This window comes from Coffea eugenioides, chromosome 2, assembly GCF_003713205.1.
Source record: "Coffea eugenioides isolate CCC68of chromosome 2, Ceug_1.0, whole genome shotgun sequence".
NCBI lineage: Eukaryota > Viridiplantae > Streptophyta > Magnoliopsida > Gentianales > Rubiaceae > Coffea > Coffea eugenioides.
The window spans coordinates 10,452,209-10,576,841 of NC_040036.1; the positions used below are offsets into that span (position 1 = coordinate 10,452,209).

At 37.5% G+C, this 124,633-nt stretch overlaps 13 protein-coding genes and 1 pseudogene across 16 annotated transcripts; 5 read left to right on the plus strand and 9 right to left on the minus strand.

The window, feature by feature from the left end:
• The first annotated feature begins 7,637 nt into the window (after positions 1 to 7,637).
• LOC113760436 (ABC transporter G family member 24-like) lies at positions 7,638 to 16,947 on the plus strand. Its single transcript, XM_027303005.1, has 14 exons — positions 7,638 to 8,032; positions 8,138 to 8,214; positions 8,982 to 9,242; positions 10,144 to 10,207; positions 10,293 to 10,439; positions 10,914 to 10,948; positions 11,041 to 11,114; positions 11,738 to 12,660; positions 13,124 to 13,420; positions 13,869 to 14,363; positions 15,210 to 15,358; positions 15,572 to 15,861; positions 15,962 to 16,095; positions 16,416 to 16,947. The coding sequence occupies exons 1-14, from the start codon at positions 7,749 to 7,751 to the stop codon at positions 16,570 to 16,572; spliced, it is 3,387 nt and encodes a 1,128-aa protein (XP_027158806.1). The 5' UTR covers positions 7,638 to 7,748; the 3' UTR covers positions 16,573 to 16,947.
• A 1,795-nt stretch (positions 16,948 to 18,742) lies between these two features.
• On the plus strand, positions 18,743 to 28,939 carry LOC113756120 (annotated as a pseudogene).
• A 1,665-nt stretch (positions 28,940 to 30,604) lies between these two features.
• LOC113756125 (serpin-ZXA-like) lies at positions 30,605 to 32,948 on the minus strand. The gene is made up of 2 exons (XM_027299921.1): positions 32,508 to 32,948; positions 30,605 to 31,409 (listed from the first exon to the last, which is right to left on the minus strand). The coding sequence occupies exons 1-2, from the start codon at positions 32,946 to 32,948 to the stop codon at positions 30,648 to 30,650; spliced, it is 1,203 nt and encodes a 400-aa protein (XP_027155722.1). The 3' UTR covers positions 30,605 to 30,647.
• Positions 32,949 to 39,423: 6,475 nt separating this feature from the next.
• On the minus strand, positions 39,424 to 45,377 carry LOC113763231 (ATPase ARSA1-like). The gene is made up of 12 exons (XM_027306980.1): positions 45,061 to 45,377; positions 43,584 to 43,795; positions 43,411 to 43,473; positions 43,178 to 43,288; positions 42,642 to 42,716; positions 42,490 to 42,558; positions 42,337 to 42,402; positions 41,966 to 42,043; positions 41,785 to 41,883; positions 41,283 to 41,417; positions 40,362 to 40,515; positions 39,424 to 39,883 (listed from the first exon to the last, which is right to left on the minus strand). The coding sequence occupies exons 1-11, from the start codon at positions 45,203 to 45,205 to the stop codon at positions 40,378 to 40,380; spliced, it is 1,191 nt and encodes a 396-aa protein (XP_027162781.1). The 5' UTR covers positions 45,206 to 45,377; the 3' UTR covers positions 39,424 to 39,883; positions 40,362 to 40,377.
• A 567-nt stretch (positions 45,378 to 45,944) lies between these two features.
• Positions 45,945 to 48,527, minus strand: LOC113762062. Of its 2 annotated transcripts, XM_027305312.1 has the most exons (3): positions 48,143 to 48,189; positions 47,663 to 47,818; positions 45,945 to 46,650 (listed from the first exon to the last, which is right to left on the minus strand). In XM_027305312.1, the coding sequence occupies exons 2-3, from the start codon at positions 47,664 to 47,666 to the stop codon at positions 46,142 to 46,144; spliced, it is 513 nt and encodes a 170-aa protein (XP_027161113.1). In that variant the 5' UTR covers positions 47,667 to 47,818; positions 48,143 to 48,189; the 3' UTR covers positions 45,945 to 46,141. The 2 variants fall into 2 exon arrangements, with proteins under 2 accessions (XP_027161113.1, XP_027161112.1); XM_027305311.1 differs by lacking the exon at positions 47,663 to 47,818 and having other exon boundaries at positions 48,143 to 48,527.
• A 154-nt stretch (positions 48,528 to 48,681) lies between these two features.
• Positions 48,682 to 56,811, minus strand: LOC113761309 (N6-adenosine-methyltransferase non-catalytic subunit MTB). Of its 3 annotated transcripts, XM_027304243.1 has the most exons (8): positions 56,628 to 56,811; positions 56,221 to 56,308; positions 52,202 to 54,914; positions 51,664 to 51,747; positions 51,358 to 51,462; positions 51,071 to 51,179; positions 50,220 to 50,371; positions 48,682 to 49,351 (listed from the first exon to the last, which is right to left on the minus strand). In XM_027304243.1, the coding sequence occupies exons 3-8, from the start codon at positions 54,863 to 54,865 to the stop codon at positions 48,905 to 48,907; spliced, it is 3,561 nt and encodes a 1,186-aa protein (XP_027160044.1). In that variant the 5' UTR covers positions 54,866 to 54,914; positions 56,221 to 56,308; positions 56,628 to 56,811; the 3' UTR covers positions 48,682 to 48,904. The 3 variants fall into 3 exon arrangements, with proteins under 3 accessions (XP_027160044.1, XP_027160045.1, XP_027160046.1); XM_027304244.1 differs by lacking the exon at positions 56,221 to 56,308; XM_027304245.1 differs by lacking the exons at positions 56,221 to 56,308; positions 56,628 to 56,811 and having other exon boundaries at positions 52,202 to 54,927.
• Positions 56,812 to 59,639: 2,828 nt separating this feature from the next.
• Positions 59,640 to 61,789, minus strand: LOC113762423 (lysM domain receptor-like kinase 3). Its single transcript, XM_027305874.1, has one exon. The coding sequence runs from the start codon at positions 61,157 to 61,159 to the stop codon at positions 59,843 to 59,845; it is 1,317 nt and encodes a 438-aa protein (XP_027161675.1). The 5' UTR covers positions 61,160 to 61,789; the 3' UTR covers positions 59,640 to 59,842.
• Positions 61,790 to 66,918: 5,129 nt separating this feature from the next.
• On the plus strand, positions 66,919 to 82,282 carry LOC113763268. The gene is made up of 13 exons (XM_027307028.1): positions 66,919 to 68,112; positions 68,187 to 68,922; positions 70,205 to 70,670; positions 71,718 to 71,890; positions 72,016 to 75,366; positions 75,581 to 75,793; positions 76,080 to 76,283; positions 76,453 to 76,656; positions 77,544 to 77,702; positions 78,238 to 78,588; positions 80,406 to 80,835; positions 81,572 to 81,662; positions 81,780 to 82,282. Exons 1-13 carry the CDS (start codon positions 66,989 to 66,991, stop codon positions 81,982 to 81,984), a joined length of 7,707 nt encoding a protein of 2,568 aa, XP_027162829.1. The 5' UTR covers positions 66,919 to 66,988; the 3' UTR covers positions 81,985 to 82,282.
• Positions 82,283 to 83,527: 1,245 nt separating this feature from the next.
• LOC113761530 (splicing factor ESS-2 homolog) lies at positions 83,528 to 85,490 on the plus strand. The gene has a single exon (XM_027304555.1). The coding sequence runs from the start codon at positions 83,724 to 83,726 to the stop codon at positions 85,323 to 85,325; it is 1,602 nt and encodes a 533-aa protein (XP_027160356.1). The 5' UTR covers positions 83,528 to 83,723; the 3' UTR covers positions 85,326 to 85,490.
• A 1,245-nt stretch (positions 85,491 to 86,735) lies between these two features.
• LOC113761981 (probable acetyltransferase NATA1-like) lies at positions 86,736 to 87,732 on the plus strand. Its single transcript, XM_027305200.1, has one exon. It carries the CDS (start codon positions 86,830 to 86,832, stop codon positions 87,544 to 87,546), a length of 717 nt encoding a protein of 238 aa, XP_027161001.1. The 5' UTR covers positions 86,736 to 86,829; the 3' UTR covers positions 87,547 to 87,732.
• Positions 87,733 to 89,048: 1,316 nt separating this feature from the next.
• LOC113762773 (probable acetyltransferase NATA1-like) lies at positions 89,049 to 90,282 on the minus strand. Its single transcript, XM_027306366.1, has one exon. The coding sequence runs from the start codon at positions 90,102 to 90,104 to the stop codon at positions 89,379 to 89,381; it is 726 nt and encodes a 241-aa protein (XP_027162167.1). The 5' UTR covers positions 90,105 to 90,282; the 3' UTR covers positions 89,049 to 89,378.
• Positions 90,283 to 92,493: 2,211 nt separating this feature from the next.
• LOC113762700 (lysine-specific demethylase SE14) lies at positions 92,494 to 100,305 on the minus strand. The gene is made up of 7 exons (XM_027306256.1): positions 98,808 to 100,305; positions 98,165 to 98,243; positions 97,918 to 97,985; positions 96,995 to 97,145; positions 96,171 to 96,733; positions 95,029 to 95,322; positions 92,494 to 94,795 (listed from the first exon to the last, which is right to left on the minus strand). The coding sequence occupies exons 1-7, from the start codon at positions 99,982 to 99,984 to the stop codon at positions 92,781 to 92,783; spliced, it is 4,347 nt and encodes a 1,448-aa protein (XP_027162057.1). The 5' UTR covers positions 99,985 to 100,305; the 3' UTR covers positions 92,494 to 92,780.
• A 3,732-nt stretch (positions 100,306 to 104,037) lies between these two features.
• Positions 104,038 to 108,273, minus strand: LOC113760938 (transketolase, chloroplastic-like). Its single transcript, XM_027303692.1, has 7 exons — positions 107,691 to 108,273; positions 107,350 to 107,440; positions 107,095 to 107,200; positions 106,722 to 107,004; positions 106,414 to 106,562; positions 106,172 to 106,325; positions 104,038 to 105,424 (listed from the first exon to the last, which is right to left on the minus strand). Exons 1-7 carry the CDS (start codon positions 108,222 to 108,224, stop codon positions 104,456 to 104,458), a joined length of 2,286 nt encoding a protein of 761 aa, XP_027159493.1. The 5' UTR covers positions 108,225 to 108,273; the 3' UTR covers positions 104,038 to 104,455.
• Positions 108,274 to 113,769: 5,496 nt separating this feature from the next.
• LOC113760939 (phenylalanine ammonia-lyase-like) lies at positions 113,770 to 118,575 on the minus strand. The gene is made up of 2 exons (XM_027303693.1): positions 118,020 to 118,575; positions 113,770 to 115,744 (listed from the first exon to the last, which is right to left on the minus strand). Exons 1-2 carry the CDS (start codon positions 118,421 to 118,423, stop codon positions 113,995 to 113,997), a joined length of 2,154 nt encoding a protein of 717 aa, XP_027159494.1. The 5' UTR covers positions 118,424 to 118,575; the 3' UTR covers positions 113,770 to 113,994.
• Positions 118,576 to 124,633: the final 6,058 nt, after the last annotated feature.

The window sequence follows — 124,633 nt, forward strand, 5'->3', positions numbered from 1 at the left end:
CTTCATCCACCTCTGGATAATACAATTGAGCAGTCGGAAATCTCCCACTTCCACCCGCCATTTGCAAACGTTAACTATCTACAGACAAATACTAAACGTACACTTCTTACCAGTATCCCAGCTTCAAATATATAACCAAGAAACACCACTAGACACACGTGAATTTTCAGAACTGCCTACCGTCCTTCCACACAAGAAATTACACATCTCATACTACCTACACATGCAAACAAATATCTACCATGCACACGTCAATACAGCATAGATTCTGCTAACTTCATAACAGTAATATGCAGTAATATATATATAAAAAAAATATAATATACAATAATATACACTAAAAAATGTATATATATATAATATACATGTATATAACAGTAATATATACCATACATATATACATATATACATTACAGATATATATAAATATATATAGATATATACTAATTAATATAAAGAATAATCATCCATACACAAGTATGGCACATATATACAATCATATATAGATATATATACTCATACATACCACAATTGTACATATATACAAATATATATATAAATATATATACAAATATATTTCCACCACTTATCCAATATATTTAACTCACAATATACAAATGATATTTCCACCGCTTAACCTGAAAAAAAACTTACGCAACATATTTAACTCACAACAAATAAAAACAAAAATCACATAGATTTTACTCTTGAACTTCCACAAAAAAGCTACAAATACTCTATTTCATTAAAATTCTAAAATTATCCATTCAAAGCATTTAACCACACGTGCACAAATTGAAAACCAAATTTTTCCACATTTATCACCTACTACCCAGCGCCCGCGCATTGCGCGGGATACCCACCTAGTATATATATGTGTGTGTGTGTGCGCCATGTTTTTGGAGTGCCTGAATAGATAATGAGGCCCTATCTATCCGACCTTTTTGATGATCACTTTTATGTTTAAATGCTATATGAAATTAGGTGAGCAAATTCTATGATTTGCATAGATTGGACTGTAAATCAATGTCACTATTACAGTGTTTGCATTCCTCAAAAGAAACGAATTATGTATCCAAAAAGAAGAAGAAGAAGAAGGGGGAAAAAGTATGAAACAATTACGGAATAAATATCTTTTATTTGGAGAAAAGAAAATACTGAGGGGAATCAAGGGATAGTGGTAAAAGAAGATAACACCGATTATTCTTCTCACTTTTGTTATTAAGTTTAGAGATGGCTAAGTCTTACAAGGAGAAAAAGAGAATGGAAAGGATTTGAGAGCTAGATAAGGGAATATAAATGGGAAAAATCCATTTTTCATCCTCAAACTTTATTACTAAGACACATTTGGTCCCCAAACTTTTTGACAAGACACATTGAGTACATGTATTAACTATTTTTTGCCACATTTAGTCAAAAAACGGGAAAATTTTCAATTTGGACGGTGAAGCCCACGTGACCGTTAACTTATGCATCGGGAATCAATGCAAGTCTGATAAAGTCCACACATTCTCTCTCTAATGCAAGTCGACACAAAATGTTGACTAAAAGTACACTCTCTGTCCTAAGAGTGGAGCTCCTTTTCTTCTCCAAGTTTATCCCGCTCCATTTCTTCTCCAAGTTTCCCCCTTTCCCACTTTCCCATTCCGTCCTAAGAGTGGAGCTTTCCGAACCTGAGTGGAGCATTCCAGTTCGGTGATTGAAGACCACCAAACGTGGAGAAAATGTCTGTTCGGAAGAAAGAGCTCAAAGATCGTGCACCCCCCAAGTTACGGTAAAATTTCTAGGCTATTTAGATAAAGAATTAAATGTAAAAGTTTTTAACTTTTGTGAGTATAAATGTAGATGTGGTCCCTGATGTTTGCATTGTGGGTATATTCTGGTTACTTTGAGTTGTGTTGGGTTGAAGATTAATTATTTTTAATCTGATTGTCGGCGCTGACAAATGCATGTGATCCTTATTTCTGATTATGATATTAAGATGGGCCCATAAAATATAGTCTTTATCTGTGATTATGACATTTATGCATTATTGAGTGCTTCGTTGTTAATGTTAATGTATACCCTGTTGAGTATTGTATGATTGATATGTGCATTTTTTTATCAGAGCAAAGCAGTACGCTTATAACTCTAAGGTGTCACCATGGAGGGTTAATTTCCTACACTCCTCATCCATGTTATGAGGATGGAGATGCACGTGTCATTGACTATGTTGAAAGCATAGGTTTAAGTGTCTTTGAAGTAGACAGATTGACTGAAAGTGCTAGTTTGTATGGACACAAAGTGTATTATGGTTGAGCTCTTCACAGGGTAATTCTTACATCTTTTTGTTTATTGATCTCATGTAGCTCTCTTTATCGTAGTTCTTGTGATCACTATATTTATTGTTTCTAAAGGTTCATGTTCGTGGACTGATATCCCTCAAAAATTAAGTTTCAAGTTGATTATGAGCCAAAGTTTTGGAATGAACAAGTAAAAAAAAAAAAAGAAAACAAAAACTCATTCTTTTCCTACACCATTAAGTAGAAAAAGCACTGAGGAGATAACACAATCTTCATATCACACAATCTCGTATATGAAGATGCACAACAACCATTTCACGCAATTAATAATAGGAAAAACATGAAATAAATAATATATACTAAACACATGGGATTGCAAATTTTATTACAACTTCAGTCAAAGTTCTGCCCCATGAAAGCATGCTATTTCTACGTTTACAAAGCATGCCCCATGAAACATATGATAGTGTAGATTTTAGGAAAAACATGCCCCATGAAAGCATCCTATTTCTACATTTACAAATTTAGTCAAAGTTCTACCCTATGAAAAGAACGAACCACAGCCATCACCCCCAGATTCGGTAACTCATTCTAAGCTTAGTACCAATTTTCCTTCTTTTGCATGTCCCCTATTTTTCCCAGCAATAGAGATCATAAGTAGCATGGCCAACATCAAGATAATACAAATGATAATTTTTTCCCTTCTTCGGCCTTTTTCAATTGTTTTCTCCATCTTATTTATCCTTCTCAGCAAACCTGGTATTATGCTCCTTCCTCTTGCACAGATTGGTTCATCAAGCCATTCAAAATATTTGCACGTATCTGGCCTCTGCAAATACAGCATATTGTTACAGTAAGGGCATTTCTACACTTTCAACAGAGCAAAGAAACATACGCACACAGGATAAGGGCATTTCTAGACTTTACTTACAAAAAATTAGACTACGCTTACCGGCCATCTTGGACAACCATAGAATCTTCTTCCAGGATTATCATCCCGCCAAGAAGTTGCCAATTTGGGTTTTAATCCACACCCACATACACGGGTACTGCTATTTGATGAAATCGACGATTCTGAGCTTCGTGACCTCATTTTGCTAACAAGTACGAATTGAAGATGAAAAGGAGTTGCTTGATATGGTGGATCACTCCATTAAGTCTACTGGATTAGAAAAGCTTCGTTGAATCACTCCCCTACCTCTGCTAATCTCATGCAGCTTTTCACTCCACTAGCTCGGTGGGAAAGGGATAAACTTGGAGAAGAAAAGGAGCTCCACTCTTAGGACAGAGAGTGTACTTTTAGTCAACATTTTGTGTCGACTTGCAATAGAGAGAGAATGTGTGGACTTTAGTCTGACTTGCATTGATTCCCGATGCACAAGTTAACGGCCACGTGGGCTTCACCGTCCAAATTGAAAATTTTCCCGTTTTTTGACTAAATATGGCAAAAAATAGTTAATACATGTACTCAATGTGTCTTGTCAAAAAGTTTGGGGATCAAATGTGTCTTAGTCACAAAGTTTGAGGATGAAAAATGGATTTTTCCCGAATATAAATCTAGCGATTATCCAATTAATACTTTTTGGATAATTTTTTTTTTTACACTAGCAAATTTAGATCAATGTCACATAACATGAATTCAAATTTGAATTTCAAATCATACACACGTGGCATACATTTAAAATTAAATCACACTGACGAATTGGGATTTAGTAACTTGTTACTCTTTTTTCTTCTTTTAGTTTCTTTATTTTTTAAACCCTTTTTTCTTCTTTATTTACGGTTAAAGAGAATTTCAATCACACAAAGTTGGGCTCTCGTTGCCACATCCCATTAAACGAAGCGGTGACGGGTTGTCAGGCCCACGATCTCTACGAATTTGTGGACAAAGCCCGCTGGAATCAGAGAGTTTGAGCGGCGATCCGAATTGGTGTGTTACTTTGGTTTCCACAATAGCCAATTTTTTTTTTAAATTTTCTTTTAAAACTACAAAATTGTTCTTTGTCCCAAGATCCAAATGAAACGTTAGGCACATTAACAGGGCAACCTTGATTCCCTTAATTCGAATGGATTTCTATTGAAATATAAGAAAATTCTATGATCCTTCTAGTGAATCACTCCTTTAATTTTTATCTCTTAGTCGTAATAATGATTTCAAATTTTAAATGATTAAAATTAATACAATCTAAGAGCTCAAAAATACTTATTTCACTATTTAACAATAAATATAACTTGAAACTATGATACTCAATCGAAACTTGTGAACTCTTCTTGAAATTCAACCTTCGTTGATTGGGAAAGGTTGCTGTGTTCTAAAGTATGGAGTCCCAACCCATCAGAGATGTAAAGCGTAAAAAGTATTTTTATGACTGTTGCTACATTTAGATGCAGCATTTTAAGTCGATTAATTAGATTTGGATAGACATCCCTTAAGGGCGCCTTTGGGAGTTGAGGATTTGAGCGGAAGAGAAAGGGAAAGAAGAGAAAGCTTGATTTTCTTTTGTTTGGTAGTTTTAAGTAGGAAAGAAAAGAAAAGAAATGGGAGGATGAATAGTGATCAAAATGTTTCCTCCCAAATTGGAAGGAAATGGAGAGAAAGTTTGGAGAAAGCTTGTTAATTTTTCTAAAATGCGAATTTTGTCCTTAAAAATGCCTTGAACAAATATTTAATAACTTCCATATCCAAAATTATTCCACTAATTCTCAAAACTCCCAAACAACATAACAATCTCTTCTCTTCTCTCATAACTTAAGCTTTCCCTTCTTTTCTTTTCTATCCTAAACTCCCAAACTAAGCCTAAGACTCAGGCTTCAGTTTACACATTTTTTTTTTTATATTGGAAAGTACTTGATCAACAGATATTGCCCTCTCAAGCAGGCACCCTTAAACAGTTGAATTCGTCAACCCCTTATTATTTTTGGGTCTGAAACGTTCGTCCATATGATTGACAACTTAAATGCAACAAAGTCAAATGAGATTATTGCCAAGCAACTCAAGGGTGCATTTATCTGAACTTGCAAGCATTCAAATCAATAATCATTTTCGCTGCAATATGTGAAGTCCAAGCTTACCACTCTCCTACAAGAAAAGAAGAGAAGAGAAGAGAAGAGCGAGAGATAAAATTCTTAGGATAAAGTCATCTTCGGTTTGGATTGCTACTTTTTGGAGTTCTATTAGAAAAAATCACTGTACCGTTTAGGCTGAGGAGGCATGAATCTGCTCAAGAATAATGTCACACGGTGAAATAAAATCCTTAGATCCTTTATAGATGAGCATTACATATGCCAAAACAAAAGCAAACGTTCAGAGAAAAGAATGTAGGTAAATGGTGCCAGTTGTGTATAGAATTCGATCACTACTAGAGTCTGAGGCAAAGTTTTTTGGTATTGGCATAGAAACTTCTAACAATATGATTTTTAAAGTTTCATTTTCTACAAAAAAAATAATCCACATTTTCGAAGTTCAAAGCTATCATATTCATGTTGTCGGGTATCTTTTGAAAATAATGCCATCTTAAAATGCCGATCGTCTTTAAAAAAAAAAAAAAGGAAGCTTTTCTGGAGAACGAAATCTTGGGGAAGTCAATGAATCATTTCTATCTTTACTTTACCCACAATGACAAGCTAAAGCAATGAATTAGTCCAAATAAAACTGTCAGCTACGAAAAGGAATTTACAATTTTTTTTTTCTCAAAGAAAAGGAATTTATAATAGAAGATTGAAAATCTTGTTTCCTAAAACACATTTGGTAGACCACCTCAAAGGTTCAAAAGTTGTATTTTTCATTAGTTCTAACAACAACTTTACACGATAAAGGAAAATAGAACCAATTATTCCATGCAATAAAAAAAAAGGAAGAAGTTTTCTTGTCTATAGGCACAAAAAATCGTCCTATTCTGCCATCCTCATCCCTCTTCCTAGTCTTCCCATCGACATCCTTAATTATGAAAATTGTTAATGTATTAATCTCTTTTGCACCTTAATCATTTCGTTGCTTCAAGAATTCAGTGTATGTGGTACCTTAAAACGTATTTACCACGATTAATTATTTGTTGATTTTGCTGCATTCTTTTGGTTTTTTTACTAATGCAACTTGTCCCCAGTGCAGTTTACAAGTGCTCCAACCATATTGAGTGCAGAATTGAATGTTTACAAGATTTACCAATAAAAAAAAGAGAAGAGAGAGAGAGAGAGAGAATAATATTTGATGGTCCATATGTTGGAAGATAGCCTAATGGGGAACCCTTGTCAGCAAAAGAAGGGATTACATTATAATGTACCTTGTCACGGTTTGAAATCTCAAGAATGTAACATAAACGGAGAAAGGAAAAAGAATAGGGCAAAAAGAAGGTAACATCAGCATGTTGGTACAATAATCAAGCAACCTAGGGTTTAGAACAAATTATTGCAAGTAATTTAAGGAACAAAAAACGCAAAGAAGAAAAATTTTAAAAATATACAATGACAAACAACACTATATAACTCTTAACGCTAATATAAATTGGTTCACTTGACAAGAATGAGCTACTTTTTCATAAAAGGTAGTGTATTCGAATTTCATTGTCGATGTGAGCAATGCATTAATGAATGATCTATAAGAATTTCTCTCAACAATTTATATAGTTTCGAAAGCAAATTCTTACTCACAGTAGTGATCGGATTCGAACCCATCCAAATTTTTTCTTAAAAAAAAATATAACCTTGACATAATTTACATGTCGTGTTGTGACCAGTATCATTGGATACAACACAACGTTGTGATTATAAAGATGCACGCAAGTTAATTTGTCAAAATGTATTCAAGCCGTATCAATTGCCTTTACCACATGCTGCAAACTCTTCTTCCTTGATATTTCACCTCTGGCCCATAACCCTTGGGTTCCTCATTTTCTTGGACATTGTTTTGACTCATTCTCTTTACATTTGTCCTCCTGGACGGTATCATTAACTTTGTTCTCCATTTGTAAGTGTCAAGTAAAGCTAACAAAGTTATTACTTTTTTTTTTTTGAAAGTGCTAACAAAGTTATTCAAACGCTCTTGCCTTGTCTGCTTCGAATAAAACTTACCAACGAGGATAGAAAATCCTCTGTAATTAAGTACAGGAATTTTTAGCAAAGCAGATAAAATTGCTGCAAAAACAAATACTACTATCCTGCTGTGTAGCAGGACTGCCAACAGTTTCATATGAATGCCGGCGGATCATTGCCCGTTAAGACATAAAGACATGTTCTTTTTGGGACCCACTTCCAACTCCCATTTCTTCCCAACATTTCTTCCCCATATTTATACCACCAAGGTTTATTCTCACCCTCCATCTTTAATCTCGCCGCCTAACCAGCTAATTTGTCCGTCTCTCAAGACACCCTTTTTGATATTATTTGCTGGGATTGACTAAGAATTCCGGAAAATCCCTTCTTCTAGCGAGAAAAATAAATAAATAAATAAGAAAAAGACAATCTTGTAGAATGAGCAGAGAAAGAAAACCCAGAAAATTTGTCAAATTCCTTAGCACTAGTAGGATCACATTGGCAGTTTTAGTCGTTGTGATTTTGCAGTTGAGTTGGGTGCAGCTGGTACAATGCCAGAACTTTGATGACTATACATCTGGAAGTGGAAAAGATTTTCCGGTGGATAATCCGGAATTTGTCAAGTATTTTACTCAAGTTGCTTACAGCAGGCTATCCAATCTCACTACGCTTTTGCTCTCCAGTCAATTTGCTAACAACTATAGCTACTGTGTTAAGGATCCGTAAGTTTACTAGCATGGCTCTGTATTTCAGTTCTCTTTCTTGTTGAAGTTCTATTTTATACAACTACTTGTGATTTTGGTTTGTTGATTGTTTTGGTTCTGTAGGAAAGCTGAATGGAACAGGGCGTTTAACTTTTCCGACAATTTGGATTTTGTTAGTAACTGCATTACCAATCTCAGAGGTAAATAAATGTTGAATGAGCTAGTTTGGGTTTAAATAAGATGAGCTTGCCGTAAAAAATAATGATATTTGGTTTCAAATTAATCTGGGAGCTAAGTAGTTTCAAGAAGTTGACAGCTTAATAACTGATAAGGCACTTGGGATTTGTTGTAGGATGTTTCTTTGAATTTAGATGCAGTTGGCTCTAATGCTGAAAATTATTACGCAATACTAATACAAATGATTATCTGATTCTGGAATCTGGATAAAAACAAAAAGGGATTCCTTTAAACTTTGTTTTAGGTATAAAAGTACTGCTGCATCAAAATCAAAATCTCGGATTTGAAAATATGCTTTCTATTTAGTTATTGTTGTGACGAAGCTCAAAAAATATAACTTTTTTTACCTAGCATCTGCTAATTGTTTATGAAAGTGTTAATCATCTGCTAATTGTGCTCAATAATATGACTAGCTATTGCTCAATGTTTCTGTTCATAACTGTTACTTTTAGTAGAGGTTTATAACATATCGACATCTACTATATAATTTATTAAATCCATTGGAATGCCATAATTGAACAGAACTCCATTAAGCTCATCAAAAACTTGTCACATATAGAGGAAGTTTATTAGTTGGCAATTGTCACTGAAACTCTCAGTTTCAAGCAGATCAATGAAGAATTATGTCTCCCATGGGGATTTGCAGTTTCCAGAGCATTTTCTTTTCAGCTGGAAACTTAAAGTATTTTGGTCCATCATTTGTCGATTCTAATTATCATTTGTGCAACAGGAGACATCACTCAGCGAATATGCACAGCTGCAGAGATAAAAGCCTACTTCAACAGCATCCAAAACTCAAATGCTATAAAACCTAATGGAAACTGCAATAGGACATCTTGGGTTTCTGGTTGTGAGCCTGGATGGGCATGTGGCGTCAACTCAGATCAGCCAATTGATTTAAAAAATTCTCGTGATATACCAGTCAGAACTTTGGACTGCCAATCCTGCTGCGCAGGTTTTTTCTGCCCACGTGGCATCACTTGCATGATACGTAAGTATGCAAGAAAGTTGTGATCCTTTTAAAGCTATTCTTGTGATTGCAACAGACTATAAGCTATAGTTCTGGTGATCATAAACGAGACTTAATTTGTGAATTCTTTCACTTAAGCTTCTTTCTTAAGCAACCTTAGGAAATAGTGTGCTTCTAGTAATCTTCTGCATACACTGGAAATGCTGTTAACTCTTGTTTTAGTTTACGTACTATATAGATGTTGGAGTGTACAGAGCCATTTTAACATCCACAAAGTTTCATAACCATCCTTCATTTTTATGTCCTCTTTTCCATTTTAGAAAACTGATAATTTTTTTTTCAAATTTGAAATGTTAAGTCCTTGTCCAAGCAGAGTTTCCTTTGCGGCCTTTTTCATGCCCTTGCTTTTCTTTACCCATGTATTTACTAGAAACCAACTAGTCTGTTGATCATTCATGATATTACTGGATGAACAATCAGGTGAACCTGCATTTCTCTATTGCAAGAACTTTACAGCAGATTGACTATATTAACCTTTTACTTTGTCCGTGGCAATCCTATGATGCGTCAGTTGTTTGTACTCAATTGATGTTCTGTGCTCTTTGGCTAATTAGTCAGATGAATTTCAATGCTTGTTTGGCCCCGTTTGGGGTTGCGGTGGCTTATAAAGAAGTACTTCTGACACAAGTGCTTTTAACAAAAGTGCTTTTAAGTTACCACAACTTGGGCTACTTAAGTTACGGGAAATTAGTCACCAAACACCCTAGAGGTACTTTTAGTGCTTAAAAGCACTTTTTTTTTTTTTGTAAACGCACCGCAATCCCAAACGATGCCTTTATTACATTAAACTCTGAAACTTTTTTAATTGTTCACTGCTAATAGCTTGGAAGTTTTCTCACAAAATATTCTGGTTTATGTGAAGCATGCCCATTAGGTTCGTACTGTCCACTTGCTACGCTTAATAGGTCTAGCGGCAACTGTGAACCGTAAGTTCTAATTCTTGTTGCAACAATTTTTTGAAGGATTTCTCCATTTTGTATGGCTTTTTATATCTATCATAGCACTCTTCAGGTACAATTACCAGTTACCAGCTGGACAGCTAAATCACACTTGTGGTGGGGCAGATATGTGGTCCGATGTCATCTCTAGTGGTGCTATATTCTGCTCAGCAGGATCATATTGTCCAACCAGTATAGAGCAAACTCCTTGCAGCAGTGGGTACTATTCTTATCCTCAACTGCAGATTGTTGTCTTTTAAAGTTTCTGTAATATGAATTCCTGTTGAGAAAAGAAAATTAATTGGAAGTGTGAAACAGTTTTGGAGTGGAATGACAACATATGCTTTGAAACATGTAATGGAAATGGAAAATTGGATAGGCATGTGAAATACCAAACAAACTTGTTTACAGTTTTCATAAATCCATTAAAGATAAAAAATTAATTACTGGATTGGTTTTAAAAAGTTCTTGGCTAATTTTGGAATGATATTTGAACTGTTAATCATATTCTCTGGGAGTGTTTTGCATGTTTTTAAATTTGTTGCAACTGTTATTGTCTACTTTGAAGTCTAGTTTGGAGAAACTTTGTGACTGTCCAAGAAGCAGTTCCCTACAACCATGGTCTCCATTTTTGTTTTGTTATACTAGTGATTCTATATGCGAAGTCTCAATACATTATTTCTTTAAATCTCAGGAATTACTGTCCAATGGGCTCTACATCTGAGAAACGTAAGACCAGACTAAGATTTGAGTTAGCACATGCTAAATTTTATCAAAACCTTAATGCTTCATGGAGTGACGGTGACTTATTAAACTTGCAGCATGCTTCAAGCTGGCTTCGTGTGATCCCAATACTGCAAGTCAAAATATTCATGCATATGGAGCAATGCTTATAGTAAGTTGTTTCCGTGTTTTATGAATTACTATTATATGTTGGACCCTTTGTCTTATAGGGGAAGTGAAATGTGGAGGTTGTTTTACCCCAAGCTCTAGCTACGTATACATACATCATTTTAGTATGGGAGAGTGAAGCGAAAAGGTTCAAGATGCTAATATAGAGCTATAATTGCAATACTGAAGATGCCCTGTCTGTCATGTTTCTGTTGTTATTCTCTTTACAATTTGGCTTTAAACTCTGATGATGAGACACTTAAGTGTGGACTTGATCTTTTGGGATCACAATTTCTCTCTCTATTAACTGTGTAAGGATCTCTAAAATCTTCACTGTGCCTCAACCAGCACTTGTCTATGACTGCAGATTTCATTACCTGGCCATCTTCTCAAAGTCCTTGTATTCTTTTGCTATTGCAAATGCAACTAACAAAATAAACGTATTTTTCTAATCACAGGCTGGTTTGAGTACTCTAACTGTGTAAGGATCTCTAAAATCTTCACTGTGCCTAAACCAGCACTTGTCTATGAGTGCAAATTTCATTGCCTGGCCATCTTCTCAAAGTCCTTGTATTCTTTTGCTATTGCAAATGCAACTAACAAATAGACATATTTTTCTAATCACAGGCTGGTTTGAGTACTCTTCTCCTTATTATCTATAATTGCTCTGACCAAGTTATCACCATCCGAGAGAGGAGACTGGCCAAGTCCAGGGAAGCAGCAGCTAGAAGCATAAGAGAGAAGGTTCAAGCACGTACAAGGTGGAAAGCTGCAAAAGACGCAGCTAAAAAGCATGCAATTGAATTGCAAAGTCAAGTATCTCGGAAATTCTCTCGCAGGAAAGTTGGTGCAGAAAATGAAAAAGTTAGGATATTAAACGAAGAAGAGCTTGGGACAGATGAGGATCTATACCCTACCATGGACACTAGTACTTCTGGTGCATCTGAGCAATCATATGCTTCATCAGAAGGGAAGACAATAGAAGCAGGTCATCTCACAAGAATGATGCACGAAATTGAAGATCATTCTGACAGTTTCTCAAGTTTTGCAGTGGACGCTAAAAGTAGCAAGTCAAAAGCTGCAAAGGAAAAAGAAATACACACTCATAGCCAAATTTTTAAGTATGCTTACTCACAACTTGAGAAAGAGAAAGCTCAGGAACAGCAGAACAAAAATCTTACGTTCTCAGGAGTAATTTCAATGGCTGCCAATACCGAGACGAGAAAAAGACCCGTTATTGAGATTGCTTTCAGAGACCTAACTGTTACTCTGAAAGGAAAACACAAACATCTTTTGAGGTCTGTCAATGGAAAAATAATGGCTGCCCGTATAACAGCTGTGATGGGCCCGTCGGGGGCAGGAAAAACAACTTTTCTCTCTGCCCTGGCTGGAAAAGCAGTTGGATGCACAATCAATGGTTTGATTCTTGTAAATGGAAAGACCGAATCGATCCATTCATACAAAAAGATTGTCGGTTTTGTTCCACAGGATGATATTGTGCATGGAAATTTGACTGTGGAGGAGAACCTATGGTTCAGTGCAAGATGCAGGTATGTGACATCCAATTCTGTCGACATCTCAAAATACGAATTTATTATCTTAAGAATAATTGGAAGTAGAAGCAGCAGAAATAGTTGAAATGTTTTACATATACTGATTGGTATCTATTTGTAAGAATATCTGAACAGTTAAAAGGTACCTTCAAACATTTTTCTGTTGGAAAGGTGTGAATTGCACTAGCTGATGCAAACAGCATTAAGAATTGAAGGACATTTAAGCCACTTTCAAAACCGTTTCTTTTTGTTTGTTTGTTTGTTTTTGTTTTTGTTTTTTAACGCATTGGCTTTTAGATTGTGTAAACCTGTCAATATTCTGCCATTTGAGATTGCAGCAAACTATGGTATTTTTTTCATCTTCAAAGAGCTCCATTGTCATTTCTATGGTGACATATTTACCCAAGGAGCATAGAATTTCATTATTAACTTTTTTTTCTACTTCTTAAAATTATTGAAGGCTTTCTGCAGACTTGCCTAAACCAGATAAGGTTCTTACCGTTGAGAGGGTAATTGAGTCTCTGGGGTTGCAGGCTGTCCGTAGTTCCTTGGTTGGAACAGTAGAAAAGAGAGGCATATCTGGAGGTCAGAGGAAAAGAGTAAATGTTGGTCTGGAGTTGGTTATGGAGCCCTCGCTTCTCTTTTTAGATGAGCCCACATCTGGATTGGACAGCTCATCTTCCCAGCTTCTTCTTAGAGCAATTCGACGGGAGGCTCTTGAGGGGGTAAACATATGCATGGTTGTCCACCAGCCAAGGTAACTAAATCAATATTCTGAACAGTGGATGGTAGTCTTTTCCTCTTTTGATTGGATTTGTTTAACTTTGTCATATATCGCTATGCTAATGGTTTCTCTACTTAAACACATCTACTTAAGCTGTTATGAGTCTTTAGCATACATTCAGGACTTTGATAGGATTATTCTCGTGGAACTTGCAAAAGACCATGTGCGACCTGGAAATGACAGAGGAAATTTTATGAACTTATACCCTAAAGAGAGAGAGAGAGAGAGGATTTTTTTTGAATTGCTTTACGACAGACGCTGCTCTCTTTATGAAATTATTCAGAGCTTACCAGAACATTATTTATTTAGAAGTCTGAAATTATGCTTGCATCTTTTTTTCTTTTTATTTTTCAGTTTGGTATGACTGGCTAGGATCATTTCATTCTCCTACTGATTGTCAGTACTCATCTTGTTGTTTCAGCTACACCTTATTCAGGATGTTTGATGACTTGATACTTCTAGCAAAAGGTGGTCTTACTGTATATCATGGTTCGGTTAGAAAAGTTGAAGAGTATTTCACCAGCCTTGGTATCAATGTTCCTGAACGAGTTAATCCCCCAGATTATTTCATTGACGTTTTGGAGGGATTGGTCAAACCAAACACAAGTTCCAGTTTGAGTCATGAAGAGCTTCCAGTCAGATGGATGCTTTATAATGGTTATCCTGTACCCCCAGACATGCAACACTATTCTGTTGCTGTTACTGCATCTCCAACATATGTACAGTTTGGTAGTCATGAGTATTCTGCTCAAATTACAAACGAGGACCAATCTTTTGCCGGGGAAATGTGGCAAGATGTGAAGTGTAACATGGAAAGGCGGCGAGATATAATTCGGCACAACTTCTTGCGGTCAAAAGATTTGTCAAACCGAAGAACTCCAAATGTGCTCCTGCAATACAAGTATTTTCTTGGGAGGTACATGACAAATTTTCATTTATATTCATGGCTCCTAAAAGGGACAATCTAACTATCTTCTTCATACTTTTGCAAGCCTGTAAACAATGTTCTGTGGCTCAGAGTTCTTTAGATAAGCCAAATTACTCTTCTTCAACTGCCACACACATAAACCCTGTTCGCAAGGTAAACAAACATGCCATAATAAAGAAACATGAGATGGAGGGGTGCTGGGAAGGGCTAAAGATGCGAGGCCTACCTTGCATAAAGAGAAGTTCCATGTCCTGAAACTGTGAATAGTGCACCATAAGCCAAAACACATGAAAGAAGCAATATCTGGATTTCTACTGGAGTGTCTGTCCTTCCTATAGAGTACGGTTTTTAAATCCTGACCTGATCTCCTTGTCTATTGCTCCTATTGGTAAGGAAGCTCTTCTTGAATCTTGGAAGTGAATTAAACTCTCCACATGGCTAAAATAACAAACTGGCAGACTCATTGACTTAGTAGACTAGATGAATGGGAGGAAGTTCTGAGACTACCAAAAAAGAAATGGAATCACAGAGTAACACTTTGGCTATTTTCATTAGAAGGATGTTGTCATCCTGCCTTAGATTGTATGCAGCTACTTAAGGTTGGATTAATAGTTTGGTTGGCAAGGCATCGTTTATTGGTTAAATCTTTAGGGTCAGCAGCAAACTCTGTATAATTACGGCAGTTGCTGTTAGTGTTTAAGGGTTTGCTGGCACATTATACAATAAGAAACTTGCTAAATGTGCTAACCATTGGATCTCTGATTGCTTAAGTAACTTTCTTCTTAGTTCACTGAGACTACATTGTGATGTAACCTGTGGTCATACTGATCTCAGGGTTGGCAAGCAACGATTACGTGAAGCAAGAGTGCAAGCGATAGATTATCTCATTTTGTTACTTGCTGGGGCTAGCTTGGGATCTCTTAGCAAAGCAAGTGAAGAGCAGTTTGGCATGCCTGGTTATACTTATAGTATTATTGCTGTTTGTAAGTAAAGGATCAACCACCTCTCATTTAATATTGATTTATATTTGAAATACTGACTAATTTAATTGACTCACTAGTGTGAAGTTGCAATGCTTTAGAACTGAAGAAAATATTTCCTTCAACCTCCTGAGACATGTTTTATGCCCTGAATCATGACTAATACCCTTCATGCTAAAAGAGGTTCATAATGGGTTCTTTTTCGTCCAATTTCAGCTCTTTTATGCAAAATTGCGGCTTTGAGGTCATTTTCAATGGACAAGCTACAACATTGGCGAGAAAGTGCTTCAGGGATGTCTAGCCTGGCTTATTTTGTTTCGAAGGATACAATGGACCACTTTAACACAGCCATCAAGCCTGTGGTCTATCTATCAATGTATTATTTCTTCAATAATCCCAGATCGCCATTCATGGATAATTATATTGTTTTGCTCTGCCTCGTGTATTGCGTGACTGGTATAGCATATGTATTAGCCATCTTTCTTGACCCTGGACCTTCTCAGCTGGTGGGTAGTAATTTCTTGTTTAATCCTAGTACGACTTCTATTTGAATTATTATGAATTTGATTCTTTAATTTGACCTGTTACTTTTTCAACCTTGTGCAGTGTTCAGTAATTCTTCCTGTGGTTTTGACTCTGGTTGCAACTCAGGCCAGAGATAATAAAGTATTGAAGATTATATCTGACTTCTGTTATCCAAAATGGGCCTTAGAAGCATTTGTTATTGGAAATGCAGAAAGGTATGATCCTTCAATGCAACGTTAAAACTTTCATCCATTTGTTAGAGCCTGCTTTAACGCATTAAAACTACAAAAGCGAAGCAGAAGTGTTTATATAAACCTATCGCTTGACATGACCATAATAACTCTAGAAAAAAGTTGTCTATCCAGGTCTAGAGATTGCTGAAGGAACTATATCAATTAAATATACTTAGCAAACTAGTAGACGAGTTTAACACTAAAATGAATGAATTTTAATACGGATAGAAGCTCATGAAAACATGGTGACTTTGAACTTGTAAACCAGCCAAACAGTCGACTCATTACCTTTTGGTTTTCAGGTACTATGGTGTGTGGATCATAACTCGCTGCGGTACGCTCAGAAGATTTGATTATAATCTCCATGACTGGATACTTTGTATAGCTATTCTAATCCTCACTGGCATAGCTAGTCGTGGCATAGCTTTCCTCGGCATGCTGGTTTTCCAAAGAAAGTAGGAGTAAATTCAATTTGACCAAGTACTCAGTTCAGATTATTGCACGGAAGTATAGTCACTCTCAATTTTCAGGCAATCACAGAATGCATGATTCGAAGGCTCTGCGTTTCCAAGCTAACATTTACTCGAGTTCAAAGAAAAGCTAACATTTACTCTGGAGTAACGGTGCAGGATCTAATTCTTGACTGCATCATGATAGTTCTTCTGAGCTTTTTATGGCCAATTTAATGTATAGGAACTTGTGGTGAGAGTATATTTATAGCTTTACACAGTTCATCTTTTAGTGTATGTCAGAGGAGAGAGCCTATTGGTTTTTCCTCGTACAATCCAGAGACATACTTTAATACGATTAGTGGATTCTTTTCATGTAAACAGAACAGGTCAAAGGTTATCCTTTTGTTTTTTTTGGAGTAATATCTTTCGTGGTATTGTGCATTGCTTTAGAAGTTGGCACGCCAATGACAAAAGAAAACCCAACAAGCTTGCCTGCTATAGCTGTCAAGTTTCTCTTCCAAGAATCAGGATTGAATACAGAAATCTCAACGGATTTAAGAGTCTCGAGGGAACAAATATGCAAGTACATATATAGTAATACTTCCCGTTTTCGAAATCTAGCTGGCACAACCAGCTACGAAGTGTGCCTTAAGCACTAATCTTGAAAATTATTCTTTACTTTTTGTTTCAAAAGAAAGAAAAAAAAAATCTAAATCAATCAACAAGAATTGTTGATTACAAAAATGGATTGAAAATTCATTTCGCTATTTTTAAGAGCGTGCAAATCAGTAATTGACCGGTCAAAATGCATAAACAACAAACCCACGTCCCAAATGATCCATGCAAGACGCGTACTTAACCACATAAGCAAGCAGTGGATCATTAATCTTGCAGGGGGTTAAGTACTGCTCCAGCATAAAGAATCAATGCCAACACAAGTTCAAATTGAATAATAAACTCGTGCAGGACTTACCAATTGACCATGAACCATGGTCTATTAGCGTGTGATTTTTAGTAAAGTAAAGGAAACTTATGGTTCAAGTTAGAGTTACAAGATGAACCAAGTTACTCGATACTTGAATTGAACTTGACTTTATAAGAACTCATTCGAACTTGATCCGCTGGCGCTAATTAGTGAAACCACGTTTGAAAGTTTTTTTTTATTTAATGATTTTAAATTCAAAGAAAAGCTCGTTTAAGTTCCCTTTGACGACTAGCTAAACAAGTCAAGTTTGAATAAAATTTTAAACTTATTAAAATAATCAAATAAATTTAAACACTAAAGTATTTGATTTGATTAGCCTTATTTACACTATAATCAGGCAAGTGATATGTGTTTCAGCCGGGTGAATTCTGAAGTTCATTTGTCATTATGAATAAATACTCAAAGTAGCATCGGATGGTCCTTGTACCTTAAGGCAACGGATTAAATATGGTGGAAACGCAACCCATTTCTCAAATAAAATGAAAAAAAAAAATAACGAAAAGAAATGTCGAAGCTTCTTGATCTCGTTGTTTTTTTTCTTGATATCAAGTTCTCCAATCTGTAATTTATTTCTTGTTGCTCAGCACGTATATAGGATAATAATCAAGATTTGTCCAGTTGGCTGCAATCTTTAGACTTTGTAAATGCAGATCGTCCCATGTGCATGCAATATTACTACCCCCGCGAATCTCAAAGAATGCTGAAAGTTTGCTGTAAAGTATTACTTACTTGTAAGTCAAAACAATCTCCTCTTGTCTGCTCGCAGTAAAATCTGCCACCCGAATTAATTTACAGCAGAACACATGGAAGATTAGCAAATTAAAGAGCAACTGAGATGAAAACGATACAGTTACTTGCGTACTTGCTATACTAACAAGAACCAGGCCTAAATTCCATTTAAATACCAGCGAATTAATTAGGACTAAGTTCTCCTGTTTCCCCTCTTCTTACCTCCCATTTCGATCTTTGGATCCTTTTCTTTTCCTCCCATTTATACATTCATACCATCATTACTCTTCGGCTGGCTGCTCTTTCTCCCTCTCGGATCAGACCCTTATCCATTTTATCAAGTGGGATTGACTTAGATTTTCAGAATTCCGTCCCTATTGAAAGAAAGAAGCGAGAGCAATTTTGAAAAATGAGCAGAGAAAAAGTACCCAGAAAAGGTCTCAAATCATTTAGTACTCGTAGGATGACGGCATTGGCGGTTTTAGTAGTTGGAATTTTGCAGTTAAGGTGGGTGCAGATGGTACATTGCCAGAACTTTGATGACTACTACACCTATGGAAGTGGAAAAGATTTTCCGGTACATAACTCAGAATTTGTCCAGCATCGACTTCTTTGCTTTCTACTCAATCTGCTAACAATCCTATCGACTGTATTAAGGATGCGTAAGTTATTTTACTAGCATTATATATTGGTTTCCTTTTGTAGTTTCCTTTTTTATTGGATTTCTATTTTGTACTACTAGTACTTATGATTTTGGTTTGTGGGTTGTTTTGCTTTTTTAGGAAAGATGAATGGAACAGGGCGTTTAATTTTTCCAACAATTTGGATTTTATGGCTAACTGCATTACCAAAATCAGAGGTATATATGACTTCTGGGTGTGCTAGTTCTTGATATCAAGAAATTGAGGAGTTTGCAATTCAGATTATTATTAGCTAGGGTTAAAAGCGTTAAATCCCCACGAACTTTACCTTTAGTCGCATGTTTACCCCAAAATCAATGAATAGGCACTTTGCTCTCCTATATTATGTAATTATGTTTTAGGATGAAAGTGCCCATTCCATGTTAAATTATTGTTTTATTCTTTTTTCTCCTTTTTTGTGCTTTTTCTACTTGTCCCTTTTCTTTATATTTTTTTTTTAAATTTTTTTTCTTCTCGCATGTGATCTACTACGTCTTCTCTTTGTTATTATTATCTATATATTAGTTTTTGTTTTCTTAGACTTATTCTTTATTTATTTCTATCTTTTTTACTTTTTGTTATTGGAAATTATAATGATCACAAATATGCGCATAGATTATTTCATATATTATTTCTATCAATACATTTAGAGTTTAGAATAAATTAATTTTTATTAACAACGGTAACAAATTCAGATCATAATAACATAGTAGTTAATCAATTATACATAAAAATGAATAAAAATATTAGTTACATTATTTTTTGGGATATTTTTTTAAATATTAAGTAATTTAAAGTTCTAGTTTACTAATATCTTTTTAAATAATTAAATTACTAATAATATATATTTTTTGATTATGACAGGCATATATCAGTTTTTTAACGCTAATAGTTTGTCTTGAATTTCTAATTGTGTAAATATATAAAATAAGAATGAAATTATAAGTAAAAGATAATTACAATATTATAATAAGTAAACAAATTAGTAATAATAATAGAAAAGTGAAACAAAATAGTGACATAAAGAAGTGTAAAAAAGAAAATAGTAAGAAAAGAAAATATAAAAATAAAAAAGTAGTGGAAGAGAAAAAACAAGGGGATGAATAAACAAAAAAGAAATAAAATAAAATAGTAAGGACACTTTTGCCTTAAAATATCAAATAGGGGGGCAAATTGCTCATTTAATGAATTCAAGGAAACAAAGCACAACTATTGGTAGAGTTTAAGGGGGCTTAGCACATTTAACCCTATTAACTATTCAGGGGATGATAGAATGGAATTTGATATTGTCGGTTACTTTTTTAACTAATGCTTAAAAAATTCCTTCCGAAATACTATGCAATTGGTTATTTGATCTGGAATCCAGATTAGAACAGAAGGTGTATTTTTTTTTTTTAAAAAAAAAAATCCGCTGTTTAGGAATTGATCACGTTTATCAAAATTACTAATATGACACTAGAAAATATACACTTCCAGTTGTTAATGCGAATAAATTTGAAAATTAAAAATAAAAATCAGGCCCTTTCTATACTTGAGTTTCTTTCAATCGATTAGTTGTGGGTTAATTTGTAGTATTATTGAGTTTTAAAGTTTCTTCATCAATTTTATTTTGGTTTTTCGGTAAGTGGGTAATGAGGACCTCCTACTTATAATTCTTTCTATTTTATCACCCAATCCAATCCTTTTCCAAAGTTAAGTTTTGATCTTCTCTGTTCATCCAATTCTTTACACATTTAATGTAAATTAGTTCAGTTTCGGTGTAATTATAAAATTTATACTAATTTACTTATACGAATTGACAAATTCAAATTAAATCTAAGAAATTTGAATTAAACCCAATTTGCACAAACTTATATAAAAAAATATAAGAATTATATCAATTGATTTGAATTGAATAACTCCCAACTTGTGAGGCTTGTGATGGACATCGTTATTACAAAGTTGGCCAATGAATGTAGTGATTCCTTAAAATGTGGTGATCTTTGGAGTGGTAAAATTATTTCATCAAAAAGCCATTAAATAGAGGGAACTCAATTTAAAGTCATAAAATGTCAAAGTGTAGTATATAGCCAGACTCTGGTATTCTTGAGGTCGTTCGACACTTAAGCTTCCTTTTATATTTTAGTTTTATTTTTAAAATATATTTCCCCTTTGCTTGTGATTGTGAGATTAGGGGTGTAAATTAATTAAACTACTCAATTCGGACTTGCGAGTAGTTTGGTTCGAGTTCAAATTACTTGATAAGGTAATCGAATCGAGTTCAAGAAATAAAATAAAATTCGAGTACTCATAGAATCTTATCGAGTAGTATATTTATAATATAATTTATAATTATGTATTATAAAATTATGAAATTTATTAAAAAATTGAGTTTAAAAACTTGATTGAACTCAATTACACTCGATTGAGTTCAATTTGGTCAAATTCAACGTCGAGCTTGAGAAAGGTAAAATAAATTTAAATTTGAGCTCGAATTCCAGTTCGAATAGTTTTATTGAAATAGAGTTTGAGTAATATACTATTCGAACTCGACTCGACTTGATAACAACCCTGCAGTGATTCGGCTTTCATATCTTTCTCCTTTCTCCTCGTGCTAGTAAGGTTTAGAGGCTCCCCTTAAACAAAAAAAAGTGTTGGCCTAAAAAAACTTTTAAGTTTTAACACTCTCCCGTAGCTTTAGCTGCCGGTACAAATAACGGAAAAAATACATGGTGCTGGAGGTAGATCACTGAAGAATTAATCCTACTAGGGGGATTTGCAGTTTCCAATGCCAGAAAGTCCATCTCTAGATACTGACCCTCAAATGCTCGACAGGAGATATCAGTCAGCGACTGTGCACAGCTGCCGAGATAAAAGCTTACTTGAATGGCATCCAACCTTTGAGTTTGTCTTTCGGAATCCAAAGCACGAAACCTAACAACAACTGTAACACCACCTCCTGGGTTCCTGGTTGTGAGCCTGGATGGGCATGTCGAGCTAACTCAGATCACCGGGTTGATCTAACAGATTTTCAGGGCATACCAGCCAGAACTCTCGACTGTCAATCCTGCTGTGCCGGTTTTTTCTGCCCTCGTGGCCTCACTTGCATGATACGTAAGCACACAAGAACATTCTATTATTCTAGTACATGAATTCTTTTAAAGTTTTTTTTCCCATAATTGCAACTTCCTATAGTTCCTGCAGAGATGATAAATGAGACTCATTTTCTTAACTCTTTTGACTTTAAGCTTCTTTCTGAAGCAATCTTAAGAAATGTTAGCGCGTACTTCTTCTATAACCTTAAGTGAATTTAGAGTAATCTTCCACATTGACACTAGCAATGCTGTTTATTCTTGTTTTAATTTACTAAGAATTTTGATTTAGCATTGTATAACGCCATTAACATCCGGTACATTTTATCAGCGACCATGCATGTTTATGCATTTAACATTCTTCCAAAAAGTCGAGTTCTTGTTCAACCAGAGTTTCCTTTATAGCCTTTCTCATTCCTTTCCTCTTCCTACCCATGTATCTTAGTCGAAACCAACTGCGCAGTCGATCATTCGTGATATTATTGGATGAACTATCCATTGCACTTCAAGTATTCCTAAATATAGGCTGTGTTTGGAAACATCCCTCAAACCTGCAATTTTCTATTTCAAGAACTTAATCACTCGTTCTGTGTTGACTTCTTACTTCTTCCATGGCGCTCCTACAGTGCCTCCTTTCTTTGTACCAGGATAAGATGTAGTTGATGCTCTGTCCGCCTGCGCTAATTATTGAACGAGTTTTGATGCTTGTTTACAACATTAAGCTCCAAAATTATTTATTCTTTGATTGCTAAAGAGTAAGAAGCTTTCTCATATGATCTTTTTGTGCTTGTGAAGCATGCCCGTTGGGTTCATACTGTCCACTAGCTACACTTAATATGACTACTGGCAACTGTGATCCGTAAGTTCTGATTCTTGTTCCAACAATTCTTACAGGCTTTCTTTCTCTATCTTGTTCTCCATTTAAGATTATTGATGGTCTTCTTCAGGTATGATTACCAATTACCACCTGGACAGCTGAATCACACCTGTGGTGGGGCAAATACGTGGTCAGATTTACACTTTAGTAGTGGCATATTCTGTCCAGCAGGATCATATTGTCCAACCACTACAGAGCAAAAAGCTTGCAGCAGTGGGTACTATGTTGATCCTTTATCCACAATGCTTGTCTTTCGTTCCTGTAATTTGAATTCTAGCTAGTTTTTTTTTAAAAAAAAAAAAAAATTATTTGGAAGCATGAAATAGTTTTGGAATGGAAATATAGAATATGCTTTGAAACATTTAATGGAATGGCAAACTAGATATGCAAGTGAAATACTAAAAGAAAGTTATGCTCCCATTTTCCCATTAAAGATCAACTCCAATTAATGGATTAGTTTCAAAAAATTCTCAACTAATTCTGTAAAGTTATTTGATTTTCTAAACATGATTACTAAGAATTTTAAGCATGAAGCATAAGTTTATCACAATTTTTGTCCTATACTTTGAAATCTATTTTGGAGAAGCACATGCAAGATGCAGTTTCCGACAACTATGATTTGCACTATTGTTTTGTAAGTAGATGTGTACCTGATTATCAGCAGTAACGATGATATTTGAGTAATTGGTGCCTATGATTTCTTAATATTCCAGTTATTCTTGTTATAAAGTTTTATATTGCTGGAGTTGATATACAACTATGTTCTCTTGAAAATCCAGGAATTACTGTCCTAGGGGTTCTACAGCTGAGAAACGTAAGTTCAGAATAAAGTCTGACCCAGATTGTGATAAGTTTTTTTTTTTTTTCTAAAAATCATTGCTCAGTGGAGTGATGTCTTGCAAATTAAACTTGCAGAATGCTTCAAGTTGGCTACATGTGGTCCAAATACAGCAAATCAAAATATTCATGTACATGGACTAATGCTTGTAGTAAGTTGTTCCTTTTCTTGACTATGTTGGGTCCTTTGTCTTTTAGGGGAAGTCAAATGCGGGAGGTTCTTTTACTCTGACTTGTACATGAATCATTTTAGAAGGTGAGAGTGAGCTTAACAGTTTCAAGTTAGATACTGCTACAGCTATAGTAGCTGTCCTGAAGATGCCAGAGAGCTCATGTTTCAGCATCTCCGTTGTTATTGGCTTTGCTTTCTGATTGTCGGGGCACTTGTAGTCTTGGCGACTTGTTAGGATCACATTCTATCACAATTAACTGTTTAAGCATTTATAATATCCGTCATTGAGCCTTGGGCAGCACCTGCATTCTGATTGGTGAAAGATTTTGCTTGCCCGGCCATCGCCTCAAAGTCCCTGTATTCTTTCGCTATTGAATCTACAACTAAAAAAAAAACTTATTTATCATAATTGCAGGCTGGTTTGAGTATTCTTCTTTTTATTGTCTATAATTGCTTTGACCAATCCATCACAATTCGAGAGAGGAGAAGGGCCAAGTCCAGGGAAGCAGCAGCGAGACGTGTAAGAGACAAGGTTCAAGTGCGTGATAGGTGGAAAGCTGCTAGGGATGCAGCTAAAAAGCATGCAGCTCAATTGCGTACTGAAATATCTCCGAGATTCTCTAGCAGGAAAGTCAGCGTGGAAATTGAGAATGTTATGACATTGAACATAGCGGAACTTGGAGTAGATAAGGAGTTATATCCTGCCATGGATGCTATTACTTTTGGTGCATCAGAGCAATCCCGTGCTTCATCTGAAGGGAAGAAAGTAGAAGGGGATGATCTCATGAGAATGATGCATGAAACTGAAGACCATTCTGATAGTTTCTCAAGTTTCAGGGTGGAAGATAGAAATAGCAAATCAAAAGCCACAAAGGAAAAAGAATTACGTACTGAGAGCCAAATCTTCAAGTATGCTTATTCACAACTTGAGAAAGAGAAAGCTCAGCAGCAGCAGACCAGAAATTTAACCTTCCCAGGAGTAATTCAATTGGCTGTCGTTACAAATATGAGAAAAAGACCTATTATTGAGATTGCTTTTAGAGACTTAACTGTTATTCTGGAAGGAATGAAAGGGAAAAACAAACATATTTTGAGGTCCATTACTGGAAAGATTATGCCTGGCCGTATTACAGCTGTAATGGGCCCGTCAGGGTCTGGAAAAACAACTTTTCTCTCTGCCCTGGCAGGAAAAGCAGTTGGCAGCAAAGTAAATGGTTTGATTCTTATAAATGGAAAGACAGAATCAATCCATTCATATAACAAAATTGTTGGTTTTGTTCCTCAGGATGATATTGTGCATGGAAATTTGACTGTGGAGGAGAACTTGTGGTTCAGTGCAAGATGCAGGTATGTGATATCCAATTCTCTTGCACCCTATGGTTGTTTTTCTGTATAACATCTAAACAAAAATTTCTTGTCTCAATATTTTTGATTAAGAATAATTGAAACCATCAGGAGCAGAAACAGTTTAGGTGGTTTATAGAGGCTAATTTGTCGTCCAGCTCGAAGAGTATCTGATGCATCAAGGCAAAATTGCCTTGAAACATTTTTGTGTTGGAAACGTGTATAATTAATTGCATTACTATTGTTACTGTTATTACTTTTTTTTGGGAGAATTGGCTTGTCAATAATCTGACATGTGAAATTGCAACAAACCATGAAACTTTTGTAATTATTCATCTTCATTATCTCTCCATTGCCTTTCTAATGCTAATAGCAACTCCTGCAGCTTAAAATTTCACTATTTAACTGTTCTGTACTTCTTAAAATCATTGAAGGCTTTCAGCAGACTTACCAAAGCCAGATAAGGTTCTTATAGTTGAGAGGGTTATTGAGTCTCTGGGGTTGCAAGCAGTTCGTGATTCACTTGTTGGAACAGTAGAAATGAGAGGAATATCTGGAGATCAAAGGAAAAGAGTTAATGTTGGTCTGGAGTTGGTAATGGAACCTTCACTTCTCTTTCTAGATGAGCCAACATCTGGGTTGGACAGCTCAACTTCCCAGCTACTTCTTTCAGCACTTCGACGGGAAGCTCTTGAGGGGGTCAACATCTGCATGGCTGTTCACCAACCAAGGTAACTACATCAATCTTATGAATACTTGATGGTAATTCTTTTTTTCTTTTGGTTGGACTTGTTTGTCATGTATCACTATGGTAACGATTTCTTTACTTCCAACTCATTTGCTCATGCTATTAAGAATCTTTAGCGTACATTTAGGAACTTCTACAGCATTATTCTTATGGAATATGCAAACGAAAATCAGACAATTGCATCCGAGGAACATTTGCGGACTGCTTTGGAGCAGAAGCTCCCATGTTGACGAAGTAGTTTAGTTATTAACAAAATGTCCTAGAAATCTCAAATTACGAGGGCATCAGTTTTTCCATTTTTTTTCTATTTGGTACGACTGTTTGGATACTTTTATTCTCCTAATTTTCATTGATTATATTCTGGTTTCAGCCACACCTTATTCAAGATGTTTGATGACTTGATACTTCTATCAAAAGCTGGTCTCACCGTCTATCATGGTTCAGTCAGCACAGTTGAAGACTACTTCACCAGCCTTGACATCCGAGTTCCTGACAGAGTTAATCCCCCGGAGTACTTCATAGATGTTTCGGAGGGAATAGTCAAACCAGACACAAGCTTCATTTTGAGTCACGAAGAGCTCCCTATAAGATGGATGCTTTACAATGGTTATCCTGTGCCTTCTGACATGCAACAGTATTCTGCTGGCGTTACTGCATCTCCATCAAATATACAATTTGGTAATCATGAGAATTCTCCTGAAATTAGAAACAAGGAACAATCCTTTGCTGGGGAAATGTGGCACGATGCGAAGTCTAACATGGAACGGCAGAAAAGTATTATGGGGCACCGTTTCTTGCGGTCAAAGGATTTGTCAGAGCGGAGAACTCCCAATGTGGTTCTACAATATAAGTACTTCCTTGGAAGGTACATAACAAAATTTCATCAATCTTCTTCGACGTTAATTGACTTTCATGAAACCCACTCAGCCCGGATAAAACAGGCCAAATTTGAATAAGCAGGAGACTGAGGGAAGGGGGAACAGTGAGAAATATTAGGCCTTACCTTGCATGAAGAGAAGTTATTTACATGTGCTGAAACTGTGAACTCCTCATCATGATTTGAGCACGTCCGGAAAGCTCTTTTTTTGGCACATCTACTAGAGTCTGTCCTGCCTGTACCTTATTGCATCAAACTGCCGACTGATCTCCTTCTTTGTTGTCTGATAAGGAAGCTTTTCTTGCACCTTGAAAGTGAAGAAAGCTCTCTATATGGCTGGCAAAGAGTAAAATAACAAACTTGCATACTGATTTACGTAGCAGACAACATAAATTCGAAAAAGTTCCGGAACTTTCCCAATAAAAGGACAAAAATCAAATATTGAGTTTGAGCTCTCCACCAAAGTTTTGAATACGTGATCTTCCTGCATTAGTTGTATATAGCTACTTAAGGTAGGATTGAAAAGTTTGGTTGATACGACATCCTTTCTTGATTAAATCTTTTGGTTCAGAAGCAAATTCCTGTTAGTTGTGAAGGGTTTGCTGGCCCTTTATACATGTCTTAACATTTGGAACTTGCTAAATGTCTTAATATTTAGAAAATTGATTAAATTTCTTTATACTTCACCAAGCACACATTGTGATGTTACTCACGGACATACTGATCTCAGGGTTGGAAAGCAACGATTACGTGAAGCCAGAATGCAAGCTATAGATTATCTCATTCTGTTACTTGCTGAGGCCAGCTTGGGAATACTTGGCAAAGAAAGCGATTATCAGTTCGGACTGCATGGTTACAATTATACTATTATTGCTGTTTGTAAGTTGAAAGGACCAACTACCTCTTATTCCATGTTAATATTGTTCTTGCTTTACTGGCCATTTCAATTGCCTCACAAGAGTTAGAAGTTGCAATTCTTCGGTACTGAGATATGTCCCGAAGTATGACTAGACTTCATGGTAATAGGTGCACATATGGGACAAATTCTGCAAAATTTCTCATTATAGCTCACTGTATTCTACTTTTTGTCTAATTTCAGCTCTTTTATGCAAAATCGTGGCTTTGAGATCATTTTCACTGGACAGGCTACAATACTGGCGAGAAAGTGCTTCAGGAATTTCTAGCCTGGCTCATTTTGCTGCTAAGGATACAGTAGACCTATTTAACGTAGCCATCAAGCCTGTTATCTATCTTTCAACGTATGACCTTTCTTTGAATTGTTCTAAATTTGATTTCTTCAATTTGACCTGTTATTTTTTGACCGTTTGCAGTGTTCAGTGTTTCTTTCTGTGGTTTTGACTCTTATTGCAACTACAACCAAAGATAATAAAGTGTATAAGCTTATAGCTAACTTGTGTTATCCAAAGTGGGCTTTAGAAGCATTTGTTACTCAAAATGCAGAAAGGTATGGTCCTTCCATACAAGGTTAAGACTTCCATCGATTATAATTCTTGATGCCTGCTTTAGTGCATAAAACGTGAAAACTGCAGCTAGTCTCAATTTTGCAAGTCTTATATCTCTTGATATGACTGTAATTCTAGAAGAAATTTGTCTACATAGTTCTAATAATCCCTAAAGTAATTATGTTACACATGTTCACTAAAATGCAAACCCTATCAGATGAGATCTAGAACTGAAAATAAAAAAACAGATAGAAGAGATGCAGCTAAATAACCAAGTTGAGTTTAATGCAGCTAAATAACCAGGTTGAGTTTAACTCTCAAATGAATGGATTTAACTAACACATATGCATGTCTTCTTAGGAATTATAACATTGTGACTTGTGAACCAGAGAGAAATATGTCTCATCATAAAATTTTGGTTAATTATCAGGTACTATGGTGTGTGCATCATGACTCGCTGTAGTGCACTCAAAGATGTGGGATATAATCTCCATGACTGGACACTTAATTAGTATAGCAGTTCTAATCCTCGTTGGCATTGCTAGTCGTTTCATAGCTTTGCTCGGGATGTTGGTTTTCCAAAGAAAGTGAGTCAATCACCCATGAAAGCATGGCTTCTGGGTTTTCAAGCTAAGGATAAGTCAGGAGTGACGAGGTCTGCTAATTAATTAATCATCATCATGGTTCTTCTAACTTTTGTTGCCCGGGTTAATGATTAGGAACTTGCTTCGATCGCAAATTTGATATCTGTAGTATAAATTTATATTCTAATGTGGTTTTCCTTGTAAAGTCCAGATATTAACATTCATTTACTGTATACAAAATCCAGATATTAACATTCATTAAAATCCAGATATATTGATTCCTTTACTGTATACAAAACAGTAGTCAAAATTTCACCCCTTTGTTTTCAAAGTTGGAACCTTCTGAGAATCGAACAAGCTTTGCCTGCTACAGCTCTCTATTGTTTCCAGGAATTAATTTCGATGGGTTTAAGAGCTTGGACGTACGGGACAATGTAAAAGTACATGGTAATACTTCATGGGGCAAAAAATAAATGATTTAATTAAAGACATTGTGTTAAAAAAAGTTTAATATGTTGAGGTTGAAAGATACTTTTTATGAGACCGTTTGTTTGGGTTAATTCCTTTGTTTATTGTTAAAAAAAATCGTAAAAATGTTGACCTAACATGAAGTAATATAGAACTATACCTGCCGGCCTAATCAGCGTGATAGGCAAAGCAATTTTTTTTTTTTTAAACTGTTGGGTTGCTCAGCCCGGCAGCCAATTGGAAATTTTCCTATTGTATCAAAGTAAATATAGTACTCCCATCTTAAGTAGCATTACTAGAAAGAGTGGGAAGGGAGAAGCAAGGCTCGAAGAATAAGCCGAGCTGTGCAAGGACGTGGAGATATAGACCGATTACAACGAACTCACGACTTTAATAGAAACAAAAGATAAGCCCTTTGCTCTAGTTACTTGCAACGCTCAACTCTCAACATAAAAGAGGATTACAGCCTGTGTAGACATACATCTCAACGAACTCAATTCCATCAAACCTCAACCTGAGGACAATCTCGATCTCAAGTATCATTTTTGGATCTAATGGAATTCATAGGTATAGGAAGAAGAAGTCCTGTCAAATAGAGATTTTTATTTTTGACCATATGTGGATTGTTACAAGTACCACTTCTACAAAGAGTACCATACTCTTGATCGTGAATTATCGATTACTTATTGAACTTCGTGAATTGCAATGTCTTTGGATTCCGATTGAACTTGTTTTTATTATATTGAGGTTTTTTTCTTCATATTTGAGAATTGAAAGTGAAAATCTTTTTCTTTTGATGGTAATTAGAATTGCTCGAGTTTTGCTTTTTCCCGTATATATTATGCTCAGTTATTCAAGAAATTAGTTGACAAATAGCAATCATCTAATATGTATTGAGACAGGAGACATAGTGTAATGGGAGGAGCCCGATTCAGAGCCTATTACCCGGTCTCCTGATCAACTTGATCAATGGAGGTTTTTGCATGACAGAGCTTTGACAGCCTACGTGAAGGAGTCTTTAGTGTTATTACGTGATGAATGTACACCGTAGCCTTGTATAACTTAGACACTCCCGAAATTCTTTTCATAATTTGTAGCAATACTCATAATTAATACATAATCAAAATACAACCATTCTGGTGCCTAAATGAGAGAGGGGGGAAAAAGGGTGCTTAAAAGATTAATGATTCCGAAATAAACCTAATGCTTTTGACTGCTATAAATCTCCAGCAATTATATATGTTCGATCATTCTGGGAGGGGATTTACTACAGCTCCAACGAAGAGGACTAATCCAGATGTCTCTTCTTTGACGATGAACATGAAAGGATGGTCAGCTACAAAAGTCTTGATTTCTCGCTGTATTGCTTCGGGTGCACAGCCCTCTATTGCACTAAAAGTGACGGCTGCTGCCTCTGTGCCTTTCTCATCCACCTCGATAAAAGCTTTGTGAATTATTTTTGAAATGAAAGGCGGATCTCTAGCATGAATCATCTCTGTCAGCTCCATGTCTTGTTCCATGAATGGAAATTTAATTTCCTCAAGAACGCTTGAGAATTTGATTTTGGGTATCCGCACGACATCAACAAGTGTTCTCTCAAGCTCGAAATGGGGGCTCATAAACCCGGAATTGAACTTCAATACTAGATCCTGCAATCCATCTATCTTGTGTGGGAGGATCAACTGCATTGAAAATCTCTTCTTGTCTCCGATGTTGCCGCTTTTATAGGGAAGCTCGATGACTTTAAAGTCATCAAATGATCCGTACAGATAATGTCTTGAAATGCCCATGAAGGGAACAGAAACCTTGTCTCCACCGAGAAGGGAGAAGTTCTGATTCCGAGTCCTTGTAATATCAAATTCATCTGCCCAATATCCTTTGAAGTAAAGAGCATTTCCTAGTATAAGTGCGGTAACAGGGCTAATGTGGCCACGTTGAAGAACATCTTTTATGAGGCCATTCGTTTGCAGGTCTGCCCATGAGTTAATTTCTTTGATGGCTTTATCGGCCTACACAAAATCGTTGAGTCCAACATAAAACAACATTATCAAGACAAATTCAGCAAGAATAGTTTTTCATAGGTTAACTGATTGACTTAATGCACGAAGTTACAAAAGAGGAATTGGGCAGATTTTTGTAATCAACAGTACTAAAGGTAATTAAACAGCATAATTGATCAACTAGATATGCACACATGCCCTTATCATACATATATAGAGCTGTTAAACGAATCGAACTGTTCGGTAGCTCAGTTCGTTTCGACACATTCGTATTCGTGAAAGACTCGTTCGAAATCTTAAACGAACCAAGTTCGAACGAATTTTTTTTTTTTCAATTAATAATCGAGCGAACACGAGCATGTTCGCGAGTTTTAACGAACGTTTGCGAACATGAACATAATTATCATTTGACAAATTTTAGGGTTAATTTTATGGCTAGACTTTTGTATTTGGAGGGTTTTATTTGTTATTTTTATGTTAATGTTAGTTATATAGTTAATGAATAATAGAATTTAGTCTCTTAGTGCTTTAATTATTTTTTAGAATGATTAATGATTTGTATGGCATATTTAAGGTTTAAAATAATTTGGATTCGAGTATTTCGAGTATATTCGCGAACGGCTCATTTATGTTAAATGAGTCGAACACGAACTCGAATTCAAACATAAACTTTGCTTAACGAACCGAATACGAACACAGGTTTGGAGTTCGAAAATTAACGAACGAACACGAACGTTGTTCGAATCGCTTAACGAACAGAACTCAAACATGAAATACTCGATTCGATTCGACTCGTTTACATCTCTATACATATAGATATCAGCCTATTATGCATACATGCGCTTATCCACAATTTTGTAGTTTGTACCTGTCCCTTTTTTATTTATTTATTTTACTTTCCCACTATGAGTTCCATCAACCTAATCACCTTAAAAATGAGATTGATGATGGGAATTCTCCCTTTTCATCATACTAATATCGTACACCATTCACTAACCCTAACAAACTACTATTTTACTTTTCGTCCCAACATAATAGCCAAAAAAAAAAATAAAATACAAGAGTCAGCAACAGAAGAGAGAAGACCAGTCACATAGTAACACGTACTTTTTGGAAATCCACGTTTTTGGCATCTGATTTGAAGACGTTAGTAACACAGTCCTTGTACGAGGGCTTGAGGGGAAAACGAGAATCCACCCAAACTCCATTGACGAATGAGATCTTTGGAGGACTACTACTACCACCACAACCTCGATAACGACGGTAGCTATTACTCATGCCACTGCAGGCGGAGGAGGAAGGGGAGGAGGAGGAGGAGGAGGAAGTTGCAATAGACATCATCTGCGAAAACATCGACTTGAGCTGCTCCAAATCGTCGCATCCAACAAAGCTGAGTACACGCTTCAGAGAGCGTCCTGAACATCCCGTGGCCAGCATGGCTGCTATGGCGTTCAAGGACAGCGGAGACAGCACAATATTTTTCGAGAACCCATTGCTGCGGAGGCTACTTTGCACAAGATTTGCAGCAAAAGGAAGACAAGGATTCATGTTTTTTTTTTTCCTTTTTTTCTCTTGTGCGTGATGAGAGGTTTTTTTTTGAGTGTAGGGCTTTTTGGAGGATACCTGAGGATGACTTGTCGTGCAAATCGTATGACCAAGTAGCGTAAAGACTTGCAAGCAATGGATCCCAATTAGCGGCACAGATCTGTCGGCTGAAGTAGCTTCAGATCTGAACCGCAGAAAATTTGTTTGTTCTTGAGTTCAAACACATTTCTCTGCCATTCTTTGGAGGACAAACAATTCGGAAAAAATGCACTTTTCATCCTCAAAAGTTGGGTTGATAACCAATTTCGTCCTCAAAGTTTCACCAAAAATACTTTTCATCCTCAAAGTTCCTGAATTTTGGCCAATTAGGAACAATTGACAGAATAACACTCCATTTGGACGGAAAGCTGCACGTAAGAAGCATGACCCGTTAGTTCCAACTTTGCACCCAACAAAAAAAGGGGTAAAACCTGTTCTTGCTTCATTTCTGTCCTCTCCGCTCCTCTACTTGTTGTAGTCGTAAAAAAATTTCTAGCCACCCTCACCATTCTAAATCTAGTCATCTGCTGGCAAGAAGGTTGACATAAATGGTCGACATCCACTTATTTATGGGTTATAGATGACTTGGATTTGAGTATCTATCCAAATGCATTAAATTAGCCCAACCCATTTAATTTAATTTAATTTTTATTTTTTACCTATCAAAAAAATATATAATAGAGGAAACCCTATTTGCAAAAATAGAGGAAAGTCATAAAAAGCTGGTAGGTTGTTGTTTCTTTATCTTGTATAGAAACTACCAAATGTTTATAACTTTAATTTTAGGAATAATTTCAGAAACCTCAGAGAAGGTTTTTGACTATTGCAGGTAGGTCCCCTCTAATTTAAAAGATTACACCTACCTTCTCTACCATTAGCATTTCAGTAACAATATAAACCCACTATGCTAAATTTGTCCTAAAAACCCTAAACTACCCCTTTGCTAGTTAGAAAGGGGGAAAACTCACTCATGAATTTCTTCCACATTGTAACTATTGCAATCGGCATAACTACCACCCTAACGAAGTCAATAAGCCACTTACACTTAATCCTCATATTTTGATAATTTCGAAAGCCCAACTTTGCAGCTCTAAAGTTTCTTGTGCAAATCAATTATGACAATTAACATTTGCATTCAACCTAATCTTTATCTTCAATTTTTTTTTTGCCTGAATTTTGCATCTAAATTGACCAATGTCATTATTCAAATAATCAAAATGGATGCAACCTTGTTGATGCTAAAATAATCTAACCCACCAAGAATACCAACATGGAGCAACCAAAAGCAACATTAGAGACCACATTCTATGTTTTTAGGCAAATTTGATTATAGTTCTTATATACCAAAATTCTTTTTTTTTTTTTTTGCACAATTGGTATAATAGTGTAATCTTCCTCAATCTATGTTTCTTTTTTAGTTATCATTTTTATTTTCTTGTTTATACTCTGTATCACCACCATTCTTTTCATCTTCATTTAGTTTGACAATAAATATGCTTTGACAACTTGTCGTTTAGCAATTTCAATTCAATAATACTTACAAAAAAGGAAAGCAAAAAAAAGAAAGAGGATCTATTTCCATGATAATGAGGATTCGGGATGTATTAGATTGTGTAGATGGCGACTATAGAAAAAAATTGGACTATGAAATACAGGAGAGAAAAGATAAGAGAAAGGATCGAAGAGAGAATAAGAGTTTGTTTTGTGTGGTAGCCGTTGTTTTAAAATGAAAGATTAGTCTTAGTTGTAGGCTTTTTAGAAATTATCTATAAGTGAAGGATATTATAGCCATTTTACTGCATGAATGGAGAATAGTGTAATTATTCAAAAGGGAAATTTGCCAAATTGGTCCCTAACATTTACCAAAAATACTTTTTTAGTCCCTGACATATAAAATCAGCCAAAATGCTCCTTCACATTTAAATTGTGAGCCAATTTGGTCCTATTGCTCGTTTTTCCTCATTTCTCCGGCTAAAAATAGCACGCCCCTCTCACGTGGTCATATTTTTAGGGGCAAAACCGGAAACACATTTCATTATCGGTTGAAAGTAAAAGGATAGGGGACCACCACCAAAATACACATTTTACCTTTGGCTCTCAAATTACCCTTTACCCTCTATGGAGCCACCGGAAAACGACGCCGTGGCTGTTGCATCAGCTGAGAAAATCATCCTCCGCTGGGACTCCACAGCCTCCGAGGACGCCAGGGACAGAATCATCTTCGACGGCGATCGATATGAGATCGACAAATACTTCCAATCCGTGGATGAAATCCAACGGTCAATGGAATCCGCCAGCATCTCAGACGACTCTGCTAAGGCCAACAGCGCGATCCAGATCGCCATGGCCCGCCTAGAAGACGAGTTTCGCAATATTCTCATTGCTCAAACTTCCCCTCTCGAAGCCGACACTCTGACCGATCCCAGCTCTTGTTCCTTCCGCTCCACCGCTTCTATTGGCAGCAGCGACGGCCACTTGAGCTTGCTGCCGCCGCCGCCGCCGCCCCTGCACACCGAGGAAGACGACTTCACCGAGACCAGCTTGGCAAGTTTGGTAAAGAAAATGTGATCCTTCCAGGAAACTTAGCCTTTCTTTTCGTGTGATTCCTTTGCCTAAAAGGGGCGGCTCAAGCATCATGTATGGAAGGTGTACAAAGTATTCAGGATGCCACAAAAAACTTCACTCATTCAGCGAAATCTTCTCGCCAGATCAGGGCATAAAGCTTGTGAATTCTCCATTTTCCAATCTAAGGGCGACCATTCACTCTTAAGTTGAATTGTCCAATTTTCAAGATTGATTATAACAAAATTGTCCATTCACTCTCAAATCACCTTTGGCTCCATATGCTTGTTAATTCGGGGATGCAAATAGGGTTTCTTGAAAGGGTAATTTGAGAGCCAAAGGGAAAGGGTAATTTGAGAGCCAAAGGTGAAATGTGTATTTTGGTGGTGGTCCCTATCCTTTTACTTTCAACCGGTAATGAAATGTGTTTCCGATTTTGCCCCTAAAAATATGACCACGTGAGAGGGGCGTGCTATTTTTAGCCGGAAAAATGAGCAAAAACGAGTAATAGGACCAAATTGGCTCACAATTTAAATGTGAAGGAGCATTTTGGCTGATTTTATATGTCAGGGACTAAAAAAGTGTTTTTGGTAAATGTTAGGGACCAATTTGGCAAATTTCCCTATTCAAAACTAAGGGAGGTGAGTGAAATTGTCAGAAACCTCAGGGGGAGGTTCCTGAAATTATCCCTTTCATTTATCTTGTCCAAAAATTATCACCTCTTTATAACTTCTTTTTTTACTTTTTCTAGAAATGAAAAAAATACTAGCTATGCATGGGATTCTTTATGGCCTTCTTTTATTTCCCATAAACTATCAGCTGTTTGTTGCTTTCGTCCATTTGAAAAAACTACCAGTTATTTATGGGTATGATTTTCAGTTCCAACCTAAAATAGGCATTATATAAAAAAACCACCAGCGATTTTTATCTTCATGTTGATTTACATGTCAATAAGGTAAGAAGGAAAATGTTGGTAGAGTTTTGCCTTAAATTTTAACAATCCAAAATAGCAACCAAATTGGATATTGTAAACAAATTAATATAACCAACTAAAACGATCAAAAAAGAAGAGGCATAGGCTTGTCAAAAGTGCATTCGAAGTGGTCCTTAACATGGCTCCTACTGAATATGGACCATAAACAAAATAAAGCAATGGTACAAAATTTAGAATCCAAAAGTTATAACACTAGAGTCTGCACTTCCGAATGGGTTTTATCCCTTTTTTGTTGGTTCTAACATAGCATACTTCTCACATGCAACTTTCCGTCCAAATTGAGTGTTATTCTGTCAATTGTCCCTAATTGGCCAAAATTCAGGAACTTTGAGGATGAAATGTATTCTTGGTGAAACTTTGAGGACGAAATTGATCATCAACCCAATCTTTGAGGATGAAAAGTGCATTTTTCCCCAAACAATTCCATCAAAAGTGGGATAAAATATTTTTTTTTTTGCACTAAAATAAATTGAAATTAACTATTTTAGATTTGGTATACTGTGTGTACAATTGGCTAAAGAAGTTTTAATATAAGTGATTTTATTGTTCAAGTTTTAAGCCGTGTTTTGAAAGTCGTATTCTCGAGGCGAGGTGTTTCCGAATTACCCTTGGGCGGTCAAATGGGGGTTAGTGTCCGGGCGAATGCCCACGCAATCTTGCGAGTTTTTTCTTTACAATGTAAAAATTGTGTGCTTTTAAAATTTCAGCACTTTTTTCTCTTTTTTGAACTCCAAAAGAATATCTAAACTGGATTTTCTCTTCACTTGTTTAAGGAAGTTGAGACCCTCAAGGTGAATTTGCAATTTCTAAAAAAAAATTCTTATGTTAGCTTACAAATTTAAGTTGATGAACATGGATGTTAGTTTGGAATTTAATAATACAAAGGAGGTGAAATTTTAAAACTTTGTGCTTCACATTGAAGATATTCTAAAGAAATAGGGGAAAGACACTCGATTTGATAGTCAAAACTCACAAATATCATTTGCTAGTGCCCTGGAAAAGAGTTCTCGCAACTGCGATCATTTGTTTGGGGGATGACATCAAGTCTTTTATGCAAATAATCACCAAAATTTATAGTGGTTTGTTGGGTTTCCGCTTATGGCATAACATTAGTCATACAAGTAGGTTTTACTTTTAGTCATACAAACAAGTTTTACTTTTTTTATGCAGACACAAGGTTATATTTTTTTTATTTTATCTAATCCTTTTTTTGGTATTTTTAATATTATACATATATATACACACACACATACACACATGCTTATACATATATATTATATTTTTAAAATATTTAAAAATAAAATTTGTGGGTCTTTTGCCTCCACTGGATGGACATAAAACATCCTGCCAAATGCTTTCGCCTTTTAAAACACTGGTTCCAAGTATGTAAATTTCAAATTGTACAACATAAAGACTAAGTTGACGTTTGGATTGCGAGTTTTTGTGATATTTTTTTTTATATATTCCTTCAATACATTTCTTAATTATTATTTTACATCACATACATCATATTGTTATTTATTTTTTTTTTTTGGCAGAAACTCTCAAGTACTCCAATCCAAACTGGACCAAGATGCAGGAGCACGTAGAGCTTTGTCTAGTACTAACTTTTTCTCTTCTCTATTATTCGAGATACCTTTTCATTAGCTTGCTTCCTAGTCTTAATCTTACCTTTCCAACAGAAATCGAGCACAAGCAATAATTGGACATAGTGGACAGTGCAAATGTAGATTAAGAGTTTTAGGTGCCATTTTTTTCTTTTAAGTCATCATTAAAATCCAAAACATTAAACCTATCCGAAAGGGCTGTTTAATCCACAACCGATATACACGAATCTTATAAGAGAATATGAGCGCATATATATATATATATATATATATATATATATTATGGGAATATGAAAAGCTAAAACCACTACATGCTAACTCTCATAAGTAACACATAGACGGACTAAACATTTGAATCAAGTGTCAATGGAATTTATACATATAGAAACGTAGAAGCAAAGGTTGTAACTAAACACATGGATGTTCCACGAAAACGCATATATATGCTGGAAGGTGATCATTCTACCCGCCCCGCCCGCCGCGGGGGGAGGGGGGGGGGTGTGTTTGGTGCTGCTCCGGGGAAAAGAGGTGATCCGGATATCTCTTCTCTGACTAAATACATCAAAGGATGGTGATCAGCAGCAAAAATCTTAATTTCTGATGTTGCTTTTGGAAAGGTCCAAAACTTGGAAAACCACCACATTAAAAGAAACAGCTGCCGCCTCTGTGCCTTCCTCATCGATGGAACATCTCCTTCAGCTCCATGGGTTCTTCCATGAATGGAAACTTCGTCAAGGGTATACGAGAACTTGAATTTTGGCCTACATTTTCTAGGAGATTTTGCAAACCATCTTTCTTGTATGGGGAGGATAATTTGCATAGAAAATTTCTTCTTGTGGTCTTCCTTGCTTTGTTGATATGGGATTTCTAGGACTTCGATGTCAAAGAAGGAATTGTACGCATTTGATCCTGAACTAGTCACCAAGTGAAGCATAGTGAAGTTCCCATTGAGAAGGAAAAATGACCTCTTCTGACTGTGTTTAGGATCAAATTTGTTTTTCCATGGTCCTTCTACATAAAGTGCATTTTCGGGTTAGGAGGCCGCGATGAACAGCACCTTGGATTGGGCCGTCGATTTCGAATGCAACCCCTCCATTTGAATTAGCTGTTTTTGAAAATATTTTAAAAATATTTTATTATAATAATATAAAAACATTTACTATAGATGTTTTTTGAAATATTTAATATATTGTATAAATAAAATATTTTTTGAGTTATTTTTATTTGTATATTACTGTAACATTATATTTAAAAAAACTTATTTTTGAAAAATAGGTCAATCCAAGCTGACGTGCTGTGTTAGTAGTAGTATATATTAAAAAGATCAATTCTCTTTTCTGACCTCAAGAGTTTGCTAAAGAAGAGTATCTCCAAGGACTAATCACAATCTTGTACTGTACAAGTCAAGCATCATCTATCTTGTAGGAAGCACAACTTTGATGGTCTCAACATAAACATTCTCTTGAACGTTGCAGTTGTGTGACATGCATGGTTCTCTTTTATTGTGAAATTCTCTCCTTTGTTGCAAAACTGTGTAGGCTATTTCCGAAGTATTTCATTGCAGCCATTTTGCTGTCACTTTCAGAGTGTCTATCATGCCTGTAAATCAGCTCACAAGAGCATGAAGCCTTTGAGATGATTGTATCAGTTAATCTCAATCCGGCCAATTTGAAGATTCAAAAGTTCAGCAGAGCCAGGATATCCATAATAATCCAAGATTGGATTGGTTGCAATACCTGCTTCAACGAATGAAAGAAACACAAATGCACGCAAGATTAATCCCCAAGAAGTCAGAAAATAAAGCTCCAAAATATGTGCTTCTTCGCATGGATCGATCAGATATTGCAATAACAACAGTTACAGTAAATGGCCCAGCAAAACTTGAAGTTTTAAAAAAGTGAATCTTTTCTTAATCATGAAACAATGTATCCATACTATGTGACAACATCCTCTGATGGAAAATGAGAGCAAAAGGTTATGTCAGAAGTAAAACTACTTTTCCTTGAGAAAAAAAAATTGGAAACAAAGATAAACTGTGGGGCCTTGAGCAAACTTATGGGGAAAAAAAGGCTGCCAATGCAAGACAACAAAAAATTAGCAATCCAACCATGGGATGAGCAGAAAGCCAAAAACAGTTGGGCAACTATTCGGAGTAATTCATTTTCTGTATCAATGGAAAGGGCTATGTGAATTAAAAAAATGAAAAGGTTTTACCAATTAGCTGGCAGAATCATTTCCAGACAATATCCCCCAGAAATTGAAGGGCTGGAACACCTCTGATTTCTACATCCACCAAGGGAGCTTGTATCACCATCAAGCTGGAAAGTTCTGGATCACTTTGAATCATGTTGAGAGAACGCATTTGGTCCTACCATACATTAATGAGCTATTAACTCCTGACTATCAGAGAGGAAGAGAACTAAGCTACACAGAAACCTATGAAGACTTGCATGGTCCAAAAGAAACCATTAAAGAAATTATTACACTGGAAGGAAGGTTGTCCTACATACTACACTTTTGCCAGCCACCCTGTTCTCAACTACTTAAGATAACATTTTATGAAGCCAGAAACTACTTTGAGGTATACTTTTTTGCTTTTTGACCTCTTCTGTAAAATTACTTTAAGCTGAAAAATGTTGATTTTGAAAACATATTTTGGCTTCAAAACTCTTTAATTAAAAGCATGATTTCAATTTTCAAAACACGGTTTTTAATAAATGCTATACCATGCTCAGCTTTTGAAAAGCCAAAGCTAACAAGTAGCTGCCCAGAGTCCACTGCATAATTCACATTCTAACAATTCTAGAAAAGGAAACCCCGAAAATTTGCCAAGGATAAAAGTTGAATATAATATGTTCATAATAGCAAGTATTCAACTTGACCTAAATAATCAAGTAGGCTGAAAAGAGTTCCAGCCACAAAATGAGTGCAAGTCACAGAAACAAGTCCCTCTGCTTTGCTATTACACAATCACATAACATGAATTATGACTGATGGAAATACAAAAGCTTAGAAAGAATTTCCACTTCTTTCTTCCCTTCTTTGTCACATAAATTATTCTAAGCATCAGTAGAAACCACAATTTGTTTAAGAATATTGGAAGTACCATTTGAAAGACTTGTAGTCCAGACATACCTTCCTTTTCATTGCACAGAATTTGCAGTCTGATGCAGAGGGTGGAATAACTTGGTTAACAATGAGCCTCTTAACAGGTACGCTTTCCTTCTTTAAGGAAGCACACAATCTTGATGATTCACTAATTGCCATCACCTATTTTACAACAAAAGAAATGAAAAATATATAAGCAAATTAATTGATAAATGAATTAGTATGTGACTGTCATACAACCCATGAGAATTCTCTCACAAGAATTCCTCAGTAATTCCAAAATGAAAAGGACTCAACATAATCCAGTGAGTTGTTCAAGGCTCTTGAATGCAGAAAAAAAGAAGTATGTCAACCAAGACAGGGTAAAAGGTACAGGGACATAATAAAAAGCATGGACCATGAGAGAAAAGATTCTTCCAAGGATAAGATAATGCAGGTCAAAATACAAAACCATAAATTCATCTTCATATGACTTCGACTAGTTAGGGTAACCAAGTTTAGGCTATAACTAATTTTTGAGGGCCAATACCGTCGGTATTGTCACTATGACAAACTCCGTTGAGCTTGTATCACGGAAAAGCTCCCTCACTTTAATCATTCTCTCCCTCAGGCGCTCTAATTTGTCAGCCTACATGTGAGAGCAATAACCAATGTTAGCACTTCATCTTCACAATAGAACGTAAGTAGTTTCTAAACAATGGCAGGCTTACAGCATCTTCGCGATGGCTGTCTTCTTGGCCAAACACTGACTTTATTGCCGAAGTAGCTGAAGCTATTTTTTGTCTTAACTGTAAGGAATTGATATGAGAAGAACAAAGCAGATATAAGCACTACAAGTATACACAAGAAGATATCTTTGACTCCGTAGATGAGCACTACAAGCAACATAGCTATTTGTTGAATTTCACAAACACAAGCTATCATCAATCAAAACTTTTCTGCTTGTCCTGGAAATAATATTTGGCACAAAGAAAATTCAAGCTTCTTTTTATCTGGTTATATAAACTTGATGGTTATCTATATTGACTGACTTGCCATTTCAATCCAGACATTATTATGTGAGCATTAAAAACATATATACCTTCAATATCTTTCCTATTGATGCATCCAAGAAGTCGGGCAAGGACAAAAGCCGCAATGTATGACCCTACAAAGAACATTGATGTATTACAAGGCATTAGTTTGAATTAGTATCTCTATAAAGAATAAAATAAGAGACCTTTTAGTCACTCACTGTTGGAGCAGTATCAAACACTATGCGGGTAAACATATTATATTCTTGTGATTCGAGGAATTGCATAACCTGTAAATAAGTTATGTAGTAAGTGAAGTCTAGGACTCTAAAAAAACATAAGCTGAAATACAACTTCAAACTCTAAAACATGCCTTAGAAATTGCAATAGCCTCATCGAGACCTGGAGGAGGTGTGTCCAACAACTCTCCCAGCTTTAACTCCCCAAGCTAGACAAGTACAAAAACGGGAAGATCATGACGAGAATCAAGTTACCTAGCTCATTTAATGCACAAGAAGTTGAGCTATAAATCAATAACTCAACACTCACATGAGGAAAGACAGTCAGTGATATACTAGTTAATCAAACATGGAAACATATACACAGTGATTTAAGTATGCAAGTCTTTTTTTCCTTGGGGGGGAAGGAGATTGACAATAAAGTAATTACAATGGAAGCATAAAATCTAATTCATGCACATAATCCAAGGCAATAACGTTAGCATGTATGTAGTAATCCAGTCATAACTCTATGCTACTAACTGCAAATTTGAACATCACAGACTATATATTAGTGTTATCAATTGCAAGACTACTACAATCAGTTGACTACTTATTACAGTAGATTTCAACAATTTACTCAGAAAATAGTATCTAGTAAAAGTGAAGGCCCCCATATAAAGAGTCTTACCTGGTCTGCAAGGACTCCAAGGCCCATACCATCCATGAAGTCCTTAATTCCAGTTCCCCCACTTTTCTGACCAGCACTACGAAATTCTTCCCTAGCTTTTTCAGGATTTATCTGTTGCAGCACAAATGTTTAAACTCAAATGAATACAAATTCCATTCATGAAGATATAATAACATACATGTCGACTATGGAATATAGAAACCATTAGATGTAAAATTTCTTATTCCCCACACCTCAAGGGCAAATAATGGAGAATAAGGTCCTTCCACAGGTATTAGTGTCCCTCCTGTCAAATCCTGGGAACAAGCGAGAACACCATTTCAAACTTGTTACGTGAGTTCTACTTTGAAAATGACATCAATAAACAGATTCCGCTAGTCAAAGTGAAGAAAACTGAATTTTGAACCTGGGCAAAAGAATCACTTAAAGAGTGTGCAGGATCAGTTGAAACTACAAGAGTGGGATGACCATTATTGGCAAATTTTACTGCAAGTGATGCTGCGCAACTTGTTTTCCCAACTCCTCCCTTTCCACCTAACATATAATATTTACGCTGTGTTCCTGAAACCATTTCATCAAACCCAGAGGCAGCTTCTGCAGGAGCAGCCACTGATCTTACTGCATGGATATAGCATCAAAGAAAGATAGCGTCAGCACATTATGCATCATGCAACAATCCACAAGGTAGGATGTTTCCTCGAATGTGCACATAACATCTCTGACTCACTGAGGCTCATGTAGCGACATATAGAAGTCCACTTTAAAGTATAAGAAGCGACACCAGATAGAAGGTTATATGCTGATCTGTTTTGAGTCTATTCAAAGAATTCTTCCCAAAAGAAAAGGAAGCACAAGTAGCTATATGAGTTTGTGATCCAGTAGAACTTGCCGTGGAGGATGAAATAAATCAAGCTGTGCAATAGAACTCGGTTTGGAGGATGAAAAAAATCTAGTGTGTATACAGCTCTATATCTAAGCCCATTAAAAGTTTCAGGGCATCAAGCAATGCCATGATCAAATAAGCATGTTCTGCTCATGCAGTTCTCTTCTCTATGAAAATCAAATGCAAAAACTTGTAAAAACCAAACAACAGAAGATAACAGTGAATTAACAGTAAGCCAGCATATAGGCTTTGCTAAAACTGATCTCAGACATTTGGTACTCCGTTTGCCCTAATTAGATGGTACTATAGCTCCACATATTTAGCCCGTATTTCCTTTTCAGACTTGGACTTTTTCTGATTGTTCTAGAAAATCACTAAAACGCCAGCAAACTGTATGTATTTCACTACATAGAATAAGAAAGTCTCAACCATATTTTTATCAAGCATTCCCCCTTCGATATCAACTCATTTTTACATGTAATTAATATTATATTCTAATTAGTTAACGTCAATAATCAAGTGTGAAAAGCAGTTACCTAAAAATCGTTATTTGGTCATAACAAAGTGCTATTAACTGGGGCATATAAATAAAAATGCCAGTTTTCTTTCAATTAATAGATAGAATGATGGTGGTTAGAGCGTTCTGTTCCCTAAAAGACATATATTGCTAAACCATCCTAAAAATGCTCCTCCCTAGACAACGTTTGAAGGTTTTGCTATATGATTCTACTCGCCTGACTACAATTTATTTATTAGAACTTGTTCTTTGAACCTTTTCAAAATTGTCAGTATCCTCCAATCTTCAAACTAAAGTTCAAAACAGAAAAGACCAAAAACAACAGAAACCCATTAAGTTACATAACCATTCTAACAAATGAATTGCAAACATGAACACACATAATCATGAAAAATGGAATTCCTTAAAAGAACTTTTCAGATAACAATACCCAAAACTGATATAATAAAACAGAGTATATTTGATGAAGTTAAAAATTTTTACCAACAAGAGATTTCCTAGGCTGGTTTCTTGTGCTGGGAAAAGAAACAAATCCGGAACTGAAGCTTGGGTTAAATTTCAAAAGATAAAGAGGGGAACTGAGGGATTTGAGTGAGTGAGGATAGGAACCCACTACTGTTGTTGCCATATTGAGAATTTGGGAGTGAAAGAAAGAGTGAATTCAAGCAGGCTTTAGAAGTTCTGAAGAAACACAGACGGATTAATCCTGGTTATCTCTTTGCTTCTACGTGCAAGAAATTGAAAAGAAACAGGAATTTGTTTTTGTCTTTTGCTTTTTCTTTGTCCTAAGCAAAAGTCTGTTCGAGGCTTCTGGTTCTGGTAGTAGGTCTCCAAGGTTTCCACTTATTACGCTTGAGACACCCTCTGCCCCAAAAAATTACAATCTGGTCCCATTTTGATTGAGGTTCTACTGTTTGATTCTGTTGTTGTTCAACTAATGTGTCTAAAAGTTTCTAAGTATACTAAAAGGTTATTTATACCTAAAAGTTTTCTGAGGGTGTCTTGCTCTTGTGAGTCTTCATAACTTTTTTATTTTTTAAATTTATGAACAAATAAATCTTATATACACTGACTGTATATACACTATCACGATTAGATATATAATATATGAACAAAATTTGAATTTTAATTGTGTGGAAATGTCTACGCAAATCGAAGAGAGGAAACTAGCAAATTAAGCGTACTCTTTTAGAAATCAACTGGGGAAAAAATTGAATTCAGGGCAAGTGACGAAGTTTCAAAAGCATCCCTGAAGTTGTTTTGCGGTTAAATTACATAATTTTCCTTATTTGAGAACTGACAACTTCCTGGTACTTAATTTTTCATTTCACCAATTGGAATACCCTGTAACTGCGGGGAGCAATAAATGGTTTGACAGCGATGACTAACGGGAATACATCTATTAGGACACGGTTGCAAATAATCCCTAGTAATCTGTCAATTAGACAGTTCTCAAGAAGAAAACTTCAACACTATGGTGTTAACATCTGTATCTCTATTGCCTATCTGTTTCGAAAAGATATCTTTACTGTCATAATCCCGACATGCAAACTATGAAACTCCTTCAGACATCAAGTTTCTCCTTTCCAGCCATATCTTCAAGTGTCAGATTTAAGGTATCAGCAGACCCTTTTTTCACTTCCTCGCCTCGAGCAGCTAGGAATTCCTCTATGCTCCCAGGTTCTCCAAACCAGCCCAGCCGATCAGCAATCAGGTGTACATTATTACAGCCACCACATCTCGCCAACACAACACCTTTTTCATAAGAGGCACGAGAACATGTCTTTACCGATCTGGTATCACAAACTTTGCATGTGAAAATCATTGCAAGATCATGTGTTTCGGAGATTTTCAGGCTCGACGTCACCCTGTGTCTTATGGAGTCTTCATTGGAAACAGGACTTGAAATGGCATCACAGGAGCTGGAATCTGAGTTCAAGTTGCAGCTCTCTTTAGCTAAACTGTCTTCAACAGATCGATTGTGGTCTTCTACAATTGTCCGAAGTCCCCTTTCGCAAAGTCCATCTCTTTGGAAGAACGAATTTGCTGCAGGGATAACTTGGGAGAAGGATTCTGCAGCAGTAATCAACAATAACCAAGACAGAAATAAACATGACGCAGAAGAAATTGAATTCCACGAAAAACTCAGGCGAACTCTTGGATAATAAAAATTCACAAGCAATGCATACAGATTCGTGGGGAATGCAATATGCTCTACTTAACTCTGTAAACTCTCAAACCATAGAAACATTGGCAAGCCCACTATCAGATCAAGGCACAAAATACTGAATCCAGTATCAAATCGGACCCAAATTTAACTTTTGCTAATCCTCCTTTGCTTGTGAAAGATAAACATTCAGGCACCAACACATAAAGATACCAAGCATCTTTCACATCTGAACCAAAAGTGCAAGTAACAGGACAGCTTTATTCACCCCTTTAAACAATTCATTTACTTGATTTTCTTAAACGATGTCATGCAGCAACAAAATTTTCACTTAAACTTGATAATATAAGAACTACCAAAACCTCTTAACTTAGTTTACCACCCTTTTTCCCTCAAATTTTCGTTGGTTTACTAGCTAATTTCTATTTCCAAGAAAAAAAATCTCGATTTCCTGATCTTCAGTAAAATGAATCCAGGGAAGGTATTTCTATGACAAACTAAGAGTACTTGTATGTTTGAAAGTTGAGAAGTCAAAGATCGTAGACAACATACAAGCCGTCGAGTCACCATTCCCTTTCTTTCAATGACAATGGTGAGTGAGAAACTAAGTGGAAGATTGCTCCATCATGCTTTCTACTAGCATCATTATGCCAGCATGGTGGAAAACTAGAAAGCGTATATTTCCTTTATCATTTACATTCCATCCTCTACCCTATTAGACAATTAAAACAAAGGAGATGCATAACCTTCCTGCATAAAGAAAGCATTGCTTTATCCAAGATGAAGAAACTCAAATCGCACCTTATCTTTTGTAGTACTTACTAGCCAACTCAAGCTTGAATTCAGAACTTGAGATGAACCACAAAACTGTTTAAGACACAATGGATAGTCTTTTTAAGTAGAGCAATTTTGACCTACCCATGCAATCACCACGTATAGAACAATTCAATAACTTCACTTATCTCCGACTCAAATCAGCCAACCCCACCCCAGAACTCTATCTACACTTCTGTCAGAAAAACAATTAAGTGCAAGTCCTTTACAGTAGTAGCAATCACTTAGTCCACCACGCTTCTGACAAGAAAAAGCAAAAAAAATCAATTGTCAACAACCACTCATTATAAAAAAAGAAATGCTGCAACTCCTGAAGAGTTAAATAGTTTATGGCAAATCTAAATCAGTAGCATCTCCATCTATTAACGCCAAGAGGAGAAAAAAAAAAGTGGCAGGTCCAAGATTTCAGGCTGTTAAGTTAGCTATTAAAGCTCTAATTGCTGAGTAGTCACCATATCTAGGGCAACATATGACTGAAATCGAAAAACAGATATATACATATAGTAATAGTAATCTCAAAAAAAAAAAAAAAGATAGAGAAGGAAGTGGGGTGTTGCTTGTTACCTTTAAGAGAGGAGGAGGAGGTACGAGGTTGTTTGGAGAGAAGAAGCGACAGGACTCGGCGAGCCGCCATTTTCTTTCTCTGGGCGACTTTCTGTTGGTTTCCAAGTTCGATTCCCAACTTTACTAAGAAAACCAAAGCAAAGTTCCAGGATCTGACTTCTCCTCCAAGTTTAGGTTGATTAATTGTCGCTCGTAGCCGCCCGGGCGTCAATTCGATTTCTTTAAGAGAGGGCTGTTTGTCATCTTTAACAGAAAGTTTGTACCCAGACTTTCCCCTTTTCCTTTTGTTCAAGATTTGAACCAATATAACCTCACGATCAAGCGCCCAATGTCCCTATGATTAACTCTTAATATCGCTATAAAGTGTGGCCACTGACTAATGCCCCTATCATTCATTTATTTTGCAGTCAATGATGAATCGAATCAAGAAAAAGAAGAACCATATAAATTGTTTAATCATGCCATTGCGGTTCATGGTTTAGTTAATGCCAGTGTGTGTTACTACAACTTACTGGTGCAGAATCGAGTAAACGCAGGTAAACCGCTAACAACGAACAAAAGTTTGCTTTATAGTTCCTAATGGAGAATGATTACAGATTATCTTTACAAGGTTTTGGTGCTAAAACCAATGGCCGCCACACCCAATTTTGAAGGAAGAGAGTTGCAGAGGAAAGACGAGGGATGGGGCAATTTTCATGCCTTTTATGGAGTGGAATACAAAAAATACAAGAAATGAAAAATTAATTGGTACAATGCGTTTTACTACAACAAATTCATTGATCTTTGCGACTCGTAGTCTAAAAACTCTGCATTACTCTGACCAAATGATGCATTATACCCATACATATCGAATATTCTATCATCGGGGGCCATAAGTCCACCCTCTCTTCCTTTAAAGCCCTCCATTGGTGAACCCCAGGGAGCTGGGGTCGAGATATTGGAGCTAGAAGCTTCTTGGTTCATATTCTGTGCATTATGATTTTGTGGGGAATTTCCAGCGGGCCTCTTGTTCGAGGAATTGCCTGTTGTCAGAGAGATTGATGAAGATTGCTGCTGCAGTTGCTGCTGATTCTTCATTGGCGACTTTGGACGCAATGCTTCTATCTCAGGAGTTGTCTGAACGAGGTGCGGAGCCTCTGGAGGAGGGTTTCTTCCTCCCCCACCCAGCCAAACTTTCCCATCCTTGTCAGCAAAACTCCTACAATATGCCTGAAAATATTCCAATTCTCTTGTCAGGACAGGCACGAATTCGAATAAAGTCCACTGGAAAAATGACGCTGAAATACAACTAAGCTGACCCAAAAAACATATCATTCTTAACTTTCTCGTTTCCAGATTAAAACAAGGAATAAGAAGAAGGTGGGCATGCAGCTATTTTGATGCTTCGGTACCCTAATGAGAGAACCATTATCCAGCATTGGCCATCATTTATGCAACAGTAAGATTGAGGCTGCAGTTACTACTACTATTCAAGTCAACTTAAAAAAAGGGTTAAAAAGAGGGCAAAAAAAAAAATGTCATCTCGCAATCTTATCCCTACAAAGCTTCATCCAAGGATAATTAGTCCTATGTCATGCAGTGAACTTCAAAAGAACCACATTGGCCATTTTGTTTTGTGTCCGTAAAGCGGAGTCTCCTACATATGATTACTAATCCCTTGGCATGAATGAACCAGCAACGTCCTGTAAAGGGACTAACGAGCCAGACTTGAGAAGATTGTCTAGAACTGCCTAACTTGCTACAACGTGGCCAGCTTTACTACTACTTTGGTTACAAGAACTTTTCAGAAGCCAACAAAACATTACATAGCAGAAAAATACTTATAGCCAAATTAACTTGTCAGTTCAGACACACTTCCTCATAAAACCAAAATACTTGTGAAAAAAAAAATCACTCCAAGTTGCGGATATGCATCTGCCTTTCCAACATCCCCCCCCCCCCCCAAAAAAAAACAAAAAAAATAAAAATAAAACCAACCCCTGCTCCTTTCTCTCCTGTTTTCCTTTGAAGATATAGCAAGCAAATGACAATAAATCCAAATAAAAATTCAATGAAACAAAATGCTTCAACTGCATACCTCGGCATTGAAGTTTGATGAGGATAATCCTTTACCAACAGTTAACCAGCCAGCCCTGATATTATGATCTTCCCCGAAGAGCTCAAGTCTTCTCCGGCCAAGAGCAAAATGTTCAATTATCCTATACATGTCTTCAGGTTTTGCAGTAGATCCTACAATATAAATAAGACTCTATAGGTTTACTGCTGCACAAGATTGCATAAACAATAGCTCATTCTACAAATGTCTGCTGAATATAATGCAATAGTAGTCCATTCTCCAATATTCTACCAAATGTATTGCAGTAAAATAATCAATACTTTTATTATGATCATGAGAAAAAGGTAGTTCAACTGCTTTGGGAAATCCTACTATTATATGTTTGTGGTCATGTATATTACAGTATATTTTGATATATGTCCGTCTTTGTTCAATAGTGCAGTTTAATGTGCACACAATTTTTCATCACTTTGATTAGCAAACTGAAGAGAGGAGAAAAGTAGTGAATCAAAGGTATAACTGAAACAAAGCATGGAAAGATGGGGAAGGTAAGGCATATGTGGATAGAAACGAGAAGGCAGCATGGGAATTTCCATCTTGTTAGATGTAACAGGAAAACCTAGAGCATTTATAATAAGCTTCAAAGCCCTGAGAGCAGTTACAAGATTGCCTCTTCCTCCCATTTGTCTGCTTTTATCTACGTTTACGACAAATATTGCCGAAACAACCAGGAGAAACCTAAAAATTCATAGAGTCAAAAGGATGTAGGAGTGGAGAGAACATGGTGCGCTCATAAATTTCACATCCCATGGGAAGAAGACAAGTTTGCCGACATAAGACAAGCCTAGGCATTTGGATCACAAACTACATACCATAAGGAGGCTCCTCAGCAATTATTACGTCAGTGTCAATGTTGGCATGGATTATATGACCATCAGTACTGCGACGTACGGTCCCTTTTATGCCCATTAAGCAATGTTCCTTCATTGTGGCAACAAAGCAGCACAGAGATCAGCAAAACAAGTACGTGATATTAGGAAAAAAATAAAAATAAATAAAAAAATAAAAAGAGCAAAATATGGGCATTTGCGATTGCACTCCACAACGGGATATTTGCTTTCAGAGAAGTAATATAGAGCATACAGAGTTGCTCACGAACCTTTGAGCGCTGGAATAAAGTATGCGAATCATGGCGCAGTCCAGGAGTTGCATTTGTTTTGTTTGTCTTCACCCAACATATATCTTCACACCTTCTAAATCCCCACTGCATGGAGTTTATAATGAAATAATATGTGGAAAAAAGTTAAAACTCTTCAAATGATCTTAAACTACCGCCAAACCAAAAAAAAAGTAAAAAAAAAAATGAAAGGCCAAGGATGATCTAAACAAATACAATATCGAACACCAATACAAAGATGAGGCAGCTGCTAACCACACACTGTTTCTCTCAAACATCTCACTATACCTTCTTCAAACACTGTCGACCTTGCTCAAGCCCAACACCATCACCAACCCAAAGAAAAATAAAAGAAGGTGTATCTGCTATTGCCTGAAAGTGAAGAAAGCCAATCACTTAAATCATCAAGTTCCAGAAAGCATTAAGCTAAACTGCAGAGTAGATACTCCAGGATCAGAAATACATTACTAGGAAGTGCTTTTGAATGTCAGCAGAAACAACCAACAATGATGACTAAAAATTTTGAAGTATTAAGCCCAATTATAAGAATTCTTAACTATAGAAACATAAATACCAACATGCATAATTTACTAGCATGTAGCAAATAACCTTTGTGTGCATATATGGGTCTATCACTGACCGTACATCACCCGACCAGCCGGTTTTAATTCAAATTATGAGCAGATAGAATCATAATTTTTTCCAGGCTTGTGGAAATAAAAAGTCTAGCACAAAGATCATACCTAAGTAAAACAAACAACCTCCTTTTCTATTTCTTATATATATATATATATATATTCTTGGTGATAAATAATGCAGTCAGTACCTCAATTTTCAAATTCATTATTTCTTCAAATGTCCAATATTCCATATGATCAGTAACACCAGGAGCTCGATGTACATATTCCTCCCAAGGAGGGTCCACAAGAATGACATCAAACTTTGTACCGAGGAGCTCTGGAGAAAGCACCTGTTCATGCAGGTCGCACTTCAGATAAAGAGGTGGGGAATTCGATTTGGCAACAATCTCATCCTTCTTTTGTATAAGCTCCCGAAGTTTTGGATAGTCCTCCACAACACTAGTGAGCTCTAACTCCCTGATAAAGTTCTGTGGACGCATACCAGTGTCTACAAAGTTTTGGGAGTAATCATTCTGCTCTCCTCTCGAAGGAGCTTTGCCAGGGGGTCCATTAGTTCTAGGAGGAACCCAACCTCCAGGGGATTTTTCCTGTGATTGTCCACGCCCCATAGGTGCAATAGGGTTAAAGTTTGGTGCAGGTATATTTGGTGGTGCTCCTCTTATAGGACCAGGTTGGCTGAAATACATAGGTGGATTTGGTGGAGTCCCCATATTTGCGGGAAACCTAGGCGCAGAGGGCCCTGGAGGAACAGGTGAGAGAACAGGTGGGACAGCTAGCATGTTCATTTCAACACCTCGAGGACCAGACCAAACAACTGGAGGCTGGAATGGTGGAATAAAGACACCAGGAGAAATTGGAGGACCTGGTGCTGGTGACATGCTAGGAGTTATAGATTGCATCGGTCCAGGTGGTGGCATTCCAAGTGGCCCGAAAGGCGATCCCATCAATGGCATTGGAAGCCCAACCTGTTGACCATCTCTGCCCATTGGTCTACCCCTACCTCCTCGTCCAACTCTATTCCCTTTAACTCCTTGTGGTGCAGATCTCGTAAAGGAAGAGGACTCCTGGTTTCCATGCATCATTTGTGAGCCAACACTAGAACTTTGGCCCCCAGAAGCACGGTTAGACATACCACCCCTCTGGCCTCTTGCTCTTGCAAAGTCATTGTCATCCCTCCATAAATTCTGGTCTTGCCCAGAAAAGCCCCCATCTGTGAATCTATCCTTTGAATCCTCACCAGATTGCATAGATGCATATGAATTCCTAGATCTTTCCTCCCTAGAATAAGCATTCTCCTCACCATTTGGAGCCAATGTATCAGATTGCTGACCCAGTTCATTGCTTCTGGAAAGGAGGGATTTAGATTCCTCCCTTCCATAATCGAATGGTTTGGTTTGGATCTCTATGACATCATAATTCTCATTCGAAATTCCATACTTGGAAGAGGTTTTCACTGCTTCAGTCCTGCTTCCGTCTTTCCTACCACCAGAACGACCTTGAGGCCTATCATGGTCAATCCGACCACGTCTAGGAAAATCCCACTCTCTACCATGATCATAAGCTGTATCAATATCCCTTATTTCCTTTTCAGTGCTATTAGGTTGCCTTCTTTTCCAAGCATCTCTAGAGCCCTCGCGATCCCTGCTCCTATCAGTCCAACTTTCATCTCTTCCTTTAGACCTATCATCTCTATAGTTATCTCTCTCTTGTTCCTTCCTCCTAAAAGAAGTGCTTCGCTCATAATCCATATCAAAGTTGTCTGGTTCATATTGACGTCTTCCACTCCGCTCAGGTGTCCTTGACGTGTTGGAAGTATCTATTTCCCTCCTGTTCTTGTCTCTCATCCACGCATTGCCATCCTCATCTGCGTTTAAAGACCTCTCACGACTGTCAACAATTTCCCTACCAGCCGGATTTCTTGGGTGTCTATGCTCCTCATTTCTCTCCTTGCTCGACCGCATCGACGAGCTTCCTTTCAGGTCCTCCTCTAAAACTTCCAACCTGTCCCTCTTATTCCTTTCAAACTCAGATCTTCTGTCCTCCTTATCCTGAGCTTTAATGCCTTTGTCACCGTCTGAGTCAAATTCTCTGATTTTGCTCTCACTCAGATCAAATTTCATGCTATCACTTCTGTCTCTAACAATCTCAATCCTAGACTCAGTCAGCTTCCCACTTCTTATATCAGATTTTTCAGTGTAGTTTCCATCTTCATCTTTCCAGAAGACATCTGAGTCATCCCACTTTCTCCTTGAGTTTTTCCCATGCTCAGAAGAACCATGACCCTTCTCTCTACTACTTTCCCTTCTTTCAGAAAATCTAGAATCTCTATCTAGCGCCTTTTCAGGGTTACCATCTAACACTGCTTCATCTTTGTCTTTAGCTCTGACCTGGGAGATCTCATGATCTGAGAACTTTGAAGTCAATCTCTTTCTTTCACTGTCATCAACTCGACCATGTCCTCTATATCCACTGTCATACTTGATTTCACCTTCTCCTTCTTCATACCAATTGCTCAGTTTCTCCAATGTGTTGTCCTCTATTTTCTTCTTCATATGCCGAGTACGTGACTCCTTCCTTGTTTCATAGTCATCCTCATCACTATCAGCTCTGCTTGAACCACCTGATCTCTTTCGGCTCTCAGTTCTGTCCCCGGCACTTTTCTTTCTACCACCACTATCTATTCCCTCAGCATCTTCCAAAGTTCCAGGCTTTCTTGACTTGCTTGACCTGTGCTTTCTCTTATCATCACCTTCCCAGTCATCATCTTCCCTGAACCTGTCCGTCTTTACATCTGGATCAACCTCTATGTCCTTCTTTCCTGAACTTCTTACTCGTTCAGGAGAGCCCATTAGGAAAAGAGACCCTCAGAAGTGAATCCTCCCCAACTGTATCATTAACCTAGAAGCAGCATCTAGAAGAAGTCAAAGAAAACCACATGGAGATTGATAATATTTTTAACCAATGCACAATCTCAATTCTCCGAAAGATCAAAGCAATCTTGGACATGAAATTCATCATTAAAATAGGGATTCAAACATAGTATTTTGCTACAATTTTACAATCTACAACTAATAATCCAAGTAAATCTGCATTTAACGGGCCATGGCACAGCCAGAAAAGTATAGATATCCTATGAAGTAGTCCAGAAAAACATTAAAAAAAGCACCGCTGCATTATTAACTTCATTGTCCTATTCACATGTCTATACCAGCTTTTGCTTCAACCTCAAACCCAAATGTCTTATTTGTTGGGGGACTTACGTAAAAGAAACTTTACTTGTGCCATTTGTAGCTTTAACTGTCAAAGAATTTAATTAACATACTTTTGCAGAAATCATTTGTTAGTGCAGCCGAGCTGATTGAGTGGGTATTACGCATCACAGCCAATAATGATGGTAGCTTTCAAGCAAGCATATATTAAATATTGTTTCTTATTCTAAATTTCTTATCAAACAGCTCTCCTCTTTTTGCATTGTTTTGTTTTGTGGTTTGGATCTATTTTGCATATAAAAAGAAGCAGATTCTTCTAAAGTTGGGCTACTGATGAAGAATTTACTAGCTAATGTAGTACCTAGTAAGTTCATAATCTTTCATGATGATAGGTATAACTAGTATCACAATTATGACTAGTATCTTTCATAATCTTTCATTGTCAGAATTATGACTAGTATCTTTCTCATTCATAAGAAGGCACCACAGGATCTGACAAAATTCAGTTAAATTTTTTGAAAACTTAAACACAAAGTAACCTAAGCAAATGAGTCCAGAAAAACATCTAGTTACTTTCACAAAAACCGACACAAATCCACCATCACAACATAAGAATGCAGGAAGTTCATCTGGGAAAATCAAGATACTGATCCCCTTAAAACTTCCTAGATCGTGTACATTAAAAAGTTTCTCTGAAGTTCATACTCGATGACATCAACAGAAAGACACAACAAAAGAAAGGATTACCCAATAAAAGGCAACAGTTTATAACTGAAACACTAGCAAAATCAGTAGGATGATCTTCTTACTCTTTTACACTATAAATTTCACTAAGGGAGGTAGTTATCACGTATTTTGAGCTGTAGGACAGATAAGAACTTGCTAAAAACGAGCTCATACAGTACAAATAGAAGTCTTACAGCAATACTCCAGTCTCAGACCATTACATGAACCTCATAGAAAATAAAAGGAATCGAAAGTTTAAATACCATTACCTGAAGTATTCCATTGAGAAACCCCTATCACAGCTCAACCATAAAAAATTCAAAATTTACCAAAGTAAATGAAATTCACATCAAGTTCCTGAAGAACGAGCAAGATATAAAAGTCCAAGTATTAGAGGAGGCCGTCACAATGCAACCTAAAAATAGGCAACTGATTAATTCAAGAAAGCAAGAAGAAATCAGCCCAATTCCCCGGTAAAAAACAGTTTTCTCTTAAACCCGCCCAACTCAAACAGCATCATTATCCCGTAAAAGTTCAAAAAAGCACAACCCAGTTTCGGTTTGGACGAAAGATCAGAATTCATGTAGCCAATTCAATAAATGCATAGACGTACACATAGATGCTGAATAGTTTTGCAGAAAGAATTGAACTTCAAAAAAAAGAGTTATTGAAAAACCTTGATAGCTAAACCACCCGGCTCCGGCGTCGGTGGCGTCAGGCGACCTTTTGGCAGCGTCCCTTTACTCGAAGGTAGAAAAGGCCGACAACGGAGAAACAGGGCTGAAGAGAAGGGGTTCGAGTAAGGCAGTTTGAGGAGTTTTAACGGTAGTCGGTGCTTCGGACCTAGGTTTGAGAGACAAGGGCATCGGCGCTAATACAAACATTAGAATTTAGAACCATGGGAAAAAATAGAACTAAAAGGATATTACATTATTTCCCCAGATTTTATACTAAATTACGAATTGAACCTTTACTTTAGTTCAAAGGCATAATTTCAGAAACCTCCCTTGAGATTTTTTACAATTTCACTGTCATTCCCTCAGATTTTTAAAATTTTATTTACCTCCCCTCTCAGTCATTTGGGATCGAACGCTTACATCACTAATAGGTTAAATGACTCTATTACCTTTATAATTTAGAATAATTAAACGTATATATGTGAAGGAAAAGAGTTAAGTGTTTGCTAACTACATTAAAAATAGAAACAATTAGGTGCATTAAAAATAGAGCCAATATTAGGTGCATCTTTTTAATTTTTATATAGAAACAATTAATCCGTTTACAAATTAAATTAACCATAATTTGAAATGTAAAAAAGAAAATCTAATTTTGGCATCTAAAAAGGGATCCAAGACTAGGCATCCTTTTTCTAATTTATGTACTTGATAAATAAAAGGAATCAAATATAAGAGATTTCAGTTGGGTTAATTTTTCTTATAATTGTGGTGATAGCAAGAATCATAAGGTATGAAAAAAATTATTTTATTAAATTTTGAAAGTTGTTATTTTTATTATGGATGATGGAATTTTTTTTTTATTAACCATGTGTAATGGCCTCATAAGTAAATTAACAAATTAGATCAAATATTTAATCTTACTAGTATAAAAGTTGGGAGGCATTTTTGGCATAAATAAATCATCTCACAGCTGAAATAAATTTTTATTGTTGCTTTTTTTGAATTGGGCTAAATCGTTGCCAGAAAATTGATTTCAAGAGAGATTAGTGATATTTTTGGAGGCTCAAGAGAGGACAGTGAAACTATCAGAAATTTTAGGAGAGGGTTTTCAAATCATCCCTAGTTCAAATTGAAATGTTATAAAGAGAAAAATTATGGTAAAAGCAAAAATTTATGTGAGCGAGGGCGAACAACAACTCTAGTGCAATGTGATGTTTTACTTTTTGACTTGAAATGTAACCCTTGACACAATAAGATTTGTTATTTTTTAACTTGAAATGTAAGCAAGTCTATTTAAATTAGGGTCTTACTCAGAATTATAATTCCAATGTTACATTGTTACAAGGGAATACAAGGATTTGCTAATCAAATTTAAGCAAAATTTGTCCTCTCGCTTAGTTCAATTACTCTCAAAACATATAAGCCACCTAATTCTTACGTGCATTGAGTGTAATTCACATCTTCACGTGAGTTAATTTGATTAATGGACCACCTAGCTACCCCTTCAAGGGTTCAAGGAAGCCTTCGTTCTTCATAGCATTTGGACTTCCAACCTCTGGAATTTGAACATCTTTCACTTTCGATCAAATGGGGATCCAAGAAAAGTAATTCTACTCTCAGCAGGAAGCCATCGTATTCCATAGCATTTGGACTTTCAACATCCAGAACTGAACATCTTTCATTTTCCTTCACATGGGGCTCCAAGAAAAGTACTACTTAACACCTACCTTAGCACTTCAGCCGGGGTTTACCAGTTTGTGAACCAAATCGAATTCACTCTGGTCAAACCCCAATACCACTCCGCATGATTTCTACATTCATGTCAATCTCAAAGTTTCAGAAGTCTTCTCCTCTCAAGTCTGTTTGTGGATTAGACAGGAAAGAGCACAGAGTCTGAACAGCCACCGAAGGAAAGAGATGTCGGTATGGAATTAATTTGACTATGCTTTCTGTTTTTCGTGTTAAGCTCTTGAGTCTATAAAAATCGAAGTTGGAAAGACGACCCCCCCCCCCCCCCCTTCTTACTATCAAAACCAGAGCCTACAATTAAAACGTTTGTCAACTTTAATGCATTATTGACTACAGCTGCAAATTATTGGTCATAAATGAGGTTCAAGGTTAGGATTGCTTGCAGTCCTCCTCCTTATAAAGCAAAAGAGGGTATGCAGTTTTTTTCCAAGCTGGCCATTTTCCTTTTCCCATTTTGAGAAATCTTGATCGAATTTGATTGGATATCTACTCCCTCGCTTTTGTTCTCCGAAGTCAATCTGCTGAAATACCTGCTGAGTGCTGGCTGCTGCAGATTTCGTCTAATCTGCAAATTCTTCGAGGTCAAAACTTATTGCTGTAAATTGTTTACACAAGTAAGGTACTGGTTTTATAAACATCTTTAATATTACCATCATTATAGCTTCCATTAAGGCATTAAACCCTTGACTTTGACAGAATCGACCATCTGTGGACTATACAATCCATATAATGTGGGACAGTGTTCATACTAACGTAAAATTCTGCTACCTATGGCCACTAATCAGGTCCTGCTTTTACTTCATTATTTTACAAGATAACTCAATTCAGCACTTAAATTTAATGAATTCATATCGTAACATGTTTAAACCGTTTAATAATAAAAAATTGAACATCTGAATTAATTAAGTGACACTGAATTTTGTAGGCAAAACTTACTCCCAAAACTAAATGATATGCTATTTACTTTTCACTGAATGTGATATGCATTCAAATATATTAGATTTAATACTTAACAGTTCAATAAATTAATGGATTTAAATTTCAGATTTCAGTTTTATCAAATGCATCCTAAATTTGAACGAAGCATTATTGTCAGCAAAAAACAACTGATTTGATCAGCATCACAATTCGACCCACGATAGGAGTGAAATCTCATCAAATTCAAGCCTTCCATTCTCCCGTTGAGTTGAAAACTGCAATTTGCTCATGCCCTAAAAGAAGATGTCTTCTTCCTTGTCCATCAAGTGTATAAGAAACACAGCTGAACCTCAAAGGAAAAATTAGTAATATTATCAAAATCGAGCTGCTTCTCAGGAAATAATAATTTGTATGTCGTAAAGAATCTATTTACACCAAAACTAACCAATGTTTCTATACCTTAATTCCTCGAAAAACCTATAGCAAATAAAACAAGATATCTTCTCAGTCAAAAAAAAAAAAAAGAAAAAGAAGAGGAGACATTCAGTCACCGGGGTGCAAGAGACAGCGAAAAGTCGACGGGCAGCCCGCCCATCTTCTCGACCCAAGTTTGTGAATCCAAATACAATTGGGATATGCAAACAAAAACCCGACCCATATCCGGCCTCTTATTCGGATCATCCGCAACACATTCCAACGACAACCTTGTCAATTTTTCCACAACCTCCACCGGATAAGAATCTTTCATCCGCTTATCCACCCACTTCCTCACCCCTCCGCCACCTTCCTCCAGCGCCTCCTTGGCCGCCTCGATCACCGAATCCCTCACATAGCCTCTCATTTCCTCATCAAACCTATACTTCAACGCCTCCTGCCCCGAAAGCAGCTCCAAAATCACCACCCCGAATGCATAAACATCAGACTTTTCGGTAGCCACCCCGGTGTCTCGATACTCCGGCGCCATATACCCTCTAGTCCCCTCTAACTTCATCCGCCCGCTCCCCGATCTTTTGTACTCCATTTTACCCTTACTCTTCGTCGACCCCAGCTTATCGTTGTCCTCGTCATCCCTGTCCATTGTTATCTCCCCGCAGAGGTCGGCCGTCCCGAAATGGCATATTTTTGCATCCAAAGTGGGTGTAAGGATAATGCTCGAGGCCTTAATATGGTTGTGGATAAAATTGAAACCCAACCCAGTTGAATGGTGGATGTAATCGAGCCCATGAGCAATGTCACCGGCAATCTTCACGCGGGACAGCCAATCAGAAAGCACTGTAAAATGAGGGTTTTTGGGGTTTCTTAAACAGTCGGCGAGGTTTCCACCTTGGATGTAGTCGTAGACTAGATAAATATAATTCCCAGAAATCGAGGCGCCCTTGAGCCGAACCAAGCTAGAATGGTGGCTCCGGCATATTAATGCTAAGCGGTCGACGAGTTCTGAGACGTTCATGGGGCGGCGAAACTTGCGTTGGATTAATATGACGTTCTGGCCGCGAATAGTGCAGCGCCAGGAGGTGGAGGAGGAGGAAGAGTTGAAGGGTTTTAGCTTGAAGTTGTTGGTTGCGGCGGAGATCTCGGATATGTCGTAGACGTGGGTTCGTTCGGGAAGATTATCGCGGAGTCGGGTTAAGGGAGGATTCCCGGAGCTGGAATTGGAGGTGGTCAGCCATGAATCTCGGTTGTAGTAGCTGGATCCGGTGCTGGGGATGGATTTGTCGTAATTGCTGAGGGACGATGAAGGTTCTGCAAACGAGGAGGAGGAGGATTTGTGGGATGACTTGTTTGATCGCTGAGAAGATGAATTTCTGGGCATGGTGGAGGGCTCAATCACATCCTGGCTTAGTTGCTTCTTCGATTTACACATGAAGAGGAGGAACTAGAGATCAAATATGTAGTATATTTATTGATTCCTATGGTTTTATTATACCTAGTAACAAGAGGGAAGTTTTGCATGGATTTATCTTGAAACTGAGAAAGATGATTGAAGCTTCGAGGTGGAGGAGATGATGATGAGCTGCTGGAGGTGGAGACGGGTCCTAATTGGCTTTACGTATGGGGCGCTGGGGATGGATAATTTGAGCCGGTGAAGGTGATGATTGTTTGATTAGATTACGAGAATTCAAGTTTGTAATCTCTTTCATTTGCCCTCGAGAATTTGGAGATTTTGGAGTTGGATTAGACAGAATTGGGTTAGATTTTGATCATCCAAGACAGAAGGAAGAAGAAAGAAAGGAAACGTAGAAATGTTTTGTGGGGCGAAGGCAGAAAAGGGCGAGAGAGCCGTGCGGGCTAATTTGGTGGTTTTGAGTGAAGTCCTTTTCATGTCAGGGTGTTGGATGTTGAGCGTCTTTGAGACTTGGGGATTTGTTCAAATAAGGTTGGATCATGTAATTTGACCGTAATGCGGATTGTTGGGACATGGGATTTATTTTATTATCATTCAAATAAGGTTGTCAGTTGATTAGGATTTATGAAGTCTTTTTCATTTCTGGTTTTCTGCACAAAGGTTTTTAAGTGTTCAACTTTTTCGAAAATAATTGTATATAAGTTAAACAGATTTTTTTTTTCGTAGAAATAATAATGAATGCTTTACTGGAATTGATAGCTGAGCTGTTTCTCAAAAAATTTCAGCATGTCATCAGGTCAAAGAGTAATTCAAATGGCAAAACATTTGCACTTGCAGGTCTTCGTCTTATTCCTCGTAGAAAATAAGCAGACAAAAAGAAACACTTAACATGAAAAAAACAGGAAAAAAAAAAAAGATCAATCTGGGGAATTATACCTGTCCCAGAAGGAACCAGGTTGTGTCAGCCCAGCTTGTGCTCACCTACAGATTTCTAACTAAAACTCATCACATTATTATAATTTGCTTTTAAATAAAGAGCAATTATAATTGTCAAAATATGAGTCTAAAAATTAAAGTTTATTTTTAGTGGAATGTTCCAAAAGTTTGCTCCAACTTACTTATTGTGATGCAGTAGAGATTTTTCTTACTGTACTGTATGGACAAACAACGGTAAATAATTCAAAAACCAAACACATGAGAATTGAGAAATGTAAAACAATGTTAATATAAATGATATATGCTTCACAAAGTTCAAATAACACGTTAGTATTATAATTACAGACACATAAAATTTTTCCACTATTTTTTTATCAAACGAGACATCATCATGTAAAAATTTCCATCCTACAAATTCACAACAAAACTTGTAAGAAATTCGAATGGAAGGCTGTCCAATGCATAGAAACGGCACAATTTAGTACCAAAGATTTACTAAAAAGTGCAAGATTCAATTATGCATTGAAAAGGAACTAAAACATCATAGTTGCAAAATACAAATTTTGTATTTAGATTCAAGATAAACCTCATATAAGGAGAATCAAATTTTAGAACTAAATAATGGAAGGCTAAATGAATATCAAGGAGATCAAGCAAAAATAAATAAATACACCATGGTAACAGGACAAAGAGGCAAAAAAAGAAAAATGATAAAGGCTAAATAAAATACAATTAACGAAAAGAACTTAAAGTCCATATTTGGTAGCGTGAAATGGGAAAAAAAAGGAATAAAAATAAAATGGAACATACCACACAGTAGGAGTAGCAGAGATAAAAGGTTTATTGCCTATGTTTCCCCTAAAAAAAAGGGATGATAATGAATCATGATTTTTGAACAAAGAAAGAAAAGAAATATGCATTCTCATACAAGAAAAACATGCATTCAGTTAATTATAAAAGAAAAAAAGAAAGGATGTATTGATCGAGTGGAAGGAGGAAAGGTAGAGAAAAAGTAGGATGAAGGAAAAAAAAAGGAGAAAAGCAAAATATTGGATTAAAGATTTAAAATTAATAGAGGAAGAAGTAATAGTATAAATCAGTTGATTGTTGCGTGGTCCATAATAATCACCTAAAAAAATAGAAAGAAAATAATCTGAGTATAATTAATTATAAAGAAAAAATTTGAAAGGGCAAAAAGAAAGATGAAGAAAATATAGGGAGATGAGGATTAAAGGCAGAGGTAGAAAAAGAAAGAAGAAAAGAATTGGGAGAAGTAATGTTTATAATTTTTGGCTAATCAAAGAAAAAAAAATAGTGGAGCGAAAATTCAACTAAGAATGGAAACTGACAATTGTAAAAAATATAAATAATACATGTATCAAAAGCATGGGTTGTTGTAGTAACTTAACTTTCTTCTTATGTGCTTATACTAGGGGAATTAGGCTGTATAAGGCACAACATTGGCCCTTCAAAATACTCTTATTTATGTCTCTATTACTACAAATTTCACATTTTATGATCCAAAGACTGCATCATCAATAAGCTCACATACCATTCCTAATCACATAACAAAGACATAATTACATAAGTATAGGTTAATAACAGAATTACGTAACTATCAAGTAAATCTAGAAGCAACTATATTTTGGACTATTCTGAGTCCAACCAAAAGGAATAAATGGAGTGAAAAAGAAATGAGAGACGTGCCCCTTATCAAGAAAAGAAATATTATATGTGTCAAGAAGAGAGGCTGTTACAACTTACAATACCTTACCTTATCTTTTTATTATACTCGAGGGATGCAAGGCAGGCATGTATATGTTACTATAATAATCTCACAGTTTTTAAAATAAAACATATTCTTTTAAAAAAAAAAATCTTTTCGAAGCTCACAAAAGTAATAATTGTACCTTTAGTACTAGGTTTTTAATGCATGTATTTTTCTTCATCCGGCCTCTTTTTTTAAGTTTTAATAGCGACTGAGAACTGCGAAAATAACCAGTCAAATAAACACGAATGTGTTGGATTGAACTAACTAGTTTTCGCCCCCGTGTGAATGGTCCAACCGTAGTGCCTCTCACCGGTGACCCTTGAGATCCCAAGTTCGAATCTCCGCTCTACTGGATTTCTGCGCGCACTTATCGTATTCGGGTTGGGTTGGGGCGCCGGGTCCGAGCCGCAGGGGATTAGTCGGGCCCGTAAGGATTGACCCGAACACCCCTGTGTTGAAAAAAAAAAAAAAACTAACTAACTAACTAGTTTTCAAAGTAGTCCATATGCCGATACCTTAGATAGAGACACTTGAGAAAGAAAACCTTAAAAGAAGGTAAAATTGATTGGAAAGAAAACAGCATTACTTTATTATGAATGTTTGGCAGTCCCGTTGAGATACCAAAGTCATGGGATAGTTAGTGGGATTGGCAGAAACCTACCCCCCACCAGAAACTCCACCAAGCAGCAAACCATCAAAATGGCAGAAAACTTTCCCCTCGACAAGATACACCAAGGAAACTGCTCGACTATGGGAGTATTTCTAAGCAATATCCTACACTTTTTTCAGTACTTTTTTGGCTGAGAAAGAGAGCTGAGTACTTGCAATTCCAAAACATAACTTGAAGAAGGAACTGAAATACTTGATGAGAGGCCTTGGCATCTTTGCATTAGCTCTTCTTGTTATTGTGCTCAGTCTTGGTTTTTGTCGGACTTGTACCAGAAACTTGTCTACCTCATAATTTGTCAGCCTGACTTAAAAGGTTATACCAAAGCTGTACGCTTCATAATTAGTCAGTCAGGTAAATGGTCCCTCAGATGGACAAAGAACCAAACCAATGGAATTTGGAGAAGATATTGTAGCACACGGCAGATGACCTTTGCAAAATTTGTAAAGTAAATGGAATGCGGCTTAAACAGTCTCTTTAGACTTCTCTTCTTTATAATGATAGGATAGTTTAGATTATACAAATATTATCGTTGTAGTAAAAAAAAAAAAAGAAAAGAAATGCGGCTTAACCCTTCTTGAGATGCTAAAACATGAATCATGTTTTGCTACTTCCTGAAGCAAGCATAGTTCATCTCTTGAGAGAAATTTTAAATAGAAATTGTAGGCATCCTCATGCTTGAAAGTGATGTATATTTACCTAAAATTACTAAGAAGTTAAAACAATCGCTTGATTTAAGAATTTAAAGCTAGAGTCCGCATGAGTCAATGAATTACATTTGATTAATTTGCCATACTTTTGTATATATAGCACGATTTTATTTGCTGACTCATGATAATGGATATCACACCATGAAGTAAATCGAGGATTGAAAATATATCCATGCATTAATGAAGTCTATATTATGGCTCTTAAGCCGAGTGTCGACACACTTAAATTATTTATTTAGAAAATATATATTATCCAAATAAAATCTATAAGTCTCATTAACTAAAGGAAAAGAAAAGGGGTTTCAACAATTTAAGGACGTAATTTCAAGCCCTTGATATTATCTTGAAACATTTATTACAAGCGTATACTTTGCTTTTAAATTTACTAAAGTTTCTTGATAAATAGCTTAATTGTTAAAAATGTAGGGCCTGTTTGGAAGCTAGTTTTTTGGCCAAATTTTTTACCTACAAGTTTTTTAACAACTTTTGCTATAGGAACCCCAAAAAATCTTCTCAAAGTTTTTTACCTACACACTTCAAAATACCCAAAACACAAAAAAAAAAAAAAATTCAACACAAAAAAAATTCCCTTCCCTTTTTTTCTTCTTCCACCCCCATCCCAACCCGCCACCACCGCCGATGTCGACCACCACCGCCGTTTCGTCCCCCATCGTGCGGAGATACGCACGGCTTGTTGATGGCTATGGAGAAGGCGCACGCTGGGGAAAAGGCAGGGGGGAGGGGTCGGGCTGGGGAAAGGGTGGGAGGTGGCGCCTGGGTCGGGCTGGAGAAAAGGTAGAGGGGGTGGCGGGGGGAGGGGGTCGCTGGCAGAGAGGGGTGGCGGGGAGAGGGGGTCGGGCTGGGGCAGGAGGTGGCGGGGGGAGGGGGTCATCAAGTTGGGGAAAGGGCAGGGGGAGTGGCAGGAGGAGGGGGTGGCGGGGGAGGGAGTGGGAAGGCAGAGGGGAGGAGAAGGGGAAAGGGTAGAGGGGGGTGGCGAGGGGAGAAAGGGCAGAGGGTGGCGGGGGGAGGGGGTCGCTGGCAGAGAGGGGTGGCGGGGAGAGGGGGTGGCGGGGGGAAGGGGTCGGGGGCAAAGGGGGGTGGGGGGGGAGGGAGTGGGAGGGCAGAGGGGAGGAGAAGGGGAAAGGGTGGAAATGGGTGGCGGGAGAGGGGGTCGGTGCTGGGAGGGAATGGGGAGGCTACACAGAACGAAGAAGAAGAAAAAGGAAGAAGAAGAGAAGAGAGAAAAGAAAAGAAAAAGGAAAGAAAGAAAAAGAAAAAGAAAAAGAAAGAGAAAGAGAAAGAGAAAAAGAAAGAAAAAAAAAGACAAGGAATCAAAAAAGTTTTTCATTTTACAAAAACTCCTACAAAATTTTTCACCTTACAAAAACTTCTACAAAAAAAATTTTCACCTTACAAAAACTTCTACAAAATTTTTTCAAAAACTTCTACAGTGCACTACAGTAAAGTTTTAGACAAACTCCCAAAAAACTCGGATTCCAAACAGGCCCGTAATATAGGGATAAAGTGGCAAAGATTTGAGAATGACCAAAAAAGTTAGTCATTAGAATGATATTGGAGAAGACGTGAAGGGCCTCCGTGTAATTAACTCAGAATTAAAGCAGCTACAGGTTTATGTCATGTCATCTCAAGAAAAAGGGTTTATGGTTTAGGGTTTATGCCCGCCGGTCAGCCGAGTAACAACAGAGTCCAATTGGAAATCAGGCTAGTCTTTTTGGCTTTCCGTCGGCCGTTCTTCCGCCGAGATGGAGGAGGACGAAGGCGATAACAAACCAAAAACTCTAGAATTCGTGAATGCGGCATCTCACCAGGCCAAGCTTAAAGAACTTTTGCGGAACTTAACTTCTACGCAATCAAAACTCTGTTCAGACGCCTCAAAGGAATTCATAAAGATCCTCAAATCCGATTCTGGACCACAATTTCTCACCTTTTACATCCAATCATCACCAAAATGCGTCGAACTCCAACAAGCTTGGGAGCTCCGACAAGGCAAGCCCGGATTTTCCCACTGTTTGAAATTAGTTTCGGCAATTTTCAGATATCCTTTTGGAAAAGATAGTGATAAAGATGTCAGTAATTATAGTTTTGTTAGTAGCGCTTTAGATAAGTTTGCGCGAGTAATTACTGAGGGAAAAATGGGGGATTTGTACGAGGAGTTGAACAGTAAAGTGGCGAAAAGGCAGAAAGCTGTCTTGTTGTTGTTGGCTTCTATAGTTAGGCGTGGGCCGGGTTTGGCGTGGGAGGTGGCAAAGGGTTTTGATTTTAAAACTGGGAATTTCTCCAAGCTTGCTGAGTGGAAGGCGAGGGGGAATGAGGGGATGAGGAGGTATTTGACGAGGAAGGAATTTGTTGGTTTTGCTATGTCATTTTTGGAAGTGGGGAATCCGCGGCTGTTGAGAGGGATTTTGCAGCAGAAGGATATGTATTCAGGGGTGCTTCGTGGGTTGGGAAATGATGATGAGGAGATTGTGGTTTATGTTCTTCTGACGTTGCGGAATAGAGTACTTGTCCCGGAGTCGTTGGTGCCTCCGGGCCTAAGAAGCGTGTTGTTTGGGAGTGCTACTCTGGAGCAATTGATAAGCATTTCAGGGAGGCAGGATGGTGGGCTTGCTGCTGAGGTGGCGCATAGTGTGCTAGTAATGGTGTGTACGGATCCTTCTAACGGGTTGATGCCAGATTTAGAGAGGCAGCCTAATCCTTTGAAGGGAAATGTGAAGCGATTAGTGGATCTTATGAAGAAGCTCAAACCCACAGAGGTTGAGTACCACAAAGACCTGCTTTTGGCCATTGTAAAAGGGAGGCCGGCCTTTGGGTCAGCATACTTGGAGAACTTCCCTCATAATCTTGAAGACCTGGCATCACCTAACTGGTTAGATATTTGGCTTTTTTACTTGACTTTGGGTATTTGATTTATTTCCTTTGTTGCGACTGAAATAGTTGCAGGTTTTCTGCTATTTCTCTGGCTGCAGATGTCATGTCCTCAGTTGGTGATGGATTTACATGTGCCTATGTTAACTCTCAGTCTCAGGAGCCCCCATCCATTGACAATCTGATAGTCCAAGACATTATGAAGTGCATAGGGCCACGCCCATTCACCCGATTGGTAATGAATAAAGGGTTGCTTCACTCTGATCCTCTTGTGAAACATGTAACTCTGAGGCTTGTATCGGAGGAACTAAAGCTTCTCGACTTTTTAATTGGCTCTGTAAATGATCTGTCCAGTTCCAGTGATCAAGTGATGCATAAGTGGGCATCTTTCAAGCGAGATGTTCAGAATGTAGTCCAGATTTTACTTCCTGATCCCCAGGTGCTATTATCACTACTTTCTTCACTCAGTGGCTACTGCAAGAGTCCTGCATCAAGAATGAAGAGGGCTGCAGATGTAGATGTTACAGTCGAGCATAATTTGCACAAGAAGAAGAAGTTGAAGATGAATAGCGTGGATGAGGACATGGATATTCTCGTCAGTGGGGTTAGTTCAACCACTGAAGGGGCTTTGACTGAGAATGATGGAGTGTCAGAAGAGGATGTTGAGGATCAGCTGAATAGTGGAGTTGACCTCCTGAAACCTGTTCTAGAAATTTGGGGTTTGCAGGGATGCTCCAGTGTAGATATCAGAACTGAAGATGGGGACACATACTTTTACTCAAAGTTGCTTGATGTTCTCAGAATTTATCATGTAAGATACTCATTTATTGTTGCTTTTAGTGGAACAGTAAAGGAATCCACTATTCACATAATACGTACTTACCAATGTCTCACATTAGGAAACATGTTCTGTTGTTTAATATTCACAAAAGTTATCAAGTCCTGAAAATGCCTTTGAATGCTGCTAAACAATCAATACAATCCCTAATGTCCTGGCTGCAAGTAGTGCCTCTTAGGCAAAGAAGTTCTATATGGAAAATCTTGGATCTGCATGATCATGAGAGATAAGATAAGCATCTTTCATGACACAGTAAGAGCACAAAATGAGGATGAAATTCCTTTATATGATTGTTAAATGAGTCTGTTGCTTGACCGGAGTTGAAATACCTAGCTAATGAAGTTCAGTTTTTAAATGTTTGAATAAAAGTTTCAAATAGATTTAGATGAGTACAGAAATTAAACAGCTTCCTCAACTTAAAATTAAAAAGGCTGAACCTACAGCATGAATATCCTGAGAGCATCTGCCCTGCTTTGTTACATTACTTACTCAATGTAAATGACATCATAACCATTACAATGATTTTTGGACAAGTTAACTCTTAGGAAAAGGCTGACAATGAATTGCTGAATAAACAGCCATATGCCCTGAGTCAACTGCATGCATTAACATCAGTTTATGCATAATTTAGCGACAAACAACTATACTTAATTGTGAAATTAATTATGTAATTGCTGGAATGATACTACCTTTTGTAGTGAGCTCAAATTTAGGAAAATGGAATTTGATGTAGCATTAGCTCATGCTATGGCATTATAGGAGAACTCTGAAGTAATTGTTTGAAACTTACTAGACAGAAGAGTAAGATGGCATTTCTGAGCATCTACAGTCTTCGACCTCTGTTTGCCACATTTAGATGGTTGTTTGTGGCAGAAGGGATCTAGGTCTACCACTCCAAGCTGTGGCTCATTCACTATGATCCCTTGTTCTTGAGAAGCCGAGTGTGTTTGGACAGGAGATTATTTGCTCAAATATATTTGTTTACATCACCATTACAATTTCCAATACACCTTTTTATCTTCTCAATTACCTTTTTATCTCACATGCATCACATCACAAAAAAATAAAAGTATCTCAATTAATTTACAATCCAAACACACTGCATGTCTCTTTATGATTGAAAGTCTTACTGGAAGAAAAGGGATAAACCACCCTTCCAATTCCCATAGGCTCTCACTACCCCTCTCTGGAAAAAGTGAAAAGAAGTGAGTTTAGGTCTGTTCCTAATTATTGGTGCTGTCTTTCTCTTATGCAGCGGACTCTGCCTACTGCTGTGGAAGGATCATTTGACTTCTTTAAAGTTCTCCCAAGCAATCCTTTAGCACTACCTACAATTTTGCAGCAGTCTATGCTGTCACTGCTTGTAGAACAAGTTGTTGGGTCCAACAAGTCTCAGATTTCCATCAGAACCCAACCATTGATGTACAAGTATCTTCATTCATTTATCAATTTGTTTATGTATTCACCAATAAGAGACATAAAAGATCAGGCTTACTCTTTAGCACAAGCAGCCATGTTGAGTACAGGTGCATTTGACAGAAATCCAAGGGAAATTTCTGCTTGGTTTCTATTTATACCTGGCTATACCAGTGTGGTTATTGATGGTCAAAAACATGGGATTGAAGTATTCCAAAAGTTGTCTTCAGTTGTCATCTCTTTTCTTTGCGATGCAGTTTCTACTACTGGGAACAACTTGTTCAAATATTTGGATCTCTTAAGGGGCTATATCCGTGATTTAGAGGTTTCTACAGGTAATTCACATTATATTTGTTTTATTTCCAGTTTGGATGTAGTCTGGGTTATTGCGATAGTTACCTAATAACACTGTTATCTTTTGGATCTGTTTCATACTTTCTATCTGATCCATCAATTAAAATTGAAGTTGGTTCAATTTGAAGGAAATAAGAGAAAAAATCAATGTTTCTTGCCTTGAATTTCTCTGCAAGATCAGTAGCCTGCACCTGTCTAACATGGCATTTCCAGCCTTGTCACAGTCAAGGAAAACTCCAAAAAGATTTACTTTGCTAGTGTCAAGTGACATACATTTATCCTAGTCCTAGGTAGTTATTAAGAATTACCTTTGGTTAGCACAATATTTTACTGATTCAATTTCCCGTTCTTGGAACCGGCCTGTGTTTGTACTTTCCGTGCTTCTGACATCTGGGAACCTTGTAAGAGTTTTTTCTTATTAGTCTGGAATTTAATTTGATCTGCAATTGATTTATGATAGACCCAGCAATTTTGAAAGTTATCCGGATTCTGGGAGTTGTTGATGCCCTAGTATTCAATTTAAAGGACATATCAAAGATATTTACATTGTCCCTTTCTTTCCGAGGTCTGCTGTTAAAATCACCTTCTGTGAACTGTTTTTTTTTAAATTGGTTTTGTCAATATTGATGTCAGGTTTGGGTTTTGTTGGTGGATTTACATGGTGAAAGGTTTACTAGTGGTTCTATATGGAAAACACAGACCCTCTCTGTTTATTTAAGGCTGCTGTTGACTGACTCAGGTGTATGATTCTCATTGTTGCGTCAAAAGATGATGCATTAATCCCTAATGAAACTAGATTACTTTTAGTTACTTGTTTCCCCTGAAATTGCAGCTATTTTAGCTGTAAGTCTTGCCTAAACAATATATCTGACACTATAATTACCAATATCTACTTATTGCTATTATTTACTCATAATCATAGTAACAATGGATAATCTTCCTGCTTCATTGTAGTCCTTTCATTTCTATCGAAATAGGCTTTGCATTTTCTTCTGGAGTTAATATGATGCTTCTTGCAGATACATTTCCCAATTTTAGCCCTTTCATAGTTTGTGTACTGGAGAAGTGCTTGAGGTTACTTAGCTCTGAAACTGGTTCTTTTACATTGCCCGAGAAGTCAATGATATCATTGTATGTTTCTACCACATTAAAGTATCTCCTGGAAACTCAGGTAAGCAGTTCATCTTTAATTGTTTATGGTACTCAGATGTGATTATGTTGTTATACACTGTTTAAAGCAGACAACTCAGGTTCTTCTATACCTGGCTGTAAGTACTTGATTGATTTTTTTGCTAGGTTGAAGGTGGACTTTTGTGTTCCCTGACGCAGCTTTTGATATCAGAGAGACTTAAAGGTTGTTGCGATATGATTGGATTCTGCCCTTGTGAATGGATGCCGATGAATAGTTTGTTATATTTTGCAAGGAATACCGTGCAGCAACAAATTTATAGCAGTTTTATGTCTGAAGAGAAAGCTACTGGTCTTGGTGGTTCATTTTCTGAGACACTTTCTGAAGTTAATAGGATTTTAAGGACTAAGGATCATTGTGGGTTGCTTGGAGTTACTATGGGGTTTTCTTTTTCAATGATATGCACCACAGCTGATCAGATATTGCAGAATTTCCCATCGACCATCTCTACTTCTACTAAATTGCTTGGGGTTCCTTTCTCAATTTTGTTGTTGAGATTCTTTCTTGAACCAAGTCATTTTGCTGAAGTTTTCAAGTTATGGCCTAAAATATGCTTTGCTGGAGTTGACAAAGTTATAAGTGGAGTTCATGATGGAGAAGGGCAGACAATAGCTAATGAGCTTGATGATTCACCAGATTCTGCTTCTATTGCATTCTCTTTTTTAGTAAAGAATGCTCCTTTTCATGTGCTCTTTCCAGCTATTTTTTTCACTGATGGATTGCATTTGCTTGGTCACTCAAAAGTGCAGAATTTGCTTCTGGATAAATTCACTGAGAGTACACCTGACTTCTCTGTCTCTTCTCTCTGCCGTCTTCTCTTTTGCTTGCTTCAAGCGCGATTGGCCTATAGAATCAAACCATCTGATGAACTTGAAAAACTTTGTGAATCATCTTGTTTTCTTGCAAAGCACATAGTAAAACAATCATTTGTTGAAAAATTTGGTCCTGATTGCTCCCCGCGTGTTTTGCCTCCTTTATCATCTGGTCATATTCGAGAAGTGGCTGGAATAATTCTTGGCCACCCTTTACTCACTGCATTGCTGGAATGGCCTTTGCATACCGATAATGATGTTGGTGACATGATTTTTATGAAACCTCCAGAAACCTTTCTTCAGTATGCTGAACGGGGTGTTCGTAAAATAGATCATCATATTTTGCAGTTGTTAAGAAGAACCACATCTGAGCTTTTGGTTCATGTATTTAGTAAATGTAGATCACCATCTGTGGTTGATCATTCTACTGAACGGATTGCAAAGGCTTTCAAGGCTCTGGTGCAGAAGCTATTTTTGACATTTAAGGCGAGGTTCACAGATTCCAGAAAGACAGATGATTTGATGCCTCTAATTCCTACATTGTATGCTTTGCATAGTCTGAGTGAATTCATATGTCCCTTTGAGTTGCTCAATTTGGTGCACTGGTTGTTCTCCAGAATTGATCTAAATGATACTGCAGTTTCCATTTCTTGTCAAAGATGTGGTTTGTCTGTTGGATTACAAATTGCTTCATGGGCTTTTGATTCTCTTTCTTTATATATGTTAGAGCCACATGCAAAGAGGACATTATTCAATTTCTTTATGGGTACTGGAAACAGAAGTTTTGAAATTACCCTTTTTGAGAGAATTTTTAACAGCATATTTGAGATTGCCACTCACACTCAACTAGAAGTTGCTGATATATGTTTATTCAAAGCTGTTAAGATCATCAAAATGCATAAATGTATGGAGAAGACCAGCTTACCTTTTGTTATGGCTACTTCAAGACTTCTACCCAGTGTTCCTGTGAACTTTATTTCTTATTGCTTGGACAAGACAACCAAGACTAAGTGTGACTTCTTGTTTCTTCTGTCTGAGATGAGCTCCCTGCATCTTTGTGTATTTGGACATTTGGTTTCTGGTAAAATTAGTAATAATCAAGCTCTTAAGGTCAACAAGGAAGAAAACTGCAATCGGCCTCAGTACTCTGAAGAGTTCTTGATGCTTCTGCCAACTGTTCTGTTATACTTGAGGTCAAATTTTCTGAAATTTGGGGGCCAATTTGGCAAGCATGTTGAAAACACTTCTTCTTTCTTTTGGAAGATCCTTTTGCGTGGTTTCTCTAACTGGAAGAGTTTTGTTTCGGAAGAGATATTTGAGATAAAACTTGTTGAGTGCTCATCTTTATGCATGGAAGATTTTTCTAACCTTTTCTCTTCCAGTCTTCTTGGAAAAGCAGTACTGCTGATGCGTCATTACCTTGCTGTGAGTGGACACTTGGTGAAAATGAAAAGGCTATTGAGTACATTTGATTCTGTTTGCCCACATGCGAGTGCACAGAATGATCTTCTGGACTGCGATGCTAGAGAAATTGGTGTTTGTTCTCTTGAGTTGTCTTTGAACTTTGTGAACAAAATTATTGCAAAGATATGCCTCTGTTGGATGTTGTTATTTCCAGAGCATAATAATCTTCAATCTGTAGTGAAAGATGGAAAGAAAAAAGGAATTGAATCAGAAGTTAGCATTTTGAGAATCCGATTTTTAAGTATGCTGGTCCATTCATGGCAACGTCTTGTGGAGAATTTTCATACATGCAGGCAAGGAGAGAACATAAGGTCGTCATTGTTTAGATTCTTGGAGATCTTCATTGCTAAGAATATAGTAGCATTGGTAAGAGAAATGCATGATTGCCTGGTTGAATTGCATTCGCTTCCTTTCTTAGACCAACTTGCCAAATATTCTCTTCTTCATAGGTTTGATGACCCTACCACAATTAGGATGCTTAGAATTGTTCTTATTTCACTATCTGAGGGAAAGTTCTTGTGCATTTCAATTCTCCAGCTGTTACTTGCTCACTCTCAATTTGCTCCAACCATTCTATTTGCCCATTCATCAACTGTTTGTACTCAATTTGGTATGAGTTTTGCTCCGGCACCCAGCATTATGAGGTTATTTACTGTTCTTCATACTGAAGAAAACACGGTTGATGGAAAAAAGGATGCTCATGAAACTGGGCCTCACATGAAGAAGTTGGAACTGATTAAGTTGCTCAGAGTACTAATACATATCTTGGGTCAGCAACATTATCTTGATTCTGAAACATCCAATGGCTTAAATTTGAAGGAATTGGTTTTGGTGCTTTTGTCTTCTTATGGAGCAACCATGGATGAGATTGATTTGGAAATGTATAGCCTCATGAATGAAATTGAGGCTATTGATAAATCAGTCTCTGAAGGTATTGCTGAAATGGATTTTCTATGGGGCTCTGCTTCTCTGAAGGTGAGACAAGAAAGGGAACAAAAGCAAAGTGTATCTTCTTTGAGTAACTCATATGATAATGAAGTAGTTGGAGAGAGACGAAGGATTCAATTTAGAGAAAATCTTCCCATTGACACCAAATTATGTGCAAAGACAGTCCTTTGTTTTCCTCATGATAGATTTGCTGATGGGAGCTTGAGCAAGCTCCAAACAAATGATTCTGATGAGGTATATTGTGAATTAGACCACTGTATACCTAGCATATTACTGTTTTGATGGATAGGTTAGCCGTACGTCTGTATGAATATTATATTTGTCGTTTCTTTGGTCTTTTTTTCCCTCCTCTTTTTTTTTGTATGTGACCTTGGCAGGTTTGGGGGGGGGGGGGGCTGCAGAGATTAGTGGTGGGTCTTTTGTGAATCTGATTATAATTTCTGTGCAGGGCTACAATGCAAATTCTAAGAAGGTGCAACTTTATGATCCAGTTTTCATCTTGCGTTTTTCAATTCACAGTCTTGCAATGGAGTATATTGAGCCCCTGGAGTTTGCTAGTTTGGGTTTGCTTGCAATTACATTTATCAGTTTGTCTTCTCCTGATGCTGATACAAGGAAATTGGGCTATGAGGCTGTTGTGAGATTTAAGAGTGCTGTGGAGGTAGAAGTAGTTTTGGTTTCGTTATTGTTTTCGTCTGTAATTGTTTGCATATTGGAAGGCCCATAGAATTAAGGCATTCTATTCATGAGCCAATTATTGGTATCATTGTGTGTTTATGTTGTTTTGAATTTTGGTACGAGTCATTAAACCAAGTAGAGGAATACATACAGTGACTAAGAAGCAATCATTTTCTTTGGCCTCCAGAAATGCCTGAAAAGCTTGTGTTAGGTATAGTAGTTTGAATGATATTCTTTATCCTTGGAATAATTTAAACTGTTGGATACAGAAATGTCGCAAGAGGAAGGATGTGATGCGACTCCGGCTCTTAGTATCATACTTGCAAAATGGTATAGAAGAAGAGTGTCAGAGGATTCCTTCCATAACTGCTGTATTCATTGCGGAAGCTTCTTTTGTTCTGTTAGATTCTTCCCATGATCATTATTCAGCTATAAGTAAATGCCTGATGCGGTCATCAGGTGCTAATATGAAGGTATCACTTCTATTGCAGAGCTTTTCCATGTTATTTTGTCTATATCTGTTATATTGCATACCTTAGGACTAGAGTTGTACAAATAAATTGAGCGATTCAAATGCTTTTGATTTGATATCTTTTCAACCTCTGTTGAGGGTTCCTCATTTTTATTTTCTTTGGGTGAAAGGGTGTACCATTATTCCAAGAATTCTTCTGGAGTAGCTCTGTTACTTTTAAGTCAGAAAGGTTGTGGATGCTTCGGCTTTTAAACACATCTCTGACTATGGATGATGATGCTCAAATACTTGTCAGAAATTCCATTTTTGAGATCCTTTTAAATTTTTATGCCTCTCCTCTTTCCGATGACGAGTCAAAGGAACTGATCGTTGAGGTAATCAATGTTAATCTTTTCTCATAAGCTGCTTCTTTCTTCTTTCTTTGTTTTTTTTTTTGGGGGGGGGGTTTGGTGGTGGGAGGGTGTGGTTTGGATAAGATAGGGTTGCTCCTGATAAATGTTTACCGTCTTTTACTACCCAGCCTATTCTCTCGTCAAAAGCTGAAAATAATTGATAGGCCATTGTCGATTAGTTCTTATGTTCTATGTCCTGTGTGACCTTTATAATGCTTTATCATGTTTTACTAGTAAGAACGGTAAATTGATAATATCTCTGCCCTATGATGTCACTGCATATACTTCTAATCGTTAAAGATTAAAGAAAGTGGAATTGGAAAAAACATATTATCTTTCCCTTGCTCTATATTTCTTTCTTCTTAAGCATCTGTTGCCAAGTATTCCATACCTCACAAGGCCAATGATTATCCTACAATGAAATTCCCTTCTCTGCTTCTTCAGAGAAAAGGAAGAATATAGTTCTCAAATTTGCTTATCTGTTTATGGGAAATAAAATTAAGCTCGAGGAACACAGCTTTAATGTCTTTATCCTTTCTTTACTTTCCTTTTCCTCTTCCTCTCTTTTTGCTCAGCAGCAGCCCTTAAATTTGCACTGCATTAGCATCTTATATACTTATATAATTAGACCACAAGAAGATGAAGTTTGATTTGATTCTGTCGACATTCATCTGTCTTTAACATTGCTTATAGAAGATGACTATCATGAAAACTAGTTAGTGTGCTTTAGCTGCTAGTTATATTATAACTCTGGGCATTTTGATCTAGGAGAAATTTTCATGGCCTTCAGTAGACTACTTATCACTGAGTTGATACTTTCTCTTTAGAGAACTATCAGTTTAGCTAAATTTTATTTTTTTATTCTGCAGATGGTGAAAAAGTCCGTCAAAATAAATAAGCTTGCATGGCATTTGGTTGTACGCTGTGGCATAATTTCTTGGCTGTCTTCTCATGTTGCATCTTTTTACGGGATTCTACTCAGGGACCAGAGAAGTTTTTCATTTGCTAAGTTAGCTATGGTTCTGGAGGTATAATCATTTTTTCTTATACTTTCTTCTTTACAAACTATTTTGCTAAGTATACTCCAAAAGATGAATAAGTCTTGGAAAACTTTGGCATCATGTCTTTTATTGTTTTCTCTGGGATGGGAACCTAATTTGTTCTCTTTCTTTTTGGGTTAATGGTGGTGTGTAGCTTGCTTCGGACATCATTGTCTTCTGTTTTCTTCCAAACTCTAGGCTTTTAACAGAAGCTGGCTCCTAGCTCCTTCCAGCATTTTATGAGTTCCTTTCCTATCATAAAAGAAATGACCTTAATCATTTATAACTATGAACACGGTTTTAGAAAGCATGTTCTGTTAAAATATATGTTTTTGCTTTTGAAAATCAAATATCAACCTCCAGAGATGGGATCCGCATTAGAATTTCACATTGTGGAATAAGATGATTACAAATGGGCTTGTATATGTTATTTGAATTTCTTTTAATCTCTCTTTATAATTGAAGTCATGGCTTTCAATGCAAATCATTTTCCCTCTTATGTAGGGGTGTGTCTTTTTTTCAGGTAGCCAATGATGTTATTATGTCTAGAAATACTAGTGAGTGGTTGCAAAAATATGCCCTAGAGCAGCTTTCTGAACTTGCAGCTCATCTGTACAGAATCTTAGTTGGTTGTTCTAAACATATACAAGAGAAAACCAGAATCATTGATTTGATTCTAGAACTATTGATGTCAACCCTGAAGATCTCACAGAAAAGAAAAGTATATCAGCCGCATTTTACAATATCTTTTGAAGGTTTATACCATTTGTACGAAGCTGTTGATGTCTGTTGCAGTGGGACCTTCAGTTCTACTGCTGAGATTGGACTGAAAGCTGTCCTTATGAGTACTCCTCCAGTTTCTATACTTCACATGGTATCTCTCTCTCTCTCTCTCTATGTGTGTGTGTGTGCGCGCGTGTGGGCACGCATGCATGTGCATGTGCATGTTTGCAATAATTTTGCATGGCAATTATTCTGTTAAACTCGATGGTCCTCATGAAAGTTATCAAGAAAACCTATAAGCATCATCTTATAAGATTGTTATGTTCTTCACCTCTTCAAACATTGTTCATATATATATATTTGTGCAGAATGGACATCGTGAACTTTGATATAATACACTTTAGAAACCCTTAACTTTTACTTTGTGAACCAATAGTTTGGTTTCTATCAATTTTTTTTAATGAAAGATCTTTAATTTTGCAATAAGTATGTCAATCTCCAGCTATTATAGTTAAAAGCTTGTTGAACTGACTGCTTCTACATTCTAATGCATGGTAATTTTGTATGACAAATTGACATGTCTAACTTGGTAGCAAATTTTGCTTTCGGATAAGCAGCTATTGATGCACTATGGTGTATCTGAGCCACAAAACAAATGATCAATGCAGCCATCCACTTGTAAACTGACCACAGCTAAAAGCATTTTGGAAACAGAGAATACATTTCTGTCTAATACCTTTCACATATCCTCTTTCTCAAATTACCAAATCCTGTTGACCCGCTGTGCAATTTCGAATTGGTGAATTGCCAATGTCAAAATTTACTGTTGAAAGCATATAATTTTGGATTGTTAAGAGCGTCTGTTTGTTGCTGAGCCTACCTGAGATGTGTGAGTTCTTTGCCTAAACGATTGTTGGCTACTTTCTTCTGTTATTATTTTTCAACAGTTTGCTGGAGCACTTAAATTTGGGTAACTGCTTTTAGTATCTGTTAAATGTCTTTTTTAAATGGTTTTCCTACTCTTATAGCCAGATGGAATAGCTGGTATAAATCGCACAAGTAGTGGCTTAAACTAAGATTTTTTTTTTTGGGCACAGTGAAACAGTCCATTGTATATCTTGGGCAATTTAAGAATTCCTCCCACATTTCCAAGAAATTGTTGGATTTTGAATCAGACTTTTGTTCTGCTGTTGAAGCCTTCTGAAGTTGAATTTCTTGAAAATGAATCCTAAAGTGTGAAGCTATTGCAGGTCCCCTTAGAATTTTGAGAATGATGTCATGCAATTGTATTGCGCTAGAGTAATTGCATATCCTTTGCTATTGTGGTAGATAAATTTGAATATCAACATCTGTTGTCAAATCATGCATATGTACGGAAGTGTCAATGTTTTTGACTGTGACATGATCTCTAAGTGGCTGATTATATCTAGATTGTCTGATGTGAAAAATTGTTTGGGCCCCTTAAAATTTTGAGAATGATGTGATGCAATTGTATTGTAGTAGACAAATTGCATATCCTTTGCTATTGTGGTGGTTGAATTTGAACACCAGCTTCTTTTGTCAAACCATGCACATGTACAGAAATGTCAATGTTTTTTGACTATGACATGGTCTGTAAGTGGCTGAGATTGTGTAAAAATTCTGATGTAAAAAGTTGATTGAGTTCATTGTACAGAATTGGAATTTCCCATGTATGGATTTTCCACATGCACATGTATGCATTGATTTACTAGGTCAATTATTTCAAGTCCTTATAGTATATCATGAGACTGTGATTGGCATTACTAGCTAGCTGGTGATGATTGAGAAAGATGAGCAATGGCACTTCACAAGTGCTTTACCTCATGAAACTCTATATGTAGTGAACAAGACATAAGAGTTCAACCATCAACTTCTCATATTTGTGATTAGACCCTGCTTATCTTTTTCTATTCCTTAAGATGACCTATTACTTCGATGTGCTTGTAGGATAAAAATAAGCTTTTGAAGTTTGTTAGCTGGGCAATATCAACTGCTGTGCAGTCAAACTTGATGGAGGTGCCTGAATCTGAAGCAATGTATAGCAATGCCTTGAGATTTTCAGAACAATCTGAAGAGGATCTTGTATCAAAGCTTTTAAGATGGCTGACTGCCTCAGTGATTCTTGGAAGGCTTTCATGGAAATTGAGTGATTTGAATTCCACTAGTTCTTCTGAAATATTAAAGCTTGATAATCTGCATTGTATCATGGACTATTGTGTGAAGGAATGTGGAGAAAACCAGGAGAATTTTGGCAGCAAAGAGATACTAGCTGTATCAATTTTTTACCTACAGCAGCTTGCAGGCATAAAGTGGAATTTTCTTCCATCAGTTGTTGCTGCACTTTCTCTCCTGTTATTTTCTGGTCCCTCCTCATCAGGTTTAGTCTATTCTTGCATGAATTAGTATTAGACAGTTTTGCGTCTATAAATTTCTATCTTATAACGTTGGTTGTTTTTCCCATTGACATGACATCTGCTTGTATATATAATTAAAAGTTTAGAGGAACAAAACCTTGCTTCTTGCCTGCTAGTGTCTTTAAGGAGGAATGTTAATGTATTGATTTCCAGTGCTTTTGCTTGAACCTGCGGTCTCAGGAATTGTTTTCCTTTCCATGCTTTAGTTCCATGTAAAGTGGGCATTTTGCTGACATGAAATGGGATTTTTATTTATGTGGGAAAACAAGTCCTGGGATTAAACTTTCCTGCTTTTGGTGGTACCGGGGTTCTGACTCTTACTACCTCTCATGTGACCTGGTTCAGTCAAAAAGAAAAATTTTTTTTGGAAAGTTGCTGCTGACGCTTAATACCTTTCTTGTGACCTGGTTCAGTCGATTAAATAAATATTCAGCTTAGTGCAATTACAATGCTGGAAGTTCCTAACATGTGTAAAGTCCAATTTGGATGCTATATCCTGAAGCTCTTTCATCAAGTTCTTTAACTTAGAAATTTGCTTGCGAATGAACTGTGATTTGAGGTCCTACATTTAGGGATTTGCAGCCCAATTTACTGTGAAGGCTCTCAAAATTACCCAATTTTAAGTGGTCGTTTTTCTAGCCTGGCACTACAAGTTGATAATAGTTCTAAGTCTTTGCTTTTTGTCGTGTTGTTTGTCAGATTCAGACTCTCGACATAGCGATGGTAGTCCTTGGGTATCACTCTGCCAGAAGATACACAGCCCAGCTGAAGCTAATCCTTCGTGGAGATGGTAACATTGTTTTATTCTCTTACATTTCCTCTCACTTTTGCCCAATTCTGCAACCTACAGAATAGCAGATATTCATTTGGTTGTGCTGCTTTTTCCATCATCAATCTGCTTGTACAGGTCATACTACCAGCCTTGGAGAGATCTTTCCTTGAAGCGTGCTGCAGTAGAGAAATTGGAAGAAATTCATGCGTGCCAAAAGCTCCTGGTGTTGATTTTGAAGAAACTTGGAAATAATTCTCTATGTTCGCAATTTCTTTCACTGCAAGATGTGGAAAATTTTGATGTATTCAAATGGGAAAGAAGTATCATTGAGCCTCACTGACGTCTCTGCTCATAATTTACAGGTCCATTGTTATTCGGTTCAAATGTTTTGCATGCGCATGCATTTAGTTGGAGTAGAGAGTGTAGCACAACAGCAGGTGGTCCTGTTGTTAATCCGTGCTTCTCTGTAACGTTAGTTAGATTAGCTTGTGTAGGGGAGTAACAGGCACTCATTATTATTCCCTGTTTTTATAGTTGGCTAATTTATTAACAAGGCTTAAACATGCATACGCAGGCCTTGCTTGGTTTTTGAGAAAAAAAGATGATTAAGGTTTTTCTCTTTTTGAGGGAAAAAGAAACTTTTTACCCGTTCATATCACAAAAAGCAGCATTTACATTAATGCAACCAGTGCTTAACGCAGCATTTGCCCACTGCAAACCAGTACTTGTTGCAGCCAGTTCTGCTAACGCAATAGACATGATCTTGCCAATCCCTTCAGCCATTGCAACCATGATTTCTCCTTCGTCATTTCTGACCAGAATACCGGTTCCTGGTTCTTCTGTCCAAGCTGCATCTCCAGTGATTCTGTTTCAGGAGGTTGCCATTTTTTGACCAATTCCTGTCCAGCCATACTTTGATTAAGGTTTGGAAAGCATGATGCATGGGTTAGAAGTTCAAGGAAGTGCCATTAGGAATACTTTCAAGACTCGAAATCAGAAAACGAGATTCATAACCGAAAAGTAGTATGTCGCTAACTCGGCCCAAGTTCTTTTTTTTTTAAAAAATTCAATAACAATAAATCTAAAATTTAATTGTATTTGTTCAACTAGTTGGTCTAGTGACCAAATGAAGACTGATCTCCTAGTCAAATTCAGAGTTTAAATACCAAGTCTGGCAATGGGAATGGGGGATGAAAAGAGTGCGGAGAAAAAACAGTTCAACCTTTTTCTTTTTCTTTTTTTCCTTTAATTGTAGAGTTCTGTTAGTACTTTTTTACTCGCTTTATTTTTATATATATATATATTTTTTGTCAAAATGGCAACTGAAATTTATCAAGACAATATAAACATCTACACTTGTAATGAGCAAATATCCAAAATTTCTATTTTTTTTAGGTATAATTCATAGGTGTCCGCATCCGTTTTACGGTTTGCGACTAATCTTGCTGTTTGCGACTAATCTTGCTGTTTGCGACTAATCTTGCTCGAGTCGGATCAGACCCCTTGTAGAAGGAAGTTTTCCCAACGTTATTTTTTCTATTCCCATGAATTTCGAACCCAAAACCTCATGATTAAGGGATGCAACCCCCTTTCACTTGCACCAACATCCATTGGTATCCAAAGTTTCTATGCCATACAGCCTGTGAGACTAGTCTCACACTGGGATTGACTCCATCCATTCCAAATCCGTAAAATTGTCCAATGCATATTTTGCAACTTTTTATAGTCTCTTATAATTGTAATTGTAGAGATTTTCACGTCGGAGTTTGAAAATTCCACTTCTATTATACTACCATTTTTACCACTAATTTTTTTTTTTAAACAAGAAGAAATAGAAAAATACAGGTCATTCTGTGGGAACGGACTAAAGCTGTAAGACGCCGTCGTAAAGCAGGGCTTGGCAGTTGCCACGACTACGAGCCCCACCCCACCACTTGGAACTTGGAAGTCGGTTGGGTTGGAACTCGCAATCCTGGGGCTCAAATCCTTTCAATTCTGCAGTTAATACAATTTCCCCAATTCCCACCAAATCCCTAATTCCCTCACTGTCTCTACCAATTCCATTCCGCCGCCACCACCATGCTTTTATCGCCCGGCCACTCCCCTCGCCACCTCCCTTCCCCATCACCGGCACCGGAAACCCCCAGTTCCGTTAGTGATAATAGCACTGCCACAACTACTACAGCTCCTACTTCTGCTCCTTCAATCAGGCAGCCAAAGCGACCGAAAGTCCTCGATGAAGATTCCTACGTCGCCGCCATTGAGAAAATCATCGAACGCGATTTTTTCCCCGATATCCCCAAGCTCCGGGACCGTCTCGATTGGCTCGAAGCCGTCCGCTCTGGCGACCCGGTTCTAATCCGAGATGCCCAGTTGAAAATCCTCGAACGCCGCCGCGGCAGCGCCGGGGAATCCTCGATTGATCCAGGTACTAGTACTAAATCACGGACGCACACCCTAACCCCTGGTTCCACTTTTTTCAGAAATTCTAGTTTTACCCCTTTTGGTTTTGATGAAAATAGTGCTGGAAAGTTCAACGAGCATAGAACCACCCCTGGTCCCGGGGTAGGGAGCGATAGGACCACGATTGGCGAACGTTTGGGTGATGGGAGTGATGGGGAGGGCGAGGTGGATACTTCGTTGACGTTAGATGAGTTCTTCAGGAGGTATACGAGTGAGGATAACGAGAGTTTTTCCAAGATTATGGAGAAAGTAAATAGGAAGAGGAAGGAGAGGTTTGGGTTCTTGTTGGAAGGCGAAAAGGAAGGGGATGTGAAGTTGATTGAGGGTGCGAAGAGGGAGCGCGTTGCAACGGATGGGTTTGGAACGTCTGATCAGCCTGTGGCTACGTTGGAAGGGTGGAAGTACACTGCCAAGAATTTGTTGATGTATCATCCAGCGGATAGGGGTGAAGCCCCCTTGACGGAGGAGGAGATGGCTGAGAGGCTCAAGGGATTGACCAAGGAGATTAACAGGACTAACACGAGGTTCCGGGGTAAAGTGGTCAATTACAAGAAAGAAGATGATGCGGTTGAGGTGCTTTATACCCCGGTTGCTGGGGCCACGCCATTTCCTCTGTCTGTTAGGGATGGCGATAAGGTGAAGAAGTATGATTTGGAAGATTTGAGGAAGACGCCCAATCCATTTTATGTTGAGTCGGGGAAGAAGGCAGAGAATGGTTACAGTTTCGTTAGGACTCCATCGCCTGCTCCGGGTGTGGATGAGTCGCCATTTATAACATGGGGTGAAATTGAAGGTACGCCATTGAGGTTGGAGTCAGAGGATACGCCTATTGATATTGGCGGTAGCGGAGATGGGCCACAGTTTAAGATCCCAATGGCACCTTCAAGGGATGTTAAGGCTCACTCTTTGTCTAGGGAGGCTGCCCGTAAGTTGAGGGAGAGGTCAAAAATGTTTCAGAAACCACCGCTGCCCTCACCAGTTAGAGGGGGAAGTGCTAGTCCCAGTGCACGAACTCTCTCTCCTGCTGCTCAAAAATTTGTGCGAAACGCAATTGCAAAATCTTCTCATGCTGTTGATGAATCCCTCCGAGCAAGTTATCGGGGTTCAAGTCCAGGCATGGGCACTCCTAAAAGTGGGAGGAGTATGTCAAGGTTTGGCAGGGATAGCACAGGGTCCAGGTCACCTTCAGCAAGAGAGGGCTCTAATCCTCCTCTGTAATTGTTTGCAGGTGGCTTTTCCATTGTATTACCAATGGTATTTTCCTGTACAATAGCCGGGGAATGTATCAGTTTGATGAAAAAGTGAGAGTTGCTATTATCTGTTTTGGCAGAATTTATTACACTGCTTCGAGGATCATCTTATTGTTTCATTTTCTATTTTCCATACTCCATTTTATTTTTTGTCCATTTTTTGAAATGTCCGTGTGTCCTTACCATTTTGTTTCACGTAACTAAGAAGATTCACCCCACGAGGCAAGTGAGGTATATGTGTAACTTGTAAAATAGCAACAAGTTCTTGTTATGGGTCCTGTGAAGTTGCTGCAGAAGGTTTTGTTTCCTCCATTTCGTTTGGACGCACCACTTTAAAAAGATTCACCACACGGGGAATTTAGGTTTGCTCCATTTGTCTTACAAGGAAATGGTTGTTCTTTCTCAGAAAGAGCAGAGCTAAATCTTAATACTATATGTCTTTGGAGAACTTAAAGCTCACTGACTTCAGTGACTTGGAGGGAAATAGAAGTGTAGTGATGTTAGGAAAAAAAAAAAAAAACTCTTGAAAAGAGTAGATGGTATCCAGCCCCCTAAGCGACATTTATGTCGTCTGGTCCTGGGTAGGAGAAACTCTAGCAGCGGCTGCAGTATTGTAGGAGTAGGGCCTTTTTTTCCCCCCTTTAAATCCTTGCCAATTCTTTGCATAAGAAACCTGCCTGTGCATATTTTTCTGGAATAAATCTGCCAATACCCTGTTAAAGGGTCTAAGCTAAATCCACATTGTTAGACCTGGCCAATGCCTGGTTTGTAGGAATATTTGATTGGTAGGATTTGGAGAACTCCACTATAATAAAGTGAAAGTTTCATGGTGAAATACGGGACAGAGTTGCTTTTTCGAACTTCCAAATGGTTTAAAATTGTGCTTGGATTGCATTTTCTAGGATTTTTTGTAGAAAAATTACTATAGCGATTTGATGTATGTGAGGAAAAAATGTAATAGAGAAATGTGATTACGGAAATGACGCAATTTTTCGGCAGAAAATGGCTGTCCAAACAAGGCCTTTGGCGATTACTCTAGTATGGATGCAACACTCTATATATGGATATGATTGAAAGATGAATTAAATTATTCTATATTTAAAATGAAGCTCAATTTGATAAGATTATCATTAGACACTATATATTAACAGGATTAAAAAATAAATTAAATTATTCGATATCGAATTGGACTCAGTTTGATAAGAGTTTGTTTGATCTTGATTTGCTTGGTTCTTGATTCGATAACTAATCAACCCAAAATTGGACCTAAGGAGATGAATGAAAATCCAAAAATGTCCCCAAGGGAATAAAATAGCAATTTCAAGTTCTCAAAGTTTACATATATGCCTGCAAAAACCCCTCAAAGTAACTACAAAACCTCTAATCCCACGAAAAACCGCACAGCACAGAGCTCGCAGTGTGACTCTTCCATTTTCTCTGAACTCGAAAAAGTAAATAGTAATAAGAAAGAAATGGCAGCGGCAGCACCGCCACCACCTCCCTCCCCTGCTGCCATTCCCGAGACCATCGTTCCAGAAACCGACCCGCCCCGCCACCCACTCTTTGCCCGCATCCGGTTAGGCACCATTTTCGATGTCCCCCAACTCCATAAGCTCATCCACCAAATGGCCACCTACGAGCGCCTGACCGATCAATTCTCCGCCACCGAAGCCTCTCTCGCGTTCACTCTCTTCCCTTCCCCAAGCCCACCTCCACCCTTCACTTCCTTCACCGTTTTCATCCTTGAAGTCTCCCCTGACCCCTTTCCACCCACTCCTCAGGACCCCTCTAATTTTTCCCCTATTCTCAAAACTTTCCATCTGGACCTCCCCATTGAGGACTCAGAGAAGGACATTTTCCGATCCGAAATCGGAGGCGACGTCGTTGTGGCGGGGTTTGTGCTGTTTTTCCCCAACTATTCGACGTTTCTGGCGAAACCCGGGTTCTATATTGAGGATTTGTTCGTGAGGGAGCCATATCGGAAGAAAGGGTTCGGACGAATGCTATTTACGGCTGTGGCGGCGCAGGCGGCTAAGATGGGATACGGGAGGGTGGAGTGGGTGGTGCTGGATTGGAATGTGAATGCTATTCAGTTTTACGAGCAAATGGGTGCAAAAATCCAGCCGGACTGGAGGGTTTGTAGGTTGACCGGAGATGCCCTCGAGGCTTTTGCTCATCTTAACATCTAATCTTTTGATAAATTATCCCATGTTTCCAATCCATCTTTTGGAATTTTATTAGTTTTCTCCTTTTGTTTTGCGCTGTTTGTTTCTCCCGTTTCGGGTTTGTACGAGTATGATCAATGATGATGACGACTTTTATGTTTCTGATATCTGAAAAAAAGGTTTAATTAAAATGCAATTCCCCTTTTTCAATCTCGGAAGTTTTTCCAATGGTTTTTTATGTGCATTACTGCCCATGTCTGGTAAAACAAAAAAATATACCTATACGATACATACTAGTTAGTCAGCAAGCAAGCATTTTGTATGAAGAAAGGTGCAGCTGGATTAAAAGATGGGGGAAGCCCTGCCAGGATAAAACATCAATTTCCATGGAATAAAGAAGATGGATGGGTGTGCTGTGTACTGTGTAGGAAGGAATTAATAACAATCTTTATAGTAGTATGCGATAATTGGGAGATGGAACTAGAAGAGTCGGGAGATGTCTGATCTGTCTTTAGAAAGACGAGAAAGCTTTGTACGAGGATTCTTTTAATTTATCTGATGTGATTTGCTGTCTCCTCTCTAATATAGTAATATTATTATTATTGCCGTCGGCGTTAAGATTCTTGAATTTCATAGTGCTGATTGACAATTGTACCAAGCGCAAGCATCGTTGCAGCTAGGGGTGACAATTTTCGACACGATCCGAAAATACGACACGAATCTAATACGAAATTAATGGATTTGGGTTGAGATTTTGCGAGTTCGGGTCAAAATTTGGTCGAACCCGATGGACCCGAAAAAAACGGATCAAATTTTGGGTCAACCCGTTGGTGACCTGATATGACCCGATAACCCGTTTACGAATTAAAAATAATTTAATTAACATAAAAATTATTTTTTCTAACTAAACTAAGTTATTCTTTTTTTCCAAAGGCATTAATCACTTAATCTTAAATGAATTTATTTAACTTGTGTGAAGTTGAAATTATTATATTTGGATAAATAATGTATTATATTATTTTTTACTTTTATACTATTTTAATTTATTTTATATTTGATTTGGGATAAAATACTTTTATGGTGTTTTAATTTATTTTAGATTTGGTTTGGGATTATTTATTTAAATTTTTATTACTTGATTATGTAATTAGTCTTACACAAAATTGATTATATTAGAAATTACAATGGTAAATTAATAAATTAAAATTAAGTTTCGGGTCATTTCGGGTTGACCCGCCAACCCGAAATTTTCGGGTCAACTCGACCCGCCAACCCAAAACGGATCGATTGCCACCCCTAATAATTTGCAGCACCCCAAAAGCTCTCAGTTGCTGCATTTCTCTCTCCTTTAAGGCTTTAACCTCAAAAGCTTGTAAATAGTGCTCCTCTCTTTTATCGATGTGAGCTCTCTTTTGTTCGTCTCCGAAACATGATGATTAGTGTTGGCAATCCAGAAATACCATTAATTAAGCAATGGATGATTAAATAGGAAGGAACAAAAACATCAAGGCAATTCGATAGCGTCTTTGAAGAGATTACATAAATAGCGGTTTATGGCCAAGCTTCTCTAGAATTACCAAAAAGAAGCCTTTTTTTTTTTTGACTCTTCTTCCTACTAATAATAATTATGGTTAGGGGTGATCAGAAGAAAGATCTCCCCCCCTCAGGCTGCTGAGATGGCCTAATTTGATCTTGTACAAGGCAAATTGGCTTCTTCTTCTTCACTGTAACAGGATATCAAAATCCTCGATGAAAGTAACTAACGACATACATTATTGTTTCATAGGAGACGACGGAGCTTCATGCTGCCAATGCCATCCCATATGACTCCTGGTTAGAAACAAAATGAAATGGACTCATTTGGCAGACCCCTCGACGTCAAGGTCCTCTCCAGTCAACCTACAAATCCTCTTGTCCTGATAAACTTTTGTGCCGATTCGCTCGTAAAATTGAATAGCATTCACATTCCAATCCAGCACCACCCATTCAACCATCCCGTAACCCATCTTCACCGCCTGCCCCGCCACCGCCGTTATCAGCATTTTCCCGAATCCATGCTTCCTATAAGGCTCCCTCACGAACAAATCCTCTATGTGAAACCCGGGTTTCGCCAGATACGTCGAGTACTTTGGGAAGAACAGCACGAATCCTGCCACGACGACGTCGCCTCCGATTTCGGACCGGAAAATTTCCTTCTCCGAGTCTTCAATCGGGAGGTCCAGATGCAAAGTTTTGAGCAACGGGGAAGAGTTAGTCGTGTCCTCCTGTGGAGCAGGTGGTGGGAAGGGGTCAGGGGAGACTTCGAGGATGAAAACGTTGAAGGAAGTGAAGGGCGGAGGTGGGTTCGGGGAAGGGAAGAGAGTGGCGGCGAGAGAGGCTTCGGTGGCGGTGCACTGGTGGGCGAGGCGTTCGAAGGTTGCGAGCTGGTGGATGAGCTTATGGATGTGGGGGACGTCTAAAATGGTGGCTAAACGGATGCGGGCATACAATGGGTGCCGGAATGGGGCGGTTTCAGGGACCGTATTTTCGGGTATTGTGGCCAGGAATGGCGGCGGTGGCGGCTGCGGAGCTGCTGCTGCCATGCTTTTTTTTTTTTGCTTTTTGTTTGTTTGGAAGTGGTGGTAAAATAAATCAGATTAAAGAAGCGTGGTTGGGAAGTTGCCCTTTAGACTTTAAACAATTACCTAATAATCCCCTTCCAAAGTTTTTGCATGATTGGATTGGAGTATTTTATACAATAATAGTAATAATACAACCAAATCAACTTGCTTCCAATTTCAAGCCCGGAATGAAGAAAACAAGTAGGACTAATCTGTTGCATTCAAACTTCGTTGCAGCAGCCAGAGTGACCTTCGGGACAATTTCGAAGAGATATGATTCAAGTTTTGAGAGCAGCCACATCTGAACTTTACGACTACGTACTTCATCAGCATTTGGCAGCAGCATTGAATGGACTGTTTTGACAGGTGAGTATGAAGTTTTGGAACGTTGAACCCTTTTAAATCAAACCAAGATGTATTTTGTTTTAAGCAAAGTAAATTAAATCACCTCAAAGTCATATTCTATTATTGTTGTCTCGTCTATATTCAGTAGTTCTTGGAAAGAATTGCCACACACACACTAACAGCGACGCCTGTCAAAGTCGTCATTGTCTGGTCTATATTTAGTCGTTTAACACGCAGTGGGTTAGCACATAATCAATCCAGTGTTTAGGCCTTCGAGCTTGGAAGATTAAAAAGTAATCCTGACCTGTACTAATAATCCCCACAAAGTGGAGACAACGACTGGATTTCTTGTGCTACATCATTAGTTTCAGAATTTCAAACTCAATAATGGTTTGGTTACTTTCCTCAAAATCTAAGCAAAAGTTCAAAAAACAAAGAAAGAAATTGATGGTTGCATTTTGCAGAGAAGTTGCGTTTAATGTCTAATCCATACTGGCGTTATACAGTGAAGTGGTTTTGGAGTTTAAAGAGTTTCTGTAGAAGTTAAAAAGAGTAATTTGGCATCCGCTAATATTCTTTCGAGGCATATAGAATAGACCCAACTTTGAAAATTACATGCCACTATTTTCATTTCTTATATTTCATTTTCCTTAATTTGTGCAAGGAAAAAGAAAAAAAAATAAAAGAGGAAAATAGTGTAAGGGTTTGGTAGCTTAGGTTTCTTATTTTCTTCAAACATTTTATATTCAAAGTATAAAAAAAAAAACATAATTCAATTAATCAATATTCTACGCTCATTACTCCAATTATTAGATTATGCTCGTGTGTGTGTATTATTTATTTAAATTAATTAATTTAAATGGGAGACAGCGCGAGGTAGGACGAGAGCATCCATCCTGTCTTGCCCCATTTAAAGTGGAAAAGAAAAGTTTTTCATCCTCTCCGTGGGATAGGTACCCATCTCCATTGTCATCTCTAAGATTTTTATAACTCTCCATGGGATTGGTACCCATCTCCATCGTCATCCTAAGATTAATCAAGAAATCGGATTTAATTGGTTTTTTGAATAACACCAGCCTAACATGTAAGAGACTAGAGAGTTTAAAGAAGCTGCGAACATGATTGGGATTCTTCTTCCTCAGACATATAAGCACAACTTTGGACATTATGCAGTATCCATGCAGCAATTTATCGTTCTACACTCAATTATATAATTTTCTGTCGGCCAGCAAGGACAAGCCTTCCTCTCATGGTTCATCTGTTTTTCCAATCAATTCTCGCTCCCAAATCGGGAGATCACACGTGGCTATAGTGTTTATAAGCTGCTAAGATCAAATCCTGAGACACTAGCGGTTGCTCGGAACACCTCCTACGAGGTACAAAGTTGGTGTTAAAAATATGCGCTTATCCCTTGTCAGTTGGGATGACGGGTGGGTTGGTATCATGGTTCACCGTGGGTCGCGGTCTCGATTGTTCCATGTCCGTCACGACATATCGATTGAATATCATGTGATACAAACATTATAACACATTAAAGTTTCCAAAATTTTTGAAAAAATTACTAAAATTAAAAAATACTAAAAAAGACATAATTTAAAAAAATATCGGAGTCGACTCCGAGTTGACTCGAATATATCTGCCGATATCATGCATCACGGATTCGAATCAGTCAATATCGACCGAGTCAGAACGAGTCATCGCGGATATGATATTATCATATTCGCAATTCGAAGATCGGTACCGTACCGATCCCTTCCGTTCCAGTTATGATTCGGCCGGCGAACCATGATTGGTATGTTGCCGTGGATTTCCCAACATCACTGGCATGGAAGTAAAAGTCCCCACTCAGCAGCTTTTACTGGAAGACAACAGGGACCGTTTAGTTGGCCAAGGAAGAACTTGACTAAGCAGAAACATTCTGGACATTCACTAAAGCATCCAAAAAAATGATCGATCATTAATGATTAGTCGAGACGAGCCTACTTTAATTTGGAGCCTTACAGTTTCCTTGTGCGACTAAAACCAGTGCACAAAACAAAAGACAGGTGTCATGAAATAAAATAAGCAAGAACATGCATCCACTATCCATGAAATATCAAATCTATGCTTCTTTTTTTGAGACGAGACGAATATCACTACCAGAGCAATCATTCTAAGCTAAAGCAATGTACATTTCAAAGAGTCTACCCCACCCTACTCCAAAAAGCCGAATGACCAGAGCATTCCCGTTTTACATGCTTCTTGAGGTCTATTTTTTGACCCCAAGAATCCACCAACCCCGATCTGATATGTTACAAAAACTAACCTATTTGGTTAGTTGACATAATGGCCAGTTTTCCGTCTATGCCGACTGAAGTCTGATACAAACCTGAAACTAAGGCCACACCCATCAACCTTGCACTTGTATGGTCTCTCCCCGGTGTGGACTCGTATGTGTTCAGTCCTTGCCCAAGCCCACTTAAATGTCATTCTGCACCCCTTCCACGGACATTTTAGTGGCCTATCATCATCATGAACCCGCTGGTGAGATGTTGCATATTTGTGGGAGCTGAACCTTTTCCCACACCCTTGTACTGGACAGCGATCACGCATGTGTAGGACTAGCTCTGCCTTGGTCTGGAAGCTCATTCGGCAGCCTTCTATGCTGCACTTGTGAGAGCATCTCTTTTGCTCTCTCTTGTGCTTGTGCAGATCCGAACCATTTAAATGCTTGTTCACCTTCCTTCCTTTGCTTAAATCCTCAAAGGGCTTTTCGGCACCAGTCGTGTCTCCTGCAGCATCTCTTTTGGTCCTTGGCCTTAGACCTTCACAAGGACTTCTACTGAAGCTGCCAAAATTTGGTTGATCTTCATTTTGGATATCCACTTCTCTTTTTCTTTTGCTTCTCATTTTTTCAGTATGTTGGAATTGTTCTAGGGTAGAAATTGCATCATCCACCTCCTTGTTCTCAAATAAGGTGCAACTCTGATTGTCACGTTGCTGTTGATCATCAGCAGGCATCTCTCGAGGTGCTTCAAGTTCTTCCGTCAAGGAAGGGTTAGATGTATTCGATGTCAGAACATCACTTGAAACAGCTCTTTCCCGATCAGCTCCCTTCATTGAGGAGATTTCTTTCTCCATTTCGCCACTGCTCATTTGACATTTATCTAGAACTGTTGTCTCAACTTGTTGATTGCACCTTTCCCCAGAAGATTCATCAGCATGAGGACATGACGGGGCAGGTTCAGAGGCCTCTTTCATGAGAACATCCCCATCAGCATTTCTGTGATACTTCCTTTCAGATTCATTTGTTGTTACGACATCACATGTCATCTTTGCCATGTTGATTCGACAGACAATTTCATCCTCCCTCATCACTTCAGAACTTTCAGTATCATAAACAGAAATGCCAAGTGAACCTGCAGAATTTTCAGAATTTACTGAGTCATGGTTTTCGTCAGTTTCCTCGGCAACATTGATCATGGACAATTTGTGGGAGTCCTTCAAAAGTAAATCGTAGTTTTTATTCAGCTCGACAAGTTCGTCTGACATACCACTTCCAGTATGAACATTTATATTCCCAGCCACTGGGTTAGTAGCAATAGAAGAATCTACAAGTTTCAATGGAGAAAGATTTTCGTTCAGACCTCCACCTGATACAACTTTTTGACCTTCATTCCGCAACTTAGACTTCCTACTGTAGGCCAAACAAGTTGGCCCTGAAGCGCCCTTCCCTGCACCTTCAACTCTAACATGAGTATTCATAGACATGTCTCTCTCCTTTTCCTTGCAATTTCCACTGTCAGCACCTGAAATTTCATCAGAAGGATGTTTCTCAGAAACCACCAAGGCCTTAATGGCTCCCTCAGAACCACGAGGCTTCGACTTGTGTCTTTTCCTATAATATTGGATCATTACTTGACCTAGTTTCCTACTCATTCTGCTTCCCGACTTTTCTACCGGTTCTTCAACTTTCTCAGTCTGGATGCTCACAGATGGCTTGCTAAAGTTTGTAGGATCTGCATTCCTTTTTGAACGTGATTTCCTGGATTGCCACTTCAAAGCCTTTAAGTGAAGAACTCCATCAGAAAACAACCCACCTAAAGCCAATGCATGCTTCACTTTCTGGGATGGGAAGTTCTTTCTCATCTTTACACAGTGGCGTAAGTTGAGATTCAATTTTGAGGTCCAATCTTGTGCACCTTCATCTTTTTCTTGATTTTCAATTGCATGATCAATCAGGTACAGGTCTTCCTGGGATGCATTTCCTAATGGAATCTCGTTGTAGTTAAAAGGGATGCTAATTTCCTCCGCTACAACTGCACTGTGTGCTTTTATTTTCTGGAAGTCTACAAATATTGAAAACCGAGGACCACTTTATCCAATTCATAAGCGACATTCACATGCAAAAGAAGGATAATGAAGTACAATCCAGTCATTTCTTCGTCAAGTGGAGAAGGGAGAAGAGCAAAATCTTTCATTAGGGTGACAACATAAATTTAGCATGGTTGAAAAGACAGGAGCGATCCACTTCATGCATTTTTATCTAATAATGAACTGAAATTCATCAATCTATTGTTACCTGAATGGCATATTCCAAGCACATTTGCACCACCTTTGGGGCGCAATAGCTCCACGGTTTCAATTGCGTGCTCCAGGCAGAACAATTGAGGTCTGAAATAGCCAGTTGAAAGGTTCCACCCCCCGTCAAACTTGACTGCTGAAGAAGCCGTTACGTGCACTGGAAATGATGAAGTATTAATGTCTACAGACAGGGCATCCTCCTCCATATGAGAACAAGTGGATGGGCTTGATTCAGCAAAAGGAGATGCTTCATCTGGATGGTTAATATTCTTCTTAACTGGCTTTCTTGTCTCTGTTGCATTTTAAGACCCACTGTCAGCATTAATGACCTTTCATGTTGTTCAATTCTAATGCATCGACTGTTCCAAGGTTCGGCACCTTGGTTCATGTATCTACAGTATCTTAGCAAGATAAAATTTAATGCACCAGCATAGAAGTAAACTGATAGATTTAAATCTGAACAAGAAGCTGTCCAGTATGATATATTCCCATTAATACATCAAACTGAGAGGTAAATACAAAGCATATACACAAATCAGCCATTACAAACAGAAAGTAGCAGCAAACCAGCTATTCAGGACGTATAACTCAAACTATGGACTTAAAATGTGTACTTTGCAGCATATAATATAATATAATGTACTTTGCAGAATGTTCCGTGATAACTAATAATAAGACAGAAAGATCTAAAGTCAACCAAAGTGCAGGCCATGATGAAAATCCTAAAAGAAGTTCTCCACATGTGAAAAGACACTGGAATTCACTGGGAGAACTTACGTAGGCAGCTTCATGATAGTAAGCCACATACCAAATAACTTAACTTGTTACAAAGTGCTTGTAATGGTAATGTCATAATAAGACCATGCAAAAGAGCTGCACAATCAGATCAAGGTGAAAAGGAATGGAGAATTCAAAACACTCCATATTATACTCAGAACATGCAATAGACAATAAAGGCAAGTATTTCACTTAGTATCGCAACTTACCAACCTACTCTGTAAACCACCTACTACCATATGACACTGAAAGAATGACTCCAAAAGTAAGAGAAAAAACATAAGACAAAAATGAATTTCATGGTTTGACAAAGAAGCATACATGTAAAAAATCACATATAAGGTTGTCTTGTGAGCCTTATACCTGGAATACAGCTTTCAGCCCTAAAATCAAGATCCAAGGATTTACAACCCGCTGGTTGACAAACTCCTAATTGTTGAGTCATAGCCTGATCCTCAGGCAGCAGGTCTCTCGATGCTTGCTCGGATGGTTGTACCACAGCCATAAAAGGAAAACCAAGAATACCACAGGCAACACAGGGTAAAGTTCCAGAATCAACTTGATAATCATTTTGTATGTCATCAGCATCATCTACATAAAAATCAGTAATAGTGTCCATATACAAGCTCATCTGCGTGTAAAGATCTTGGTTACTGCAGTTGTCAGGATGACTGTCTTCTCTTCTTTGTGTCCCATCAGTTACAACAGTACTGCACAATTCAGAGTCCTTACTTGAAGCTGGCAGCAAATCCACATCCCATAGTACCACACGATAAGATGAATTTTTCTGAAGAAGAATAGTTAGCAGATGGTTTTCCTTTAAAATATCTTCTATGAATGCTTTCTTTACCGAGAGCTCGCGTTCTTCCTTCTGACGATCTTTGAGACGAGAGCTTCGTGCTCCTGGTAGTAGGGATCTTGGCACTCTGTCATTCAAAATAGATCCACTACGTCAAACTTATGATTACAGGTCGCTAACCAATTCATATGGTATCCCTGTCGGCAATAAGAAAAAGAACCTATAATGCACAGAAGTAAATGAAAATGTGGAAGTTGAAATATTTGAACAACCAAGCCTCAAGCAAGGCTGAAAGCTGGAAATGCCCATAAAACTGAATAAGATGAACAACTTACAAGTAGATTAAGAAAGTTATGTGGACATTTTAAATAAGAGGACAAAATCTGACCTTGATACAAAAGACATTGTCAACAGGTATAGCAGCTGCTGATGAGAAAGCATGGGCAAGTAATTCATCGCGGCTCTGCGAACAGCGGCTTCTTTGGCTATTGTAAGCCACTTAGGAGTACTGAAGTTTGCAGCTTCTCCACAATTAAAACCTATAACCAGAAATGAACATACACTGTCATAATAATGAATAAAAGGCCACCATAAATATATAGAACAGCAAGGATTTTTATGGAATTTACAAATAGTGACAGAACAATATTTGAAAAGATTAATGGTTAAAACACTGTGTACCATCTTGCAACCCCTGATTATACCACAATTTTTCATGCCACAATCTCTAACAATCTTTGCATGTGAAATATTCAAAATATTCAAACTGTGAACATTAGGTGCTAATTGATTGACACAACTAATAGTACCACTGTCCATAACCCCATTGGATATATTATTCTACAATGTCCTAAACCACTTCCTGATTACATCTGGGAAAAAAAAAAAGAAATGGAAAATTGAAAAGAAAACAATAATATCTGTTTCACATATATCTAAGACACTTGCAACAGACATTGCAACCAAAGATCTGGTGACTGAAAAATAGTATGGCCAACAAGTGTGAATATGGTAGAAGCAAAAATTGCAGCTCTCCCCGACCATGTCAAGGTTTAACGTACACTTGCTACTAGAAAAACAATTTTCTGACAAAGGTAACATATTGTAGTCTACAGATGATTATAAAAGTAAATCTCATGGAAGTTTGCAAGCAGTTAAATCACTATGCATAAGAGCCCAGAACTCCAGCTTGAATAACATTTGGTCTAAGTTGTCAAAGGTGGAAAATTGGTAATGCATAGTAAAACAATAAACTAAAGAAACATTATACATAATTTGAACAGGAATACTCTTATAAGGAGAGAAATTTACCGTGGCTGAATCCTACATGGTAAGCCCTTGGGAAAGTCACAACAAACTCACCAGGATTCTGAACTAGCCTAGCAAAGATGACAAGACCAGTAATTAGCTATTAGTGGCTGGAATCATCCACTATCATACTTGTAGCTCAGAACTCCAATAAATCAGTATGAGTTCCTGTCAAGCCTCATTATGCAAGAGTTTATAGGAATAAAGAGATTAAATGAAACTGAATATGGTTCTAGAGAAAACAACCCACCTACAACATGGGATGCCTGCTGCAACAATAACTTCTGGTGAAAAAAGAGTAGTCTTCTCACCCAGGAGAGTCAGTGCATCTAAAAATTTACAAACAACTGAACTTAAACAGGGAAAATACACAAAAGCAGGAAATCTTAAAGAATCAATGTAAGACTTTATGGTGCCAGTTGAAGCAAAAGAAACTCCATGACCAATGCAGTTGACAAAACCAAGCTTTTGCTAAAACATTCTCTAACCTCCAATCATGAAATCAAACTTCTCTCTTTGAACTCAGAATGATCACTCAAAACAAAAAAAAAACTAAGGAGATGATGCAATTTTTATCTCAGCTCCAATTTTTCATCCCAGAAATAGGCTGACAGCTAAAGCATATTTCAAGAGACGTCCACAAATAGAACAAGATAGAGTAAGTGCACTTCAGACAGTGATTCTTCCATCTTCATGGAGAAAAAACAGCATAGAAAATGCAACTATTTTAGCTGGATATTTTACCAGCAATGCAAAGTGCACTCCAGAGCTGTGGTTATTTACATTTTCGTACAAATTTCTCTGAGCACCAAAAAACATTTGATAAAACTGAAAGAATATCAATTTTGGCACTTTTCCTTCATATAAATCTGAAACTGAAAGCACAAACATACCTAAAGGGTTAGTATTTCCCCCATAAGCTTGAAGGCGAACGACCTCTTCAAAATCAAATGCATAATCTCCTGGAACTGAATACCATGTCTTTGGGGAGCCCGTATGAAGGAAATTTAAGCTATGAAGTTCATGATCTTCAACATGCCAAGCAAACCAGCTGAATAACATTCCAATGTAAACCATTGGAGAAGTAACACCAGGTATATCATCTGGCATGTAGCGTGTCAGTGACCCAGGAGATCTTGCAATTACTTGCAAATTCCAAGAACTGTTTGATAGCTTCCAACCTGCTGTTCCATGCATCTCATTACTAGCATTTGAAAACTTTCCATCAGAAAAATTTTCAGACTGGTCCAATGACATGGATGGTAGCGATGTAGATGCTCCAGAAACCTCTGAATGCAAGTTAGATGCCTGTGCATCCTTATCCACACTACTATAATTCACAGTACTGCTACAGTTAGTTACATGGTCATTGTTACAGGAACTACCTTGGTTATTTCTATCGAAAGTCCCCCTTTTCCGCCTCCGCCTCCTTCGCCTATTAAAATATCGAAATGATCCCTCTGGTTCTCCAAATCCAGAGCCAGGCACGTCATTCGCATACTCCACATATATGGGCTTCTCTGAAGCAGCTTTCCAAAACATTGCTTCTATAACTAATGGGGAAACCTCTTTAACCACCCCTAGTTGACTCTTAGCAAAATTCTTTGACTTCGCTTCAAACTGTTCCAATGTATAAACTTCCCCACTTTGCCATACTTGCTTTGGAGCTCCTATCAACTGATTCCCAGCTGCTCCCTTCACCCTCTTCCCATTCTGACCTAATTCCTGATGCCTAGTTGTAAAAACTGCCCGAGCCTCAGAACCATTACTCCCTTCAGCCCCATCATTCATGTTCATTGAAGAACTGACATTTACCTCCGAACCCAATTCTGGACACTTGGAAAGTGACTTATTCAAGTTATAAAGAACGTATCTTTTTGAAGGCTTAGGCACTGGTGGAATCACTTTACATATACCAAAGGCACTTGCTTTTTTCTCAATCTTTGATATATAAGCTATTGGGTCTGCAAATTCAGTATCTGTTGGCCGGAATTCTGGTGCCAAAGGCAACTCTTCAAGCCATTTTGGTATTTCCACAGCCCCCATTCGATCCACAATATTCAAAACCATAACCACATCTAAGTTCAATGCATCCAACGCTCGACCACAACAATTTACGTAATGTAATTAAACGTCATATCTAATCAGCACCCAATAATACATTATCAATCAATACATGAAAAACCCTCAATTGAAGGGATAATTCCTGGGTTTTTGACCTAATTGATACTTCACCAACTTTTTATAGCAAGAAAAGGCCAAGGAATTGAAATTTTGAAATATAATATGAAAAACCAGGAATTCAAGAAAAATGGTAATTATGAAGTATAGAACCTGGAAATGCAAATTTGTGGTGAAGGAGGAGCTGCCAAGAATAGAGCTGGAGTTGTACCTGTGAATCTCTATCTAGGTTTTGAGCAATAAATCTGAGGAATTTTTATCTGTGAGGTGCGTAGGATAGTATATTTGCACGTAATTTTATTAGCGTGTGCTGCGGTGCACACTGCACCACTGAATACACTGTTGCTTATCCGTACGATTAAGGGGTTGGACCCCAGCGGGCGTGGCGTTCCGGACTTTGGTGCATCGTGTTCTAACCGCCCAATTTTTGAGACAGCGCCAACAGGTTTGCTGACGTGGATAACCAACATGGGGGGTTGAAAAGACTAATTTGCCCCAGGTTTGGATTGATATTTGATGCCAATAATCATTAATTAGACTCATAATTATAGAATAAAGACACCACCCGAGTTTTGGCCTGTGGTCAGGAGATAATTATAGAATAAAGAAACCACTCGAGTTGGCCTGTGGTCAGGAGAGAGCTTAAGCGTCCTCCCTAAATTCGGAATTTGAATTATAAACCTAACAATTAGGTGTAGAGAGGAGATGATAGAGTACATAAAAATTATAGATTAAAAAACTTCTTTCATTGATGGATTAGAGGAAAGAAATCCAATTCGATTGTTTTGTCTTAATAGGCCTAAGAATAAACGGACATAATAACGTGAAGGGGAAAAAATTAATTGAGAAAAGAAATCCATCCATAAGTTCTTGGTCGAGCAGAAAAAAATGAAATGGAAGTAGAATATCAAGAATTCTTGAAATTCATGTGTGGCTTGATGATTCCACTTACAGTTTCTTAAAGTTGATCAAAGCATAAACTCCAAAATTTGTGACTAAGCCATTGAAATCTAGACTGGGGAGGTGCAAGGATAATGTACATTCTGTAAGCAGGTCAACTTGAAGCTTCTTCCAAGATTAAGAGATTTGGCAGAAATTTTGTACATGAACAGATATGTTAAGTAAGAATAATATTGAGCATCTAAAGCTTTCTGCAGATATCATATGTTCATTCTGGTTCTAGAATTAAATGTATACAGTTACCTCGAACAACTCCAACAACTCTTGTACAATTTCTACGACTGAATGTTTCATGGATTTATGTCAAGTCGTAGGGCAACAAATTAGAAAAAAAATGGTTTCTGAATGGGGCTTTGTTTAATGTATTTGAAGCTTTGTAGTTTTGTTTTGGCAAATTCTGCAATCTACCTTTTTTGTACAAATATAAATGATGTAGTTAGACTGCACAAGTGAAAAATATTGCTCGCGTAAAATGATTCTTTTTTTTTTTCTACTAATTTAAAGTTCGAGATTTACATAAAAAAAAAAAAAAGTAGTGAATAAATGCCTTGCTCTTTAAACATGAGAATGGAAGGGGTTAGCCATCTCCTTCTAGCTTAGAAAGTGCAATTTTTGAAAGCGTTAATAACAAGAACTAGCTATAAAGGTTTGAGTTTTGTTAATACTTATTATAAGACTGGATTTCATGGAGCATGATTTTTTTTTTCTTTTTTTCGGTTAAATTCGTATTCGTTGATACGTCTCATTGCATCTCCAATAGGAAGACAGTAATTTTCCTCTTGTTTTTTCTCCCCTTGCGATGGTTTAATACTGGAACGTAGGCCTAACTCTAAACTAAAAGAGATGAAAACTACAATTAGTCGAGTATTATTGCAAAATAGCCATTTGAATTATTTTCAATCAATATCAGCATCAGACAAACTTTAGACCTCGACATGCTTCCGCACAGAAATAATTAACAGCTTCTTAAAATATTCAAATCACTTAAGCGTCTAAATTAGATATTAGGGTGTCTATCGTTTAAAAATGTCGTGATCTGTCGCTCTGTATAGATGGACTCATATGCATAATTGAATCATAGAACAACATAAAATGATCCTCTATGCTGTACACCATTTGAATACAAAACAAAGGAAGCATGGCCCCCTGCTGATTCTCAAACATCTTAATTAAGCATTCTAAAAGGACAAAAAAAAAAAAAGATAAACCTAAATTTTTTGTGGAATTCTTGGAGACATCCCAGAAGTTGCACGAAGCGCGACCCTAAAATTAAGGTCTGAACATGATTTTCCTTTCCCACAGAGAAAGGATGTGGTTTGAATTCCCATCTTCTTCAGAAGTGTCCCCCACCATCTCCATTTACTTGATCACAATATTGCTTGCAGGCCTGGGAACAACCATTCTCCGAGGCACCGTCAACCTGCATGCAGGTGGGCATGCACCCTTTAGCACAATCCGATAATGCTCCAATCATGTTGACCCAAAGCATCAAAACCAAAGCACACACCAAAAGGGCTGTCAAACTCACTTTCTTCACAGCCATTTTCTTGTTCTAGTACCTTTATGTTGATACTTGATAGTTAAGTCCCTTTGGTACTAGTATGAATGTGGATATTTAAAAGGGCAGTATTACCTTTCCTGTCACTATTTATAGGATTAATTTAACATGGTATGTGGAAGAAAGTTTTTGTGATTTCTTTTTGGAACGGTTAGGAGGATTTTATGAAGAAAATTGAGGGTAGACGCTTGTCATCATTTAGAACAGAAGCTTAATTGAATGGTTCTTGGAGGCTTGAAGCTTCTCAATGTTTACCTACCATTCTTTTAATAGCAAAGATTTGTTGGTGATGTAATGGACCAATTAATGACTATAATTAGAATGTTCTTCTGATTGGCTTTTTCAGTTTTGATGTGCTAGTGGTTATCAGAAGAAGGGGTTCAGGATCCAAGGTAATCACGTCGTGTACTTGTCTTTTTTTGTCCAAACTCTTCTCGTATTTGGTAATATTTGTCTTATGTTCCATGGTCACTAGCTTTATCTCATGATTTTATTTGTTGTATTATTCTTTTTAACAATTACAAAGAGTTTTTTTTTAATGACCATCCAACAAGAAGCATATCCTCTAAAATGAAAACCAAGAAAACAAAAAAAGAGATGGTAGCGATTGGTGTGATGCCTTTCTGTCAATCCGGATTCGAATCTCTCCTGAAACATCTGGATTCGAATCTCTCCTGCTGCCGTTGTATAGGACTTGCCTAATGTGTCTTACCTTTCCGTGTGGTTGGTAGGGTATTACCCATTTCCGTGTGGTTGGTAGGGTATTACCCATTACGCATTCTCGGGTAACGGCTGTGAGTTCTCTTGTCAATAGAGAGAGAGAGAAATTTATACACCTAAGCACAATTTATGGACCACTCTTCAACTCTTGAAGGCGCTGATTAAGAAACTGATTGTATTCTCAGTTTCTCATTCGTTCGTCATCTTTTAAAGGTGCAAAATTCATAGCACCCCTAATGAACACAATGCAGTTTTCTCTTTTACCTTTTGGCAATGATTCACCTGTTAATTGGTCAGCTTTGAGGCATAGCTACTAGAGCCAAGAGTTAAGCATGTGCTGATTATCAAAGTTCCAGCGAGAAATGCAATCAGAGCATATAACGCTTCCTACAAGAGGTGCTTTGATTTGTGGAAAAAGTAATCTAGTGCTACAAAAACAATAATTGTGCGTTCGTAGTCACAAGTATTTCGATGCAGAACTAGTCAAGAAAGGATTTCGATGGACATCTTGAGCAGTTTTTATGAGCTTAGGTAATACTTAAAACGGCTTCTGGGGAGCGTAATTGCAGGTTACGTTCTTGTATTTTCAGTGAATTTGTTTCCTCATGGCTGACAGATACATAAGCAGGTTTTTTGAAGTTGGCATTTCTGAAATTGTTAGGAGGAGACAAATAAAAATTAAAAAGAAGAAGAAGAAGAAGAAGAAAAGATGAGTATCTGAGGTTCAGATCATGAGTAAACGACCTAAATCTGAATTGAGGAGCATTATTTTCCTATGCCAGACAGGGTAGATTGCTTACTTGCACATTGGAAAGCTTCTTCTCAACAAGTAGTTTACATATATTGCAGGCTTCATGAAGTACGATCATCAAGTCGAGAAAGATATTAAGCAGGGAAAAAAACGTTTCCAGCAAACTCTTAATCTCTCAGAAACAGAAACGTATCCAGCAAACTCTCCAGTCTCCACCTAGCACTAGCAGCTTATTTGTAGATCATTATATAGCTAGAAAACTATTGCGCCTGCTTGATTATGCCGGAATGTATTTGACCTAGGAAAGGAATAAGATTTCCTCATCTCTTTCTTCTCGGAAACGGGTGCACTCATCCTAATATCTGTAAGTTTTAACAGGAGAGAAGCGACTTTGCTATTCTGGTGACATTTTCTTCTGTAAAGCCATACTTCTTGAATGCATCCAAATATGCGCCACTAGCCCCAAACTCTTCCACACCAAGCACGCTGCCCTTTTCCCCAACATATTCCCTCCAGCCTAATGGCGAGCCTGCCTCGACACTCAAACGTTTTGAAACTCCTGATGGCAGCACATCCTCCTTGTATTCCTGTGGTTGCCTATCAAACAGTCTCCAGCACACTAATGAAACCACCCTCACTCTCCTCCCCTCCTTCCTCAGCAAATTGGCACTTGCTTCACAGAGACATAGCTCTGATCCAGTACTAATTAGTATGATTTCTGGTAATTCCTCACCACAGTTGTCACTTACAATGTACCCTCCTCTTTCTACGGCATCTGAGGATGTTCCCTCCACGTTAGCTGCCAACTTTTGTCTTGATAATGCAATAACACTAGGCACATCTCTGTTTGCAACAGCTACCTTATAAGCTCCAGCAGTCTCATTGCCATCAGCAGGTCGAAAAACCAATAGGCGAGGAATTGCTCTTAGGCCAGCAAGCTGCTCCACGGGTTGGTGTGTTGGTCCATCCTCTCCTAAGCCAATTGAATCATGAGTCATAATGTAGGTAACTGCAGCATGACTGAGAGCTGAGAGTCGGATGGAATTTTTCATGTAGTCGGAGAAAATAAGGAAAGTTGCAGCAAATGGTATTAAACCACCTCCATGCAGCGCAATACCATTTGAAATTCCACCCATTGCATGTTCTCGTACTCCATACCTAATATTCCTTCCCTTGTAATTTTCCCTTTGGAAATCTCCGCAGTCATGAAGATAGGCTTTATTAGAGCTGGCAAGATCTGCACTTCCACCAATTAGACCTGGTAGCACTTTAGCAAGTTGGTTTAAACATTTCTCCGAATACCCTCGAGTTGCATCCACTGGGTCAGTTATTGACCATTGCTGTTCAGTAAGAGACTCAGAGATCAGTTTGGTAATATTCTGAGTAATAAGCAGATATCATAGTATTGTTGGGAAGACTAAAGACACAAGAAGACAATGCCTTAAACCCATCTGTAATAAGATGCAAACTAGATGACTTCAGGCTGTCATTTAGGCCAAAAGAATACCATTCACATGCTGACTGCTCAGATTCATCAAAAGGATCGATGGTCCAAAATTTAATGATTTAAAGATGCAGAAGCAACTGAAATCAGGTCCAATAAGGAAAAACGTGGTCTTTATAACTGAATTTGGCTGCAGCAAGGTGGGTGCAACACCTGGCAGATCTCCGTCTTTTACAGAAGAACAACGGAGGGGAGTAAATTTGATGCCGTGGTCACCTAGATATATAAAGGCCTCTGAATCTACACTGCAAAATGTCAACCTCCAAATTCTCCTAGACAGTAGGTTTAGAAGTTCCGCCAAACTAAGTTCTAATCCTTTGTGTGTGTGTGGAGGTAGAGGGTGAAATTGAATGCAAGGTATACCCCAACTTTTCCATGAATCTTAAATGCGGCCTAGATCTTGGATAGGTTGCACACGCCATGGCCTGCAATTACAGTGGTTCATCCTTCATTTAATGTTTTTTAAGTACTTGGAGTTGCTGAGACTTGATTGATTCACATTTCGTGAGAAAAGAATGTTTTAATAGACGTAAGCAAGTAAAATGACAAATTACACTCTAAGAAGGAATGTCATGATATTCACCGGTAAAGAACTCTCCCAGCCTGGAACTAGTCCACCATGAAGGAGAGCATTAAATTCTACCGCTTCCTCCAGATATGCAGTTTGGTAATAATGCAGCTTGGATGTCCACATCGCCTCCAACTTTTCTCCCTGATCCGCCTGAATTTGCATTTCCCTAAAGAAGATTATATAAAGAGCTGCTTCATTCTTTTCGCTTCTTATAAAATTGAACTGGTAAAACTGCTGTTCCACTGAGTCATTACCTATAGATCATAGGAATCACATGGAACGGCTGCTGATTCTCCCATTTGACCTTTTGTTTCATTTGTTTTACATCATCTTCATCAAAGGTACCATGATGAGCTTTCGAAGTTCCTTCCTTCTTCGACAATTTCCCAATAGTAGTCTTGACCTGAAAAACATGAAAATTTTCATACTTCAGCAATCTTGTAATTGAGGACAAATGTGACCAGGTTTAAGCGTTTGATGTTTCCTTCAATCACAAGACTTGTATCTACAGAAAGGTCTGGGAAGCAAGCTGTTTGCTTGTACTGAGCGAATCCCCACATACCCTGATGAAAGTCGGTTTCTCAGTCTCACCATAAGCAGAGAGAAGTGCATTCTCAAACAATTTCAGTTCTCCATTCCTGAGATCCACTGTAATTGTTTTCCATCCTAGAGCCTGAAATCGAGCTGATATGTCTTCAGAAAATGCAAGGTCTGTAGAACCATCAATAGTATTGTGGTTGTCATCATAGATTAGTGTAAGCTTATTAAGTTTCCAGTGTGCAGCCAACGATGCAGCTTCATGTGATATGCCTTCCATAGCACAGCCATCCCCCATAATGCAATAGCTAAATTAACAATCAGCAGGTCAGTGTTAGCATTTTTACAAATTCATAGGAGTATTGAATGAGTTGAAAGAGGACTAGAAATCTGCTTACGTTCGGTGGTCAACTATGGCAACATCAGGCTTGTTGAATCTAGCAGCCAGGTGTGCTTCTGCTAGGGCCAGACCAACCGCATTGGGTACGCCTTGCCCAAGGGGGCCTGATTTCCCAAGACATTAATAAAGGGTGCAAAAAGTATTAGACACAGATCAAAATTTGCTAAATCTTATATGCTAAAGAAAGATGGCAATGGTGTATATCATCCTTTAGCAACTATGACAACAATCCAATCAATTAGAGTTTCCTTACCAGTTGTGACTTCAATTCCATCAGTAATTGTGTTCTCTGGGTGACCTGGAGTCCTACTACCAAGCTTAGTTAAACGTTTCAGGTCTTCAATCTAGGTAAGACAATTAAAAAAACATCCCCTGTCAGAAAATCAACCTTGTAATTCCTTCTACGTTACTGTTTTAGAATTGCAAGTATTTATGGGAACATTAAATTCTCTCGTTCTATATATCTCAATAGATAAAAAAATTGATGATTAAATTTGGTAGCATTTTATCAACCTATGCAGGATAATATACACTAAAGAAACCATAGTTGAAAATAAAATCAAAGAACTCCAAATATCAAGGATATATATGTACCTGAACTGATTGAAATCCAGCAAGATGAAGACAAACATATTGAAGAAGACATCCGTGCCCTGCACTTAAGACAAACCTATCCCTATTGAACCACTTGGGATTCCTCGGATTATACCTCATGGCATGCCTGTATAGAAAATAGCCCACTTCAGCCATCCCAAGAGCCATTCCAGGGTGGCCAGCTTTTGCATGATTCACAGAGTCTACTATTAACATTCTGACATTGTCCACGCCCCTTTTATCCACCAATTCTCGAAACTTTTCATCATCATTTTCCCATTGTTGGCTTGAAATTTCAGATGGATATGCTCTTTTTAGCTCTTCCAGCCACGAATGCTTATACTCGGAATCACTGAAAAGTGTTGCACTGATCGGGGGTGAAGTTTCTGCAGTCTCTTTCCTGAGACTGTTCTTGCAAGTTAAACACCTCAATCCCAGTCTATTGCTCGTATAGCATCTGTGGCTGTTTTCAGCGGTTGGTTTGGTGGAAAGAATAGGAGGGCAGGGCCTGAGGAGAAGAGAAGAGATGGCCATGATTGCGATCAAAGGAGGCAAGCAGAAACAGATTTTGGCTGTTTAGGAGGTGAGACTTCGGCGACTTGGCGAATTTGACCATATGGATTTGGATTACCAGATCATCTGTCGATTTTGGATGACACAATTAAAAAAAAGATGCGTACATATATTCACATCGTACACGTAGAAAGAGCAAAGAGGCATGCAGCAGATTGATGATCCTGCCTGGACTAGGGAGGAGGCGACAGGTAGCTACATTACAAGCCTAGAAGTCCTTTATTTATTTATTTATCTTTTGCCAAGTTGCATTTGACTTCCTTTTTTGTTTTTTAAAGTTAAATACAATTATGTCTGATATCTGCGTATGGTTTGGTTGATGATATATCTGGTGTCGGTGTAAATATTAATGAAATTATAATACTCCCTCCGTTCCACTTTGATAGTCCTAATTTCATTTTTCACACAGTTTAAGAAAAAGTAATTAACTTTGTTGGAACAATCAATTTAGGTAGCTATTTTTCTAAAATACCCTCACATTAATTAGAGTACAACTTTATGGGAACTTGAATTGATGGTAAAAAAAGAATAAACTCTCATTAAATGGGGTAGGTTTATAGTAACAACAACTTACATTGAATAAGGGTATTTTAGAAAAATTAAAATACAACTACATTCTTCAATTGGAAAGTTGACCACAATTTGGGACAAACGAAAAAGGAAAACAGGACTATTAAAATGGGACGGAGGGAGTATGTTTTAGCAAGAGAGAATTCGAGGCAATCATGTCTTATATATGCCTTTGACAAAATCAAAACCTAATGTATCATCTTCAACGATGATAATTGATTGTCACTGTATTTGATCAAGTTTGCTAATGTATGAGGGAAAAGTTAAAAGAGTTTTGTGTTCTTGTAACTTATTTCCTGCAATCTTATCTCTTTGCGAAATTGACTTCGAACAAAAAATTTTCATTCAAAAAAAAAAAAGGAAAGAAATAATCTAAGCAACTAAAATGTTAAATAATAATGTAATGTGAAAGTAAAAAGTATATATGACAACAGGATTTATCTCAAGCTTACAAGGAAAAAAAAAAGAAAAAGAAAAGGTGATCTTTTGCCCTTGTTTTATGCACATGAGGAATTAACGAAAAATGATGATTTTGACTACACTTGTTATCTGAAAATGGTAATTAATCTAATTTCAGGACAAACGAAATGATAAATTTTAATTTGAAGTGTTGGAAATATGATTTTGTTTTCCAAATTTTGTTTCTCTGTTTCTTAATCATTAACAAAAGTTCGAATCCACATGCACCATTTCCCTTCGATTGGGCCGTATCTTGTTCTCAAATTCAGGTCCATCTCCAGCAATGTGGAACTAGAATCGTTCGACACCCAGGCTTTGCTGACAGGACGCCTCTATTCTGCTTGAGAGCCCGTACATTGAACGGCCTATTGATATAATAATGACGGCCCATTTATATGGACAAAGAAGTTTGTTTCTAACCCTTTACTCATTTAAGGGACAATTTAAGGATGTAATCGATTGAATTCGAGTATCGCCATTCTCAAGCTCCACTTGACATGCAGGAAGGATACTCGAGTTCGATCGAGTAGCATTATTGAAGTTAGAGCTCGAGTTCAATATATTGCTCACAGAACTCGAGCTCAACTCACATGGAGCTTGAGTCAATGGGAGCCTTATCAACCTCAAATCAGGAAGATTTAGGGATTTCATTTTTCTTAACAATTTTTTAGCAAAAAGATATTATTAATCTTTAAAAAAAATTCATTTGCCTTGAAACATTTCATAAATTCAACCACTTTTGTGGGCACAAGGATAATTTTATAATAATTATGTATTAAAAAATTAAAATTTAAAAACTCCATAAGGTTTGACGAGCGTTCGAACCTTGCCATTGGATATTCAAACTCGACTTGTTAGGCTTATTGAGCTACTCAACTTAAATCGAACTCGATCAACTTGAGTTCGAGTCTGAGTTTTTGATCGAACTGCTCGCGAGAGAGCGCGGTTTGATATTCTCTTCTGGCCAGTGACCATCCTGCAATTTTTTTCATTTTATGTTTTTTTAACTTCAAAAATGTACTGCTGTTTAGAAAAAAAAAATGTATTACACATTAGCCTCACAAAAGATGGAAAATTTTCAAACTTTTGACTAAAATGCAATACAAGTCAAATCTCTGTGAGTGCTTTCTGAATTGAGAATCACAAATTACAAATTCAAGAAACTTTACATACAGCACCAGTTGTGTTAAAAAAAAATTATTAAGTTTGCTTTGTTTGTATTACATTTTTGCGCTTTTTTGGCTAGGGTTAATTTGGACTCTTTCTGAAGGGCAATAGTGAAGTACCTTTATTAAGCAATTGAAAGAGCTAGCAAACCCTTAAATCTGTTGTGGATTCAGAGTCAATTGCCTCAGCCTACTTTGCTACTTTTGCCTTTTTTTAAAAAAATTTCTATGTTCTTTTAATTGAATATTTCATTTCAAGATTTCCGTTTTGAACATTTTTTCCCTTCATTAAAAAATAAAAATAAGTACAATTCTTGTTGTAACTTTTTACAGTGGGCCGGCATAGAAATTACAAGTTGTGAATGATGTCCCTATTCCTGTCATGCAATTATGTATAGGTCCTGGTGAAAAACGAATATAACATTCCTGCCTGTGCAGGGGACAAGTACAAGACAGAGGAACCAGAGTTGCATCCCTGTTGGAAATACTGTCGGCGGTTCATTGGAATGATTTGCCTTCCACCCGATGATCATATATTGCTATTTTTTCGTAAATATCATATATTATTTTTTTTTATTTTTTAACTATTAACTAAGCAATACACAAAATTTAACCAATTCAAAAAATTAAAATAAACAAAAAGTGAGTTTTTTTAATGAATTTTCTGCAGTATATTTTGATTTTCTATTATACATTATTTTTTTGAAACTGTTGTATTTATTTTTTTACTGTGTTAGTAGTTATTAGAAAAAGAATTAATATATAATATTTATAAAAAAAATAACAATATAATAAAATATAAAATATAAAGTTACACAGAAAATGAAATAGAAGATCTGCTACGTAATAGTTGCCTCGACTGCCTTCTTGGATTTGTATACCTGCAATTGCTCCAAAATGCAAGGATTCTGTGCAATGCAGATTTTTTACATTTAGAATCTATTATGGATAATGAAACCTTCAATGAGTACCGGAAAATATTCCAAAATGGATTTTAGAAATAACGAGTGGAAAGTTAAATATATGTACTATCGAGAGAGAAAGAATCTCTAGTCATCAAACTTATTTTCTTCTGCCATGTGCCAGCATGTGACATTTCATTTGAATTATTGAGCTAAATTTGACTTAATCATTACTAGTTTTTTTTTTTTTTTTTTTTTTTTTTGTCAGCACAGGGGTGTCCGGGTCAAGACCCGAAGGCGGCCCGACTAATCCCCTGCGCCTGGAGTACAACGCCACCCCAATCGCACCAAGGCGTTAGGTGAGGTTCGATCCCACGACCTTGCGAGTGGTTTTCCAGCTGCAGACCGGGTGATCTAACCCCGGGGGACTTAATCATTACTAGTTGAATCTTCTAAAAAAAAAGATGCAAAAGATACAAAACCATCGTACATTGAAATTTCTACCCTTCTAGAAACAAAATGTGACCCCCTCATCAATGAATTTGTCGAAGGAAAAAACTGCAGGTGGACCAAATATTCATATCAGGATAAACGTGATGGTCGTCTATCTGCCCAAATTGATCATAACTTCTTTATATTATCCTTACGTCGAAGGAATTAAGATAATATACACATCTATTCGTTTTTATATTCATCCAACATGAACTCGTTCAGTAGCATTCAAGTTAGTGATCACATTAGCATATAGTTTTAGTGTTGAAAAAAACACATGCTCAAGCAAGTCTCAGGGTGATTAAAATTGTTTGCACGGATAAGGTTCCTCTGTGACGAGAACTAACAGATGTAAACAGGGATCATGGCATTAGGTATTAGGCCTATATATGGTCTTGTCTTGTTATTCAAGCCTTGTCCCCTCTCAAGATTATTCTTCCTCTATTTCTTGAAGAGATTGCTTAATTAGATGCAAAGTTGAAGAACATGGAAAAGGGAGACTCGCAAAAGAAACTGCCTAGTCACAATATGAACCAGAATGCCTCTTCTTGGCATTTTAAGCATCATGCATTTGCATAGGGCACTTAAGAAATCGTGGGGCTGCTTGCACTTGCACAAGAAAGAGCTTAGATGTCGCAAAGGGTCACTTCGTGGCGTATGTAGGCCAAGAATGCAAGACGAGACATGGAGTGAATTTGAGCTTGCTGAAGCATCCTCTTTTCATGGCATTGCTTGCAGAAGAGGTTTTTGGTTTCCCACTCGTACTCTCTAACTTCCTTTACCGTGCAATGAGGACGTTTTTCTTCACACACTAATGCAATGCACTATCTCAGAAAAAGGTCCAACAGTGAAATGTGCCATCCCCTCTCTTTTTTTTTTTTGGCCAACATTGTGTAGGGGTTTACGTAACATCTCTTCTTCTTTTTTTTTTTTCTGGGAAAGTTCTTTGAAGGGCTATCTTTTATCTAGTTCCAAGAATATGACAGGAGCATGTCTCCTGTTGAGTTTTGACACATGCTGGAAATTACTGAATTTGTTTTTGCAGGGAATTCTTGTTCATGCATCGATCCCTAGGTTTATTTCAGAAGTATTCATATGCAGATCTTCAAGAAGGGGTAAGAGGAGCCAGTTGGCTAATGATACCGTGATGTCGTATTCATATTGAATCTTGAACAACACTTTTAACATCGTTTTAGCTTGATATCTAGATTGCATTTTCACTTGCGCAGCCAAGTAAAATATGGTGAGGACGTGTTTTGGACTCTGCCAAATTTTTCTAACCAACTGTCGTGAACCAATTGTGATATCGATCTTGTCCAACAACTGGTATAGAAGTCTACTCTGAATTGAACGTGAAGTTTCAACTCATTAGCTTGATTAATTTAATCAAATGATTAGCTATTAATAGCAGCTCTATTCTTCATCTCAGTTGTATTTGGAAAGCAGCCGTCAATATGACGATGGTCTTTTATGTTGATGTCAAACGCTCAATTCCACGTTTATAGACGCCTTCAGGCTAGTTGAGATTTTGTTTGGCAATACAAGGAAAATGAGAATCATCAGGTCTGGAGATTTCTTGTATTTCTTCACCGACCTTTTTTTTTTTTTTTGACCCAGGGGGTAGGTGGCTCTTGTCAGCGTGATCCTGATCTTCTCCTACCAAATCAGTGTGTTAGGTGAAATCCAAAGTGGGGATGCAAATGAGCCTAATCAAATCGAACATTCTCTAGTATTTAAACTTGTTTGACATTTTAACGAGTTTGAAATTTTATTATTTGTCGAACCGAATTTAAATGAGTTTTTTTTAATCGAACATAAAAACCGTGCATTCTTCATTTGACTAGTTGCAAACCAAACTCCAAATATGTCAGTTGTAAGGGATGGAGGAAGTGCAAAATTTAAGGATAAACATAGAGCTTCGATGTCAAGAATACACGAAATCGCAAAAGACTTTTATCCATAATTACACTTGTTGAAGTTCAACATTTATGGCAACGAACAATATCAGTATAAGACGAAAATACAAGGATCTTAAACAAGCTAGTGACAACTTGGATACAACATTCCCAAAAGAGGGCAAACTAGGAAAAAAAACAAATTTCAAGAAATTTAATAAATGAACCACAGTATGAAGAAAACATCTTAGCAAATTGGACGGGGAGCACCATTCCACTCTTTCAAACAATCCAGCAATGGATCAATCAACTTCCCTTCACATATGGCAGTGAATACCTTGTCAAATTCTTCTCCAGGTGATCTCACCTTCTCACCAGTCAGGAAATTGGTTCCCAACTCTCCCCTCACAAGCTTGTATAATGAGTAGGACCTGCAATCCTTGATACGATTGGCAATGCCTGGCTTTCCATTCTCCAACTCACATCTAGCACTCTCCACTTCTTTGGGCAAAAGGGCCTTTAGTTCATCCTCAAAGGCACCGATCTTTTGGAAAATTGAAGTGGTTGCGTCCTTCTCCTTGTCCCCATTTGCTAAGGAGTGCTCCACTAGGACTTGCCTTAGCTTTTGCATGAGGGGGTAGGTTCCACTACAGGGGTCATCAATGTAAGCAAAAACATGCTCTCTGTCCACCACTTTGAGCAAGTCTTTTTCGCAGAATCTAGATGGGTGCAATTCGCCATTGTAGCCCATTGTTAGCACTTTCTTGGCTACAAGGCTAACTGTGTTTTTCACTGAGGCCTTCAAGTTCTCCTCCAGGTGCCTCAGGTCAATTGCCTGGCACAATGCAACCAAATAGGTCGATGACATGAGCTTCAATATGTCCACAGCTTCTGCTGTTTTTCTTGATGAGATCAATCCTAATGAGTTGACATCTTGGTTGTGTTGCTCTGCACTTTGCACATGGTTTGTGACAGGATTGGCTAGGAACTGAAGTTCAGAGCAGTAAGCTGCCATGGCAATTTCAGCACCTTTGAAACCATAGTCCAAACTTGGATTACGTCCCCCAGATAGGTTTGAAGGCAATCCATTGTTGTAAAAGTCATTAACCAGCTCAGAAAATTGTGCGAACATGAGTTTACCAATTGATGCAATTGCTAGACGGGTGTTATCCATCGAGACTCCAATTGGTGTACCTTGAAAGTTCCCACCATGTAAGGCCTTATTCCGGGAAACGTCGATCAAAGGATTGTCATTCACAGAATTGATCTCTCTTTCGATGGATTTTGTCGAAGCCCTGATGACTTCAATCAATGGACCTAGCCATTGTGGGGATGTTCGGAGTGCATAACGATCTTGTTTGGGCTTTTGCAAAGGGTCGAATTCATTAACCCTCTGAGCTTCTTTAACAAATGAACTTCCATCCAAAATGTGTTCCATAATAGCTGCGGCCTCAATTTGACCAGGATGGTGCTTCAGTTTATGAGTCAAATGGTCTGTAAACTCTGGCTTCCCGTGCATAACTTCAGCAAAAATTCCTGAAAGAACTTCAGCAAGAACAGCAAGAATATTAGCCTCAAAGAGAACCATGGAAGCCAAGCCAGAGCCAACAGCAGTGCCATTCACAAGTGCAAGGCCTTCTTTCGCCTGCAGCTCGAAAAATCCAGTGTCAATCCCCGCCAGGCTGAATGCTTCAGTAGCATTGACAAATTTTCCATCAGGTCCAACAGCCTTGGAATTTGGTCGACCTGTTAATAATCCAACAATGTAGGAGAGTGGAACCAAATCACCGGAGGCGGTGATCGTTCCGCGGAGGGGCAAACATGGGGTGATATTATTGTTGAGAAGCTTTGTAATAGCTTCCAGAATCTCAAATCTGATGCCAGAGTACCCCTGAAGGAGGGTGTTGATTCGAACAAGCATAGAAGCCCTTGTTGCCGAGTGAGGCAATGTGTGACATGTTTCGGTCCCGTTGCCAAAAATTCCAGCATTCAAGAATCTGTGCCAAACAATCAAGTATTAAGATAATATTCAGGGTAGAAAAACTCTTCACTGTCTACTCAAGAAAGAAATCAATGAAAATCACTCGTCAAGAAGTTGTTTTTTTTTTCTCTTTTCTAAGAACCCAAATAAAAAAAAATGCACAAGCTGAAAAATGTTTGTGCATTACGATCCAATTAAATTATTGCGGGGTTGTACTATTTTTTTGTACTGTAATTTCAATTGACAAAGTCTCGGCGGGAATTTTGGCTTGCCGGTTGGAAAGGGATGAAAATGACCTACTCAAAGATGCCACTCGACGAGACTTTAACCTTACTTCTTGGTGGTACATTCGTGCGTACACGTCTTGCGCGACAAAACAAATGAGTGAAGACAATCTCGAAACTCATTCTCACCTCATAAAATGCTAAAACAAATGGAACCACCAAAAATGCATTTCCTATAAAAGTCCCTGTACGAAAACAGACGAGCCTTATCTCTATTCCAATTTAATGTTGTTATTTTATCGACTATACTGTAGTAAAAAAAATGTTTTAAAAGCTTAGCGACATGCAAGCTTAAGCACCTAACTGGACATGATGACAAAATTCAGGACGTGAACCAAATCAGTGTGAATTAAAACGTGGGTACAGTAGATGAAAATAATTGAGTGGTTTAGAATTTGGTCGACCCACCTGGACCATCTAATAGTGCAGGCCTTCATGATCTAAGTTAATGGAGATTCTGTCTAGCTTCTAATCACCTCATATCGCTACTTACTATTCAAACTCTGTTTTTGTTAGAATTGGACCACATTTATGACACACTAAGAATTTTATTTGGCATATTTTGTGCACAGCCAAAGCAGATAGATATGCTTTTCGTTTTTAGTTGTTTGTTGAACCAAGAATCGCAGCCATCATTAATTATTGGCACTAATAAGAGTGCGTGAGCTCCCAATTTGCATTTTCAGGTCAGAAATCAGAATGGCCCTATAGTTTGATTAAGAGCAAAGCCAAAGCCTTCTTTTTAGGTATGGCCAGGGCCAGCCTTGAATGCATTTTCTTTTTAGGTATGGCCAGGGCCAGCCGGCCCTTGAATGCATTAACTTGTTCTCAATTAGCCCTTTTCCTTTTTCTTTTTCATATTGAACAGAAAAAATAATTCATTTGAAAGCTTAAATAGTAATTAACCCCCTGTTTTACATTCATAACTCGGTCTGAGAATTATATATATATATATATATGCTAAAGAATTATGCAGCAAAAATATGTTACTCCGTCCTTTGAAAGGAAGCATGGCCGGCGGAGAAACATTAATATACTATTACTATATACTGTTGGTTTTGTTGCAACATCAATGTCAAAGTTTATATATTTTTATTTCATCCACAACTACAACTGATAAAATAGTCAGTAGTGAATAACAAAATGGTACTAGTTCCTTTACACTTTTTGTTCTCTCACCTACGTCCTACTAACTATTAATACGATCGAGTATCTTAATATATTTTGTTGATTGGCCCCTTTTAGTTCTAGTTACTTGACTTGCAAAATTATTTATTTCTTCAACAAGTTTTCTACAGCTGTAACTAAATGTTTTCTTCTGCTTGTCCCCACCAATAATGATCTTTTCTGAGTCGAAAACGAAAAGAAATGTACCTGGCGGAATTTTAAGAGCACACGCAGAACATGTCTGCAGTCCTCGGAATTTTTTTAACCCTTCGGCGCCTAAAGGTAATATTGCTGAGACAATCAGGAGTCTTGGTGTCTTATTACCCTATTAATAATAATTATTGGCTGCTTTTCTTCGTTTTTGAGTTTTTGTTAATAAATGTGTGTGCCCAGCTGCACGAACCTACCTACATCATCAGGGGCCACGAAATGATAGACAGTCCAAGAAACTTTTCTCCAAGAAAGAAAAAAGAAATTTCAACCAATCCTTTTCAGCAGTAAAGCCAAATCTTAAGGTTGTTTGGCCCCACTCAATATTGATTTATGAACTTGCCAAGACTGCATTTCAATGTGAATTACTTCTCCTAGAACCAAGCATGCATTATTATTATTCTTGATTATCATCAAGTCACCCCTATTCCATTTGCAAAGGTTAATTTTGCAATCTATAGCGAAATACTCTGTATCACTCATCTACATGCACCATGATGATGTCTACTGTATGGTATATGCCCTGACAAATTTCTTAAATGCGGAGTAAATTAGACGAGTTTAACACTCACTCATGATCAGGACATGAGCTTCATAGTTTAGTGCAACAGGATTTAGCATTAATCTTACCGAATGAGCTCCTCCTGGAGAGCTCCGCCGTGTTTGGTTCTCCTGTGTGACGTTGCACCAAAGCCGGTGGTGATACCGTAACTATCAGTGCCCTTTCTCATGCTCTCCATAACCCAGTCACTGCTGGCCTTGACGCCGGCCCTGGCACCCTCCGACAGCTCCACCTTAACGGCTGCGTCGGAGGAAGCAGCTATGGCCGCCACCTGAGCTATCGTCAGCGTCTCACCACCTAGCCGGACCAGGGGCCTCCTGAACTCATCGACCATCCGCTTGACTTCATCAAGATGACTTCCTTTTAAAGACTCCGCGGCTGCGTTCCAATTTAACGGGTCGGGTGCTGGCCCGGCCCGTTGAGTACAAAAGGTCTCCGCAAGGTCATTACCATTTCCATTAGCGCACTCCATTTTTGCTTGCTTGCTAGCTTACTGGAACGATCAAGAAATCCGGGCTCACAAGAAAATAGTAGCAAATTCTAGTAATAATAATAATTAGCCCAAAAGATTGTAATGCTTAAACAGTGGTGGTGGTGGTGGTGGCTGGGGGGTAGGAGGAGGAGGGGGGGTGGGGAACTGATCGATCGGGGTGAGTAGGAAATTTGCAAAGCTTTAAGGGGAAATAGCTCTAGCTGAATTTCCTGAGTTGGTTGAGCCACCTTTGGTTGTTTAAATAGAGAACAGGATGGCATTGAGAGTTGGGTGAGGCAGGCATTGGGTAGTTGAAAGATGTAGACGACCGTCAGATGAGCATGCGGTTGATGGTTGAGATTTATGACACGTGTTTGAATGCATGGGCAGCTGGGATGAAGAAGAAGGCTCTACCACAAGTCATACATGGTTTGGTCGTATACACATTTCTATTTAGAAAAAAAAATGTTTGGCTAAAGTTTGCACTTGATGTTACCCGTTAGGATTCGCCTAAGTTTTTCAAATACAATGTTACAGTAATACACAATAACTCAAAAAACATTCCATTCATACAATATATCAAATATTTCAAAAAAATTTTATATTAAAAATTTTTCATATATATTGTTACAGTAAAATTTTTCAAAAATGCCCCCCAAAAACAACTAATCCAAACGATTTGTTTGGATATTGAATTATCTGCAAAAAAATTATTTACTTACATCATAAATATATATATATATATTTATTTCCAACCACTTTTTTAATCTCACATATGTTACATTATAAAAAAAATGCTATAGTAAATATTTTAAATAATAATTCATATAATCTCCTATCCAAATATGCTCAGTATATATTATCAGAATCAGAAGTCAATTAAAAAAATATTTTTATAGACTATTATGGGCATAATAGCAGCGCGATTCAAATACATGACTTTTACTTTATTAAGTAGGTGGCTTTGTCTTAGTGAGCTAACTTGCATTAACACACTTTCATCAAGATGACAAATTAATGAAAAGAAAAGCAACTTTGGAGGACAAAGTATAAAGCATAAGCTGATAAAAGGTGTGGTTGGTGAGAGTACGGGGGACTCCCAAGTCTCCTCAACACAAGATGTGAGAACTTGGAAGGCTGCACGAAAGCACCATGTCATCTCCCACCAATCCTGCCGGTTGGCATCGGTCAAGTTGAGGACTTCAAATGATGAAATTCTCTATTAATTTTCTTAGTACGTGTAGCCCCTTTAGTCTTTCTTAATTTTGTTGTTGGGTGGAAACGTGTACAGTACTCGTGTTTAAGCTACTGTTTCTGTTGTCCACATATTCCACTCCAAACATAAAAAATAATAATAATAATTGATTTAGTATTCCTATCTCTGTATTTTGAAGTATTTTACCAAGTACCTGCCCTCAAATTTTTCTGTTCCGTCTTAACAAATTATTAGGAGTCATCAAGACCACCAGCCGCATGAAGTGGTACTATTTCATGGTAGAATATATACAAGGCTGCTACGAGAAAAGTTTTAAAAAAAAAAAATCAATGAGACATTTTGTCTATTTCCACCTGAATTTCTAAGAATAACCTAAAAACAACCACCAAGAGATTGAACAGTAGGAGGGTAAATTTCTTGCGGTTTTCTTGAGGTATTAACGCGGGAAGACAGATGGCACCAAAAACCGTACCAAAGAAAAAAGAATGAGAAAAACATAAATAAAGTCTTACCAAACTCTCGGTTGCCCCCACTCCCCAAGGGCCTCCAAAAAGAAAGGAAAAAGAAAAAAAAAACCCCGGAAAAAGGAACAAGATACCGTCCAGCCTTGTACAAAGTAATATACACCATAACTATTTCCATGTCTTACTAATGGAAATTAAACTAATACTAGTATATTATTTGCAGACTGACATGGAAAGTTAACCTAGTAAGTAGAGCTAATTACTTTGAAATAGAAGAGGAGTAAAAAGATTCTATGGAGAGATATCATGTTCAAGATGTAATGAGCACGAGCAATGATGAGCCTTTTCAAATAATGGGTTTTTCTAGGGGATCCCATCGGGTACTAATTAACATATTTAAAATTAATCTAATGTATCACGTATATATATATATACAAACAATTGTTACCTTCTTTTATATTTATGTATTTTTTCTATTTAATCTTACCTGTCTTTCATTATATTTATTTATTTTTAAAAAAAAAAATATGACACATGAAATATATCTTAACGTGTACCAAATGAACACCCATTGAATAGACCCTTTAAATGAGTATCTTCTTATAGTTAATCGCAAATTGATGGAAGATGACTCAAAGGTCATACGTTTTGTTTGTTGGTTTTAGACTTTTAGAATGGAGAGTTGATTTGAGGCTTGTACTGTTCTCTCCCTCTCCATTCTTTCCATTCTGGAAAAAAGATTAGACAGAAATTCCTCATCAACGCATGTTACAAGGTAGTTAACATTTACTGAATTTGTCGTAGGAATTGGATAATAGCACGGCAATCATTAAGCTTTAACATTAAAATTAATGTTGCACGGCAATCATTAAAATTATTATCCAATATGTACAACCAAACCAACGATGCAACAGCAACAGAAATGTCATTTTGCGGGGATGTCATCAGGGTTCTCTTCTTGATCAGAGTACGGTTCTAAATTTCTAATGCTACATATTGATGATTTTCTTGGTTCTTTTTTCTCTTCCACTTTGGCGTAGTGGAAAACCTACCTAAACCAATCCACATTGATAAACTAGTCTTAAATTAGTTGGTAAGCAATCGTCAGTTGATCCTACTTCTTCCTCCCCCACTTTCCCATGCGCCCTCTGCAGCACTAGATTAGATACCTTTTTGTCATCAATGAAAACGGTTTCCCTTTGGTTTATAGTTTATTTGGAAATTGCTTCCGCTAAAACTGCGCGTAATTAATTTACTCGGTTTCTGCCGCTGAATTGAATTAAATATTATTGTAGCCAAGGTTGAAACATTCGAAATTCTTGTTAAGCCTGTGGATTTTATTGCATTCTCAATTGCTCCGCAATAAATACTCCATCCAATTCCAATTCGTGAAGAACCATCGTTTTCTATGAAGCAAAGAGAACGCAAGTTTTCCAGGGCGGGTGAAATTGTGAGAGATTTTCAAAACTATATGGAGTTTCTTGCAGGCCTTGGTTTTAAAATAGGGGATAATTGCAGAAACCTCCCCTGAGGTTTCTGACATTTGCACCGACCTCCACTGTGGTTTGAAAAATTACACTGACCTCCCTTAAAGTTACTAATCCTTCGCAAATTCAGTCCAAACGATTAAAATATTGTTTTAGGGAGTGAAATTAGAATTTTTTATCAAATTTGTCCTTTGTACTACATTTTCAATGAATGACAAAATACTACAAATCAATTAACAATTAATAAACTTTAAGGAATATAGTTTATAGGCAAATACGCATTATTTATTTAAAGTACCGGCTCTTTATGGGTATTTTACTTTTAAACATTTAATTTAATACAAATATTTAGACTCAAATACATATTTGTATTTACTTTCAAATATTTAATTTTGGTTAAATATAAAAACTATCAATCTCTCTTCCGTAAAAATATTAATATAACACTTTTTCAATTTTAGTTACAAACATTTATGTATTTAACATAAATTATATGATTCACAATAAAATGCCATAAAGAGCCAATACTTTACTCATTTAATGGATGAAAGCCATAAAGAATTAATATTTTATGGGCCATTTTTTAAAAAAAAATATTTAATTTATATTAAATAAATAACCTACCGATTTCGTTTTTGCAAGAATATTAATGTAACACTTTTTGAATTTTATTTACAAACATTGATATATTTATCATAAATTAAATGATTGAAAATAAAATTCCCGTAAAAAGTCGGTACTTTAAATGAGTAATGCGTGTTTGCCCATAAATTATACTCCTTAAAGTTTATTAATTATTAATTGATTTATAATACTTTGTCAGTCATTGGATATGTAGCACAAAGGGCAAATCTGGTACAAAATTCTAATTTTACTCCCAAAAATAATATTTTAATCATTTGGACTAAATTTGCAAAGGATTAGTAACCTCAAGGGAGGTCAGTGTAATTTTTCAAACCACAGGGGAGGTCAGTGCAAATGTCAAAAACCTCAGGGGAGGTTTCTGCAATTATCCCTTAAAATGGAGAGTTCATATTGAACAAAAAAACGTGATCCCCTCCTAACCTCTCCAACTGCGACAGAAAGTAGGGAAAGCTTTACTTTCCAGTCTACCTGACATGCGTTCACATATTGCATCATACCAGCAGACTGCAGTGGAAGTTTTCCATGTAAGAAGAATTTGGGAGCCTGCAAGAAAGATGCTAAGAGGTTTCGTCGTGACATTAAAGAGCCAATTCCCAGTTGGGATCCTCTATGTCGCTATTCGTGTCAAATCCAGTGTCAATCTCACTTATCACGTGATAGTAGAAGAAATTTAAATAAACAACACATGACAAATTAAAAAAACAAGATACTTGACACAAATATAGAAGTGGCACTGAATTGTCACGAAAAAAGTGGCACTGAGAATCCCGTGTGGTCAATTCCACTTAACACGCTTCTAATTTTGAATATTCTACTGCGAAGGTTCAGGAAAAATTGTCAGCAAATCACCATATGCACGGTAACTGCATGCACATCTATCACTTGTCTAGGTTGTATTCTTGGTTGGATTTTTTTTTTTTTTTTTTTAATTGGATACATCATAGGTAAAAAAAAAAAAAAAAAAATTACTACTTTGTAATATATAGTTAGTAATAAGAGATTACTGTTGAAGTGTCTTTCTAAATGCTAATGATCAGCATGACAAAAGAACATTTTGTTTAGTAATTAATTGACCAAGCCCTCTGACGTTTGTTGAAAGTGTAGTCTTCCATTAAAGAAAGGAAAGTAATTATAAAGTCTGCATAATATCAGAATAAATCAGGGTTGTTAAGACTTCAACCAGTCATGCTCGCCACCAACCACCACACTCCTCCCATCCATCCCTCTATCTATCTCAATTGGGTAGGTGAAGGAGCCAAATTACCCTACCAGATCCCTGATATTGACCTACTTTTTTTTCCAAATATAATTGCTCGTTCCCCACCCATCTTTAGCTGACTGCGATGGGATTGCTGCCCTTTCATTGAAGACCAGATTTACCCCAACCATGTCACAGCTGTTGTAGGAGTACGATGATGTTCTTGGCGGAGAAGGGGCGGTACAATTGGAATTTTCATACAATCATGTGATTGTTGTATATTTCATATGATTTGGTATATATTTACGTTTCTTTCTTTGTCGTGCACATAATTTTTGTTCTTGTATATCAACTCAATAATTTAATACAATTACATTTGTAAGTAAATGTATAACGCCTTCTGAAAAAAAGTACAACAATTGTATCGACTATACGGCAGGTCTAATTGCACTGACTGATCCCTTCTTCTCCGTTCTGCGCCTATGTGTGAATCAAGAAACAGGCAACAATTCGTGAAGAACACTTTTTACCACAAAATAGACCTTTATCATTTTATACTACCCCACCGTGTGGTTCGCGATGGCATGTTTTCAATTTTGATCTTCGAATCAGACCTCCACGTAGAGGTGTCAAAATGGGTGATTTGGACAATGGGTATAAGTGAATCAACCCATTTATATCCATTTAATTAGATGAGTATAAATGGATAAGTCAAAAAATGAATTGGGTAATCCAATTACCCATTTATAACCCATTTATTTTAACTTTTTGTAAACTCATTTAAATTCATTTTTGGATTTGTGTTTGGATTGCATTTTCCGTCATTTTTTATGGAAAAATTACTGTAGCGATTTGATATATGTGAGGAAAAAAGGTGATAGGGAAATGTGATCACGGAAAACGACAATATTTTCCGACGGAAACAAGCAATCCAAACAAGACCGAGCTCCACAAAAGTAAAAGAAAAAAGTAACAATAATGACAAAACAAAAAACAAATTTTTTTTTTGGCAGATTCCATAATTATCTGTCATTTTCGATAAATTCTGAAATATAAACCGGATTAACGTTGCCACATGGCCAACCGTGCATGTAATAAGTGAAAACAATATTACTGTGTTTACGAATATTGTCTTCTTAACAGAATTTAAGTGGAGGGTTTCATCTGTTCCGTGCTAAAACTATAAAAAAAAAAATGAAA

Bases quoted from the DNA above. Each gene is read 5' to 3' on its own strand.
- LOC113762773 (XM_027306366.1), bottom strand. From the start codon at position 90,104: ATGGCAGCAGCAGCTCCGCAGCCGCCACCGCCGCCATTCCTGGCCACA.
- LOC113760938 (XM_027303692.1), bottom strand. From the start codon at position 108,224: ATGGCCATCTCTTCTCTTCTCCTCAGGCCCTGCCCTCCTATTCTTTCC. The intron at 107,201-107,349 runs GTAAGGAAACTC...TTGGGAAATCAG, and splicing joins TGGAATTGAAGTCACAACTG to GCCCCCTTGGGCAAGGCGTA. The intron at 105,425-106,171 runs GTGAATATCATG...CTTACTGAACAG, and splicing joins GCTGGGAGAGTTCTTTACCG to CAATGGTCAATAACTGACCC.
- LOC113763231 (XM_027306980.1), bottom strand. From the start codon at position 45,205: ATGGCAACAACAGTAGTGGGTTCCTATCCTCACTCACTCAAATCCCTC. The intron at 43,796-45,060 runs GTAAAAATTTTT...ATATCCATGCAG, and splicing joins GCCTAGGAAATCTCTTGTTG to TAAGATCAGTGGCTGCTCCT. The intron at 43,289-43,410 runs GTGTGGGGAATA...GTGCTGCAACAG, and splicing joins CTCCATTATTTGCCCTTGAG to ATAAATCCTGAAAAAGCTAG.
- LOC113762700 (XM_027306256.1), bottom strand. From the start codon at position 99,984: ATGGTTTTGAATATTGTGGATCGAATGGGGGCTGTGGAAATACCAAAA. The intron at 98,244-98,807 runs GTATGTTTGTGC...GTAAATTTTTAG, and splicing joins GGGAAATACTAACCCTTTAG to ATGCACTGACTCTCCTGGGT. The intron at 97,146-97,917 runs GTAAATTTCTCT...TTCTGGTTATAG, and splicing joins CCATGTAGGATTCAGCCACG to GTTTTAATTGTGGAGAAGCT.
- LOC113760939 (XM_027303693.1), bottom strand. From the start codon at position 118,423: ATGGAGTGCGCTAATGGAAATGGTAATGACCTTGCGGAGACCTTTTGT. The intron at 115,745-118,019 runs GTAAGATTAATG...TGTTTGGCACAG, and splicing joins CTCCAGGAGGAGCTCATTCG to ATTCTTGAATGCTGGAATTT.
- LOC113761981 (XM_027305200.1), top strand. From the start codon at position 86,830: ATGGCAGCGGCAGCACCGCCACCACCTCCCTCCCCTGCTGCCATTCCC.
- LOC113763268 (XM_027307028.1), top strand. From the start codon at position 66,989: ATGGAGGAGGACGAAGGCGATAACAAACCAAAAACTCTAGAATTCGTG. The intron at 71,891-72,015 runs GTAAGCAGTTCA...TTTTTTTGCTAG, and splicing joins AGTATCTCCTGGAAACTCAG to GTTGAAGGTGGACTTTTGTG. The intron at 76,657-77,543 runs GTAATCAATGTT...TTTATTCTGCAG, and splicing joins CAAAGGAACTGATCGTTGAG to ATGGTGAAAAAGTCCGTCAA.
- LOC113756125 (XM_027299921.1), bottom strand. From the start codon at position 32,948: ATGAATCCTTGTCTTCCTTTTGCTGCAAATCTTGTGCAAAGTAGCCTC. The intron at 31,410-32,507 runs GTACGTGTTACT...GATTTTGTGTAG, and splicing joins AAAACGTGGATTTCCAAAAA to GCCGATAAAGCCATCAAAGA.
- LOC113762062 (XM_027305311.1), bottom strand. From the start codon at position 48,212: ATGGCGGCTCGCCGAGTCCTGTCGCTTCTTCTCTCCAAACAACCTCGT. The intron at 46,651-48,142 runs GTAACAAGCAAC...TTACTGCTGCAG, and splicing joins CTCCTCCTCCTCTCTTAAAG to AATCCTTCTCCCAAGTTATC.
- LOC113761530 (XM_027304555.1), top strand. From the start codon at position 83,724: ATGCTTTTATCGCCCGGCCACTCCCCTCGCCACCTCCCTTCCCCATCA.
- LOC113760436 (XM_027303005.1), top strand. From the start codon at position 7,749: ATGAGCAGAGAAAGAAAACCCAGAAAATTTGTCAAATTCCTTAGCACT. The intron at 8,033-8,137 runs GTAAGTTTACTA...TTGGTTCTGTAG, and splicing joins AGCTACTGTGTTAAGGATCC to GAAAGCTGAATGGAACAGGG. The intron at 12,661-13,123 runs GTATGTGACATC...AAATTATTGAAG, and splicing joins TGGTTCAGTGCAAGATGCAG to GCTTTCTGCAGACTTGCCTA.
- LOC113762423 (XM_027305874.1), bottom strand. From the start codon at position 61,159: ATGTGTAAATCGAAGAAGCAACTAAGCCAGGATGTGATTGAGCCCTCC.
- LOC113761309 (XM_027304244.1), bottom strand. From the start codon at position 54,865: ATGGGCTCTCCTGAACGAGTAAGAAGTTCAGGAAAGAAGGACATAGAG. The intron at 51,748-52,201 runs GTACTGACTGCA...CTTCACTTTCAG, and splicing joins TAATGAATTTGAAAATTGAG to GCAATAGCAGATACACCTTC. The intron at 50,372-51,070 runs GTATGTAGTTTG...TTTATATTGTAG, and splicing joins TGCTGAGGAGCCTCCTTATG to GATCTACTGCAAAACCTGAA.